Source organism: Miniopterus schreibersii (assembly GCF_964146895.1).
Source record: "Miniopterus schreibersii genome assembly, chromosome: 6".
Classification (NCBI taxonomy): domain Eukaryota; kingdom Metazoa; phylum Chordata; class Mammalia; order Chiroptera; family Miniopteridae; genus Miniopterus; species Miniopterus schreibersii.
The window spans coordinates 39,256,469-39,400,647 of NC_138107.1; the positions used below are offsets into that span (position 1 = coordinate 39,256,469).

Below are 144,179 nucleotides of genomic sequence, written 5' to 3' on the forward strand. Positions count from 1 at the left end.
GCAAATAGATACTTGCTATTTTTAATGAGTATTTTCAGGAAAAAGAGCAAGAGTAGCAAAGAATGCTGATTTTATTAACTTCTAATATGAATATTATTCATAATTTACTTAACCAAACATAGACCATGGACTATTTCTTATTACGATTAAAAGATATTTAAATGGTACTTAATTTAGAAGTGGATTTATTAAAAAACTGAAAGATATTTAGAAGTTGGAAAAACACCCGTGACTATAGCCATCATTTTTGTGAACTAACTGTTGAGGACTGCGGTGGATCTTAGATTTTACCCCTCTTGCAGCTAACCAACTAGCCTGGCTTGGTTTCATGGGTGCTGGCAGAAGACACAAGGCTCCTGAGTCAGAGGCAAAGAACTTCATTACAGCCCAGCAGGTGGCATGGACTGCATGTTGGTGTTGGTTCCTGAACTCATTTTCCCCTTGCTGTTTGAACAAAAGATAACATACTCTGGGGCTTAAGCAACACAAATTAATCTCTTAGAGTTCTTAGTGTGCAGAAGTCCAAGGCAGCCTTAGTGGGCTCAGGTCATGGTGGGGTCAGGGCTGTGCTCCACCTGGAGGATCTAGTGAAGAATCCATTTCTTTGCTGTTCACAGCTTCCAGAGGCTGCTCGGCCCCTGGCCTTATCAATGCGACCTCTGCTTCTCGTTTACACCTCTGTCTCTGACCTTCATGCTTCCCTCTTGTAAGGACCCTTTGTTTGATTACATTGGACATCCTCCCATCTCAGGATCCTTAGTCACATCTGCAAAGTGCCTTCTACAGTGTAAGGTGACATATTCACAGATTCTGGGGAGTAGGACATGGATGTGTTTGGGGGACCTTAGCCTACCACAGTGTTCCATTTGGTCCCAAAGATTCATATCTGCCCCACATGCAAAATACATTGATCTCATCCCAATATCTTCCAAAGTTTCAATTGTTATAGCATCAACTCAAAGTCCAATATATAGTCTAAATCTTATCAGCTCAAAAGTCCCAAATCCCATTATCTTACTCATCTAAATCAAGTATGGGTGACCCTAGGTATGATCCGTCTTGGGGGAATCTCCATCTGTGGACCTGTAAAACTGAAAAACAAAGTATTTGTTTTCAAATATCTGGTGTACCTGGAGAAAACCCCCTGACAAGAGAGTGGCCCCTGACAAGAATCCATATTTTTTTCTCAGGAATCAACATTAGAACAGGACGCTGTTGAACAAAACAACTTTATTTGGAGGCCTGCTTACCTGTTGTACAGGTGAGAGAAATAAGGCTCTGGGGCACAAAGCTGGTGAGTGTGGCAGGCCAAGCTGGGTTTCAAGGACATGATGAACCTGTGGAAGGCTTGAATGAGTCCTTCTGTCAGTTGGTATTTATCTGGTATGTCTTTTTTCTGTCTCTACCTTTGGACCTCTCTATGTCATTCTTTTAAACTTTTAATCTATGTTTAAAATTTTAATTTTGCTTTGTTTCAGATAAACAAGTGAAATCTGTAAACCTATCCTTTAACTTGCAGGTTTATGCCATCTAAACATACTGTGATTACTGATGATGTTTTTATTTCTCACATCTTATTTTGTGATTTTTATTTACTTTGCTCTGTTTTTCCTCTTTTATATCATGTAGTCATGGTCCAGAGCATGGGGGTCGAGAGATAGTCTATCTGGGCTTGGATTCACCACTTGCCAACTGTGCAATCTTAACCAGGATACCTGATCTCTTTGAGATTCAGTTTTTCTAAACAAAAAGGGGTAATATGTACCTCAAAGTTTGTGAGCTTTAAGTAATAAAATATATAAAGCACTTAGAATAGTACTGGCCTATTCTACTTACTCCATTTTAGTGCCTTTGCATTTATTGTCTTTTTAAGCAAGTATTTTAGAGATTAGTTCTGAATTTTAATGAGCATACTAGTTATTGAAAGTTAAAGTCTGTTGTTTCATCTACCCATTGAGTTTTGTATATCAATTGTTATATATATTTTATTTTCATGAGTTCTGTTTTATTGATTTTAGAGAGGAAGGGAGAGGGAGAGAGACAGAGAGAGAAACATCGATGCAAGAGAGAAACATCCATCAGTTGCTTCCTGTACGTGCCCCAACGGGGGGTCAAATCTGAAACCTGGGTATGTGCCCTGACCCAGAATCAAACCCAAGGCCCTTCGGTGCGTGGGAGATGCTCCGACCAACTGAGCCACGCTGGGTGGGGACTATTTGTGTTTTTTTTAAAAATATGATCTGTTCTTTTTTCATGACGTCCTGATTTTTTTATTACATAGTCTATGATTTATTTTTCCTAATGATTCATCCATACTTATTTCATGCTTTTAGACTGCTTCATAATTGTACGGTCTGGAATACTAAGCATCCTGGGGCTTTAGGGTTTGCATCTTCTATTCACAGTTAATTATTTCCGACTATATTTAGTCGTGTGTGCGTGTGTGTGTAGTGGTGTGAGCTTCTCCTTAGCAAGCATTACTTTTTTCCTGTGATTGTCCCATGAACCCTGGTTTATAAAACCTTCCCTAGAGAACAGGTTCTGTATTGTTTATTCTTAGGCTCCAAGTGGTTTGATCAATCTGGAATTGGGTTATTTTTTTGCTTGTAGGTTCCTGCATCCTAAATGGAGTATAAATTTGGATCCCATGTCCACGTGAAGCATGAGCTTAGGGTTTAGATTTTCGAAGGGAAACTTTTTTGCTAGAGACCCTGGTAGAACCAGTTTCCTCACCCCTTGCCTGCGTAGGTGTGTGGAGTCCTTTGAATCTCCCTTTCATTGAAAAGGCAGCCCTTTCTATCGCTTTCATGCAGGGGTCTCAATAAAGCAAGAGGATGTCTGTGTCAGCTATGAACCCTTTTTTCTGAATGGACATTAGGACCCCATTAAAGCCCCTTCCCCCCAGGGCGCTGTGGCGCAGCCCACAAGCTTCCCGTGCTGGCTTTAAGTTTCCTGCTTGTTTTGTCACCTGGGAATTTCTCTTTCCTTCATGGTTAGCTCATGGTTATTTTTGTTGTTGCATTTTATCCAGTGTTACTGAAAGTTTAACTTTTAAAAGGGACCCAGATTAGCTCAGTTCACCATGTTTCCAGGACTGAAAGCTCCAGTGCTAGAGTATCTGTTAAGATTCTTCTCACACATACATCTCAGTATATTTCTCTGCTGAAAATCTTTATCCTTTCATCTATTTTGTCCATCATTTCCTATATTTTGTTGGACATAGTAATGATTTTATAGTCTTTATAAAGACTATAAAATAGCCCTGATACCTGGGCTTGCATTTGTTGCCAACATCTTGTAAGGTCAGTCTTTTTAATTTTATCCATTCTAATATGTGTGTAGTAGGATCTCATGGTGGTTTTCAGTTGCATTTCATTAATGACTAAGGGTATCTGGTATCTTCTTATAGGCTTACTTTCCAACTAGATAACTTCAGTGAAGTGTCTTTCCAAGTCTTTGGCTCATTATTTTATTGGGGTATTAATACTGAGTTTTGAGTATTCTTTATTCTAGATATAAATACTTCGTCAGATATAGGATCTGAAAAAGAGTTTCTCTTAGTCTATGGCTGTTTTTCCATTTGCTTAACAGTGTCTTTGAAGAGCAGAGAAGTCTAATTTACCAATTAAAAATGGATTATACCTTTGGTGTTATATCAAAGAAATCTGTGCCAAAGAGGTTTTATAGTTTAGGTTTTCTCTGAAGGTCTATGATCCACTTGGAGTTAATTTTGAGTATGTTGTGAGGTATGGATCATAGTTCATTTCTTTGCTTATGGGTATCTAGTAGTTCCAGCACTATTTGTTCAAAAGATGCTTTTTCCATTGAATTGCCTTTGTACTTCTATTGAAAATCAATTGTCCATGTATGTGTTGGTTTATTTCTGGATATTCTATTCTGTTCCGTTGATCTATTTGTCTACTTTATGCCAATATCAGACTTGTTGATCACTGTAGCTTTATAGGAAGACTTGAAATAAGATAGTATAAGTTCTTCAATTTTGTTCTCTTGATTGAAGTTGTTTTGGGCTATTTTGGGGTCCTTTGCCTTTCTATAGGAATTTTAAAATCAGTTTTTAATTTCTCTTTCTTAGATACGGTTCTGTTGGCAGAATTCCACTAATTTCTTCAGATTCATCTCCAAAGCCACATTTCCCATAAAATGTGAAAGGAATTTTTCTTTCTTCTGCACTCCATTCGCACTTCATAACACTCTTACTGCATTCATTCAGAGTTGGCTCTGTGTACTTGTCAGATCTCTCCTGCCACACTGCAAACCTCTCGAGATCAGAAACCTTGACTTGTTCCCTGTGTGCTGAAAAAACTTGCTTTATGGTTTGCAGGAGTGAGCCTTGTATTCAGAGAGGTCTGCAGAAGACATCTAGCTCATTTCCTGCATGTTAAGGAATCCGACCGATTTAGAATGATTTATTTTATTTTTTATGTCCAAGATTTCTCAACCTTTATTATTTCTATTGCTATTACTGCACCTTTAAAGAATAATGGGATAATTATTTTCCAAATATCAAAACACTCTCATTGACTTGCGATGATAATTATATGCTGCTGCATCTTAATCTAGTTATTGTTCGCATACTCCCTCAACATTGAACTCTTGGGAGAAAGTTTTATCTTGAAAGATATCAATGATATCTTTGGCTACCAGGGGAGTGGTATCTTGACTCAGACCTGCTGGTTTCCAGCTCTACACTAGCCCTCAAATGGGGGAAATTGTCCTCTAAAAGCCTGTTATTCTCAGGAAGAACTTTTGCATGGGGTATAATCATGTCCTTCTTATGGGAGAAATTCAGCCCATTCGTCTGGCAGCATGGGAAAATGTTTAGCCTGCTTTTTGTAAAGTCTAAAGTGTCCCATATTTATTAGGCACAAATATGATGGGAAAATTGTTTTAGCATCCAACAAATGAGCAGCCTAACTCTATGAGTAGGAACATCAGCTCCCTCATCACACTCAGGCATCCTGTCAACGTGACACTCACAGTGGGTAATGATTTCTCCTGGGAGCAATTTGAGACTCAAGGCACTTATGGATTTTTCTTCTTCTTTAGCCATTACCTCTGCTGATATTGTACAGATCCTGTGTATTCGCGTAGCACAGCACTAATCTTTATTAAAGCATCATGTGTTTAAAGGGCTAGTAGACAATTTGTTAGAAGATAGAAATCTCCTTAGAGTTTTGTCCTAAAGTAGAAGCTTGATTAGTGGTTAAAGAAAATTCACATTAAAATCATAAATAACTGTGTATAGTGACAGATGGGTACTAGACTTATGAGGTGATCACTTCATAAGTTATGTAAAGGTTTAATCACTATGGTGCACACCTGAAACTAATATAATATTGAATGTCAACTCTAATTGAAAAATTAAATTATTTTTAAAAATCCATGGCCCAAAAAACTCTTAAATACAGTGATATAAAATTAAAAATGACAAACACTGTAGCAGTTATAAGCCTATTTCTGTGGCAGCTTTGCAGTGATTCCTTCTTTATGAGCGTGCTCCGGAGGCCTGTGCCGTCACTGTCAATGTCGTCGTCATGATCGTGGAACTGATTCCTCCAGGTGTTAGGAAAATAAAGAGATGGACAGGGGATGTGTGTGTGAGAGAGAGAGAGAGAACACTAATCAGACATAAGATGCAGAATATATGTTCCATTCATAGAAGAAAGTGATCATGAAAACCTGGTGCGGCGGGCACAGGAAGTGGGGGGAGTGAGGTGGTGAAACGGGCCTGGGGCCGGTCTGTCTGGGGCCCAGAGGTAGTGTGTGGGTTTTGACTTCGCATAGGAAAGATTTCAGAAGGAGTCCAGGTCGCTTTCGAGAGTATGTTTATTAGAGCTGGGAATAGTTACACAAAGGGGGGGCTTAAGGTAGGAAAAGCAATAGGAGAGGAAAAGTCAGAGACTTTTGGAAACAGGTTCAGGGGGTTAGCTCGGGTCGAGCTGCCACTGCCCACTGCTCCCCTGATTGCAAGTCTCGTGGGGTCCCTTAGAGTTTGAGAAAAACAGCAAAGATATGAGGCGTGGGCATGCTGTTGTGAGAGCTCCGTCTCTCCTTTGTCTTGAGGCTTTTTTTCTCTCTCTGGCCTGCAGGAATCCTGGGGGTGGTCTCAGGGGAGGATCTCAACAGAATATCCATTAGCTTTTCAAGTGTGTCCTTCAATGTGTTGATTTATCAAAATGTGTGTATAGAAGGGTCAGGGGTTAGTTTCTGGTTAGTTCCATTTAAAGAACATCCATCCTCCAGAGCGTCATTGAAGAGGGACCGGGACCGAGGCCGTTCTGTCCCGGACCGTCTGGAATGTGCGAACCACTTGCTCTTTAGTGTCCTTGGCTCGGGAAGATAAAACCCTGAGATTCGTTAGCTGGCGGTGAATTGCTGAGATTGTTTGGTCTTATTTAACATATTGCCTCAGTTTCCCTTACTCCACTTGTCCAGGAGTCTCAGCCTCTTGCACGCTGCCTCAGGAGGACGACGATTCGGCAGCGGTGGCAGTGTGGACGGCAGGTTACATCAGTCGTTTGGTTTGAGTGAGGGGAGTGTGACAGGCAGAATCCCCCCCCCCACCAGCAACCGCCTGCGAAAACATTACTGCCCGTGGGGAAAGGGACTTGGCAGGTGTGGTTAAGGGTCTTGAGACGGGAGCCCTGGGTTACCCAGGTGGGCCCAATCTAGTCACATGGGGCCTTCAAAGCCGACGACCTTCCCAGCTGAGTTTAGAGTCAGAGGGCGAGGTGACCCCGGAGGAAGCTCAGAGAGGCTATGAAGGTGGAGGAAGGGGGCACATGCCAAGGAATGTGGGTGCCCTCTGGAAGGGGCAAAAACCAGGGAAACAGTCTCTCCTAGAGCCTCCCGCTGATACCAATTTTAGCCCAAGGAGAACTGCGCTGGACCTCGGAGCTACAGAACCGTGAGCCGATATATCCGTGCTGTTTTAAGCTATTAGATGTGTGGTAATTTATTACAGCAGTAATAGAAAACGAATGAAGGATTTGTGTAAAATTAGAGGTCTTGGAGTGTGGAGAGGAAGGCTGAGGATCAGACTGAGTAGTACCTTGAAGGCTAGGGTAAAAATTCTGATATTTACACCTAAAGGACCAGCTGGGTGAAATGGGATGGTGCTATTCAGAGTTTTAGGAAGAAATGCCTGGCAGTACTGTTTTACAGGCCATTTGGAATGAGAAGAGTATTGGGGTAAAGGAAGCAATTAAACCTCTATCAGAAATATAAGTAGTAAAATGGCGACAGGGCTTAAGTGGAGGTGGAGGTGGAGGTGGAGGTGGAGGTGGGAATGGGAAAGAACAGAGAGATAGAAGCATTGTTTTGAAGGAATTGGCTACAGGTTTGATGACTCCATGCCGGGGAGAGTTAGCCAATGTGCGGACTGAATGTTTTGTCTCAAAATTCACTTGAAGCCCCAGTGATGGTACCTGGAGGCGGGGCCTCTGGGAGGGAGTTGGGATGATGAGGTCGTGAGGGCGGAGTTGGCGTCTTTCTGTTTCCACCCTGTGAGACACAGGGAAGAGAGCCACCTTCAAACTGGGAAGCAGACCCCTGCCCGGCCATCTCCATCTTGGCCTCCCCGCCTCCAGAACTGTGAGAAACAAACGTTTGTCGTCTCATCGATGGTAATCTGTGCAGGGCCCTGAATTGACTAAGAAGGTCCAGAATACCTTAAAGTTTAGGACTAAACAATGCTGAAACCAGGGGAGTGGGCAGCTGGTTTCAGGGAGAGAAATTAGCTGGCTTCTCACGGTGACTTCTGAGAGCAGCGAGTGATTCTGGCAGGAATTGGGAACAGGGGCTGGCACTCAGGAGGAAGGACAGGTGGAGATGCAGACCCGTGATCCTGCCGGTGGTGGTGCCATGGATATGAGTAGATCCGGTCTCTGGGGGTTGGAGGGAGGGAGGGAGGGAGAGGGTTGTGCTTGTAGATGGTCAGGGGACAGAAGCAGGTGACTTGTTTACTAAGTTCCTACTGTATGTGAGGAGCAGGGCGCTGTGCGGGCTCTGCCCCGTCAGGTAGTGCGCCCCTGGCTGTTCTCAGGGCTCCCTGCACGTGGCCCTGATAATCAGCACGGCAGGTGAGACAAGGGCGCGCGGTGTGATGTACAGACTGCCTGGAGCTGGCGGGAGGGAAAACAAAAGATGCTTCATGCCACTCAGTCTCCTCTAATAAGCAGGCTCAACGTAACCCTTTTATATTCTTTCCCTCATGACTTCACTTTTGCCTTCCTCACAAATCCTTCCCCCAAACCCCTTCCAGACGTTTCTCTAAGGCCATGTGCAGTTCTACTTCTCACGTGTCCTCTGCCTCAGAACGTCACTGTAATATAAATACCCTCGGACAGGAGGACCCACTGGCAGGCGACCAGGACGGGTTCAAGTACAGGGTGGGCTCAGAGACTCGCTCCACTGGGCCAGACTCCTGCTCTGTTCTTCTCTTCATAGTGCTCCGACGATGCACACCTGGTACAACTGCCCTATTTTTTATTTTGGTCTTCACCACAAAGTCTAGGCCATTTCTTGTTCTTGAATTTACAAACAACTCATTTTATTCCAATGAAACTTGATGCCTCTTGTCTTCCTATGGAATAGATTTCCTTTCTGACCGATCCTGCCCTCTTGCTCACAATCCTATGAAGCAGGTGTAGGTGGGAAAGTGTCTTTCGTCCTGTCTGTACTGCTCAGGTGGTGGTGACTGAAGCTTTCAGCAAACCTGGAGAGAAACATGGATCTACTATGGTTTAAACCGGAGGGGAGGAAGTAGGTTCATTAGCGCTAGGACCTACCCCTTCCAAGCTGGACAGGTATTGAGAAGAAATACATGTCCTTTTTTTTTTTTTAATCTTTAATCCTTATACGAAGATATGCTTTTATTGATTTTAGAGAGAGGGAGAGAGAAAAACACCGATGAGAAAGAGAAACATCCATTGGTTGCCTCCCGTATGTGCTCTGACCGGGGATGGAACCCAAAACCATTTTTGTGTACAGACGATGCTCTAGCCATCTGAGCCACCCGGCCAGGGCTACATGTGCTCTTTATTAAGACTCTTCTATAGAAACAGGAAAGGCTATCAGTGGTTCAAACAGTACAACTAATTTATTCGTAACTTGGAAGGAATTAGAAAACAAACTTCACTCCTCACCATTCACTGCGAAGGGGCCCTGAAGCAGGATGGCTGTTGTAAACAGAGTATCTCATGTTATTCTGAGTAAGGTTACTTCTTGTTTAATGTGCCTGAAGATCTTGGGCTACCTGAGTCCTTACTAGGTATGGGTGGGAAAAGGAAAGTTTTCACCTTCTAGACGTTTAGTCAGAAACTTAGGATTTTTGCAATATGAAATAGGACCCTAACACTAAAACCCCAATTTCCCAAGGTAGATACTAGTTAGACGCTATGGGCTCACATCAGAAATCTCTGCACGAAAGTGGTGGTATCAGCTGCAAGCCGTATATTCTGATGAGGCTCCTGAAGGGAAGGCCTGTGGAGGCAGCTGCCTTACGACATGGTGAGGAGATGGAACTGGTAGGAGAGGACTGGTATTTTCTGGAGCTTAAGTCTTCGTAAAAGCCTTCCTATTCAAGATAGTCTCCATGTGCCTGTCTTCTGTGTTCTCACCCTGGACCTTTAATGCAATGACTACAGAATGAAGTATGGATCTTGCTGTTTTTTAGATGTAACTAAAAGTTCTCATAGTACTTATGGATCTTTAATCTCTCTATATAATTGAAGACCTGCCATGTGCACAGCTTACTCCAAAATAGAATATAAAATCCTCATCTAAAAAAAAAAAAAAAAAAAAAAATCCTCATCTAAATAGGATGTGCTTTTGCTGTAAGTAGTCATCTCCAGTGCCTGCACCTCCTGTGTTTCAGAATCAACATGTTTGCACCTGGAATGAACAGCCCATGAATAGAGTCAGTCAAAAGGACAGAGGGAGGGATGGGTGCAGCTATAAATACGTCTGGAGATTAAAAAACCACACAGAGCAAATGATAACCAAAATAAGATTCTTCCACATAGAAAATAGCAAACTATAATTAATGCTTTTTCTACCCTCTTAGGAAAAGGACAGTAAGACATTAATTGCATTTCTTATATTTCATTTCCACATTTCACATTTGCTATCCATAATTTCACCAAGACCCATTTCACTTGTCCTCTATACAGTACTTCACACTGTAATTATTATTGTAGAATTGCATTTATTAGCCTGTGGTTATTGAGCACTTGGAATGTGGCTAATCCAAGGTGAGATGTGTTTATAAATGTGAAATATACCAGAATTTGGAGACTTAGTATGAAAAAAATAATGTAAAAACTCAACTTTTATATTCATTTTGCCTATATTAGATTATATAAATTTCCAAAATTTCATTTTAAAAATCTTTTAAAATGTGGCTACAATAAAATAAAAAATTACATGTGGCTCACATTAATTCTACTTCAACTGGACAGTACCGGGCTAGAACATTTGAAAACAAAGTGGCGATAGCTTTAACTTACCAGTATCTTAGATATTCACTATCTGCTTTTAGAAATGGGAGTTGCAAAGTAAAATAACAATCTGGCTACTTTTGTGCATGCTTTTAGTTTTTTCCAATGAGCATATATTACTTTTTAAATAGAGAAAGTAAAATGTTATATTCTGTCTACAGTCTTATAGAGTTACAAAAACTGGACTAGCATTTAAGATGTAGCATAAAACAATATCAAATCCCCCTATTGTGAATATATTTTGCACTTTTTTTTTTTTAAATATATCTTCATTGATTTCAGAGAGAGGAAAGGAGAGGGAGAGAGAGATAGAAACATCAATGATGAGAGAAGCATTGATCGAGCCCGCAACCCGGGCATGTGCCCTGACAGGGAATCGAACCCCGATCGCCTGGATCCCAGGTCGACGCTCAACCGCTGAGCCACGCCCGGCCGGGCTATTTTGCACTTCTATCAGGTGAAAAAAAATGAGGCATGTAGAGGTAGGAGTGGAAACCTGGGAGAACATGAGGTAGTTAACTGTCTACTTGTGCAGAAGTTATAATTCTCATCCAATTATTGTGGGAGCTCTCCTGCTCTGGTGACTGGCGATGTGGTTGCGCCAGATTCGGTGCTCACTATCCTGTGTTTCCAGGAGAAAGGGGAGCTGTTTTCTGGCACCAAGAATTAAGAATGCACACACAGTCAACAATGGCAGAGTATGTACATTTTTTTTTTTTCATATCTCATATAAGTGAGAACTTTTACTATAAAATTCACTGATTCTAATCACCTGACATAAAGAGACTTGTCCATAAATTATTTAAAATGTGACTGGTTAATGATTTTCAGTAAAATACACCTTAATGCCCTTTTCCTTACTGGTTAAGGGCAACTTATTTTGAAATGTCACTTCTGTGTTGTTTTCTGGCAACATACTGGACCGCTTGTTGTCAGTAGCCTTCTCTGACAGGGGCACAATCCCAGCCATCATGCACCTTCAGGCCTTTCCAGCAGGTCCTATGAAATCTGAAGTTCTAGTTAATGCTCGGGTGCATTCACTTCATCTGCAAAAGCAACTGGCACCACCACTCCCTGCCGGTGCAGCTCTCGGAGAACATCTAGTATCGAGTCTAATTCTGTGCGGAACTTGTCCAGCTCACGATTCTTCAACTGTGCGAGTCTTTTCCATTTCTCAATTTCTTTGTTTTGCTCAGTTTCCACCACTTGGTGTGTCTGCTGTATTATCTGTAAATAAAACAGTTCCATATTACTGATAGAGTTCACAGTGGGGGTGGACACTTAATAATCTTGAAGAGCGGAAGTGGGACAATGCTGACAATGGCAAGCCGGTGACCTGGAAGGAGAAGATGGGGAGCTCTACTTATGGGTTTCACTGTGTCAATAGACAGACTTGCAGGTGAAGATGGTGAGAAGAGGGAAATTTAGTATCTAATTCTAATAGGGAGTTTTACTGTCTTTTTTTTTTTTTTAAGCTATGAATGATAAGAGTACCATTTAAAGCATCAGAAATTATTTCTAATACCTTGGTATGAATCCAAACATCCTTCAAATGATGTTCCTTTTCAGAACAGCACTTGGGACGCAATTAGGGCAGTTTTAATATGTCATCACAATCATCCTAGAACTAGAAACAGTGATAAAAGCACACATGTAGCATCCATCAAGTGCCAGGCTTGGTTTTAAGTATTTTACCCATGTTAATGTCTTTAATTGCACCAACACAACTAGAAGGTAGATTTTATGTGTTTACCTGCATTTAACAGGTGGGGAAATGGAAGCACAGGTAAATAAAAAAAAGAACAATTTGCTTCAGGTTCATTCACACACCGCCCCTGGGAAGCAGCCTGTCCCCAGGGTCCCTGCTATTAATACCACACTAGACTGCCTTGCTGCTGGGGGTCAATTTTTCCAACCCTGTCAGGAACCTTAAGGGAATCATCAGGCACGAGCATTACAATCCACAGAAAGCTAGATATACAAAAACTAGTCAAGGGCAACAAAACCAATAATGTTTCTAAATGTTCAACATGTTGAACATGTCCAATATAATTTTTATCTATAATCCTGCCTTGCTGTAGAATAACTTCATAATTGTAAATAAAAGCACTTCAGAAATAGTATAAACAGGTGTTTACATAGGGGAACACAAAATGCTGCATAAATTTTCAATTCTAGGCTAACACCATCACCTCATAGTTTCAAAATTTCCTTCTTCTGTCTTTTTTGCTGCTCTGATTGGATGAGTTTCACTGTCCTGTCTGAGTTCACTGATCTTTTCTGCTCCATGAACGCCTCGACTGTATTTTTCAGTACAGTTACTGTATTCTTCAGTTCTGTAACTTTTATTTGGTATTTTCTTATATTTTCTCTTTGTTGAAGTTCTCACTTTGTTCATTCATTCTTCTTCCAAGCTTGGTGACTATCTTTATGACCATTATTTTGAACTCTTTAATAGGTAAATCACTTATCTCTGTTTCATGAAGATCTTTTTCTGAGGTTTTATCTTGTTCTTTCTTCTGGAATATATTTCACTATTCATATATCTTGAGTTTGTTAGTTTCTACACATTAGATAAAACAACCACCTGACCCAGTCTTGAAGAAGGGCATCATGCAGATGAACCTGTCATTCAAATGCCTTACTTATCCTAGTTCTCAGTTTTCTCTCCGTTGGGGGCATGTCAAGACCTGTTGGTGTCTCAAAGGGTTGACTGGAAGCCAGACCCTCAGGCAGCAGCTTTTAAAGTATGCAAATATATACTCTCCTGTGGGCCACCAGGGATAGCAACCTAGAGGTGTCCCTTGGGTGGCAGCTACAAAAACTAAGGTGCCAAATAAGGGTACAGGCTCCTTTCTGGAAGATATTGGCAAGTTGTAAGGCAAAGAGGAAGAGGGGAAAGATGGCTCCCACCACCCTTGTCCCTGGAGAGTATTTCTGTAGGCTTCCAGATGTGTGTTGGATTAGATGCCTGCCCCTCAGGCCAGTGCTTTAAGTTAAGCAAATAAAGCTCCCATAGAGAGCCTGGGGCTTTTTAGTCAGCTGCCTCTGCACCCAGCTCCGTGGTGGGGTATGCACCAGGCCTTTAAGAGCTGTTTCTCAGTTCGTTTCTCAGGGGTCTCAGAGAAACAAGCCCCATTGCCTTTCAAAGCTGTATGTTGTGGGGGCTTATCTCTCATCTCTCAGATCCATGTCTTAAAAGTTCAAGTACCCAATGTGAGGTTCAAGCTCTGCTCCTCAGGGAAAAGATCTGGGTTTTGAGCTCCCTCTTGATTGTGGGTTGCTACACTGGAGGTGGAGATTTATAGTGAGACTTTGTCTCAGCCTCTCTTGCCTGCTTTGGTGTGGGTTGTTGCTTGTTTGCTTGTGTGGGAGTTGCTCAGCTAGTTTTGTGAGTTCATGAACTTTTTAGTCACCTCATCTCCAGTGGTTGAGCCCCATAGATTCTGTCCTGAAATCCCCATGAGGTGAGACCTGTGTCGGCCTCCCCACAGTGGTGGGGAGCTGGATGTTCACCTTTGGCTCTCTTTCCCACTAGAGAAAAAGTAGGCCCCAGGGAGCCTTTTGGTGCAGCAGTACCCTGGCCTGTGGGAGGGGCGATGCTGTCAGAGTGCAGCTGTTCCTTACCCTTCTTAATGTAGTGCTCTTGGTCTCCGGGGGATAAAAGGGTACTTCAGACCCACCCCTGTGTTCTGAGACTTTTCACAATTACTTGTTTATGAATGACTGCTAGTTGGTCTTCTTTTGAGGGAAACTGAGGTCAGAATGACCAATGTTGCCATCTAGGTGACATCCTAATTTAGCATTTTACTATGAAACTGAAATCCATTACCTTCTCTATAAATCAAGGATATCTTTAAAATCCTACTACATTTTTGTTTTAGCAAATGCAAGTCAAAATTTATAAACTGTATTATAATATATAAAGGATTTTTCAATAAATACATTAACTTATTAACCACATATTTACAATACTACATATTTGTCAAATACAGTATGTGACTATAACAAGAAAGCAAGCAAATGTTCAACATATTTATCAACAACTTATGACCATTTTCTAAAACAGGCATTAAAAAGTGACACCTAAGGGTGGGATCTGGGTAAGTGGTGATGTACTGCGATGCCTTAACTCTACTGTGGATGATGATTTTTTGGTATGCAACGTTTTGTTTTTTTTCCTTCCTTTACTCCTCACCTGAGGATATTTTTTCTATTGCTTTTCAGAGACAATGGAAGGGGAGAGAGAGAGAGACACATTGGTGTGAGAGAGACGCATCGACTGGTTGTCTCCCACACGTGCCCTGACTGGGGCACAGATTGAGGCTGCAACCCAGGCACATGCCCTTGGTGGATTCAAACCAGGGACCCTTCAGTTCATGGGCAGGTGCTCTAGCCACTGAGAAAACCAGCTAGGGCTGCAATGTGGTTATAAGAGAAGTCCACAAATACAAGTCTAAGAGTAAGAATGAGAAACACATTTCATTAATCTCTTTGTTCTCTATTTCACATTTTGTAGTTTCTCTAATGATAAAAAGCTGGAATCTTGATATGATTAAACAGACCTAGGATTTCTCTGTGGAACTCAGGTCAATTATAAAGCTTTCCATGGATGTGGTAATTCTTGTTTGCAAAAAATGTATAAACTTATACTGTTTTAGAATGAGTGTTTGTGTGCCACCCCGCCTTGAAGCCTTAACTCACAGCGTGGCTGCATTTAGGGCAAGGAACTAATTAAGGTTACATGATTAGATTAGTAACTTTATAAGAAGAGGCACCAGAGAGCTCTCTTTGTCTCTTTACTTCCCCTCTCCCACCCTGCAGTACATACACGGAGGAAAGGCCATCTACAAGCCAGGATGAGAGCTTTCACTAGAAAATGAACCAGCTGGAACCTTGATCATAGAATTCTAGCCTCCAGAACTTAGAAAATTAGTTTTTTAAGCCTCCTAGTTTATGATATTTTGCTGTGCCAGACCAAGCCGAATAATACACTGTTCAAGCAAAGTTAAATATCATCATGCCCTTACTTCTGCCATTTTTATTTCTATTAATTCATGTTTGTGATTAAGTACAGTAATGATATTACTAGTGCTTTTCACATAATAATTTAAATGATCACATTTTAATGTAGATTTCTTACATTTAATGAAATAAACTTTTTAGACACCTACTAATTAAGAACATGATACAAGTTGTTCCACTATTTCTTCGCATATAAGGCAAACCAATCTTCAGATATTTGAGATTTAAAGTCATTTTTCTCTTAAAAGCTATATATTGTTAATATTAATATATAATGGAAACAAAGTAAGTTTCGCTAGGGACGATGAAGCTGTATCGCAAACTGGAGGTACTTAAAAGTGAAGAACTAGACACATATGTCAATGAGATTTGCTACTTTACCTGTTGAAGTTCTTGCTCTCTCTGTTTATGTCTCATTTCCATCTGTTTAATTTTCTTTTCTAAGCCCATGAAATGTTTCATCTCTGGTGTGTGGTTTTCTTTGGCTTCTCTCAATTCTTCTAAGAGTTTTGTAATCTGAGGTATGAAGTAAATGAAAAACTATGATAAGAAAATAATTCATTTTTAACAGGTGGTCTTAAGTAAGAATGTTAACCCCATCTTCTTTGTGTAAAATTTCTCCGGATAAGAGGCTTCTTGTTAACAAAGGTATCTTATCTTTTTTAAAATGAGTTTTTATTGATTTTTAGAGAGAGAGATAGAAACATCAATGAGAGAGAAACTTCATCGATCAGCTGCCTCCTGCACACCCCCTAATGGGGATCGAGCCCACAACCTGGGCATGTTCCCTGACTGGAAATCGAACAAGCGACCTCAGTTCCTGGGTCAACGCTCAACTGCTAAGCCACAGCGGCCAGGCAGCAAAGGTATCTTGAGTTCTTAGGATAATTACTAGCTTTCCTTCACCAGGTCCAGGTAGTAAAGGGTCATCCTAGATCTGAACTGACCTTCCATTCCAAAAGGTTTCAGATAATTGGACCACCTTTCCCTCCCACATATGCCAGGCTGTTTTTTGGCATTCAAAATTAAGCTGGGCACTTTTCTGGTGTATTCAGCTTTGCTACAAAGTATTTGTTAATAAAGTGATTACTTTTAAGATTAAATAAATAATATAGAAAGAGTTCAGTAAATATGGATCCTTCTTTTGTCAACTCCCTATAATCCTATTTGTATTTCTCTTCTGGCTCATATAATTTTTATAATTCATTCCACGAATAAATGTATGCATATAAAATAGAGATAATGTTAAGGAATAAACTTTCTATGCTTGCTGCTGTCTTAGGTTCTGGGGTTGGAGAGATGAAAGACACATGGGAAGTTATAGTCTAGGATAGTATCTCCTTTTTCAGACCATGGCCCACAGAGAAAATGGTAATATTTTGTCACCAGAGAGTTAAATGGAGATGATCTGAAGGATCTTTTTATTGGGCTTGATGAAACAATTAGTTGTATTTTCTTTATAACATATAATTATAATTTACTAACATCAAAAGGCAAAATAATTAACAAATTAAAATAATTAACAAATTCAGTAATGTTTTTACAAAGAAACACCCAGTACCTAATAACACTGATAATACTAAACACACACACACTTCCTAAATTAGTTTAAAAAATGTAAAAATACAAGCAAATTAGGTGAGAGGCAAATCTAAATATTTTAAATGTGACATTCCTGACCACCCCCTCTCCAAAAATGCAGACTTTAATTGGATGATTTGCAGAAAGGCCAGCAGAAATTTGGTTCAAGAAAAAGAACAGAGAAAATTTTTCTTCATTTGTATCTACTTAAATGCACCTTTAAGAGTAATAATTAAAGATGAATATTTTTATAAAATTCTTGTATTTTAGTGAATTTACCCTATGAAAGTAACTGGATATATAAGCAAAGATGCATGATCAAAAATGCTTCCTGTTAAATACTATAGAAAAAAATGGTAACAACCTCAATGTCCAACAATAGGGGCTTGGTATCCTCAGATACTAATTTTTCTTAGTATCAATTTTTTTCATCTATAAAATGAGAATAATAGTATCTAACCCTTTGGGGTTATGGTAAAGAACCACAAAAAGCGCATGCCACAGTGCCTCATTCATACTATGATTATTATGGTGAGTTTCCAAAATATATTTCCTGTAAGTATACATTATTGGTGATCCAGTATCACTGTCATGATTATGTTACCTATTTCCTAACCAAATTAAATAGTTTTAGTACGTAATGCAGAAATAGCTTTAACCATCCAATTTTTTCTCCTAAAAAAGCAAACAAAAGAACCAACAATCCTACTTCCCCACTGCCCAGAAAATATCAACATCTGGGAAAAGCAGACTTTCCATAAACAAGTTATTAATATTATCTTGACGTGATATTTTTTGGTTATGTCTATTTGTACATTTAAGTTAAAAAATTTACTGATAAATATGAATATGATTGAAATGGCTAAGAGAAGCTTATGTTAACCCAATATTTTTGTTATCTTACCTCTTTCTGTAGGATTTCTTCTCGAACTTGAGAAACTACAAGAGACTCTTGTTTATCCTGCAGCTCATTAACTTGATTTTGGAAATGTTTTATAAGTACCTAGGAAATTACGTTAGAAGTTCTAAGTAAAGAAAGTTCTTCCTTGAACATTTGAAAAATATAAGAAAGCCAACTAATGACTTTTGTTTGTATTAAAAAATAAAAAAGATCCTAATATTTTAAAATTACCAAGTTCTAACATAGAAATAAACTGCCATAGGAATAAGTTCACTGGATTAATTAAATTCACTGGATAAACTCATTTTGATTCTTTCAACATTTACTATAAAGCATCACATATTACAAATTAATGACTATGTAACTACTTGGCTTTTTTTTTTTTTCTTTTTTTTAATCTCTAGTACTTTTCTTCTTAAGGCCTGAAAAATACCTTTTAAACCTCTATAAAGTCTAAGCATTTTGCCTGGCCAATGTGGCTTGGTTGCTTGGAGCATCGTCCAGGGCACATACCCAGGTTTCAAGTTCGATCCCCAGGTGGGGCACGTGCACGTGTGGGAGACAACAGGCTGATGTTTCTCTCTCTCCCTAAAAATCGATAATAAAAAAGTAAGCATTTTGACGAAAGTGGCCAACATTATCTTTGTACTTTGTGATTAAGTAGAATAGCTTTTATAAAAGAGCTATTTACTAAATAAAGATAACACAAGCCTAATATCTGTGAAATAAATGTTAGTCTCATATTTTTAGACCAAGAAATGGAAATAACACAAATATTTCCATTAAGAAGCTTAGGAAAAATTCATTTTTCATCTCTGTTTTACTTTTACTGTTTTTATGATCAGACTACGTTGAATTCCACTTAACTCACAATTTGCAATAGTATATTTAGAATTCTAGGAAAATAAAATTTATGGCACTATGGCATAATGATACTACTTTCCCACCTCCTCTAGACCTATCCGTACTATATAATCACTTAATATAATGTTTACGTTGCACACTGAAAGTTTGTTGAAGTAACCTACCACTGAGCCACACAGGCTAGGCTTAAAGTCACCTACCTCTTGAGTTGCTATTTTACGATTTAGTTCAGCTACTTTGGAAGCGGAATTTTCTACTGCATTTTGGCAGAGGAGCTTCTCTATTTCCCTCTGATGGGATGCTTTGAGAGATGTGATGTGTGCTGCAGTATCTTCCTTGACCCTTTAGAGCAAACCAAAGAAAACCACAGATAAAAGCAGCTCTTGAATCTCTAATTCAGAGTTAGCACAAAAATAGTGTAAGAAGCCTAGAAGTTACAGAAGCAAAGGGAGAGGCGGCCCCAGTTACTACTGTGCTAGGTGACTTACACATTACTTACTGCCTATGAGTTCTTACAACCACCACATGAGCTCACAATTATTTCCTGAATTTTATAAGGGCAAATGAGTTTAGGAAAGAGTGATGTATCTAGGGTCCCAGATCAGTAAGTTGCAGAGCTGTGGTTCAAGCAGGAGAGTTGAACCTTAGAGTCCAGGCCAGGCATTCCACTCTACCCTCAAGCTGGGGCTGCACTTTCTGAGGGAATCAAAGCTTCTAAACATTCTGTAAGGATTTAAAGCAAAGGGCCTACCATTTTATCCTTTAAGAAAAGCTCATATATCTTGCTCAATTCTTATTTGGATAATCACAACTGTTGCCTTTAAAATCTCCAATGCTTTGTCTAGGCAACATTTTCCAGTTTTGGGTCCATTCATATGACTCTGGGCTAGCTGCATGTTTTGAGAATAAAATTATTTTTACAGTAATTCTCAGGACACAGAGTAACTGGGAGTAATTAATTTGGACCGTTAAGTGTGAGGGACTACTCCTGTGACAAAATTTATGCATTCAGAGGCAGTTTAGTAAATGGCAAAGGCAGTATCGTCAACAAGGCCAAGGAAAGTGAGGATGGAGAGCTCCGCTGACTGGGAAAGGACATTACTGAGACCAGGTTTAAAATAATGGTGAGGATGAGAGCCACATTTAAGAGGAAGTGAGATGGAAGAAAAGAGGTTTCTTGCGGACAACTGGTACAGAGAGGACGACTACTAGAACCTGGTATGATCAGGTGAAAAGTTTGAGCATGTGAGAAACCTCAGACGAAGGGGACAGGAGACACTACTTGGAGATTGAGGAGGAAAGGGATGAATGGCTGCGATCACAAGATTAATTTGAAGAGTTACTAGCATCACTTAAATGCATGTAGAAACAGACAAGGATGGTCAGCCCGAGGACATGGCTGGTTCTAGGTGGACATGGAGATCCAGGTTCATGAGAACCTGGCTTCCAAAAGGTAGAGAATCTTGCTCTGAAACAGATCTATGCTTAGCAATGTCATACAATTTCTTAAAATTTGATTATGAATTCAGGGTATAACTATCCAGAGAAAATACATCTTGTAATTTAAAAACTTTTATCCTTTTGTCCCCATATATTACCTTTTCATGGAATTCTCAAACTGGTTCATAGCTACTTCAGATTTCATCTTCAGCTCATTCCTCTCCAAAATTACTCTCTCTAGTTCATTTTTCAGTCTGCAGTTTTCTTGTAAAACCTCTGATATATGGGAGTCGGTAAAAGTGTGTGGTTGGTAAAGCTTGCCATCGAGGGTTCCAGGGAAGGAGTTAGCATTTCCTTTACCTGGGTGCAAAACATCCTTCTTCGCCCTTTTTGCAGTCATTTCCTCTCTACTCTTGGAGTTCTGATTAGATAGCATCACTCTTCTCTCCTTCTGAAGCCTCTCCACAGTTTTCGAAAGGTCTTGGATTTCTCTCCCCTTGGCAGCCAGCTCCTCATTGAGTCTTACCAGCTTTGCTTTAGCATGAGCCTGTTCCACCTGGAATTCTATAGACCGGAAATCTTTATCATCTTTATCATTTTTCTTGAGTTCTAATTCAGCATTCTGATGTTTAAGCGTGTCTACTTCAGCTTCAAGGTTTCTTACAGTGACTTGATGGGCTTCCTTGATGTCATTGAGTTCCTTCTCTAGTGCTTTAACCCTGGAGTTGTTGTCATGTTGGTTCTGGGATGCTTCCTTCAATTTGTGGGCAAGTAGCTGCTCTTGCTCCTCTAGTCTCTGTTCATACTGAATCTGAAAAAAAGAATCTGTGTAATGTCAAACCAATGCTAAAAGCATTTCACTAGTTACTGAAGCCCTGCATCCTACCAGGACCCACCTGAATCCTTCCTGCAGATACTCATTACACATTGTGATGCCTCCAACTCTGTGTTCCCTGAGTCGGTCAAATGCACTGAAGTCCTAATCTTTGCAGGGCAGAACATTATATATCCTCAATATGTCATATAATTTTGGGATTAATGTTGCTTCATAAACGTTAACTTACATGTTTTTGTAGACCCCAAAGCCTATTTTAAACCTCACAATGAAGCCTATTATTGTACACCCTTCTCTATGCAAATTGATAAACTATATACTCTTTAAGGATAAACAGGAAAAGCAATTGGGGGTACTAAAGTCTTTGTAAGATATAGCACATTTTCAGCTTTCATAGGAAGTAAGTCAGCCAATTTGAAATCTGTAACCTGGAAATTTTTATTATAAATGAAATAACCTCAACAGTTTACTCTGTGGAAAGAGGCACTGATAGTATTTGTTCATTCATTCAGTGAATATTTATTTATCTATGACTGAGTGCCAGGCACTGAACCAGATTCTAGGCATAAAGAAAGTCAGCTCTTGCCTACAAAAAGTTCACAGCCTGGTGAAAAGAGTGATACGGAACAGTTTCAATGTCCTAAGATAACTGTAATAATGGACCTTTGAACAAGTACATTTCAGTGAAAGTATTTTCAACCAAGGTAATCTATACTGAATACATATCAGAGATGCTTTACTCTGCCTTTTCATGACTTGACTGGCACTAATTCTAGTATCTCTGAGAGGGGCTTACATAAAGATGATCCTGTGCTTGGTTATTTCAGGTCTGAAATGTTACAGAGGACAGAGAGGATGGATCTAGGTTGCTTTTGCATCTGACACTCGTGGGGAGGGTTCTGCGGGAAAGGATGTTTAGAGCTACTTGTTAAAGTGAGATCCAGGAAGGTCCAGCCCCCAGGTCCATCGGCGAGCCCACCCTCTGGCTACCTGGCACTTACTTTCATCTTCTGGAACTGCTGTTCCATGGTACGAAGGCTTCTCTTTGCTTCCTCGTCTCTGCCCTCCAGCTCAGCTTCTAGCTTCTTCACCCGTTTTTCCATAAACTCCGCTGTATTTCTATCCACGGTATCACCAGCTGCTGATGCAGCCAGTATTAAGGCAGGTAAGGAATTAGGGTATCTTCTCTTTAAAATTCCTTCCATTTCCTTAACCTAGTAAAATATTTTTGTATATATGTAAGTTTGCAAATATATAATTAAGCAGTTTAATACAGATTATGCTATGTAAGTTATATCTAATTTCAAAGAGATGCTTATATCTCAGGACTGAACTGAATGCACAGAAGCATGAATTTCAAATTTTACATTCTTAGATTACCTGGTTTAAAAACCCTACAGTATAATGCCTAATTGCGTACTTGTGAATTTAGAGAAATCCTAAATTCATTACATTCATTTGAAATAGATCTTGGGATTATTTTGCTAGTAATAACCACTCTTTTTGAGGACAAAGCTCTTTTCCCTTTTTTTCTACAGATCCCCTCAAATGATAGTTATGTTATCTACCAACTGAAGTATTATATGCACACAAATGTGCAAACTTATTGCAATAAACATACACCTTCCTGCAACAATCTCCATCCTACCCTAACCTCCCTCCAAACGAAGTTTAATCTATTTTAAAATGACTTCAATTAGGAAGGAGGATTAGATGACAAAAACAAATGTTCATTTAGTCTATAAAACAACAAATTATAGTCTTTCTGTATGAGAGAATGGAACCAGGGTCCACAGAAATTAGAGTCTGATTTTATATATGCATGTGTGTGTATACCTTTTTTTGTTAAAGGTATTGTGGTTAAGATATCTTTGAAATAGTAAATTCTTTAACAGTTTTCTAGCCTCTGAGGATGCAATCAAGTAAATAAAATAGCACCTAAGAGGCAGTCTAGTGCAGTGGTATAAAGAACATTTGTTGTTAAGACAGTGCCACTAGCTTTATGACCTGTGTCAACTCCTCAATCAAAATCTCTTTTGCCTCACCTGTAAAATGGGGATGATAACACCAATTTCACTGCACTGACACAATTGAGGAACAAATGACATTTATTTTGATAAAGTGCTTAGCAGAGTGCCCAGCATATAGTGAGGGCTTGATTATAGTAGCTTTTATTGTGATCTGGTGTCAAAATGATTGCTGATGCTCAAAATCCTCTTTATAAATTGAACACTGTTCATATCAGGCATTTAAGGGAGACATCATTTGCAAAGTTAACAGCAAATATTTCCATTCATAAAAACTGCTTGCACATTCATAGACATACCCTAAACTGGGATACATCCAGATATAATATTAATAACTTATTTTATCTGCAAAACTTTCAAAGCTTTGCTTCCTCTGATATTTGAAACTCAGTTATTTGAATTAGATGTAAGCATATAAAGGTATATACATATATACCACATGTATTAAAAAGAGATCTAAATTTAAGAACTGAATTTGTTTTAACATTGTTTTAACTCATTTAAAATTTTAAGAAATATTTTCCATCTGATTTTGATATCCTGAAATGTATATTACATTTTGGGGGGGGGGGGGAATCAGATTTTATTTGTACCTTCTTTAATTTTGCTTTTTAATATTATTCTTGAATCACTAATACTAGTGTGGCTGACATACAAAGTAAATTTTTGTTCTTAATTCTCACTGGAAATTAAGTATGGAATATTCCATTAAATAAAAGCATGAATAAATGCATACAATCTGAAATTTTCATTATAATATGCATCTAATTAGCCCCATTTTTACTTATGTGCTCTTTAAAACAGGAGATATATTATTCTTAATTAATCTATTTCAGAATATATGGCTCCAAAATGATCCTGAATATATTTTGATGTCTTGATTATAAAATATATATTAAGGTTTAAAATCATTAGGACAGAAATGTTCATGGGACTAGAGTAAGACCTCAAATGTACATGCAGCAAACTATACAAAATACTATGAAGGATTTTAGAAATATATAACCTAAAAAATAATAAACCAATAATTTTTTAATGAAAGTGTTAATAAAAGAGGGAGGTTACTTTTATAAAGCATTGTATTTCTGGTCAATATTTATCACCATTTCATATCTTAATTTTGCTATTAAGCATGCTTAGTATTTTTCTCACACATTCAGTTCTACATTATTTCTTTTAAAATAAGTTTATCTATTAGAGAAGTGTTTCCTTTGGTCTTTTTTCTCTCAGAATTCTGGATGGTTAATTCAAGCAATCCTGGACTATAGCTACTTCAGAGTATTTCTAGCTCTTCAAATCACCTTTGTGGTTCCTTTCCTGTGGCCCACTGAATCACTGCCAAGTCAGAGCTTTTAATATAAGAACAGGTCCTGTAAAAATACCAGTTAACTTTTTGCTTAGTTGTCCTCCTTCTTGTAAAACTGGGATAATATTCAGCTCAGTGATGATCTCACAGTTTTGGGTTTGTGATGGAATCATAGCCATTTAAGTGTCATGACCTGACTGAAGAATCATGCTATCCATGAAAAAAGTTGGAAATTCTTATTTCGTTCTTAAGTAAAGATTAAAACAAAATAACTATTATAGAAAGTTTTAAAAACTGAAGGAAAAAGTTAATTAATATTCCACCCCACAAGACAACTACCTCAATGAAAAAATCTTTATCCTAATAAATGTCACTATATGATTTTTGAAAAAGGTCTCCCAGTTATGCTTAACCATGAAATCAGTATTTTAAAGCCTAAATAGTAATATCTCAGAATTACTGCCAGCTCTTTGGGGTGCTGAATGTTCTGTTTCCAAGGTGTTTTGCAATACTTCCTGGCATTACTACATGTTCCCAACTCAAGGACCTCCTTTTTTGTACTCCTGTCACCTATCTTTCATGAGGAGAAGGAATCCTAACTCTATACCCAGAACTTCTGAATTCTGCTTCCTCTACCTAGAAGTCTAATACAGCTGTGATGCAAAATACCTATCATCAATAGGTCTACCATCTAATGAGGCAGGTAAGTCTAAATTTTTATGCATAAACCATTGATTATATAAAATGATGTTGTCTACTATTATTAATGTTATTTCAAATATGTATAACAAGTATATGAAAAGTAGGGGCAGTTTTATATTAAAATAAATGAATAAAACAAGAATTCCAGGTTGACTACATCTTATAGGAACTCTTGAAACAAGAAAAAACTCAGACTATATATAAAATACCATAATGAAAATTTACCCTGAACACGTACTTGTCGCTCCAGGTCCTGAATTTTTTTGGCATCAGCTGCTTTATCTTTTAAACGTATCTTCTGCTGAATAGATGGATTTCCAGATTCAGCTTTCAGTTTCTCAACCTATCAATAAGTAAAAACATGTCAAGAAGCATATTTAAAACACATCAGGGAGACACCAGGACCGAAGCACAATGGTAGCTTACTCATTCATTGGTTAATGCTCAGGTATGGCACTGTGTTGGAGGTATGAAGGGCACACAAGCTGAACAAGGTCCCTGCTTTCACAGTGCTTATGCTCTAGTGTAACACGACAGTTGATAAGCTAATAAAGTAAATAACAAAATAAGCCCAGAGAGTAACAGTGCTGTGAAGAAAACAAAAAAAGAGTGAAGGAATGGGAAGGGTCAGAGAGAGCGAGATTGGCAACTACATTGGATAAGGTGGTGAGGAAAGGTCTTTCTGGGGAGTAGAAATTTGAGCTGAGACCTGAACAAGGAGAGAGAGCATAGGAAGAACCAAGGCCAGAGGAACCTAGGCCAAGGTAACAGTGGTCTGAGCTTGGTGTGCTCAAGAATCAGCAGGAGTTTTGGTGTAGCCGAAGAAGAGTGACTTGTGGAAGTGTGGTTCCAATGAGGCTGGCGAGCAGGCAGAGTTCAGACCACATAGGGACCTGACAGGTCTTGATAAGAAGCTTGGATTTATTTGCAGTCTCATGTAAAAAAACTATACTGCTAAACCCAAACCCAAACTAGCTATTCTAATTCATAAAATTTAGAGTATGGTTCAATGACACAAGGCCCTGAAAAACTGCTGTAATTAATAGGGTTGGTCTACAGAAATACATTCTGGAATGATCTATTACCTCAAGTTTTAGCCTCTCAATTTCTTCATTTGCTTCTTTAAGTCGAACTGCGTCTTTATCCAGAAGTTCCTGATTTTCCGCATACCACTGTAATCTTTTTTGCAGACGACTGATTTCTTGTTTATGTGTTTCTTCTAAAATTTTTATTTCATATAATTTTTCACCTATAGGATAAAGTAATTCAATAACTTGACGGTAATTTTTCAAAATACGAAAATAAATTAAAAGATTTTAAATGAAAAACAATGCCTATCTAAATGAAAGCGTTATGAAAAAATAAGAGGCAAAAAACAACTGATGTGTGCAAGGTAGTGAAGGGAGTATGAAGATTATGTTCAATAATCTAAATCCTCAAACTCGTAGCAAAGTCAGCTATGTAGGAATTTTTAATACATCAATTGTTTTCCCACTGACTTTCATTATAAAAGTAAACTTGTTTCCATGGAAAAATAATTATTGGATTCAAGATACAATAAAAATAAAGCATTCCTATAATTATATTAAAAAGTAACAATAGCAAACATGAGTAGGTGCTTACCACCCCTGATTTTACTTAACACAACTTATATGATGGGTACTATTTTTATTATTCTGTTTTTACAGATGAGGAAAGTAAATATAATTTTTCTTACAAACAGGTTAAGTGGATTTTATTGTACATACCTTACACTGAAGATCATAATATCGAAGAGGAAAAATCTTTACTTTGGCAAACAAGAACTTCTGATCTACCTTTCTGGCCCTATGTTCTGCCATCCAATCCACAGATGCACTCAACAATATGCTCATGAAACACACAGGTGCGTCCCTCCATTCCTTCACTTCTGAATCTTACTGTCTGCCAGGACCCAGCTCAAATGCCACTCCTCCCTGAAACCCTTATTTAGCACTCTGTCTCATGTTTATCTGTATTATTTTTCATATTAAACTTTTCTGCATTCTCCTCTTACTCTCTCTTGCTTTCCCAGGTGGGGAATGCCATATTTATCCTTGTGTTTTCTACAAACATAGTGTAGTGTTATTTGTTCACTTGGCAAATACTTGAGTGTCTATGTTTTAGACCCAGGGATAAAAAGACAGACTATGCCCTCAGGAAGGTCACAGTCTAGCTGGAATGACAGACATATAAACAAGTAAACATAAAAAGCCACACATTCAAAATAATCCTTGATTTTCTTTGCTCTTACAATTATCCCTGATAAAACCAACCAAATGCACACACCTATTACTAATTTTAAAAAATGTTTCTAACATTACAACATTCTTCAAGGAATAGCATTTTGATTATACTGTCCAATTGCTATTGCTTAAATTCCTGATTAAATAGTTATGAGTATAATGGTAAACTGTTTTAGCTAAGCGTTTTACCTGTGACATAAGCGACCTGATCTCTGGCTTGGTCTCTCTCTTTCCTCATTTTTTCCAAGTCTACTTCAAGAGCTTGTTTGTCTTGCTTCAGTCTTTTGATGTCTTCCAATAAACTGTTTTTTTCTTTCTTGATATTCACAGAAATACAAAAGCAAATTAATTTTAAACCACCATAAATTGTAGCAGTCTCTCTCACACAATCCACCACAAATACTGCTAATTATTTTTCCTAAATTTTAGCTCTGATTTCATCACCTCTCAATAGCTCCCCAGAGCCTACTAAAATCAGTTCTAATCAGCTAACTCAGCACAGTCTGAAAGACTTTCTCACTACTGTTCTAACTTCTGCATATTGTAGTAACTTCCTAACTAGCCTGCGTCTTCCACCCTCAAAACCTACAGATCATTCTCCTCACAGCAGCCAGAGGAATTGCTTTTAAGAGTCAGTTAATATCACTCCTGTTTGAAACTCTCTGGTGGCTCCCATCCTCCAAGGACCCCAAGTCCTTTCTATGACCTTCGATGTCATACAACCCAGCCTTGCCCATGCCTCTGACTGCATCTACTACAAATCTTCCCCTTCCCACTCTACTCCAGCCACACAGACCTCCTAGTTCTTTGACCTCACCCAGAACACTCCTACCCCAACATGCTTGCACTTACTATTTCCTTTGCCCACAGCACTCTGCACCCAGATAGCAGGTGGCTTGCTCCTTTACTTCTTCAAATGAAGATGCAGGAAGACCTTCCCTGATCACTCTTTCTAAAACAGCAACCCCCGTTCTGGCCCTCAGGTATATTGCTTTATTTTCTTCTCATAACACTCATCACCACCTGACATTACTATATATTTACTTGAAACAGGACTTAACTTTGCTAACCTTTGTATCATAAATGCATAAAAAATGTTTGGCACATCAAAAAAAATGTTGAATGAATTCTCAATATGCCCTACATTCCACACTACTCTCAATGGTCTCCATTCTGCTGCTTGACAAAATCATCCTTATTCTTCAAAGCTTAGTTCAGATGAGGCTACTCCTGATGATCTCCTCTGCGCTCCCACAAACTGTCATTGTACCTCTAGTATAGCGTTTATTACTTCCAATTTCATATGACATTGACTTGTGTACATGCCTTTTCTCTTTATTAGGCTGAAAGCTCTATGGGGTCCAAGACTGATTTATTACTACCTATTTATGGGGCTAAGAACATGGCAGATACTCAGTAAATGTACATTGAACTGAACTCGTAACTGCTGAAGAAACTCTTGGACTCATGGTAGTACAGTTGGTATAGTTAAGTTTCAAAATAAAAATTCTTACAAATTCTGTATTATACTACCTTACAATCTAAAATCCAGTCTTACTAAGGAAACAATCCATTCATAAAGTATTATATGATCTTGGTTTCTAGCTGCATCATGGACCTAACTGCATCACTTCAGTGTTTTATCTTCCGTAGATGTCTTTTCAGGCAAGCACTGAGTTTCTTCAAGTTTTTGAATGCTCAGGTATCTTTCTACAAATACCCTTTGTTTAATTAATTAAACCAATTTAGAAATGTTCTCTTGCAGTGCTTACTTCATGGCATCATAGAATTTTACAATTCAAAGGAACTTTACACATCTTGAGTTCAAACATGCAATCACTGCTTAAATGGATGTCCACTTTATTCTTATATCTGTTAAGGGACTGAGACTTCCCACTGCTAAGAAGTCTTATTTATTTTGTATAATCATTTAAAGGCTATTTTATAGCCTACTCAATAACTCTATTGGGATGCTAATCCTGCTGTTTATTAAACTGTCCCATGCATGCTCATGCGGATTGTTTCTCTGGGCTTTGTAATTTTATACTGTGAGTATACTGTCGGCAGGATTTTATCTGTAGGATTACTGTGTGAACTCGGCTAAGGGTGTATACCTCTGAGAGTTGTTTTGTACTTGTTTATTCTAGGCACACCAGAGGTCATCACTGACTCAAGACCAGTTTATTTTTTTGCTGTTTGAACATGAACATCCCCTGCAGGTAATGTCAAGTCAAATACTAAAACAGAAATGAAGGCAGAAGAAATGGCATTTGTATTGAACAACCAGGAAAGCATGGGCATCAAGCAGATGAGAGTTTTTCCCCTTCCCTATCTAGAGATCAAGTTAATACCTTGCTGACTGGCTATTTTGAGCCAGAACTCGCCCATGCTGCTGGCTACTTTTCTGTCATGATCGGTCAGCAAGGTGTTTAAAATTACTTAAATTAATGTAAGTCCAGACACCAGTTATCTTGTGACCGGTCAGCAAGGTTAAGACAAAAGCTTACTTGACATCTCAGCCCCTTATGAAGGTGGGTGGATTTTCTCCTGGTGCACTGTTTTACTGAAGGATGTGGCCTTTTGAAGTCTTGGAATCTTGTCTCCACTTTGCTGTTAAAGCTCAAGCCCTGTGGTTACTGGACTGTGGCACAGGAGTGATGCTTACTGCTCGGTTTTTATCCCTGTTCATTTCTGACTCCCAGAGATTTTCCTTACTTTCTTGAGAGCTTGGTTATGCATTTACAAGATGCTTATCACAGTTTATCCAGCATTTTTCAGTGATTTTAGTGGCAATTTTAGTTTCCTATTTGCCAGAAAAATATGCTCAAAACAGCAGTTTTAAAAGATCACTAATAATAGCCTTCAAATGAAGCTAATGCTATGCTTGAAACCCTACCATGTTTTTCTAAGCCTTCATAAAATATGGCAATGTTAATTCTCTTTAGCTAATGTTGAGGCCCACTGATAAAGGGAGATGGGTGTGTGTTTGCTGTCCAATCGTTTACTCTTTCTTTCTACCTATTTACCTAGTACCTAATAGTTATTCTGTACATACATATATATGAAGAAAGTTCTCTGGACTCATTTGAAACTGCATTTTATATACTACAAAAACCTGTTAAACATCAATTATTAAACTATAGTATATTTAAATGTCTATGTAACTGTAACCTCACTTCATATAATAAATTTCTAATTAAAAAGTGGTATGTAATTGGAATTTTTTTAGTTTACATAATCACTCAAATAGAATGGAAGGCCTTTTTAGTTTAGTGCTATGATTCTTAAGGGGAGGGAGTGGGGAGAATTAATTGCCCTCCCACAGGATGTTTGGAAACAGCAGTGGTTTTGATTGTTATAATGACTGGTGGGACAGGGATTATAAAAATTATGCAAGACATGACATTGTGCTGCTTAAAATAGAATTAACCTGCCCCAAATTCCAAAGTGTCTCCCATTGATAAATACTGCTCCAGAAAATACAATTAATAAAAATAAAAATTAGGGAGCAACTATTGCATTTTACCTTTGTGTTAGGTATGTAAAGTACAAATATTTGTAGATATAGTCTCTGCCCCATAGAAGTGCACAGTCCTCTTAGGAAGACAGGTAAAACTCCAAGTACATTTTTAAGGTGAACAACCATCTTCAAATTATTTTCCTATTTTAGCTGCACATTTTCCATGAGGAATTTGTTTGGAATACTGTATGCATATCCTAAGTAAGGTTACGCCTCCAACGTGGCTCCATATAATAAATGCCTCAAGAGAGGTTAAAAGAGGACGCCATCTAAAACAAGCATTACGTTGTTTCCTCTACATTAAGGTCACGTGTACGCTAAATGCTAATGTTTAGTATTTCTTATTTTAAAAGGTATGAAATTTACAAAAGGATCATTACAAAAACAGATTTTTTACACATATGGAAATTTTTTAATAATAATCTTTACTATCAATAATAGTTAAAATCCTTATACAACTTACCTGTGCCATCCGTAGTTCTATTAACAGATCTGTAAAATTCTGGTTTCTAGTGGGTTGTGAATCTTCAACTGCTTGAGACAGGAAACGATTTCTTTGCATCTGTTCTCTGATTTATTTTGAAAATAAAAATGTTTGGTTTTTTTTTTTTTTTTACAAAGCACTCTTTTCAATGCAAAATATTCAATTTTTAAAAATTAAAAACTCTAATGGATGTTGGAACTGTGTGAGTCACTGAAGATAAAGTTTATTTAATTTAAAGAATAAAATACTACTTAAAGAAAATTATACTTTAAGGGAAAAGTTTTTGTTTAATCTGAAACCCCAAGATTACAGGTTTTTAAATATATAATTAAATAATAGGACTATAAAAGTATTTCCTAGCAGTTCTCAGAAGAAGAAATCAATGTCCCAGATAGATGTGCTGCATATTTCCTGTGGTGTATGTACTCCTTGTCACATCATTCTAGACTCCTTTCTGAGAAACACAAATTGCAAATCACACACATGGAAACTAACAAAACCAAACACAGTCTGCTATTTTTCCCTTCGATTCAAATTTTCTCTTTCCAGAGACATTATATAAGGAGCTTAAGAACCCATATGTGATCATCTAACCCTAATGTACTAAAGAAATCATTTCTTTCATTATGAAAGTTCATTTAGAGTTTTAATTTTGGATCCTGGAATAGCTCTCTTTTAAAAGCCAGGCAGTATAAAATGTAACATTTTTAAATACTTAATTGAAACATCTGGGAAGAAAGCAGATATAAATGCTTTCATGCATCAGAACTGTGCAGATTATTACCCTTGGGCTAGGGTCACCCTTAGCAGGGAAAAGGAGCATTTCCCCCCCTAATTTACAGAAACACCCTTGCTTGCCAACCTGTTTACCTTCTAGTTTTGTCTGCTACAAAGGTGCATTTTTATTTTTCATGAAAGATGAGTATGAGCTAACAGCAGCCCTGCCTCTTATACCCTAGGTTATCTAACAACAACAACAAGAGCAAGAAGTATCAATACATATAGCACTCATGACATTCACAGCCAAAGAAACTTCTTCTGATAGCAGTCCTGAGTAATTAGGTGTTTATGTGAAATGACGTACAACTGGCAGTCATCGCCTAAAAGCAGAGAGTATCCTAGCATGCCCATGTTTATGGGTTCAGCTTTTTCACTTAATATGTTAAAGCTGGATGTAGTAACATCCCAAAGACCTGAGACATGATTCCTAAGTAGATGCTGGTGCTCCATCGGCTTTCCATGGTGAGTGTTGGTTGATAACTCAAGGTTCTCCTTTCTGGAGAAATGCCTCAGAAAAACAGCAACTCCTCCACTGGCCCAGAGGACATTCCTCAACTGCTTCCTGGTACACATCTCAGCCAGTGACAGACTGGGTTGGGAGTCCAAAGGATGTCCCCCTTCCCCTTCCTGGGGCACCTTTTGGCCAGTGACAGACTAGCTTAGGGGTACAAAAGGCTGCCCTCTCTTGCCTCAAGTGGGGACCTACTACGTGATGCAATCTGTTCTCCTGAGCTTCCTGCTGAGAGCAGAATGAAGCCAGTCTCAGCTGAGAACACATTCTTACTTCCCTTCCCCTATCCACCCCTCATCTTGCTGCTTTTGCTGCTTTTCTCCTGAGTTTCCTCTAGAAAATCACCTCCACAAAGATCCCCATCTGTGACTCTACTTGTATGGAATTTGACCTACGGCAGAAGTGACACCGTACGATTTTTGTTTAGATTATGAAAGGCATTATTACTAATATCATTATATACCATCTCAGGCTTAATGATAGATCAAGAGGAATATTTTTTGTTCAGTTTTCTGAAACTGATCTCAAACTCAAATATAAATATGATGAAAATACTATAGTAGGTATTACTTATCTAATACCAAAAGAAAAATCTATTCAATAAAAATGTAAAAGTTACAAAACTGTAATCAGTGTACAAACTTTCATTTCTAAGTATAACTAACTGTATTATTAATATAACAATAAAATGCTTAGAAACAGTCTATTTGACTTTAGCAATTGAAAAAGGACCTACTTTAAGGAAGCTAACTCGCTGAATAAGCTCTGGTTTTCCTTGAACATTCGCTCCTCATTTTTCTTGTTTTGTTCTTGGAGATCTTTCACTTGGTTATACAATCTTTCGTTTTCCTTTTTATACATAGAAAATTACATTTTAGTTAAAAGTAGCACTTATATAAGTATATATGATAACAAATACATCCTTTAAACATTTTTAAAGTTTTAAAAAATTTCTTGTTTTTAAGTAAGCAAAATCTTTTTCAAATTCTTTATATTACCACAGAAGAAAACTTGTCTGAAAACAATTCTTTCAAAAATGCTTATTCAAAAAGAGTTGCAAAAATTCCCAAAGCCAAAGCGCCTAATGCCAGTACGAGGCACTGCATTTCACAAGAGTAAATGGTGCGTGACTGCAGTAGTAACAGCAGTCCAACTCCGCGCTCCAGGATGGAGAGGCCAGAGGGACTGTTTGCACCCTCTTTTTTGTTTCTGGCCCTGGTGAGGTAATTTGATTTAGCCACAATGAGTGTCCATGCTTGTTTCTGGAACTTTCTTTGATCAGGGAGTTATAGACTTGGGTGTTTCTGAAAGATCAGGACAAGATAGAGACTAGACTCAGTTCACCACTAGGCTTGAGCTAAGAAGTGACTGAAATAGGGAGACCAAAGGGAGAAAGTACCAACCTGGGCTCAGGTGCTCTGGCTTACTAACCTCTAAAATTATGAATATGATGAACACCAAGGACCTAACAAAAACTAGGATCCATCTCACAATGTCTGGCCTAGTGCCTAGCTGGCCAACTGTGCTTAAATTATCTGCAGAATTAATGAAACCCAGAAAAGTACATAAATATATATAGATACATAAGTTTTATGGTAACTTTGTGGGAGGGGGTGGTTGGCAAACTTATAGGTCTGTGAAATCCTCCTGAAAACCCATATTCTGTATAGCAAGATCAGAACGGCAGGCCAAGGGTTTCGAAGGGTCAAACTCAAGGGCAATGTGTCCTGCAAAATCAGTCCCATTTCATTTACAGTAAACACTGTAATCTCTGATGTGGTAATGCTTTCTTTGGGACGTCCCTGGATGACAATGCTTGTCATTGGTAGGCTCAATGTTTAAGGTTGTGAAGAGAGAAAAGGGTAGTAAGACAGGAGAAGGGGAGGGAAGTAAAAAAAAAAAAAAAAAAAAAAAAAGCCAAAAACCAAAAATCAGGTGTGGGGGTGGGGGAACTAAAATGAAATCTCATGCTGGAGATCACTAAACCTGTCCTGGTTGGCTGTCAGGTCAACATCACCAAGATTCCATCACATATCACAAATACCTGCCTTCTGTAGGACACACAAATTTCCTCCCATTTAATTCAAAATTCTTTCACTCTCAATTGATTTCAGATTCATATTTTTCAATATAATAATAAAACTAATTCAACAATTAAAAAAACATTAAAAACAACAAAAAACTATTCAGTATTATCTACTGGAAAGCATTACAGAAAAATAGGAAAGTTTTTAAGGAACATGGCTGTTAAAAATAACAGTCAACATTCACTGATTGGTTACTCTGTGTCAGGCACTAAGAGGTTAGTTTGTACTGTCTTATTTTTATTTCATAACTGCCTTATGAGACAGGTATTATCATCATCATCCCCATTTCACAGATGAGGAAACTGGCTTAGGGTGAAGTCATTTGCCCAAGGCTGCATAGCAGGCGGTAGAGCTAAGTCTAAAACCAGATTGTTTGTATCTTGAACCTGTGCTCTTAACCACTCTAATTTTGCCATGAGAAATGGACAGTCAAATGATCATGCCCTCAGATTTGCCAAAATTCCCATGAATTTAAATGAGCACCTAAATATTTTAATATGCCTTATTTTTATCATCGAAGGATCTCAAGAACCACCTCACTATGTGCTGAAGGATCATCATACCTGTTGGTATCCTTGAAGAAGTGTCTCTTGTTCTTGTATTTCTTTTTGGATTTGCTTTAATTTCTCTTCAGTGACAGGATCAGCTGCTTCTCCAAAATGTAACCACTTTTGTTTTTTGTTTGTTTCTCCAAAGCTATTTAACTTGAGAAAATGCAGAAATTATTTTATTGGGGGAAAGAAATGATGAAGTGACAAGTGAGGAAGAATAACAGTCTTACAACCATGCTGGAATTAACGTAACACCAACAACAGGTAAGTCATTACAGTGTTGTTTTGTGCTGATGGTTCTGAAATGGAAGGGACTCAGAAATGCTACACAGTGCCAGTCTCTAAAACTTGATCTTCTATAGCAGTTCCTTCTGAACTGTCTTCTCTGAAGATCACAGTGAATGATGGGATTTATTTTAAAAAAGACTGCTAACAGAAGTATCAAAATGAGCTGATAAAAATTTTGAATGTTTTGCCCCATGGGGTTGGATTTAGGCTCTTGTGTAAAGAGGCACTCTCAGGAACTATGCTCATGTTTTATACAGTGACTACATCAAGCCAAACAGCCCCAGGGACAAAAGATGACAATGCATTTAGCAGGGAGTACAAGTTCTTTTTTAATCAATAAAAAAGAAAAATAGGACAATATGTCTAGTACCTTGGCTTGAAGAATATAATTGTCCTGACTCAATTTGAAGAGTTCCTTTTCCTGTTGTCTCTTTAGTTCTTCCATCTTATTTTCCAGCTCTCTCTCCTTTTCTGAGAATGTGGCTTTAATTTGCTCAATTAGGGCTTGCGCACCCCTCCATTTTTCCTCTGCTTCCTGAACTCTCTTAAACATAATTAATTCTGTGTCCATGTTCCCATCACGGTATACTGAAGAATCCTTTTAAGGAAAAGCATTACTTCATTACAGATTTACATATAAGATTCAAAGACAGGTGCTTTGAAGAAAAACCACCACATAGAATAAAATGACAAGGTTAATATAATAATGTTCTGCTAAATAAGAAAATCAATACGCGTTCAATAAGAGTGAACACTTGAAGCAAAAGAAATTTCATATATTTTGTTACTTATAACTTGGTTTTAATATGATTTTAGAACATATAAACAGTATGAATATTGTTTTGAAATTTAATACCTACATTCTGAAACTGAACACAGGAACCAGTTTCTGTAGGGTCTTCAGACTTCTTAGAAGTAGCCAGGCAACTTTCAGTTTTGGGAGCTGGTTTACCCAATGCTGCAGGCTTGATGAGTTTTGTCTCAGATAAGATTTCTAAATAATGTAGACAATAGATAAAAACACCACAAATGCAAACAAAGTTGAATGTTGTGTTCAGCAATTATGTAGGAATAAGATAAATGAGGATCTCAAAAAGGCTGGTGTATAACACTGAACTCAGAACTGTTGCCCATAATCAATATTCACCTCAATTTGACACAGACTGCTAATGGACCTAAGAGTCATGCCAAATGACAAATGGAGCTAAATAAATGGGAGAATGTGGATTGGGATAATTTTAAAGCTTTGCTACTTTTGAATAAATTATTCTTTTAAAAGTTCACAGCACTAGCAAGTAAGAATATCTAAACAATAAAAGAGCAGCTAATAACTTTATAAAGCACTTTAGCTGAAATTATGTGTACTTTCAAAGCATGCTTTTTATAACTGTGTATCAAGATATTACAGTATTAATGGAATAATATATATCACATGGAAACTTTATAACAGCTAGTCAAAACTGATATAAAAAGATAAAATTAGTCCACCAGCATGGCTCAGTGGTTGACCGTTGACTTATAAACCAAGAGGTCATGGTTCGATTCCCAGTCAGGGCACATGCCTGGGTTGCAGGCTCGATCTCTAGTTGGGGGCGTGCAGGAGGCAGCTGATCAATGATTCTCTCTCATCACTGATGTTTCTATCTCTCTCTCGCTCTCCCTTCCCCTCTCTGAAATCAATAAAAACATATTTTTAAAAAAATATAAAATTATAATACTGCTCTACTACCCTGACAATATATATTCGATTAGAAAAAAAATGTAATTACTGTATATTCTGGTCAAATTTTCAGCTTTTAAGGTAGCTTGTAAACCACAAACAGTAGAAATAATTCTAAGGCAAATAAATTCAGTTAGTAATAAAAAAATTTAAGGGAAATACCTACAAGAGATCTTGAGGTCCACATTCAAATGCTACAGGTTCTGCGCTGAACACTCAGTACGCATTATCTGACTGCCTTCGAGCGGTGATTTTTAACCTTTATCATCTCATGGTACACATAAACTAATGACTAAAATTCTGTGGCACAACAAAAATACTTTTGCTTATCTGCCAAAAAATAGGGTATAATTGTGATTCATTCATACCAGATGGCTACTGTTGTGTTGGCTGTTGTCACTTTTTAATTTAACAATCTAAGGGAAAAGAGATCAGTGCCCCTGACTAAATAGTCAGGTATTACATGGTTTAAAAATTCTTGAGGCATATGGGTTGATAATCACTACTTTCTCTAAGATTAAAAAATATATATATATATATATGTACATATATATATATATATTTACATATATAATTTCTTCAAGATGCTAAATTTTTAAGTCTAAAGTTTACTTTTTTATTAAAAGTGAAATACATGGTTATTAAAGATCTGGAAAATAAAGAAAAGTCTAAAGAAGGAACAAGCCACCAATAGTACCTCATGCAAAGATTCCAATCTTTTCCTAGGCATACAGACATATTCCTTATAGAATAGTAATCATGTTTAACTGGACTACTTTAATTAGAAGGTTTTCTGGAGAAATTTCTGAAAGCATTTACTAAGAAATTGCTTGAATCATTGGAAAAGCAGGCATTAATCCTTCCAAATCCAGAAAGGCCCATTCATGTGGCCAATGAATGGGGTGTGATCTGCTGGCACTGTGATTCTCTCTAGGACAGGGCAGTCAACCAAGAGTGGCAGGTGGATCTTGTTCAAGCTGTGATCAGTCATTGCTTTTATACCAGAACTCTCCCTAGGTTCTTAATTTTGATTTTGCTAAGTAATTATTTTCAACGATGATATGTGGACAGTATTTTCTCTCTTTATACATGAAAGAAAACTTACTTGGATATAAAATTCAAACATGAAAACATTGCAGAATTTGAAATTCATGAGCCCTTCTTGAAAAAACAATGGATTATGAAAATTCAGTCAAATAAGAAAGCAATCAAAATAATTCCAGAATGAAGAAGCTATGGCTAAAGGACTGGTGAAAAGCATTCAATCTCTTTAATAATCAAAACCAAGATCTAAATTCAAAAGCTGAGGGAAGTTACAGATGTAGGAGAGACTATAATAAATATATCTTGAACAAGTAAAAATTAAACCAACAAAACTGGGTAGGAGGAGTGTGAGTGGGGGATCTAAGAGTCTTATATTTCATAGAAGGGAAAACTAATAGTTTTAACCTTTGAGAGGTTTTCATTATGTATTTTCTTAAAAGGAATCTTTTGGGAGACAATATTTCTTAGGATGAGGTTTCTTTTTCTCTTTACAGATTTAAGTAAAACCAAATCTAATATTTTATTATAAAAGAACTTGTAAAATGTGATCTTATTGTTATAGTGTGTTTTGTCCATTTATCCATAAGTCTGCCTCTCTCCTGCCTTCCATTTACTCATGCTGCCTTCATCTCTAAGTACATATATAGTGAGAGGCATGGACCAGTTGTTTCTGGCTCAGTTATTGCTTCCTTCTTTTTACTCTTCTGTATTTTTTATTTAAATAGTGAACAACTCTTCCTTTCATGACAATAAAAGTATTAGTCTCAAAATAAAAGCACAAGAGTTAACAGAAACCTAACTCTGTCCTGGACAGTCATCTCCCTGGACATCATGCCACTGCGGGTGGCCATATGGTCAAAGTTCTGGCCAATAAGATGAAAGCAAAACTTTCCTACATGGAGCTTCTAGAAAAGTGCCTGCTTTCCTGTTTAAGAGGTTGACGATTTAACTGGCATGCACCTTCTACCTTTCCTCACGACAAGACTGGAGGCTGAATAACCATCTTATGATAATGAAGACAAAAGTCAGGATTCTGCAACAGCAAAGAAGGGATCTGGTTTTTTGCACAGCTCTGAACTGTGTATCCCTGGCTTCTTTGTTACAAGAAAGAGAAAAGCCTTTTGTTTGGAGAGCCCCAGTAGTTGGGCTTCCTTTTCCTCTTAACCAATGTTGATCCCAAGTGCATGCTCTAGACTTTCTGTGCACAACTCTCCATCTCAGAACCTGCTTCTTGGAGAACCCAACCTGTGACAACTAACAACCACCCTAAAGGAATTATAGTTATGAATAAAACTAAAATTGACTTGGGCAATTTTTTCAATAAAAAGATGGATAAAATAATCATACCTAATAGTCTAATAAAAAAAAGTAGCTTGGTATAAAAATAGGCAGCCATAGTTCATCATTGTACTTTAATATAAGTTTTAGTGATGTGTTTTATTTTTACCTTGGTATTCATAAATATTATAAAATTTTGAAATAAGAAGTACTCATAAAAATATTGTTGCCTTCATCTATCAACCTCTATATCACCTCCACGTTTCTTTTCCATGTTCTGTGACATTACTTTTGTCTTCACTCAGTTTAATAACTTCAACATAGTCAGAGTAATACTTTCAAACCCCTGGCTTTTGGTTCCTTAAACTTCTCTCCACCTCAGCTACTCACTCCCATGAGGCATACTCCAGGACTTTTTTCCAATCACTACCAAATCTCTGTCTTAGGCATTTACTCTCTATCAATCCTATCTCCCACCTCCTGCCCCACTGGGACTCACAGTTTATTGATTCTACCTGTTTCAAACTGTATCACACCCCTTGAAGTCATTTCTTCCTTCATTACCTTCTTGGTCCTCTCTCAGTTCATTGTACTCATTTGGCAAAAAAACACTCCCCTTGGTAAATTCAGCTATACAACCAACGAATACCGCCAATTATCCAGCAACAAAGCCATGCACACACAAATACACAAACACACATACACGCCCCCTACCTTGTCTCAATTTAAATTCATGATCATTAACTTCAAGTGGACTCTCTGCTGCTGGCAGTATAATCCTCTAGGATAACTCATTCACATCTACCCTTCGCTCCTGCAACACCCCTGCCCATCCTCACTGCCAGCTAATGACACCACTGCATTTTACTTATCAGTTCAAAAGGAAGGTGTAGAATGAAGATATCATTTGGGAGGTGTTAGGGGTTCATTTATCTAAAATAAATAGAATAAATAATATTTTTAAAAATTGCATTTTTTTTTGCTACAAAATGAATACTCATAAAACATTAATGAAAAATTTTCATACTCTTCTTGTTGATTCTAAAATTTGATAAACATTCCAAGGTCTTTTCTTAATATTAAGTATCAGATCCAATGATATCACCAGCTTAATGTTCCACACAAGAGTAAGACAAAAGAGAACAAGAAAAGACTTCTTAGGGGAAGGGATTAGGGGTTCCTAGGTTAGGAACAGCAGGATGCTTATGTTAATCCATCAGAATCACAGTCCTGTCTCTCCAGGATAGCCAACCCCAACTGCTGTTCTTCACTCGGACATAGGTCAGCCCTAGCCTTTCCACCTTACGTGCACAGGCTGCAGCAAAAGAACATTCACAAGGACAGGAGGAGAGAGTCTTTGATGCCTAAAACATTTCAAACACGGGCATTCCTTGGAGATACTGAGGGTTTGGCTCCAGACCACTGTAATAAAGTGAATATTCCAATAAAGTGAGTCGTAATCTTTTTTGCTGGTGGAGGGTCTTGCCCTCCATTGTTAAAAAACATAACCTCTGTGAAGCTCCATAAAGCGGAGCGCAATAAAATGAGGCATGTCTGTATAGTCCAAGTGGTCCTGAAATGGATAGCTGTAGGGAAAGGCAAGGAAAGGTACTGTAAGCTAGAAATAAATTTTCCACGAGGATCGTTCTGGAACTATCGCCATGTAACAACGATGAAACTGGTCAACTACTCAATTTAACCACAGAGAAAAGGACAGAAAGCTTCTGGCTCCATTACTGCTTCCCTTTCCCAATGGGGTCTACAGGCAGCAGGAATGTTGCTCTGACCTGAACATTTCTATTTCTTTTAATAGCTGCATGGGCTCCAAGTTGAAAATTACCTTTCCAACTGTCAATACAAATGACTACATTCGGAAATAACAGAGGCACCGTGATGTACAAAAATATGCAGTATGTGGTAAATAAAACATCCTGCCTCTCCAAGTCTATATTGAACTAATGTCTAGATAATCTCTCTGTGAACCTTTATTTGTAGGTTGCCATTGCATTCTGAATTTATAGCTCTTCTCTGGTAAACACTGGCTATTACAGAGCAAACCAGATGAGGAGGTTTGACTCTCCTATCTTATATTCACTTCCCATATTTTCTGTTCTCACTCAGGAAAACCCAGAAGTAATGATGAAAAACCTCCTATGAATTGAATCTTTCAGAAACAGAATGTGTATCTTAAGGTTAATTCTTTTCTATGAATAAGGAAAGTTCAGAGAAGAAGAGAAGGAAACAGGAAAAGGAGAGAACAAGGAAAGTAAAATAATACACTACAGGTGACCCTTGAACAATATAGGGATTAGAGGTGCCAACTCCCCATGCAGTCAAAAACCTATGTATGATTTGACCCCCCAAAACTTAAGTACTGATAGCCTACTGTTGACTTTCGGAAGCCTTACTGATAACATAATCAGTCAACTAACACATATTTTGTAGGTTTTATGTATTATATACTGTATTCTTACAGTAAAGTAAGCTATAGAGAAGAAAATGTTAAGAAAATCATAAGGAAAATACATTTACAGTATTTACTGAAAAAAATCTGCATATAAGTGGACCTGGGAAGTTCAAACCATGTTTTAGCGTCAATTCTATGATGAAAAGAGTATATGATTACCTTTTTTCCTAGCTTGATTTGAGGGGGGAACAGACCTCACGTTTTTGCTTCTCATGTCCTTTGAAGCTTTCCTTTCAAGAGCAGAGGATGTCCTGAATGGTGAAGTGGGCTTTCCATAGCCCGAGCTCCTCACTGATGCATATACTCCACTCTGGGGTTTTCTTTTAGGTAAAGGAGGTGCACTTCTGGCCTTCTTGTATGGTACTTCTTTACCAATTACAGCCCCTTCTGCAGAACTGAGTTGAGATCTAAAAGTCTGCACACAACAAGTACACACTCTTTAGCACTTCAATGAATTTCAACTACAGTAGTAAATAAAGATATTTAACAGATGGCAAAATCATAGTGATTACTAAATAACATAGTTTGCTGAAGGCAAACCACTACATTGAAGTTCTCTAAGTCTAATTCATCAGAATTTTAGTATTTTGCCGCACACCTTCAAAGTCAGGAATAAAAGAAAGCAACTAGCGTAACAAAATAAGCCCGCCAGAAAACAGTGTGTGTAATTACGAGAATGAACATGGGGGAGGATGAGAGGAACATATTTTGAAATGACATAAAATCTTACTTTTCCCTCTAGATTTCTCAAGATAAAAAAATACTGATACTCTGCCTGATTCCACAAAGAACTGAAGATGGTTTACGATAAGTACATAACTCAAAATTGTAAAATAAAAATAAAATATTGGGATCATGAAACTATAAATCAGAATAGGTCAAGAAACGAGGAAAAAGGAACAATGAAATACAAGTTTCTCAACAGTTTCTAATAGCATTTATACCAAATACCAACTTAACCTACTTTTGCAGAACATAGAACATGGACTATTAGAAAGATGGAATGAAGAGCACTAGAATGATAAATAAATTTTATTTTCTTATGCTACTCAAATTCTGGACTATGCTTACTAAACAACAACAACAACAAAAAAGTAAAAGATGGCTTCTAAAACAAAGCTAATGCCAGAGAGGTGTTTTTGAATTTGGGGACTACAGGCTGATGTAATAAATATTGCTCACAAATATCCAGGATCTATGTGTAGGCTGGTAAGTAATCAGTCCCACAAGCTTAAGAAGTACTTATGTATCAAGAATACTTATATAACTTTATGCAACTTCATTTATCAATATGTGAAATTAACTTACTTTCTTTATTTTGTCATCCTGAGGTAATACTGAAGGACCAACAGATAGTTTTTTCCTCAAAATATCGAGGTACATTTTATCTATATATTCCTCTGAAGTGTTTACTCTTGGACAGCTATTTTCTATACTTTCATTTCTTATTTTTTGCAAAACTACATTCTCTTCATTTTTGCCAAAAAATTGGTTCACATCTTGTGGCTCTTGATACACACTTGGCTTCATCTTAAGAGGTAAAGGGCTTACAACTTCTGTTTCTTTACTATCAACCTGTTGCTTATAGCTGTAAAACAAAATAGGACACAGAGAATAAACCTTCAATGACTCCTCAAATATGAGTTTTATTGATATATATACACATACATGACATATACATATTCAATATGTGTAACTATTCAAATTAGGTCATCAATGTTAAATACATTATCTACAATTCTGGTCAACAGAGTATACTCACATAATATCACATAATTGTTTTGAATTTGGGTGGTGGGCACACAAAGCAATATACAGATCTTGTAACACAGAAACCCACACCTGAAACCTATTATGTTCATATTAACCATTGTCACCCCAATAAATTTAATAAAGTATTATTTAAATAAAAAAAAAAAAATTGATGAGTTTTGCCTTGACAGCGTGTCTCAGCGATTGAGCATTGACCTATGATCCAGGAGATCTCAGTTCGATTCCTGGTCAGGGCACATGGCCAGGTTGCAGGCTTGATCCCCAGTAGGGGGCTTGCAAGAGGCAGTTGATCAATGACTCATCATTGATGTTTCTATTTTTCTCTCTTCCTCTCCCTTCCTCTCTCTGAAATCAATAAAGACATATTTAAAAAAGTAAAGTTCTGAATTTCAAATAATAATTTTAATGCAGTATAAGGGATTACATGAATGACTCTGAGACCTACTTCAAAGGAAAGCAAAACTAAACAAGACTAAGATTGCTTTTGTATAAGAAAAAATAAAATATGAATTTCTATGTGTATTTTTTATTTATTTTTAAAATATACATCTTTATTGATTTCCAAGAGAGGACGGGAGACAGAGAGATAGAAACATCATTGATGAATCATTAATCAAGCCCACAACCCAGGCATGTGCCCTGGCTGGAAATTGAACAGAGATCTCCTGAATCATAGGTAGATGCTCAACTGCTGAGCCACGCCAGCCAGGCACCTATGTGAACTTTTCATAATATATCTTTTAACCATAATATTTTATAAGGTCAACATGCATTTGTGGCAGAAAAAGCATTTTATACATGTCTAGAAAAAACTAAAGTAATCATAATTTATGCCAATGAGGCATAGGATATAAATATTAAAAGGCATAAATTTCATCACAGTATAGGAAAAATTTTAATGTAAAACAGAAAGTCACGAGAACTTTGAAATAAAATCATTTCTGTGGTTTAAAATAGTTAAATGCAATCTAACGTTTCAGACCATTTAGATTTTAAAATATGGAAAATGTCCCTTGAAATGTTCTAAATGTGGTTAAAGATTAGCATATTATGGGGGCTCCAAGAATATGGATATTGTTATTTTCAAACTACTTAATCACGGTCAATTAGGCCATTTAATTGTATAATGCATAAAATAAGATGAAAGGAAAGTTTGAGAGGCTACCATTTCCATATAAAGATTAACTTCTCAGTAACTGTTAGAAGCTTCTTCTAAAGTAGATGGAATCATCTGAAAATAGTTCTTTCATTTTTCATGTAGCAAAACCTGGTCAGATGTTCATCAAAACTGTTTCCTGCTTTTGCTGTGTACAGACTAAACTACATTTCCTTTCTACCTTGCATCTGGATGGGATAATTTACTAGTTCTTGCCTTTAGAATGTGAGTGCTATGGTGATAAGAAGCTAAAATATATGTCATTAGCTTAATGGTTGGGTTTTGAGTGGCAAGGAAACTGATACTAGAGGCTGGAGAGGTGGCAGCCCATGTTTCACAAAACTGTCACCTACAATAGTTTACAAGGCGACCACATGCCTATTGAGTCGGGGTACTAAGAGAAATGGCCAGAGAAAACAGAGTTTTTAAGTGCAAGATACTGTGGCTACTTTGACAAGATATTATAAGAAAGAGATGAGCTCAAGTCAGGATGGGAAGGTTTGTAAGAAGAAATCAAAGGGAAGAAAGTCTAGAAACTCAGGGCCTCCTGGGTTCACTTTCTGTGTCTAGATTCAAACAGTAAGATTTGGCACTGAAAAATGCTATGAGATAGCAAAATTTCGTGAGACTTCTCAGTTGATAAAACTGACTCAAGCCCTTGGCAAAGATCATATTAAAGTTGTCATTTTCACATGTAAGGTCATTATTCCTAATAATATCCAGGCAGCTGCAATTAAATCAAGAGGAAAACACACACACACACACACACACACACACACACACACCACAGAGGGACAAGGAAACAAAGATTTAAACACAGAGGGACAAGGAAGATTTAAAACCTTTGTCTAGAAAAGAATTTTGTATAGTTACTGGCACATGGGACTTACTGGAACCAAAAATATCAGAAGCCTACTAAACTTTCTGAAGGAATTCTAATGCCAAAGAAACCACAACCTTATTTATTTTTTAAAATAAAATAAATATTTTTAATTTATTTAAAATAAATAAATAAATAAAAAGCAGTGACTGTTTGGGAGTCTTAAAACCACCTGTAGGGAGGAAGTGAACTGAGAAAGGAGTACACCCTCTCCAAGATGGGCACACCTTCCCTGCAAAACTCACTTCAGGGTGCCCAAGGGCGACAAAATACAAGAAAAATCCTCCAAGGAGTGGAACCAGGAGCTATATGGAACAACATATTTATAGGGTAGTTCCTCCTTAAGAGCAGAATAATGGCCTAATTAAGAAAAATCCCCATTTGCAAGGTGTGTGCGTGTTGTGTGTTGTGTGTGTGTGTGTGTGGGGGGGGGTCTTTGAAAGGTCTCTCCAATGGATTGTGGATTTCAAGTTGCAGTAATGATTATCACTGTATTTTCCTTTCAGAATGGGAATACGTGTTGCAGTTCCACCATTATATATTGCAATGGTAGGAGACAGTATATAACTTGCCTTTTAAAGTCACTGATTATTAGACAATCAGGAGCCACATTCAAACCTGATGGAGAGGACTGAACTTCACCTGGAAATCTGATGGATACGGCGCTGAGTGGGGCTCTGAGCTGTTTGCTCTGGGGAGGAGAAAAGTGGGTCTGTGCACGAAGAAGAGTAAAAAGGAAATCTGGCTATCGGAAGGGTATATTCTAGCTGAGACTGGCTAGATGCCTACCAAGCTCACTTATTTTTCTTTCTGGGCATACAAGAAAACCGTATTTTCCAGCCCTCTTGGATCTTGTTAGACAGTTCTTATCAATAGAAGGTGAACTAAAGACTAAAGCAATGTAGTTTGTGTTGAGGCAGTTGAAAGTATGCTAAACCATCCTTTATCGACTGGGTGGGTGAGGACATGATAACCATAAAACCATGTGTTTATGACAGAAGAAGGCTGCGTCCCACCCTAACCCCACTGACACACATGATACTATGATGTGAGCAGGAAATAAATTCTCATGATGTTAAGCTATGAAAATTTCAAGGAGTATCTGTTACAGCAGATTTACCGTAGTTTATTAAAGAATTTTTGGATATGTGTAGTAAAATTTATACTAGTGACATTTCTATAATTATTGTTATGCCTTTAATGTAAGTATACTTGTTTTTGGCTTTTAAACACAAATGTAGTAATCTATGTTTTAGAATTCACATTACTAAATGCCAACAAAAACGTAAGATGTAGAAAATCTCTTCAATAACACTAACATATCCCCAAACAGCAATGATGAGTAAACACAATCTGCCCTTTAAAAATAATAGCTAGCACTGCAGATCAGTGGAAGAATACTAGACTGAGCATGTAAGCAGATGGATTTAAGCGTAAGCTTCACTGTATCAATTTTTGCTCAACTAGTACAAATGTAGAAACAAGGCCAAGAAATAACTGCAAGTGGATTTCCATGACAAGAATGTAACACAAGAAGGGGCTCAAAATGTGTCTTCTGAAAACATGGATGGATGGATGGATGGATGGATGGATGACAGACTTTTCACAGAAATGTTTCATGGACATCAAAGATCTGACAATGTAACTGGTTAAACGTGGACTTCCTGTGTACTTTGGTCATAGTCATATGACTTTGGGCAATTTATTTAACCTCTTTTAGGCTCAGTTTTCTTATGTATGAAGATAATAATGGAATATACTTCATGGAGTTGCTGTAGGATTAAATAAAACAGTGTATGTAAAGAACTTTGCACAGTACTTGGCCCACAGTAAGCATGTGATAAAAATGTTAGCTGTTATCATCATCATCATCACCTGCTTCCTGTGAGAGCTCCATGACTAAAGTGAGTTTACTGTGGCTTCATCACTTGAATGATGGGGATTAAGGATGCCTATTCGTTATAAAACCACATGAGATAATGGTTGTGACGCTGTATGCAATACACAAATGCAAAGCTGTTTTATGACAAGCTTATTGTGATGTGCTATTCTGTGTGTTGGAGAACGACAGTGAGGTCTCACAAGCTTCCACTAAATGTACCAGAGCTGGAGCATTTTCATGAAGCCCATTTCTCTTGTGCCCAAATTCACCCTGTGGGATGATGGCCAGTCTATAACTAATTACAAAACTAACTGGTTTATAAACAAGTAAATCTATGACTCATATACAGAATAAAATTTATCTTCCGTCTCTTCATTCAAATCAACTGTCCCTAAGCTATTTAAAGCTGAAGAAATTATATTTTTCAGTAAAGCTTCAAGACTACTTAATAGCATTAACATTTTTAGTAGCATCTATTTTTTTAAATTTTAGCACTAGAAGAATTCTGATGAACTCATTGAGAAAAAAGTAATTTTAAAAGAAGAGATCTGTGACTCATAGGTAGACACATACAAGTCATATATTAACCATTCACTAGGAATGATTATGAAGAACAAATGATTCTACAAGTTTCCAGTGACAAAACAACGAACAACTTGCACAATCCACTTAAAAAAATCTCATACCTCACAGGTTGTAAATCCAAACCAGAGGAATCTATTCTGATAGGTTTCATCAGCTCCTCTACTGTCGGCAGATCTAAGGAGGAGAAAAAGTTAAAATAGCAACCAAAAATGTTAGGTCACTTGCTTAATTTAATGTCTCATACCAACAAAATTACATTTTCTCTGATTAACATAGTTAACAAAATGACACAAACAAGAAACCCAATTTCCCACTGTAAACTTATACCAAGACAACCTCCTTTGATATTTATATTTGCAATATATATATAACTATATATTTGATGTATATGTATATATATCAAATATATGTGTATGGATATATTCACACACACATTTATCTGCTAAAAATGTATTTAGTTGATCCCAAAATACTGTTCTCTATTTAAAAAATAACTTTAGTATATGTACATGGAAAAGATTTTAAAATGTGAAAAACACAAGTAATTTCTTAATTTGGTGAAGGCATATTAGAAAAGAAACTGAATTTTATTCAGCTCTAACTTTATAGTTGAACCACTGATTTCCAGATTTCATCTGAACAGACCCTTTAAATAAATTCAGAGATTGAGAAACAATCACTACAGCAAATTGTATCTAAATTACACTAAATGGGAAACTGTTCAGAGAGGGTCTCAAATAGCTTTTACCAGATTCTGTTGTAGAGATGTTTTTGGAAGACTCTTCATTTTCTTGAAGATGACCTTTCTCTGAGCTCTTGGTATTTTCCACGGCAGTATTCTCAATTCTTTGTTCATCGGCATCTCCCAAGGAATGAGCTATATGACAATAAGCCTGATGTAGAGCTTCAATGTCACTATTGCTTTGTCTATAAGAAACACCTGTTAAAATAAATGTATCTCCAGTATAATCACACAAATACATGAGAAATAGAAAATATTAATATCATCCCTTAATCTGTGAAGAATGGTGAACGAGACTGTAGGACAATGATGACATTATAAAGATAGAATGTTAAATACAAAACCAGGTAGTATGTAGGCATGGCTTACCCGTATAAAATCACAGCAGCCTCAGTAACTCTAGAGCAAGGTGAGATGTGTCCTAACCCGGTAACTACACAATCTGACTCCACAAGTTATCGCCCCCTTTTTCTACTACCCTTAATTAAACCCTCTGCATTGGATAAAACTTTTCCTATATTGCCCGAACTGACACAGTCATCTCAAGGATTCTGTCTCTCCCTTGCCACCACCATTCTCTTTCAGCTTCCCTGTGCCACCAAGCAGCAGTCTGCATTTCTTCAACTGAAATTCACTCCTCTAACTTTGAAATTCAGTGTGTTCCAATATCCTGCTAAAGCTGCTGTAGTGAAAAACAATTTCCTAGTGGCCAAATCCTTAGTTCTCTTCAACTCTGTGAGACTTCTGGCACTGTCCTTTTGCTGGGGTTTGTTCTGCATCCCTTCTTGTTCTTCCTGCCAACCTGATGGCTGCTTCTCCAGCTCTTATGGTGAAGTGGCTCATCTCAGGGCCCCATCTTTAGCCTTCTTTGTAAAACCAACTCCTTCTCCCTCCCTTCCTCCCTCCCTCCTTTTCTCTCCCCTCCCTCCCTCCCCTCCCTCTCTCTTCCCTGCCCTCGTCCTCCCTTCCTGACTTCATCCATATCTGTTTTTTGCCCTTATTTTCTTCTGAATAAAGATATTTAGATCGTTCTGTAAGTAAATCACATCTAACATACCCTCAACTGAGTTTATTATATTCCCCAACAAAACTCGTTTTACTACCAGTATTTCCTACTTTAGCTGAGGGGTCATTATTCACTGTGCCACCCAAAACAGAACACTTGATGTCACTGTTCACTCTTTATTCCATTAACTTTCTCCTCCCAACAATAAGTAAATTTTGAAAAAAAAGAATTCGAGGAATCTAATGAAAACAGTGATCAAATATTTTTATGAGTATTTCTTACTCATTTTGTAACTTTCTTTACTAACAGTGGAATTTTAAAAATTAGAGAAAAGAATAAGAGTCATAGAAAAGTGGCAAAGGGGAGAGACACGGAATGAGCCGTCTTCTTTCCCTTCGATACCCATGATGGATTACTTCATGCTTAAAAGCACAATAGTATATGCAACCTCATCGTCCTCTAATAAACTGTAAGTTGTATAGTATACAACTCTAAGGGGCTATTTTTAACTCTAAACACAAGAGGCAGCCAAATGCCACACAACAAGATTGTGTAAGAATGCCTCACAATGGGATTTCTTTCCATCCTAAGCTTCAGGTTACCACTGCTATTTGGAGAGCCCAATAAATAACAGATTTGCTTAAATAAATTAAAAACAAAAAAGGGGGATATGTTAGAGCAAATTAAGATTTAAGTGTCAAGTGGCAGGGATTTTTCAATAGTACTTGAGGAAAAGATCATGCCTGTTAAGGTAAGCCCAACTCTTCCTCGAACTATCTGCCAGGCTGAGCAGCCTGACTGAAGGAGAGAATTAATCTTTAGGAAGGAAGGAAAAAGGCACAGGTGGTATTTTTTCCCCTTCTCTACAGAAATATCAGAATACTGAAGTATCTGCTGAGTACATATAAAAGAAATGACCCCGATGTTAAGTAGCACAGTGGTACTGAAAACTCATACCTAATTTATCAGGTGTGAGGTGTCAAAAAGAAGAGGTTCCAGGCTTTAAACCAACAGTAGAGCAAACGTGCAAAAAACCAAATGGCCTAAAAGTTACAAATTAGAAACAGAGGATAGAAAGTTATTAGGGGCCTCTCAGGAAACAGAGCAGGGGGAAGATCCTTTTCTCCTAACTTGAGTCATTAACCCAAGTGATATTAAATATCTCAGAGTCATGCACATTAACTTTTTTCATGCATTTTATGAAAAGGCCTGACCACTCTGCTTTTTACATTAAAAAGAGTATGTAGTTATTTTATATATTACCAGAAGACAAAAGCTCCCTGTATTTTTCCACTTAAGAAAGTTGAGACAAGTCAAAGGCTATTTTGCTGAGGCAACCAACAGTCAGGTTGTGGAGCAATACTGTCACCTTGTGACGGCTCCAGTCATGCAGCCATAGCACAAAATGGAACCTACCCATGAGAAACAATATATAAGAAATGAAAATATGTGAAAGGCTAGATCTGGCCTGGTGTTAGGAAAACCTCACTTTTATAGATACCAACCTTTTAATACAATAAAACACAAAGAATTTCATAAGTATTATTTTTAAAAGATGATCTTTGACAATGTAGCACCTAATCTAAGCCTACTTAATCCTGGAAGAAGCATGGTTAAAAAAAACAAAGAAAACAAAAAACTCCACTGATCTTTTCAGTTCTTAAACCAAGTTCAGTCACATAGTTGCACACTAGATCTCCATATAATTATTATATATGTCACTATGTATTATATATAAATGAAGTCAACTAGTCATAAAACAGTACACATTTAGAAAATGTTGAGTTTTTCAAACATTTTTACCTGTTCCTGTCATTTCATTATCAGCTACTTTAGGCAGGACCTTTGGCACAGTTGTTGGTCTATGCTGTTCATCAAGGTTGACCTCTGCAACAGAGTCTAATGAATCATGCAGCACCACTGGAACAACATATAAGAAAAGATATTAGTAATGTAGAGAAATTTGTATGGTTTCTTTAAGAAAGTATTTTAATCACATGCAATCCATATAAAAACAAAGATAAATATTTACATATAAAGAACATATAACCATGTATCTATGGTTACGGACATTAAAACAATATTAATTCTTCTAATCCATGAACATGTAATATCTTTCCATTCCCTGTGTCTGCTTCAATTTCTTTCATTGACATTTTGTAATTTTCAAATGTCAATACAAAATTTTGCCATTTTGTACATATTTATTACTTCCTTGGCTAAATTTATTCTTAAGTATTTTATTCTTTCGGATGTTCTTTTAAATTGGATTGTTTTCTTTTATTTTGGTGTCAGGGTGATCCTGGCCTCATATAATGAGTTTGGAAGTATTCCTTCTTGTTCTTTGAGTTTTAAAAAATTGGCATTAACTCTTCTTTGAACGTTTGGTAGAATGCACCAATAAAGCTATCTAGTCCTGGACTTTTAAAAAAGAAATGTTCTTAAATATAACAGGAAGGATTCAAGACAGGCAGAAAAGATAAATTACTGAGACAAGCTGTGAACTTTAATTCATGAGAGATATTAAAAAACAAGTACAGGTAGTGATTTATTCAAAATTATTTAGATGCAATTCTGAACAATTTTTTGCCAACTAAAATACATAAATATACATAATATTTACCATTGGCCAGCATGCCAGTTTTCTCTTCTTCCTAAATTAAAGGTAGAAAAGAATCATATCATTTAAAATCAAAGTTATGTAAAATGACCACAATGGCAACAGTAACAGAACTTGAAAGCCAGTGCTTCAGTCCATTATGAAAAGACCAGGAAAGGTTCTTTCTAGGTTTCTTATCATCCTCATTCACTAATAATTCTACAAGACTAGAGACTGTAGCTGTTGGAGAATTTATAGAAGTCTCTTCAGAATCTTGGCAATTACCAGTAATTAATTTAGGCCTTTATAGAAGCCTGTTTAAAGTATCCAATACCATTTGCTCATCTACTTTGCTCAGAAATTCTTGTTTTTTGAACTCCAGAATAACATGTCTATCTCATATAAGATTTCTTCTATTATAACATCACCATTCTCCTCTTATTGTTAAAAATTGATTAAATATAACTTGCATTCATGGTTTCATCTACATTTTCAGAGAAAATTTTCAAAAAGATGGGCCACCAAATGGTAACATAGTTGAAATTCATCAATATTATAGGTTCCCTTAGAGTAAGTTTTCGAATTAGTGTCACCTATATTCTCCACTTGGAAAGACAGACAGAATGTAGGATTACCTCGTTTTAACAGAGCTTTATTTCCTTCCTATTTTGACCCTTTCCCAGACAACTCTCTCCTAGGTTTCCATATTTAGGCTGACAAACTACCCTTTCTTAATATACCACACTATCATGCCTTCTACTCACCTATTTATTTTTCATAAAATATTATAATTGCCATATTCCAAGTATAAACCCCATTAAATTTCTAAGGATACTCATCAGATCTCATTAATGTTTGTGCATTTCTAAGTTCATCTTGGTTTTTCCACCCTAACTACGTGATACAGACACCCAAAGACAAAGTACTAGGTAAGAAAAAGAAAATTTTCTTAAGAATATTTATTAATACCGGAAAGTGTTCCTTACTTCTTTTTAGAGAGTTCAAAACTTCTAGTCCTAACATGTGGTCCCAAAAGTGACTGTGTCCAGATCGAGACCAATATAATAATGATTGTCCTACCAGTTGCTATTTGATAGCTCAAGGATAAGTTATACCAGGCAGGCAATATGTTGTAGTGCCCTTAACTAGTCTTGGTAAGAACTGAGAAACGAGATAGAGTATAGCAACGCTGAATGTGATGAGTAAGTTAATTCATGATCTCAGCTAAGTAAAACTCAGACACTAGTGTACTACTAGCATAAATACTGAGGGGTATTTATTGTATTCACAAGGAAAACACCTACCAAAGAAAAGTGGAATTTATTATACTTGCTTAAAATTAGATGTGAGATTTAAATTAAGTTTTCAATTTCTAGAGCTTAAGGAAATTACTTGCCAAAAGATATCCTTAAGAATATCATCAACTGCCATATTTCATTAAGATTTATACCAAAATGACACCTGAGTTAAGGAAATGCCTGTATGTTAAGAGACCTATAACTTTACAACAATAAGCAAGACTATAAAGAACTCCATATTTTGAGCATTTCAAATAGTGACAGCTAAAGTGGTAAAAGAAGTTTCAAAACTGTCAAATATATAATTGATGTATACCTGTTTGGGTGTATTTATTTCTTCTGATGTGAGATTTCCTTTGGAATTAGTCTCTTCATCTTTAATAGTCAAAGGGGCATCAATATTCTCAACATCTTCAAAATCATCACTGTAATTTTCTGAAGAAAATAATTTTTAAAAACATAAGGATCACATTGTCAAAAGTCAAATTCCAGAAAAAAAATTGATTTACAAATGGAAGAATTCTGCTTAAGAATCATTTATTGAAATATTAACATAAAGATAAAAGATTTGTTGGCAAAGATTTAATAATTCAATTCATAACTGTCTTAGTTTTATTTCATTTTTTTGTACTTTCAAGAACTTATAAGAGTATTACATTTTTAATCTTCCATATTAACTGACTAAAAATGTCTAGCACTGCCCAAAAGATTTTATATCATCTTTAAAACAAATTAATTTGTTTTTTAAAGACAATTTTCTCAAATTGCTTACTTATAAAGGGCAGAACTTTTTTGTAAATCTTGACTCATAAAAGGATGGATTTTGCTCATTTTTTAAGTTGATTTTTTTTTTTGTCTCTTTAGGGTACTCATGAGAGGTCTATCTCTGATACTTCCCTTAAGAAATACTGGCCCTATATGACTTTCACTGTTTTCAAATCCTGGGCACTTCTCAGCTAAAGGCCCAAATTATATCTCAAAGGCTTTTCAGCAGATGGGAAAGATGTGTACATGTTAACATGATGCCATCAGACTATTTATGGGGAAGATAGGGCAAGGACGATTTGGCCAGGATCTAGTTAACGATTTGTAACTTGTTTCTAGTCCTTATGAAGGACTGACTGAGATCTGCAGGCCATAAAAGGGGAACAGCTTTTTCAGGGTGGAATCAATCATTCTAGAAAGAAACGCAATCTTACTTTTATTTCAAAAGTTAGATCACATTTTTCAGAAACAGGATAGCCTGATGGGAGAAAGGCTGCATGAGGTACTAGAGAGTCTGCTTCTGGAAGGGCTGTCCTTCAGTCTTCTCTTAGAATAGAGAGGACAACTTGGATACAATTATTAATGAGAATTTGGGAAAAGAGGGTATGGAAGTTAAATAGAGATGCTTCCGGTGAGATCTGCCTACAGAAACATCTCCATTTTAGTTCATTAGGAATATGAGGTTGGAACAGCATGGGTACTGTAACCTAGGTAGATAACCTAGGTTTCTTGGTTAACATCTGTATTTCGGGACGGAGAAGCTCACCTTTGCTTCTCCTCCATATGAGAAAGAACCCTGAGATTTTCTAAATATCAGTAGACACAATTAAATTCACAGTTATTGAGAAATTACTTTATTAGACATTGTTCTAGGTTCTAGGACCACTATAAAAATGAATAAGATTCTAATATTCTAGGTGGGAATCATTGAATTTTGAGTAACCTAAAAGATCAGATTTGCTTAAAAAGAGATGATGTACAAGCGGAGAGGAGGCATGGGAGGGTATGGCAGTGAACTTAGACTATTACTTGGGGTTTGCGATGGTGTTTGTGTGACTGGTTTATACTACTACGAAAAAGTAGTATAAGACACAGTGCAGGTAGTATGACATAGTACTTAAGAGCATGACCAGGAGCCAGAAGGCTTGGGTTCACTATTAGTTCTTCTACTTTCGGCTACAGAACTGTCAGCAATGGTATAATGTTATTTAAAAGTAGACTCTAATAAGATAAAGATGCATATTGTGAATCATAGGGCAACTAAGAAAAAAATACAACAAAGAGGTATAACAAGCCAAAAGAAGGGATAATGGAATGCTATAAATACTCAATCCAATAGAATGCAGGACAAAAAAGCAATAAACAAAAAAGATGGAAAGATACAAAAACAAACGGCAAAACAGTAAATAACCATTCCAATAAATTTATTTTTATAAAATGAGAATTGAAAGTCAGAGATTGTCAGATTGGATAAAAAAGCAAAACCCAGCTATGTGCTATCTATAAGAATCATTTTAAATATTAAAACACAGATACGCTAAAAGTCAAAAGATGAAAAAAGATATACCACTCCAATCAAGCCTTAAAAGTATTTGTCTTGGCTGCACAGATTTCCCTGATCCTAGCACAAAACTCCTTTCTGTCTTCCCAACTGGTTCACTGCCCACTCCCAACAAATAAGGCAGCAGTGCACTTTTAATAAGTTCTCAGTAGCTCAGACCGCAACACAGGCAATTCACTCTACCCGTCCAAAGCTCTTTCTAAGACACTTTGATTTTCCTTTTGTTTTTTTCTTATCAACATCTTTATTAAAAGCTATATTATCTTTTCAAATATTGCAAATTTTAAAAGCAAAGAAATTACCTGGCAGTTCTTCATGGTTCGATTCATTCTCATGTTTATCTTTAGTTAGTTCTTTATTACCTTGATTACTGGAAAAATATTTACTTAATTTAGCATTACATGTTAATAATACATTTCCATGCAATCCTTTGTATATATTTTTTAAAATCTCTAACATTATGTATTTCTTCTCACGTATTCTTACTCTATCAAAAGCAGAAAATTTGGGAGCTATAAGGAAAACGTTTTGAAAATAAAGGTTTCTTAAAGCTTAATTGTAGTTGACAAAATAATACAAAGAAAAAAATGACGTATTTTTAAACTTTATAGATAAATGTGTGCATTTACATGTCTCAGGATCCAGGTGTCCTTCCTACACTAAAGATTAGGAATTGACCATAAGCTGTGAGAACCAGTGAAGTCTAGAAGGAAGCCAGAAAAAAATGTCAGAGTCATCATTTACATGCTAACAAGGAACTTAATCCTGAAATAGGAGCGGAATAGGAGCCTTAAACCAAGAGAAACTCAGCAAGGTGACAGAGAAGCTTGAGTATGTCCGACTTGCACTAGATATATTAGTTCAGATACTGCTTTCTTTCAAACCCAGGAATCAGTTCTACCTTTTTCAATCCATCAATCCTGTCTTTAGTGAGATTAGAAGTCCAAAAAATTATAAAACTATATTAATAGCAGAAAACAATATTGCATACTCAGTACTATGCTGTACTCTGACTAGTCTGTTTTGGAGCAAAAATATCAGTATTTAAGAATATTAAGAATCAGAAAAAAGTTAAGAAATATTGCAAAAGGCAGAAACTTGTGACTAACATACCTGTACATGCTTAATCTATGTTGTCACTTGGGAAAGGCAATCAGCATAGATCTGCTTGTTCCCGCTGGGTATGCCAAGAATGCAAGGCACGGACCCCTTTTCCTAGGTCATTTCTCAGGGTTGTTTACAGTGAGCAACTTTGAGAGATGAAGCAGTTTCTGCCCAAAGAGAAGGCTTGTTTCCACTCTACTATAAGGCAGTAGATTCCCTACACTCAGCGACAGATCCTCTCCTGTAAAGCAACCCACCACATGTACAGACAGCCATCATCTTTGTGTTGCCTCCGTGGGCCTTATGGGGCATAGGGAACCAAGGCAAATAAACTTGACACTCAGGTACTGAACTGCTTTTGTTGTGAGAAATAAAGCCCTTTGTTTCTGGCCCAGGAATCGTGTATCTATTATCAGCATCCATAAAACTGGCAGGCTAACTTGTTAACTCCCAAGTAGGGTAAAAATCTCAGAGCCTACACAGTCACTGCTTTGTCCACCATCTACAAGAAACTAAGCATCGTGAGAACAGGCACTCTAATAATCAGACGTTACGATTCTCCTGACCCTTAATATAATTATAGTTTGGTGTTCTTCAAAACTTAGAATTATAATCTGACTTCACTTAAAACTTAAAAAATTAAATGATATATAAAACTGAGGAAATTAAAAATATCAGGTTTCGCAAAGGTCTTGAAAATGTCAAAGGTCTACCATACTTACAGAGGACCAGCTCGGTCACCTAGGAGGATTTTCAGAATAAATGAGGTTTTCAGATAATCATTAGGGCCAAATATACACAAAGGTAGAACACAGACAAATCCTGTCTTTGTTCTCTGGTTCCCCAACCCTTTTCTGTACCGTTTTTCCCCTGAGTTTATAACAGCTACCTGAACTCTCTTATTTACCTGTGGAAAATCACTTGATAAGTTACCTTCCTAGTAAGGTCTTTCTGGCATTGTGCTGCTATTAGTCTCAATAGTATCTCAGGCATGAAATTTCAGATATCTGGAGGCAGAGTGGGCTCTCGAATACAAACCAATGTATTCTGTTCATATAAAAGAGAAACTCTGACCAACATAATAAACAGAGAATAGAGTTAAAAATAAGAGTCTACTTTTGCCTGTTATAATATTTACCCATTTAGTCTATGCATATACCAATCTTCCAAAAATATAGAAAAACACAAAAATCATTTAACAATTAGTTTATGATGTATTTACATTACCTATGTAAAGCTTTAAATTGTGTGGAGTCATTAGAATCCAATTCCTTATTTAATCTTGAATAATCAATGGAAGATGTTAAGCCTCTCTCAAGTCGGGCAAAAAACTGCTCTTTTTCCTCTTGTTCTTCTAATGTGTCCAATCCCAACCCGAGAACACTATGGCTGAGCTCAGAAACTACCATCTCTAAATGGAAAGTACAAATAATTTCATTAACATATAGAATTTTGATAAAATTAATTTCAATGATGCATTTGACATTATATAGTAAAATTTTTAAAAACATAAAACATACTTTACTTAATCTTTCCCCCACCAATATAGATTTATATTCATAATCAATATGAAAAGTTATAAGGCTTCTCTAAAAGTATAATTGTAAACCTTCTAGGAAGAAATTAAATCTAAGTGCTTCATAAATGAGGTCCCAAGATAGTTATGAGTTAATTTTTGTAAAAATGCTTATTATAAGCATAGTAATTAACCTGTCAACTCATATGTCTCACATTTCTTACCATTTGTTTCTAAGCTGTCAATACTTAAGATAGAGGTTCCACTGCTCTTGAGAAATTGAATCCTTTCAGCAGACTCCTCTTCTATGTCCATTATAGGCTGAGAAGTCTTTTTTGTTTTCAGATAGCTTACATTTGTTCCAAGCCGTTCTAAGGATGGGATTTAATATAGTTAGATATTTATATAAAGGATATTATTTTGAGCACTATGCCAACACCATCATACTATTACACTAATTTTGAGACAGTAGCTATAAAATAAATCTAGTCTATTAAATAAAAAGCCATCAGACCTAAAATTCACAGAAAAAAAATTACAAATCTATTTGCAGTGTATCTCAACAGTATTTCAAGATTTTCCATAATGAGGGTGAAGAGAGACATAATTTTAAAAAACTATTTTGAAGCACAGTACTTTATATAGTACACCATTTAAAATGTCATTTAAAAGAATATCTTCTGTCCTATGTGAAGGAAGAGTAGTAAATAACTAGCTGAAATGGAAAAGGGAGACAATTCCAGGTAGAGGGAAGAGGTACATAGGGTCAACAATGGGAGGGGATAACCACATCTGAGGATGCAAAGGGGCAGTGAAGGTGGCCCTAGAGAGTGAGGGTAAGTGCAGGTAGAAATAAGCCCAGAAAAGGAGTTGATGGTTAGACCATGCTCATCCTCACTAGGCCAGGGGTAAGATTTTCTCTTTATTTCAAAAGCACCAGAAAACACTGAAAAAGTTATGTAATATCAAAATTTCTTTATCCTAATAGTACATATATGTTGTAAAAAACTGATATACGGAGAAAGAAAAATTTATTATGTGATAGAAATAAAGATTACAAAAGTATCACTTTTGCTTAGAAGGAGCCTTATTAAGAAGTCACAAACTCTGACTTCAATTTCCTAATTAGTATCCTCTTGGGAAGGGTTTGGAATCTATTGATTTTATGGCTTTGTGTGAATAATGGTTTTTTAGCTCAAACAACTTCCACAGCTGCAGAAACTCAAGAGACAATCTAAAGACATTTCAAGAGAAAACATGCATGCCAAGGTTGGGGTGCTGTGGTGGTGTCTGTCTGGGTCTCACCCTGGCTCCAAAGCTGGAGCAGGGATGTGACCCACGATAACGGAGCTCATGAGAGACTACTATAACCAAGACCAAGATCCAATTTAGTTATTCGTAATGAAGAGTACAGCCAGAAGGAGGATTAGTTTCACCCTCTAAGCAGAATGCTTTACCCTTATGGTGATCGAAAGAAAGCAAAATTATAAAGCTGGAGTTGCTCACTATTGACGTTTAATGGCATCTATCTAAGGTGGGTAATGTGTTCCTCTCAACAGGGTGTTCAGGTCTCCCTCAGAAGCTTCTACACTCTGGGTGGCAGGAATCATTTAGCACTAGGAATCACCTACTACTCAGAACATAACATAAACTTATTAAAAGTCTGTGATTGAACCAGGAACCAGGTTATGCCCTTGGTGGAGAAGCCCTCTCCCTTGTGTATAAAGGGACACTGTCAAAGTTTGTTTCTTAAGACCCTTTCTTGCATCCTTTACTAATCAAATTCACTTCTGATTGATAAATTCTTTTAAAAATTACTAACACCTTCAGTTAGATTACATTCAAGTGTTGGCCTAGGATCTATTCTTTCCTTTTGGGGTGAATTTACACATCATTCCATCTCTGTTTTCTAGAAAAAAGACTTTAACGCTAATTAAGTCTCAAATTTTTGTCAGTTCCAATAGTACTTCATCACATAATATACCTCTCAAGTGCCAACAGGGGGAAAGAGTCCAAAAAAAGAATTCTTCACATGCAAACTTTAGTACTGTTGCATAGTTTGGGGATTTATGAAAAAAAAATGCACTGAAATTTTCAATAAGGCAATTCCTTTTTATACACTATTAAGAAGAACAAAGAAGTGACTATCAAATTCACTCTTACAATCATTTGTTAAACACATTTATGATTTATTATTGAGGGTCAGGGGTACAAGGAAAAGCAGCATTTCCTGCCCTTGCAAAGCTGCCAACTTCAAGAGTAGCCTTATATAGGTTACAACTATCAGCACAACACATAAATGCTATTGTGGTGTTTTGACACTGCAACAGAGAAGAAAATAACTGTGTTGATAAGGGAGATAGAAGAGTTAGGGGAGGATTGCAAAAGAAGTAATACCAAACTTTACTGGACAAGAAGGATGAGAGGAAAGGCACGCTAGTGGCAAGAAAGCATGAGCTGACGCACACAGGCATGGAGCCAACAGTGCTTCCAGGAGAGGAGGAATAATGGAGTGTGGCTGGAGCACGTGAGGCTAGAAAGGAGGGGTCCAGTCAGATTACGTAAAATCTTAACTGTCACATTAAGGAACTGGGGCTCAATTTTATGGGGGAAAAACAAAAGCCATGGGTAAGTTTTTCCCCTAGAGAAGAGATACCAAATCTTATCAATTTATAAAATGGTGCTTAATTACAGTGTGAACATAGGTATTTCATCGTAGTCTGGGGTTCCTTATAGATACAGTGGTTATCATATACAGTATAGTACACTGAAGAAAACACTCCAGAGAATAATTTTCCATTTGTAGCAACATAATGAGGAATAGTTCTGAGAAAGGCATACACATGTGCCAGACAGGATCAATAATGAGTTCTCTATCATTAAGGCAATAAATTATTTCTTTTACTACTGTTATTAAGAGACTGTGATACCAAAATTTATAGATTTGTTAAAATCTGCCCATGCAATGATGTTAATATGTTCCCAGAATATTTTATTAAATCACTTTAAATCAATTTACCATTAAAAAATGATAATAAATATACCTATATTATTCATCATCTTAATTTGACTAAATACAATTATCTCAATGTACAATAACCTAATGATGCAGAAACACACTCTCAGTTACATAATACATAATAAAGTGAAGATGAAAATCAATGAAAACCTCTAAAATTCACACTATTTGTATTATTTCCTTTATATATTTACAGTACAGTAATAACAAAATCCAGAATTAAAAGTCTTTACTGACCCCTTGTGGTCAAATAATTTGAAATGAAAAATCAGCAATACTTAACCACCATCTTCAAAATCATCTTCAGTTATCCACCATGGCAGTGTATCTTTTTTTTTCACTTCTCTTTTAGGTTGTTTAGGTGTTTTGTTTGAAGTTTCAAAAGAATCATCTGAAAGCTGAAATCAGATATAGGCATTTTTTTCCCTGTTAGATAATGAAAGTGAGGTTCTTTCTACTATATCGTATATCAAACTGCCTTTATGACCAAAAACGTTAGTATGATAGTTTAAAATGTGACTCTTCTGAATGCTTTACAAGACCTCTCCATGTATATAAAACATAGGATGTGGTGTAACCCTCTAATTTGTACATTCAGCAAATACTCATTAAGTACCAATTAGGTACTGCAGGTATGGCAATGAACAAATAACTATCAAGTGGTACACTAAACATTTTTATAATGGGAGGCAGAATATAGACCGATACAAGTAAAACAATGAATGGTACCAAATGTTACATAGAACATTAGATACACAGTTTACTAAAAAGTAACTTGGTGGTTACTTTACTGGATGAACAGATAAAACCCTCTTTGAGATGAGATCACCAGCCAGGTGAGGAAGACGGGAACGGCACAACCGGCAGAGGGAACAGCTAGTGCAAAGCTCCTAATGTGAATTAAGCTTGGCAAGTCTGGAGGGGCGTGGGGGGTAGGCCGCTGTAACATAAGTGGATAATGAAGAGTGGTATAAAGTCAGTGAGGTAGGAATGAGAAAGATCATCCAGGGCTTTGTAAACCATGGGGATGAGTTTGGACCTTTATTCTCTATGATAGGAGGCCACCGGAGTCTGATTTACGTAACAGATCATGCAGGCTGCAGAGCGGCTGAGGAATGCTGGCACAGTAGCTGGGAGCTGCCGCAGGAGCCCAGCTGAGCTGTTGGTGCCCTGGACTAGGGCGGTGGGAATGCGAAGGGGGGGGGAACTAGAGGAGGATAGGTATATTCTGTAGATAGAATTGGCAAAGCTGGATGACAGACTGTACCTTAGAGGTGAGAGAGAAAGTTAAAGGATGAGTTTCTTATGGGACAAAAACAGGAGCTTTAAAAAGTATATACTTACCTCTTTCATGAACTGTTCAAACTCTTCATCCATTTCTTCTTTGGAATAGTGGGCCATAATCAATAATTTTCACTTCCCAAAGTAAACATTCCAAAGTATCTTCAATATTGGAAACACTAAATATCAAGAAGTAATAAACATCTTTTGAGGAAAGCCGTATCATATCATGAAAACCACCAGACTTAAACCTCAGGTATTTCTTATGCTTTAGTATATATGCACACTGATGGGCCTGTAAGCTGGACAAGAGATTCCTGATTCATTCATAAAACTGATTTGGAAAAGCAGCTTTCACAGTCAGCCTTGCACTCAGGGTCCAGAAAGTCACTTTTATTGTTAACATCCAATTGTTAAAGGGGGCGCCGCCACACTATTTCCTAACTCTATACATATAGGGGTGAGTTAAAATTTAACATCCCTTAAACAAACCAGGTCCTCTTAAAGAACCTTTTAAAAATTATAAGTTGGCAGCTTTGCAAAAGCTGACACGAGGATGTTACCAAATACAGCCAAATGGAATCAAATGTAATTTATTAAGACTCAAAACCCACCTAAAATAAAATTAATGGAGTATACAAATCAATCAGAATCGGTTCTGTTTCTTCCCGAGCGGGGCAAAGTCAACAAAAAGAGGCGCTAGTGCCTCGACCGCCGAGCTCTCCCGCGCGCCCTCAGGAACCGCGCTGGAGGCCCGCCCCCCGCCGCGGCTTCCGGTCTCGGCAGCGGGGGGGCGGGGGTCCGCGGGCAGCGCCCGGCGCTCAGGCCAACCTGCGGAACAGCGCCGCTGCCTCACCTCGTCAGCGTCTCCCGTCAGTTCCAGGTGTGTGCGGTTAAGGTCTCGGCCGCAAACGCTCCATCCGAGGCGGACCCCACCGGAAGGGGACCCACTCGGCGGGTCCCGGCTCCGGGAAGCGCGGGTTCTGGAGGTGGCAGGGAGACAAAGACGCACCTGCAGCTGCGGTCCGGGCGGAGGTGGGGAGTGACCCGAAACTGAGGCTCTGAGGACAGTCCCGGCCCCCGTGAGCCGAGCGGAAAGCAGTGCCCACGCCTCACTTAGCTCCGCGTCCGAATTCCGCGCTTTGCCGGAAGGACGGCTGGGGGCCCAGCAGTTGTCAGGGTAACAGACTGAAGCCGCCAGGCTCGGGAGTCACATGACCCGCGCTCGTCACGTGGCTCGCGGGTCCGCGAGGACGGCGGTTAGTGTCTTTTTGCCGCAAACAGTGAAGGCTGGAATAGCCCCAGCCTAGGATACTTCAGCGGGTAAGAGCCGTCGCTGCTGCACCTGCAGAGAGACTGCGTCTTTCTCTGCGCCTCTTGTTATCGTGGTAGCACCAAACTGTCACGAGAGCGGGAACACAGGCATGATGGGTGTTGTAGGCCCAGCCCATGGCCTTCTGGGAAATGTAGTTTCGCTTCCTTAGTCCGTGAATTTCAGCACTTCTCATCACTTTCTAACTTTCCCCACCTTTGTCGTTTCAGCTTTCTGCTTTCCAAGCGAAAGTTTGGAAAACAGTTAATTTATTGTATTTCTTCTACTTGCAAAGTCCTTTATGGGAGTTGTGAGAGAGATTCAAACCTGTGAGAAAGAACTCTTGTCGGGATAGGGACTCTGTTCTACCACCTAGTGGGCAAGAAATTGAAAACACCATACACACCCCAACCTGCCACACCTCCTTTTCCCTATTCTATAGCGGCATTGTATAATTCCTTCATTGGATTTTTATTTTATTTTTGCTAGTTCTCCAAAATAAAACCCAACAATTTGGAATTTCAAAGGACAGCATTTAGGGTAGTGAAAGTAAAATTGACAACAGTTGAGAGGGTTGCTGCTGACAGACACAGGTTAGGGACCTCATCATCTTATCCCTGAATTTTTAATTCAGCATGTGTTTATTGTGATACAAATGTATACATGCCAAGAGCTGTGCCCTATGATCAAGATTGGAATAATACAGATTTTTTTAAAGCTACTCTTTATTACACACTTAAGTTGATAGGAGCTTCACCTGCATTATTTCACTCAATCCTTGCAATCTGCAAATCATTTCAATTCCATGAATGTTTTGTTCAGTGTAGATACAAGATAATGATAGGTGCCAATTCTGTGGCCCACTAGGTTGCTTTTCCACCCATCCCTACTAGTAAGCTTCTTGCAAATCAGACCTCTTTCACATTAATTTTTACTGTGCATTAACCTCAGATCTTCTTGGTCTCATCTTTTACTCCAGCCATAGTTGCTTAGGACCATTTCCACTCAGGCTTTGACTAGCTTCACACAGGTGTAACTGGACTGTGTGCTGGCAGTGAGCCTGCAATGTAGGCCTCTTACTTTCTGATCTCTGAGGCTTCTCTGATCCTTGAGGGAATCTATTCATTACTCAATTCTTACAACTTGCAGGTGTGGGTCTTAACATTCGTGGGCTCATCATTGATCAAAGGGGGTTGGAGCTGATGAATGAATGATTCGCCCTTCAACCCTGGATGGACAGTATTGATATACATTTCATAAGACTTCTCAGAATGTTCTGTGTGATTAGAACCAGTTCACAACAGTGGCCCATTTGGTAATACATTCTTGTATTGGCTTTTCATTCTCTAGTCGTTCTCCTGTTAATCACCTCTGCTGCCTGGCAACACATTCTCAAATAAATTGCAGATCTATGTCTCACATTCTGCTTTTAGGGAAACTGTGGGAAAGATAGCTAGTATTAGAATTAGCCCTAGAAAGCAGACCATTAGGATGGGATTTGGGAGCTGGATAACCCACCAGTCAGATGGCAATGAAGACCCCACTGAAAAAGGGATATGCGGTGGTGATAACTAGTGACATGAAGCTACTAACGTTCTTACATGAGGTTGGTTGGGCAGAGGTACAGGTGGAAGGTGAAAGGTTGACTCATATACTCACTGTTATATGAGGACATCATTTCCTGTACCTGCAGGAGACTGTGTAGTGAAAAATCAGGCCCAGGATCAAATTATCAGGACAACATAGCTGCAAAGGAGACTGAAGGCACAACCTCCTGGGGTGTACTGAGTTGGGACCCTGGTAGAAAACAGTGTAGCCCTGAAACCTGGAACATGGACATTTGGGTAGATGAGTGGGAATCACTCTCAGATTTCCCGGAACTCTCCACACTGGCAGAAGCAGTCTCATTCTCCTTGATAAAGGAGAACATCCTCCTATTGCCTGGAAGCCCTGCAAATATTTAGGGGCCCTCATGAAGAAGGCAACTCACAAAATGCTTGTCCTCCCCAGGATCCAGCCCTGCCACCAATCATCGTCTCCATGCCAGTAACTGGGATCAGATCTCAGATACCTGAGCAGGGAAACATAATCCTTACTTCAGGAGGAAATGATTTACAGTAATTGCAGGTCCCACACTATATACTAAAAGGAACCGGGGGGAAAGTGTAGGTGTTGAACTAGTAGGGGGAATAAAACAAGGCTGCTCAGGGAATTTATGACATGGGAACACTCACTCATGACTTGGTGTTCAATATCCTAGCAAGAACACCTGGAGCTGGTCCTAATATGCTGCTGGATGTTTCCTTGAAGGCTGGATGCGATAATGGCCAACAGGAAAATGAGGTAGAGATGCTGAAATTGCTTTGGCATAATATAAAGGAAGATGTCAGAAGGCTCATGAAGATGGGAATGTGAGACTGGATCTGTTATGTGATATCTAGAACCTAGCACATTCCCTTCAGTAAGGAAATAAGGAATTCACTGATGAGAGGGACATCAACATTTTTTAACAAATTTGATGATGTCTGTCCTCCACAGGTCCAAGTTATTAAGAGGAGATGCTGCTATGGAACTAGTCTCCCTAGAATCAGTGGGATTAGGGGACTTCTGAATGGCAGAATCTATGTAATAATACTTTATCAGAGGCAAGATGATTGTACTTACTGACACAGGCAGAAGTCTGTAGTAGCAGTCAGATCGCCTTGATCTGCAGGAATCTGTGGCAAGGGCTAATAAATCACACTATTTTCTGAGGTGAGACAAATGGACAGCCAACTGGGTGATTACTTGTTTGTGTGTGTAACAACAACAAAAAAAGAGATCTCGAGAGCAGAATTCTATCACCAGCTATCACAATGGAAAATCGACCTCCTTTACTTAATTTTTAGATTTATATAACTTCACAGACCCAGACCTCACTGGTTAAAAGGGAGGCTGAGTACCCTTGAGGAAGGACTCTGTGTATCACAAGAATAATCATAAACATTCTCCCTATCCTTCCACAAAAGGCCCAATGGCCATTTACCAGAGGAACACTACATTTAAGAAGAACAGTTAGCCCGGTCGGCCGTGGCTCAGCGGTTGAGCGTTGACCTAGGATCCAGGCGATCAGGGCTCGATTCCTGGTCAGGGCACATGCCCGGGTTGCGGGCTGCAGCCTGCAGCCAATCAATGACTCTCTCATCATTGATGTTTCTAGCTCTCTCTCTCCCTCTCCTTTCCTCTCTCTGAAATCAATAAAGATATAATTAAAAAAAAAAAAAAAAGAACAGTTAGACTTTTGTGGGACTTTGGATAAGGGCTATGAGCTGACACTAATGCCAGAGGACCAGAAAAGCCACCATGGTCCTCTGGTTAGAATGGGGGGCATTTGGGGACCAGGTAAAAATTAGAAAGAAGGATACTTAGACTTTTCAAGGACTGTTGGATAAAGGGTATGAGCTGACACTGATGCCAAGGGTTCTGAAATGCCATCATGGTTTTCCAGGTAGAGTAGGGGCATATGGAGGCCAGGAAAAATGTAAAGTTCTAGCTCAAGAATGTCTCACAGGGGTACAATGGGTGGCCCTTCCACCCTGGAGATGGCAACAATTCATCCTTACTAGAATTAAAACCTACTATGGCAATGAACTTGCATTCTCTGCCAGCGGAGTCTCCACCGGCACCACCAACTGGGAGCTTACAGAATGCCTTATCTGTTGGCATGGCATCCCCCACACATTGCCTGACATACGGTGCTATGTCCCTTCAGGAACCAAGGGGTGGAAATGCAATCAGTCCCTTTCACCATTACTCCTAGTAACCCATTTTCAAAGTTTGTGCTTCCTGTCCCTGAAATCTTAAGTTCTGAAGGATTAGAGGTCCTGGATCCCAGGAAGGAGAACACCTCCACCAGAAGACAAAGTAAAAGAGTACCAGGGAACATGACGATCGCCTGGTCACTTTGGGCTCCTCATTCCATTGCTTAGGCTCCTCATTCCTGGAACATCAAGCAAAGGGGGATAACATATTAATGTATTTGCAAGATTAATCTACCCTTATGAACATAAAGAGCCTGGGTAGCTGCTATATAATGGAGGCAGGGAGACTATCCAGGAACTTGATTGGTGCATCTCCTGGTGGTTTGTGCTAGGTAGTAATGGTAAAACCTATGCAAAGAAAATCTGGATAACTCTCAGGCAAGTAATATTAGACCTGCTGAGATGCTAGCCAAGGGTGAGAGAAATTCAGAATGGATAGTGGAGGAGAGAGATGATGACTATCAGTAAGGCTTTGGGACCAGCTACAGCAGCAGGGGCTGCAGCTAGTTCCATAAGCCCTCTTGGAGAGGTTGTGGCAGGCCAGCTCCTTGAAGGAGACCTGGTGACAGACTGGAGGTAATGAAGAGAAAGGGTGACTGAGTAGTGCAAAGGCACTGCTGTATCAGATGCTACTAGTGCATCCCTTTAAATCTTTTCATCCACTGTTTCTACAACTGGTTTTCATAGACTTTGACCAGCTTCCTGCAAGCGCAACTGGAGAGTGCCTCACTTCTGGTCAAGGTGTGAGCCTTTTACTTCCTTCCCTGGAACTTTTCTGGCACGGAAACGTGAAAGGCCTACTGAATTGCCACACGTGTGCAGCCTACAAGTGGTGATGCAGAAGTCCAAGTCCAAGGGGCCCCCTTCAGCCACAGGGGATAGAAGACCACGGAACATTTCTTCCCCTTTTTATTTCATGGGTTTCGTTAAGGCCTCTCAAAAGGCCTATGGCATCCAGCACGAGTTAGCCATAGCCATAGTCATTTTGATAGTGCACCCTTATTTCGGCTTTTCTTTCTTTCCTGTTCTTACTCCACTGTTCATTGTTCCTGCTCTCCGAGGTCATGTTCCCAGTTAAATTACCTGTGAGGAAGCCTCTCTGGGAGGAACTCTTCAGGCTGAGACAGAATTTGGGCTAGGTAATAATGGTGAAACCTATGGGATGAAAGTCTGTAAGTTTTACCATTAATGTACAATTATGCTCCATTATTCATATGTACAGAGATCCAGGGAGAGTGATGAGTTTTAAAGTTAAAATAGTTGTTTCAACTTTTTCCAACTTTACTCTTTATTCAGTTTACATCTGAGAGGTAGTAGTTGCTATGTCATTAAAATGTTCATTCCGCTATATAAAAGTACACACATATATTTAGAGATTTACAGATTGTGAATAGAGGGCTTTTTTGTGTGCTTTAAAGTGGAATGCAATTGCCACCAATTTTTTCTATATTGTTAAATAATTGGTACTATTACATTCTCATGATAAATATGAAAAGAAGGGAAAGGTTCTTCAAAAACGAGGTCGGTGGAATTTGAGGCATTAGTTCTGTTGGTATTTGTCATGTCAGTTTACACTTTCACCATCAGAGGTCATGAAAGGACAGTGTAGAACAGAAAATTTGAGCTTTGTTGAAAATTAAGTTGGAAATTTGAACTGTCACTTTCTGAGAAGGTGCTTTAAAAAAGAAAAATCATAACCTACTTAATGTTACTTGCAATGAAAGAAAAATAACTTTTAAGAATAAAATTATCTGGTGGGTTACAAGAACATCGGGCTATTGACTTTGGTGCTCTCAATTTTTAGTTTAAAAGTACAATTTAAAATGCAAAGTATTGATGACTACTTATCTTGGAAATTTATAATATTAATTTCAGCTAGGTTTGTAGGGTTTATATTTGACAAAAATAAAGGAAATAAATAAAATTAAACAAAAGTGTCTAGGAATACATTTCTTAGTAAACATAGCATATACTTCATAAAGTATAGTAAAGTGTGTCTCATAAATTTTGCATCTGAAAAACACAATGAAAAATGTATCAAATATCATATTGATAATAATACATTTTAATTGAAATATCTACTATTGATACATATTTTGGTTGTCATAGGCAGCAAATATTGATTTAAAACTTTTCTTGCTCTAGGTAAATTATTAGAAATTAAAAAAACTAATAAGTTAAAATAATTTGCATTTAGGTTTTAAAACACAAGTTAGTAGTTGTCATTACCCCTTTTAGTAATAATAATATAAAACTTCCTTATAAAGTTGTTAAAATTTTTAAAAACATAGTTTTTATGTTTCCAAAAATTCTGTACCACGGGAAATAAGTGAGTCACAAAAAGATAAATACTGTGTGATTTCCATTATATATCTTGAGTAGTCAAATTCATAGAGATGGAAAATAAAATGGTGAGTCTGTGGGTTACTAAGTGGATATAGAGTTTCAGTCTTGCAAGATTTGAAAAGAGTTTGTAGATTGGCTGTACAACAATGTTAATGAACTTAACACCATTCAACTGTACACTTAAAATGTTTAAGATGGTACATTTTATGTTCTGTGTATTTTACCACAATTAAAAAATACAATGGGGATAAAAAAATACTGTGGCACATAAGTTGACATTGTACAATCAAAATCCTTTTCACTGAAGCTGGACTCCAATGTTGCTGGCACCTGTGGTCACCTGTGGGGCCTCTCAACAGCTCTGGGGCTGGCTAGCCAAAGGAGCCCCTGTGGGCAAAGGAACCCTGCAGGATGAGGGCCTGAGAGAAACTACATTTGACTTAAAAAGTTTGGGTTAGAATGTGACACCATCCATCCTAAATTCCTCATTGATTCAGTAGGTACAACAAAAGCATCCATACCCTAGTGCTTTGAGAAATGAATGAGTTAAAATATGTAAAATCTTTGGTAACTTGTACATCATAGTGCTCAGTATGTGTTAATTACTGTGTTGTTATTTGTGAAGCATGCCATGTAGTGTATGTGGTCAACAATTTGATACCAATTATTATCATTAGTATTTGTTCAATTTTTCCAACTTAGTGTATAAAAAGACATTTTTGTCTGTTTCTTTGAGCCCCAGAGACATCACAGTTATCAAAAAGCTTTAAAAATGATAAAAACATACCCTGTGACTGAGTAGAGGTATCCATTTTATGGGCTATTTAAACAGCCAAGCCTTAGTCTTCCCTAATGTCATACAGTTGTCCCTCCCCTCACTTCTATTCTCTTTTTGGAGTCAGTTCCATCTTACTGGATTTACTCTCTAATCCTCCAGTGGCTCTCAAGTTCTGGAACCTCCAGACTGGTCATATGTGCAGCCTGCTCCTATCTTAAATACTCTCTTTACATGCGACGACCATGTGTGGTTGTTGGCAGGAGGCCGATGAGCATGGATCAGATTCTGGAACTTCACCACAGGCTTTATTATTTTAATTCATGCTCCTTTCTTGATAATAATAGCTCTTCTAAAGTCATTCTTGGGTTTTTCAGAAATTAATTTTAGACTTTTGAGTGCTCACGCCTGCTTAGTAAATTAGTAGATTCAGGGTTCATCAATTTGAATATGAAAACATGGCATTTAGACATGAAAATAGATCTACTAGCTGTGCAAATACTGATGTGTTCTGTTAGTTAAGAAATATTTTACCCATTTTTGTTTGTTTTTGGTTATGTAATCAATTTTAAAAGAAAAAATATAAATTAATATTTGATATGAAATGGGAGAAATTTTTTATTTTTCTTGAAGTATTTCTTTGAAGGGCTTTTTTTATTTAGAAAGTCAAAGCACACGTACCATTTTCTAGTCACCATATAAATCTCATTGATGGAAAACAAGCTTTCTTTGAAAGAAAAAGAAAATATAAAGAGACTCTTTCTACAATTCCACCAAACCTTTCACCAATGCTTCTAACAAGTTCCAAAATGAATTTCATCTCCATCCCCTCACTTGTTTGACCTCTGCAGGAGGTTTTAATGAGCAATGAACTGGTTCTCATGGTGAAAGCCAAAGGAAGAAAAATCCTGAATAATTCACCATCTGCATTATTCCACATTCAATATTCAAGAATATTGAGAGTAGCATTAGTTCTATAGCACCACTGCCCTATTAATAGAATCCATTTATCTTTGAGAAAACTGCATATGGAGCAAAAGAACATCAAATTCAGATTTATCTCATGCTCACACCCAAGCCTTCAGCGTCCTTCTGATATTTCAATTGGAAAGCACCGTCCTTCTTCATTTATATCTCTAGTAGGAAAGTTCTTATTTATGTTTTAAAATATTAATTGATTGATTGAATGAATGAATGAATGCTCTTTCTCTTTTCTCCTGCCAGATCATAAACTCTTTGAGGATTGTTATGTTATTAATGTTTATATTATGCCAATGTTTTGCACAAAATAGGTGTTCAATAAGTTGTTGAAACTTTTGGCTTAATTGTCTCTTGGTCCCATTTTATTATCTAATAGCTTAAGTTATAACTTAACACTTTTCTAAGTGTTAATACTTCCTAAGTGGTTGTCATATGTATGGGAGTAATGCTCACCACCCCTTCAGCCCCCACAACCTTCTAGCCCTACCCTGTGCATTGACAGATTATCCTTTGGTCTGAACATGCCAAGCACATTATTTCTAGGCAGAGCTTATTACAATTACAATAGAAATGTGGTGAGTCATGATTTCCTTCTCTAATTTTAATGATAACAAAGATAACCAAATGCCTAGGGGTAGTTCAATGAGAGGTGTGGGAATTGTAGAATCTTCTCTATCAGGTCAGCCATTGTTCAGAGTCAACCCTCTACCCTCCCAGGGTGAATAAATTGCTTTTTAAAATCTGGATAAATGTTGCATGAATGAGAAAATTCTTTCACTTTGTGTCTTAATTCTGAAGAGCTCACAACAAATAAAAAATCTTGACTAATTACTTACTGCTGCAGAATAGGGTTCCTCAGAGTCGTTAGAATGCGAATGACCTTCAGGATAAGGTACCTGTCCTAATGTCTTTGAGGAGCATGAAGAAGCCTCACTGTTTTTACCACATTTTTTCTCATAAATTAATGTAACTTAAAGTAGCTTTCTTCAGCATTTTCATTTCCTTCCTCTCACAACAATAAATACATTTAGGCTGTTCATCTACTCTGAAAAGCTATTTTGTATACATAGGTAAAGATGCAGAATTTATGCTCCCTCTTGTCCTCACCCCCAGGAAGAGAGGTGTTAATGCTTTATTTTTCTTAAAAAGGAGAATAAAACCCATGAGATTATGACTTCCATATTTCAAAGATGTTTCTGAGTTCTTGATACTCTCTTTAAGGGAGATAAATTTGATTTTGATTTAATTTTAGTTGAAATTAAGTTTTTTAAATTTAAAATATGTAACATAGACACTGCAAGAAATAAAGCACATATTAACATTAACCCTGGGTGGGTGTTTTTTGTTTTTGTTTTTTTTATCTATCTTTACTGACTTCAGAGAGAGGAAGGGAGAGGGAGAGGGAGAGGGAGACAGAAACATCAATGATGAGAGAGTCATTGACCGGCTGCCTCCTGCACACCCCCAACTGGGGATCGAACCCGCAACCCGGGCATGTTCCCTGACTGGGAATTGAACCACGATCTCCTGGATCCTAGGTTGATGCTCAACCGCTGAGCCACACCCGGCCAGGCAATCCTGGGTTTTTAAAATATACTTTTGTGTGTAAATCTAAGAGTCCATAGGCTGATTCAGGGGAAGACCTCTCAGGAGAGTCCCAGCTATGGTTTAACTGTGGAGGTTGGGCCCTTTATAGAGCTTGGAAGTGTCACCATCACAAATGCACTTTGTTTGAACCAAAACATCTAGTGGGTTTGTTTGACACGGATTATGGCAGACAAGCGACCAGAGATGACTACCATCGTGAAGGGTTTAGGTGGTGATTGGAGAACTCCCAGCCCTTTGAATCTGGGAAATTGGGGGTGGGATTGCCAGCTGGCTCGGCTAGCAGGAAACAGAATGAAAACCAATAACAGAAAGGCTGATGTTCTATCATCTGAACATTAGAAAGGAATTGTATACTTTTGGCTCAGATCAACAGCCTTTTAAGGTCTGGATCACAGAACCAAAATTTACTGCTAATCTGAGTTAGTTTTACATTTTTAATTCTAGCAATTCCTCAAAAACAAGACTATTTTCTTTTTTTTTATTTTAAAAAGTTTCCTAGTCTTTAAAGAATATGGGTATGCTAGGATACGTTAGGATTTCAAATATCAAATTTAGAATTGTAATTCAAATTTTTTTAAATGCATATACATATAATCACACAGAAAAGAAATGCACCTGCCATATATGAAAATTACCATGGTGGGGGGCATATTCAATTTATTCTGTTTATACTTTATTATATTTTTCTAATTATCTGCATTAGAAGTGCAGTCTTCTTTGAAGTTTGAAAAAAAGGAAAGCACAAAGTAATATATAAAACAGGCAAATATGTACTATCTTTGTTAACATATTTTATAATTTTGATTGAGATTTTGGGGGAAGAAATAAATTAGAGGTAAAATTAAAGTTCTCAGCTTCATTACAATTTACAAATACAGTTATAATCAGAAAAAAGCAATAACGTTTTTAATTTTCTGAGAAGTTATTGTTAATATGGTTGCATTCCACATGTGTATGCCTGTTCCATAGGCAGTTCCTAATGTGAGAGCTTTATATTTTAAGAAATCCACAAAATACAGAACCAGTAAACTTTTAAGGATATTTATAGAGTAAATGAAAATAAAGTTATTGTATATTTGTAATAAAAATTTCATATTGTGGAAGGAGTTCAAAGTAATAATGCTCTAATAATAAAGTAAATAAATATTAGAATAGGAACAGTAGATATGCAAGTCAAAACTTGCAACAAAACTCCCTTTTTCCATTGTTGTTTCTTTATCTAGGTCATGGTGAAGCAAAATATTTTGTCCTAAGGCTGGAAACTCCTATTATTTGATTTCTTGGCATATTGGACCAAATGCAGGGGCCCGGGGTGAAGATGAGAATACAGTTTAGAGACAGAATTAGAGAAAGAACAAATAATACACTTTAATAATTTCATAAAAATACTCTACACACCTACACTGGCCAAACATGTAATGATAAACACAAGCAAGACTGTGTGGAATCAAAAGATTCCCCAAACACAGATTAAAACATTGTATCAGAATAAATTTCTGAGGTCTGCTGGAGTGCCAAAGCCTCTCAGGCACTCTGGTGAAAGCTGGAGCTTGTGCAATGAAATAGTAAGTTTACATGTGCTTAAAAACAATCTATCACTGCCTCTTACAACAATAATGACACTTCCCCTGAACTGATGAATATTTATTCCTCATACAATTTTGCCATTTCACTATTGTCCCATTTCTCTTTCCAAAGTTAGCTATTTCAGTTCGACTTGGTGCATGTTGGTGGAACGGTTGCCGTGTTTTTACCGCTATCTCTCAAATGCCTGAAGAACAAGTTCTTTGGGCCTCCACTAGGCCTCCTGCTGACAACTGCCAATGGTGTTTGTTGGAGAATCATCATGTTTTGTCAGCGTCTACGTGAATACCAAGTAAAAGAAATCTCACCCCTAAAGTAAACAAATATTACTCACCAGTGCTTTCTGTTACTTTTCAGTTATTAATAATAGTGTAAAGAATGTTATCTGCTTATTGTTATTGACCAAAAATTTAACACTTAGCATGAAATTTAGTCTTTATAAATTTAATAACGCTAATACATGTTGAAAATTACCAAACTTTATATTTTTATACTAATACATTGTGCAGTGTTAACTAGCGTAAAGAAGTGGATCTCATTTGTAATCTGAAATCTAGTTAGAGACAATGGGCTCTCGACTGTCTTCACAGCACAGGGAGGCCCACATAAATTTTAGTGTGTAGGAGTATTACCCATCAGGATTTGAAAACGTTTGAAATTTCTTTAGCTTTCATCTATAAAATGATGAAAAACTTTTCAAAAGATTGCTGTACTACCCAGCTTATCACTAGTTTAGGCAATAAAACAACTACATGTAAGCTTTGCTGTAGATGTAACTTCAGCAGTAGGCCAAAGACCACAACGTAATAAATGTTAGAACTCAGACTGGCCTTGAGAGGTGCCGGTTACGAGGCTGATGGCCAGTGTTCCCGCCAGGAGCGCCTTGCAGCTTCCACTTGTCTTGTGAAGTTCTGGGAACAGTGAGCTCCTGCCACTGGGCCAAAGGAAGATGGTGCCTCCACTATTGACAGTAGGGGCCAGTGTCTTTTAGGGGTCACCCATAGAGTCCAAAACATTTTTTCAACAAACTTATTGAATTTATTCAACAACTTTATTTATTCAACAAACTTTACTGAGGACATATTTTGTTCCAGGCACAGTGCCTGGCTCTGAAGGCACAGAGATAAAAGACAGTCCCCACCAGGAAGAACTCACTGTTGAGACGGGAAATGAATTGTGAAATGACATCATAAGTACAACACCCTGTGAGAAGTGCTACAATAAGGTGTCGTGACCACAAACAAAAGAAGCACCAGCCAGTGCTTCCCAGAGGAGGTGACTTTAGGCCAGGGTAGCTAGATGCTCCTTTATTAGAAAATAAGAAGTCTTGAGGACAGCACTGTTAAAGAGGCCAACGGAGCAGGCCTCCTTTGCGGAATGCTGTGTGGCCTGAGAGGCTGAAGCATAGCCCGCACCTCTGTCGAGTTTTTGTTGCCCAGCATCTGATTCCATTTTTTATGGCGAGCCTCTCCCTATGAAGCTAAACGGTCTGTCTGCTATTTTTGTAACCCGTCCCACCTCCCTCTTCGTTGGCAAGGAATGGATGTCTCACAGGCTCTGGCAGTCGGTGGAGCAAGGGAAGCAGAAAAACACACTGAATGGAGAATCCTTCTGGCGTTAACAGCGTCATTGGGCTTACGGTTCCCAGGGACGGTGGCTGCGGGGCCTGTGCCACACTCAGCGTCCAGAAACAGTGTCCAGAGAGAGCGGCATTGGTGGCACAAAGCACAGGCCCACGGTCCCGTGGTGGCAGCAGCGGCGGTCTCGGCTGTCTTGGTCCTACAGCCTGCCTGCGCCTGTGGTTTTTCTGCTTAGCCTCCCTTTCTCCTGCCTTTTCTGCATCTGGCTCTTCAGCCTTCCTGAGATTTCTGAGAGCTGCTCAATAGATGCTGTCATAAATTCCTTTCCTGTTTTATCGGCCGTAATTCTTGCAACTAATGACCCTGTTAGGCCAATAGTGTTCACGTCTGAGTTGGGAAGGTGAGGGGGGAGTGTTAAGGGTCTCATGTGCCATGCTAAGTGGTATTTTTTCACACTGAAGTCTTTAAAATAGGGAAATGATATGATCATATTTGTGTTTTAAAAAGGTGTTTCTGTTGTCTATTTTGAGATCGGTAAGGAGGAGAATGAAGAGAAGAGTCCAGGTAGGAGACTGTCATGATGGTCAGGTAAGAGATGATGACTTTAAAAGAAAGGGGCAGCAAAGAAAAGAGAAAGAGAATTTAAAATATTTTTCCAGAAGCTAAGTGTATTGGTTTGGGTAACTTACGGAGTGGGTTAGAGGGAGAAGTATTGATAGTTTTGAGGCTCCTAGCTTAGATGAACATATGGACACATGGGTAATGGGACCATTGGCTAAATAAGCTAAAGAAGTTTTGAATTATTGAAGTTAAGGTGCAGTTGAAAATACCCAGTAGGCAGGTACATATGCAGAACTGAATGTGAGCAGAGAAATGAGGGATAAAAAATATGGATGACCTTGTAGGTGGTCAGATTAGATGAAGCACCTGGAGAGTTATAGACAGCTGGCTAAAGAAAATATCCTCAGGAGTATCATGAACAACCACTCTCACTGCTACTTAAAAGATTTTTCATCCATTACCAGTTATTGTGTAATTTGTAAAAGGGTATTCAAGTTCAATTTAATCGGTAAAAGAGGTATTGTGGTTTAGTTTTGTGCTTTGTTTTCAAAGCAGCAGAATTTTAAAAAAATTACTTATCTCATGGAACCCCAATTCACGAGGTATTTGAAAATAGAGAGGCTTGGTTGAAACAGGCACAGAGGCCAGGAGTCCCACTGCTGGGCCGCCTCCCCAATTTCCAAGACAACCCTTGAGGCACCTCCTCAGAATCCTAAAGCTCCAGGAATAACATACATCGGTATGTACACGTGTGTGAATCTATAGCAGTAGATCCCCCTCTCCCTCGGAAGTGCCCTTTAATTCCAGAACGATGCCGCGTATCCAACACAGGTGGGCATACGGGGCTTTTCTCCCATGCTCTACCATACCTTTCTTGGCACCCCAAAGCACATATAAACATTTTCATCTGCCTATAGCCATTGTCCTTTAAGTAAATCCAATCTACGGGTCCAGATGGGAACAGACGCTGTCCCATCCCTTCCATCTACAAGTATGCCTTATTTTACTGGCCTTCACCGTGATAACAAAAACAAAAGGAAATAAAGGAAGTCAAACAAGTATGTTTGTAAAGGAATTCTTGGGGGTGTATGCGTGTGTGCGAGGAGAGTGTGGGGCGAGCCTAAGCCATCAACATCCAGCCCCAACTGCCCTGCTACACATGGAACACAGCTTGAAACTCACTGGACTGTTTTAGAAAGAATGGCTTTGTCACCAGAACAAGGCCAAAATCTTATTTATGCTATTTAGTGCTGCGTGGCGTGGGTTTTAAGTTACTGCACCTCCTTGAGCATTTTCTTTATAAGTAAGATAAGAATAAGAATAATACATATCTCTCAGGGCTGTTAAGATACAAGATAGTGTTGGTAATGTGCTGGGCACTGGTAAGTGCTTGGCAGATAATTAAGAAAAGGAATATGATCTATTTTCCTAGATATTTAAAGTGGGCAGACTTAGCATATGTCCTTTGAAGTGGGCTCCCACTTTGTTCTCTGTGTGTTTTTCATTCAAAATTGACTTCTCCTGTGTGTGCGCGCATATGTATTACAGAAGAGATATGTACTTATATACAGATGAGAGAGATGTTGAATATGTGAAATCATTTAATATGTATGGGGAACTATATTATGGGAAGAAAGTATTTTTAAAAACTGTGTGTGTGTGTGCAAGATCCCATTTCAAAATAACTTGAACTGTATAAATATTTTCAAGCTATTCCTAACTAACAATCTGTGAGCAAGTGTGACCTATGGAAATATTGTGCAAAAGCATTTGTGCCTTTGCTTCCAAACACCTAGCATGGTTGGAACAAACTTGTATGCTTTAAAAGCATTTTTCAGCAAAACAAGCTTTTGGAATGAAAATAAACACAAGGGCTATTGGACAAGGCAAAATAATGCAGATGCTGAACATACTCATTTTGGGTAAAATAGTATTTTGTCAGTTGCTTGTGGTCTTTTTTTTGTACCATATACTCTTCCCTTGTCCCCCTTTATATCAGACACAGAACGTTCCTTGAAGAGATTTCCTGCCCCTTGCTAATCTGGCTGTCCTTTTTTTCCTCTCTTAAAACTTCGCATGGAATAACTATTTAGTAACTGAAGCTTCAGGTTTACAGATAACACCTTAAATTTTCTATTGCACTGTTTGCGAAGTTTTAGATTGGAAAAGTATCTTCAAGTGAGAGGGAAAGTAAAATGTTATCATAAATGCTAACAAAACATTTTGTTTCTCGTATTTTTCATTTAAAATACTATCACTGAAACGAGTCCATCTCTATTCAAGCTGTTCATATATTCAGTCCTTCCTTCATTTACTCAACAAATACTTGGTGAGCACCAGGCACTGACAGGCTCTGGCGAAGAGCTGTAAATAGGGTACAGGTGGTCCTTGCCTTGAAAAGAGCTGAACAGTAGTCAGAACTGGAAAAATTTTGGCAAAAATCACTGAGAAACCAGAATCTCCACCAAACATTTTCGCAACCCAGTATGGACAACTCAAGACGCTGGGAACAGCACCCTTCCTGCTCCCATGTGCTGATGGTCTTTCCCATCGCTCCCCTCTCTGCCACTTAAGTCAGTGTTATTATTCTGACTTATCAACTGGGACTTAGCTCCCATAATATGGAACAATTTGTCTGGCAAACCTGATGATTGAACTCAACTATTTATAATTCTGTTGTGCATAATCGCGTTACATTTGAGATGAATTACTTATTAAAATTTCCATGTTGCCTGTAAATGCTTTGTGATAACAATGCTATTTCTCAGTGTTATCTTGAAGAGTCTTTATCTTTACTGCTTAGTTTTGTAAGGAGGGACTATGTGAACAAGACAAAGAAAGCAGTTTGAACAAAGTTCTTAATTCACCACTGTTTGTTTGCTTTTAATTCAGTATGAAACTGTTAACCTTTACAAAAAGACAACGAGGAACACGGCTAAATATTTATTTTCATAATCTCTCGTTTCACATATTTGTAAGTTCAGAACTGAAATCCTATATCTCCTCTGACGCCCTTGCAGAGTTAATGGTACAAATTCCTTTTTTGAACTCTTTCCCCTGAGTTAGTCCTCTTAATTTTTTATGGCTCTAAAAAATAAAACATGAAAAGGCAAAGCCAGATATATTTTATCTTTCATGTATGACAGATGTTCCTTCACCCATGTTTCATGGGCATAATCCGCCTTTAGAAAACACAGAGATGGATGTTTCTGGCTGCAAAGCCTCATGAAAAGAAGCCTGCTCGTCTTGACTAACAAACCCTCCAGAGCGAGCCTTAGGGCCACACACTATTCAGGCTTCTGGACGACAGTCTACGTTGTACATTGAGTGGTGAAAGAATCAGCGTGAGACTAAACTCTAGAAGGTGGCCAGAAGGATACAAATGGCGATGCTAGCCATTCAGATAGAACACGTTCCGTTGGTGCCATTTTACAGTGACTTTCCTGGTTTTTTAAATATTAGATGCACAAAAGGGAAGGCCAAGCATGACTTAAGGCGGTTTCATTTTTAAGATGGTCATAGATGCAAAGGTGTCCATGTGGATGTTTTGAATGAACAAATAAGGAAAAATAAGCTTATTAAATTCAGAAATAAAACGAACCAGGGGCCCTAGCCGCAAAACTGCTATCAGATACAAATTTGCTTTAATCGTCACAAAAGGACAAAGATACGCTGTCTTTTGGTAAAGCTTGATCCTATCTCCTTATAAAACGCTGGCAGATAGAGCAGCTTTGCCTTTCAGATTTTCACCCAGTTATTTTTAGTTCTTCTGAAGCCTGGGAAATAAGAAATATAACCTCCTTGAAAAATCCAAGCGAGCCAACCATAGCAGGGCCTCTGAATCTGATTAGATAAAACAACAAAGAGGTTCTGTTGGGGCCGAGGCAGGAAGAGCCAAGGTGGGTGGCAATCTCTGCTTAACTCAGGGGAAATGTAGCCTCAAAGAATTTGAAAGTGGGTGAAAAAGACAACATAAGCAACAGGCAACTTTCCCACACCTCAGGTCACTCTCTAAATACAGCTAGAAAAATTTTCCCCACACTAAACTTTTTTTTTAATTTTTGAAGTATAATAAACAGTATGTGAATGTATGTTTATCCTAAGCACCACACTGAGAGAGATATTCACTCTCTAGTAATGTTTATGCTCTATATTAACCAGTTTTCATCCCTCTCATTAGCTTAGGAGCTAAATCAGGGCACAATTTAAATGATGAAAGTGGAAATTTATTTTGACCTTCCCAATATAATATTGAAGTAATTTAATGAAGCCTTTTCTCTTGGTTATTAAAATGGGAGAGAATCACGGGAATAGGGTAGATGGAAATGCCCCCCCCCCCCCCCCCCCGCCGGATTCCTGGTTTTGCGGGATTTTAGCCTGGTGAATGGGAGGCAGAGTCCAACCAGGGAGGTGGGGGTGGTTGATGTGCTGACAGTTGTCATCAGTAGCTTTGACAGGCCTACTGAATAAGCAACGTTGTGTGTGCCCATCCCCAGCATCCCCACTTTGTAAAAGAAAATAAATACAAGGGGGCCGGGTACTGAAATACAAGGGAGCGGACATCTGGCATGTTCCGGGCTTGGGAAGTCACGGAAGCGCCCTGTGTTTCGGTCTTGCCGTTTGAGAAGGCACAATTGTCTTACATGTCACATTCATTTCATAACTTGAAAATCACTGACAATTTGTACCCATTTCCTCCTATATTGCTCATATCCACAGTTAATGCTGTAGAGAAGCTAAGGAGAGTCAAATTATAGTAAGGCATTTAACTTGTTTCTTAGGTCTGAGTAAAGTCAACTCTGCCATACTTCCTTTTTCTCTCCAAGTTTCTTAACTTCTGTCTTCATGTATCAATACCATGGTTTTTTAACTCGTATGAGCTGCTGAGAGGCACCATGGCAGATGCAGGTGAGGGCTTTAGTGGAGGAACTCCTTTAGTGAAGGAGCACGCTTGGGCCAGGGAACCCCACAGTCTTGCAGAGGCTGGGGCGCATTCAGGCCTCTAGGAGAATGGGCTAACAGCACGGGGGGTCAGTAAGGTTCCAGAAGGGACCATGACTCGACCAGATTCCACTGTCAGCCTCTGAGCTCTTCCCTGTAAACACACAGGGTTTTCATGTACAATCCCAGTTCCATGACAGCTGTAGATGCTACAGGGTATCCACCCACAAGTAAATGAACAATTATTCACCTCCAGTCCTTCAAACCTGAGAGCACCACGGATAGGCTCACAGTGTAGACAGAGGTGCTCCTGGCTTCCCTGCCACCATGGCCTCAAGCGTGTGATCTGAGATCGATGGTTTGGTCTGTTTGGTCTGAGCTCATCTGGCAGTTCTGTCTCTTTCCTATGCCTCCATACACAGTGCCATGGGGAATGGGGCCTGGAACGTGCTTCTCAGATCTACTGTGGCTCTGTCAGCTTAGGGCTCCTTGGAGTCAGACTTGGAAATCTGATGACCCCGTTCTGGGCAGCCACCTACACCTTCCTGCTTTTTGGATAGCAAATGCTCCTAGACAGAGGCATTGGGAGACTTGTGGTATTAAAACATCACCCAACATTTTATATCATACTCCCATTTTTATCCAAAAAAAACACCCCGACAAAATGTAACGATCTGTTCTCTGAAATACAGAATATTGGCTGCTCACTTGCACTCCCATTGGGCCAGGCTATGAGCACCTATACAGAACTGTTCTGGCCAAGTTGACAACTTCTTCGTGTGAAGTTCCACGTACTGCTTGCAAGGTATTTGTACTAAAAAGTTCTGAATTCCTCATTCAATATATACATTCAAAACAGAAGTCACAGTTCTCATTATCTAACTTTAAACTTTATAATGAAAATTTTATATGAAAATGTTAAAAATGACTACGCAGTTATCTATCAGCCTCAGGTATATATAGGAGATAAGTCATAACTTTCTAGTTCATTGGTTTCCCAAACTTCAAAATAAAATACCTTACTCTGAGGGAGAATTTTCAGTTTACAAGGTGTTTTTACACGTTACCTCTTTGATCCTCTAAGACTCTGGGCTAGAGGGTTTATAAGTCTCCCCTGGCTTTAAACCTCTATTAGTCTGTAACTACACTGCTCTGAAAAGATGCAGCCTGGAGGGTGGTTTCTAGCAACAAAACCAGTAGAATGAAGTGACCCCATGCAGCGGAGTGATTACGAATGCTCTTCGTAAAGTCCTTGTATCTTCAGATAGCACTTTTAAAAATCACCATATGGTGCTCAGGCTTTTTGTTTAAAGGGTCAGAGACTCATCATCTGGGGGTTCCGAAGCGCAGGAGACAGTCTGTCAGTGCCCCGGGAGCCACAGCAGCTGAGCATTTGAAGCCGGGCAGCCACCCACAGTGCCAAACTTGCCACCCTGGAATCGGCTGCGCGGGCTCCGAAGGAGAGCACAGACTGCGACACCTGTCCTGCCGCTGGTTCCCTCTCTTTCAGCATCTTTCTCACTAATCACCTCTGAGCTGCGTCAGTACGAGAAGTAAACACTGGCAGACACGGGCCTCCTGCAGAGCGCTCGCAGTCTCTCCAAAGCGTCTTGAAAATAATACCCAGCTTAAGCCTCTTTGCGAGCTTTTTGAAAGTGGTCATTTCTTTAATGTGATAAGAAAGTGAAACATTTTCAAAGAAAGAGGAATTTGGTTATGTGTTCATTGGGATCAGGAGAGTCCTACCCAGCACTTTGGGGAATATCACCGTGGAGAGAGAGACTCCCAAGCTTCTCATTCTGATTTGGGAAAAAATTCCACCAGTGCTGTGGGGCGTTCCTGTTTTTGGGGTGGTGTGAGGCAGGCATATGGGGTTTATCCACTAAGGAAAGACTTCTGCAATCTCGAAACATCGACTCTAATAGGATGCACGCAGAGCTTAAAAACAATTATTTTTTCCTTTGAAAATTCGTAGAGGAAGACGAGGTCTTTGAAAGCTTCGGATGGTCCCCTAACGACCGGGCGTGTTCCCGATTCCGCCCTGCGGGGCTGTTTGAGGAGCTCTGAGCACTGAGCAGAAGCACGAGGGCTGACTCATCTTCGGGCCGGGCACATGTGTGGGGCTGTGTTTTGGATGGAGCTTTCTGGAATAGCAACACTCCATCAAAAACACAGTGGCACACCTGTACTCCAAATGCTCGAATAAGGCAAAACATATGACATCAAAATGCTGGGAATCATATTAAAAAGAAAAAAGAAAAGAAGGCAGGCTGCCGCAAAGATAAAGACGGCACCGAGGCACTAATAGACACGAAGAGTAGAAAGTTTTACGTACGCTGCTCGTGAGATGATTTATCTGTCACTTAACCTCGGCTCCTAAGGCGTGTTTGTTCTGCCCGATGTTGACACGGACACCGCATACACAGCCCGTGAGAAGCTGCTCAGAAGGATGCTTCATCCTCAAAAGTAAATTATCATCACAAGTTGCACAATGAGAAATGACTGTGGCTTAAGTTTCCAAAGGCTCTAAAATACCACAAAGGTAACAAAGTGGCCTCCTCTGGAATTTTTAATGGTAACTGATGGTGCACAATAGATTTCACTATTTAAAGAGAGGGTGTTATAGATTAATGTTTAATTTTAAAAGGGGGAGGAATTTATGTCATTGTTTTTCATCTAAAACTTTCATAAATTACCTTTCTAATCAAGAATTCTTACTTAGACCTCTTAGAGGAAAGAGTTAATAGTGTCAATCTGATTGAACTTTTAATTTGACATAGTTGATTTTTTATGGATATAATTAAAAACAAATGTAACAGACATTTTTCTATCTGTTTGAATGATCATCTCACTTAATTGACTGCAAGAAATTGTTCTTGCATGCCAGGAAGTACAAACAGGCAGGTGTAAAAACAGACCTTCTGATAGATAAAAGCTTATTTCTGTCTGTCAAAGGATTGATTTTGAATAGCCAAGTTTGAACTTTTGTTAACTAAAACTTGTTATATTATAGATCTTCTCCTGTGGTTATCTATACAGATTTATACTGTTTTCCCTCGTTACGTAGATAAGAAGAACATATTGCTTATTGGGTAATAATTCTATCATTTTTTTCCAAAAGTGCTTCTATCCTGAGATTGCAATGGATTTTGATTTTAAGTAGCTACCTTCCCTCCATGCTCCCTACATTGCACCAGGAGATGGTTGCTTATCAAGTCCAGTGCTGCTCCTTGCTGGGGTCTGAAACACAGGGAGTGAAATTAACATCAGAGTTTGAAAATCCAGCTTTCTAGTAACTCCGCACACATTGTCCGGTTCTATGCAGAAGACCAAGGTTCGGTATTAAACACACATTTTTTTTCCTCTGAAAATATCACGAGAAATGAGTATTAAAAACCATTAACTATTTTTTATATTGGGCACTCAGGAAAACACACCAGCATCTAACTTGGAAGTTTGGTGCCACCTTGGTCTTTATTGAGAAACATGTGGCTGACAATTGAGAAGCCGGGAAATATCATGTGGATTAAAGGAAATAAATTAAGAGCTGAGTTATATAAATCTTGGGGGCTCGTTGCACCTGGAATCATTTTCGTGGCAGTGCATACAATCGGGCTTTCTCCTCTTTAAAGTATCCTGGCTGCAGAATGAAAATTGCTGTTTTGAGTAAAATGCTATACAAATCTTTTATTTGGCCACTAGAAAAACATTATTTTTTTGAAAATGTTTTTTTTCTTGTTGAGATTTTCAAGAAGTACCAGAGTATTTTTGGTAAAGATTAACAAATTCTCCTGTCACATGTCTTTGATCCTGGACCAACATTCTTTCTCTGTGCATTTTTCTTTAGTTTTCATTGACTCCATCTTATTTAGCTTATGCTTTATATTCTCAGACAATTTCAGGAACTGACACAGACTGAATTTGGTGGAGACATTCTGGATGTGGTATACAAAGTTTTAGGGTGTTTCAAAGAGTTGGTTTTGAGGACACTAAGTATGCTGAATTTGTCTGCAGGGCAATAGAAATAAACATTACAGTTTCCCTTCATACTATTTTTAGGGAGAAAATAAGAGGATAATACTTGTGCCATTTTGAGCTCCTACTTTACCATAGCATTCTGCTAAATACTACATGTGCATTATCCAATAATATGAACAATCATTGAGCATTTAATATGTGTCAAACTCTAGCTGAAGCCCTTTAAGTATATTAACTCATGAATCCTTACCAGGAATCCTATTAGGTATTTGTTATTTGCACTTTGCAGATGAGGAAACTGAAGCTGACAGAGATTTGAACCATTTTACTAGCTTGCTTCTCCATACTATTCTATTCTCTTAGCCAATATGTCTAATAACCTGAAAATAGGCATAATTATCCCCTATATAGATGGATACAGGAAGCTCAGTGATTAAATCACTTGTCCCAAATCATATAGTTAGAAAGTGGTGGAGCCAGAATTCAACCCAGACTGAGTGATGCCCAAGGGTGTTTCACTGTCACAAGAGGTACGCTTTTCCTAGAGGACCAAGTCAATGCCTTTAGAGAGCTTGTTCTACCAGGTTGTATCTAGGAGGGCTCCAGGGCCTCAACTCTAAGCAGTGTGGCAATGGCACTGCGGCCTGCCCAGAGCTGTAGCCCATACACATGGTTCCAATTGGCCTCCTTACCCATGCTGCAGGGTCAGTGCTCAGGGTGAATTGGGAATTTCTGGGTGGTTTGCTTCCCAGAGTGGACATGCGCCTTCAGACAGGCTCTTCGAGGAAATCCCGCTGGGACTCCCACATAGCACACATATTTGTAATGCCTTCCCCTGCCTCAGGCTACAAGGGTGCTTTGTAGTTAGAACCTAGTTCATTTAAGCACCCCATCTGGTCTTTGGTGGAGCACATTGCAGAAAGTGAACTACAGATTAACCTCCAAGCCAGAAAATATTTTCATGGTTCCCATTTCCATAGGGTCACAAGGGTGTATGAGAATAAAATGCTTGACAGGAAGCAAAAATCCATACTCTCAGGAATATTCTTTTCTTTAGTTCTAACTATATCTGTTCAGACCCAGCTGCTTATATGATAAGAGGTTGCAAGTAGGGACCAGTGCAGAAAGCATCCCACTGTTCCCATGGCAATGGGCTAAAGAGAAAAGGCCACATATTTCGGGCTCTGCATGTTCAAGTCCAATAGAAATAAAAATTTCAACAATTGCTTGTATATATATACTATTTTAATATTATGGTGTTTCCTATCAATTTCTGGGATTACAATAATAAAATATAACGAAGTACACACTAGAACTACTCTTCATATTGTTTTTTGGCTACAAATGTACACATTGTCAATGTGGTTCCTTCTCATTTACAGTATCTTCCAAATTCATGAGTGCCGGAAGACTTATGCTCCCAACTGTCCTTCTCAGCTCATGTATTGATTGCCTAGCCCAAACTCTTAAACAAGGCAGAGATTAATGTAATTGCACCTACAAATTGAATCCAGAAAATGCAAATAAGTTAAGGCCTTTGAATCAGGCTCCACTATGATAGAGACCATGAGCCTACCATGGCCAGATTGTGAACCTTTTAGAGCAGAAATTCTTACCGTTGGGTCTGTAGGACACGCACTCTAGGAGGTCCATAAATCCCTGACACCGAACGCAGAATGTTGTGTCTGTTCATTGTGGGAGAAAGGGACCAGTGCATTCATCAGAGTCTGTAAAGGGCCTATGACTCACAAAAGGGGTGACGGAGAGATACATAGGAATTCCATTAGCATTGCCTTCTTTCTCTCAGCCAGAATCAGAGACGATCAAAACAACAAAAGTACAATAACAAATACACATATAGGCAACTTCCTTTTTAAAAAAACTGTTTCCTCATGGATAGTTTTACTATTGTTTTTTCATGCAGGGGGTGTTACGTATCAACATGGAGATGTCCACTTCCTTTTGATGTCCAGAGGTTAACGCAAAATTCGGTGAATAAACATAAAATAAGTATGTCGTATGCATAGATCCTTTGCCTGTTTCTTTAATTGGGATGAAACATATGCAATAAAATTTCTATAAAAGTACTTGGAATGATTGATGCATTATTCATAAGTAACTACTGAAGGTCCCAAAAAGAAATAAAATTCTGTGAGTAATTTTCCATACTGGAATAGGAAAATGTTGTTTGTTTTCTTCAGAATAGAGATTAAAAAAAAATACACCAAGACAGAATTAAAGATTAATTTGCAAGACATTCCCCTCTCCACTCAGGAGCAGCAACCCTGCAGCTCCTTTTCTCTCTGAGACAGTCAGGTGGCCTTTCCTTCCTTTTTGTGCTCTCCCTTCCGCTTGAGACCACTGTCACCTCTCTCCTGACATCCCAATTTTTACCCCCTAGGACTAGCATCAACTGGTCTCTGGGACAGGGGTGACATGGATGTAAGGAAAGGGGAAGAGGCATTAAAGTGAAACCTTGTTACTTTGCCCCAGGTACACCTCTTTCCCAACCATGGCTTCTTCCCCAGAATCAGTGCACGGTGTCGTCAGTCAAATCCTTAGGGCCTGAGTCCCCTTACCAATATCTCAGTCCTTTTCCTGCTCTCAAGATTATATAATTTTTTCTCTTGAATATACGAGAAGCTGGCTTCAGCCTTGTTCTAGAAAAATCCTTGGTTAACAAGAATGCGGACACTCCCTCCCCCTGACACCCCAGGGCATTTGCACTTGTCTTTCCCTTGCCCCTTTATCTGTGTGTTATCTGCTTGGCTTGCTCTCTCACTCCTCAGGCCTCTGATCAAGTGATCTCATTACCCGGCCTTCCCTATCCATCACTCCATATCCCCCTTACCTTGCTTCATTTTTCTTCACAGCGCATTTTCACCCTCCTGCAATGAGCTCTTTATTTTTTATTTGTTTCTTCCCATCAGAGCAAGGGGAAGTGCTCTGTTTCATTTACTGCTCGATGCCTAGAGCAGTGCCTGACCTGTAGTAACACTCAATAAATATTTTAAATTCATTGATAAACAACGCCTAATCTTGCTTTGCCATTTACAAAGTGCTTTCATATTTATTACTTTATTTAATCCACCCAAACGCTTATTTGTTATTCTTGTTTTATTAGTGAGAAACCTGAGGATCTATCTATATGCTGTAACTTCAGGTTCCTATTTTGGAGCTTAACTCCCAAAAGATGTTTTCCCTTATTCTTAGGTTCTTAAGTTATACTGCTGCTTGTGATTCTTGACTCTGAGTGTATTTCAGAAATTCTTCACCCTGGCTGTCCAGTAGATGCATTTTAGAAGCTTAAAAAAGTACTTTCATAAGGCTTAATGACCAATTAAATGAGAATGCAAGAGTAAGATTATATATTCTATTAAATACCTATGTGGGTGATTTTTAAAAAATTGGTCTCCTTAAATTCTCTGGACATTGTAGTTAATTTGGTGGTAATGTTATGCTCAGAATATACACTTAAATTACCTTTACTTGTGGGGTCAAATTTTCTCCTTAATATTTTTAATATAGATTATTCCTGTACCTTTGTGCAGCCGAGATTGAGAACCACTGGGTCTTCGAATGCACAGGCCCATTTTTCTGGGGTACCCATTTTTCTCAAATCTTTAGGAGAAAAATATTATTTTCAGTAAAATAAATTGAGTTATATCATGTATTTCCATTCAAAATATCTGTGAACTTAAAGGAGTCATTCCTAAGACTCTGAAGAAATGTCTTGCTTGTGGTAGCTTCAGTTATGGTACTGGTTCTTCTTGGTCAAGGGGGAGATTCCACAGAAAAGTAACAGTAGTGGGACGTTTAGAAAGCAGAACAAAAATTAACATTATTCTGTGTAATGAGGCAAGGACAAGAGTTTTAAGCTTTAAGGCAGAAAAGGAAAATTAGAAATGAATTAATGAAAAATGGGGGGTCCTACGTAAGTATTCATTTAGCAAGTAAATCACTCAACAGACATGTACAAGACTGCCCTAGACACTGGAGCAAGACAGATAAATCGAAGGAACCATCACATACATGATTACAGCTCAGTGCGGTCAATGCCGGGCAGGGGGGATTCACAACGCGCAATTGGAGTTCAGAGTGCCAGCCTGGTAGTTTTGTAAATTAAGAGTGCGGACTAAAAATGGGCCGAGATGCTACTATGTATTGGTAGAGTACTTGATAGTTTCAAAGCACTTTTGTATGAAATGTTTGATCTTCCTCAAACACTTTGCGACCGAACAGATCATCTCCAATAAATGTGGAAAAGTAAGAGACTTCATCAACATTGTGATACCGGGCCCATGCCCTGGTCTTGTTTCCCATGACACCATCTCCCCTTTATGCCTTTTGAACATGATGCCATTGGTGCTAATTAGAAAATAGGAGAGCCTTTGTGTTATTTCCCTTTTTTTAAAAAAAAAGATTAAATGTTAAATTCCTTTGGGCATGAACACAATCTTGCATAACACCTGTCTGGTCCTTATGACAAAATTGCTGCTTGACCAATAAATGGAGTGATTTTGCAAGTACAGAATGTTGGTGAGTAGAACCTCTGCCAGCCAGTGCCTACATTATCTAAACAATAAAATTTCTTCCCTCTGAAAATTCAAAGGACTCCTTTTCATGGTTAAAGGCTAAGGCTTGTCTTACTGGTTTCCCTTAAAAATATGTTTTCTGACTTGCTCTGTGTGTGTTATTATAACAAATAAAAGCATTAGAAAAAGCGCTGGGTATGCTTTTTCCTTTAGATAAGTGCTGTGCTACTAGAACGTATGACATCATTTTTGGCTCCGACGTTTGGAAATGAAACAGTATAAAAGATGACAAGTTCTAGTAGCCACGTCATAACAGGGGATGAAATTTAAAACAAGACTGACAAAATAAAATTTGAGGAAACTGACTATTTTTTAAATTGTACATTTATCATGACAGTTTTGGGGTTAATCTCTGGAACCAGCACAAGGATGGATGAGGTAATAGTTGCATATGTTGCGGATAAGATAACCAAAGGGAGGGGGAGGCCCATTTCCAAGCTAATGTGCAACTCAGATTATGTGCCTGATGGCTGGAAACTGTTGTGTGGTTAGGATAATATAGGGTTTAAAAAAATGATGCTGATGGAGTGGTGAGTAGTCGGGTTGGATCTGAAGCTTTCTGAACGGGGGCATGAAAAAAACGAGGCTGGAGCCCACCAAGAGAAAGATCTCGGAAGCAAGAAAATGGGCGGTGAACTACAAAACCCCCTCACAGAAAGCACATTATGAGGATGGGTAATTAAAACTTCACTGAAACGTGAAATCCGATGATAACGCTAGCTTAATGCTGTTCCTGTGTACATTAGGCTATGAGGAGACTGTGACACTGATTTCCATTCCTGACGACCCAGATGTTCCTGCCGCCGGAGAAACATTCAGAGGTCTCATTTGGACCCACTTTGTTTCACTCTGTGGCTTTGAGGAAGGGGAGAGAAAGCACTGGGAGGGACGTGTTGACTGAAATGCACCATTAATTTCATGTCTCCTTCGTAAAAAGCACTTTTAAAGTGTGCCAAGATGTTTTTAGTGTTTCAACAACATGCTTTTGTGACAATAGAGAAATGAGGGTACACTTTCATGGTATCAATAAAAATATCGTCGTAATTTACAGGGTTGGACTGAACTCTACACTGGGCCACAATGAAGCTCTCTCAGTGTGAACACAGATAGCAGCAACCTCAATCTTGTTCCTGAGCCGCTGGGATCGGGATAAACATGATCTCTGACTGCCTCCATGATCTGAAGTCTTGGCTGCCGGGGGGCTCCAGTTTTATGAAGGGCACCCATTTTTGAAGCTCTCTTTCCTACCCAACATATCCCAGATTTACAAGCTTTGAGGTCTTAGAAGGAAGGGGGTAGGGGGAAGGCCTATTTGTTTCTTTCTTAACTGGTGCAGGTTTCCAGATGGTATTAGAAGCTATTACTGGCTGAGAAGAAACACTTGTTTGTGTCCCAGTCTTGCACTTGGGACTGCAAATTTGGCAAGTGGCTCACTGTGAATATCTAAGCAAATAAACAAAGCATTTTCAGTATTTACTGACACTCATTATCCTTTCCTTCTCAAACTGTGCCAGATGCAAACACGAAGGGCCAGTTTCTGTTTTGTTCAGAACCTCTTTAGGGAAGTACGCTGGTGAGGTTTCCATGTCCGATTCCTTGTGGTAATGTGGCTGTGGTCTTGGGATTCCAAGGTTGTTCACTGCCGAGTTGCGAGTGGCAACAAGGTAGGGGCTTGTTGATCTACCCCCACCCCCCGTGACATGCTGGTGGGGCGTTTTCTTATCAGTGTCATGCTAGTTAAGTTACTGCTGTTCATGCACAGAGGTAGGCGCTCTGGTATGCGAAGATGTTTAAGACCAAGTTTCTGACCTGAAAATGTCCATAATATTATAGAGACATCGATGAATACACGTAATACCTCTTAAGTCTGTTGCTCTAAGACAAATAATGAAGGAGGCAATGAGGCTTGATGGAAAGAGACAAAATGGGCTTTGAAGGCCAGATGTGCACAGGTTCAAATTCTGGCTCAGCTACTTCCTTACCCAGAGCTCACCACTTTACCTCCCAGAGCCTCATTTCCTTCTCTGAGACATGGAGAAATTATATCACTTCATAAGGATGTTGTGAATGCTAAATAGGATAGCCCCTGAAAACCGCCTGGCACCAGGCTTGATATATAAAAGATGCTCAGCAAACACTGGTTCCTTCCTCCAAACAAGCAAGAAAGGATCCATAGCTGAGGGGATTAGGAAATGCCCCACCTCTGGGCAGAGTTTTGAAGGATACCTAGAATTTCATGCTAGTGACCTGGAGAGCACCACACAGGAATAGCATAAGAAAGGCGACATATTTGGGAAATAACGTGCAGTTCAATGTAACTAATAAGAGAGCTGTGTAGATCTGAGCTACAGATATAGACACGGAGGGTCTCCAAATGCAATGTGAGGAATTATAAAATCCTGAGAGCAAAAAGTATCCGCGACATGAGTCAGGGGGAGGCACTATATAATTGGATTTGTCCCAACGGAACATTAATCTGGCAGCAACATGTTCGTTGGATTAGAACGGAGAGAGGCAGAGGCCAGGAGATGGGCTCAGACCATTGTGGAGTAGCTCAGAAGGAAGTAATGAAGGTCTCGCCTGCGGTGGCGGGGCAGGGGCATGCAGGTGGGAGGTGAGCACAAGGGAACTGGAATTGCTCCTTTAACTTCTGCCTAGATAACACTCTTTCTAGCCTCTACTTGTCTCTCTGTATTTATCACACTAGACAGAATGTTGTTTATAGGCTCGCCTCCTCTACGGAGTTTGCTGAGAACTGTATTTTGTATTTTACTCATCTTGGTATTTCTAGACTAACACGGAGTCTGAGAATACAGTCAGCCCTTGAAAAGAGTTTGTTCGGTACAAGAATAAATGTTGGACACATGTGGAAGACAGACAGAAAATGGAATAGCAGGAGGAAAACAAAGAAAAGAAAGCAGAAGATAAGTACAAAATGAGAGGAAGGAAGTAGAGAGAAAGATAAGGTTGTTTTGTAACAGCTTGAGTTCATTCACAACCGGGGATGTGAAACTGTAGCCATTAAAAATTAGATTAACACTTCCCTTCTTTTTTTTCTTTACCCTGAAGCCTTCACCCCATGCACTGCTCTTAATAAATAATACTTGATGAAGATGGTGATGATGTGTCCCCTTCATGTTAATCCAGGCAGCTCTCAGTCTGTGAACGGGTTAGGTTCCAAATGTCTGTTGTAAGTCAGTTGTTTGGCTATTGGAATGTATTTTCCCTTTGAGACAATGTAACAGTCAGTGGTTAAATTCTCCAACTACTTCACAAAAGACTATTTAATCCACAAAGTGTCGGAATTATAGTGCTAATGTACTGTAGAGCAGTAATTCCTTATAGGCGTATTATATACTTCTTGATGGTTTGCAAAGTGCTTTTACATTGCATACTTTTATAAAATGGACCGTCTCTGCATAATATTTTTTCCATGGAAAAATGTGTTCCAAGTTTTAAACGAGGAGGCCAGTGACACATCCTCCACCCACTCTGACCTCTGTGAAATGACTTGGCTTCCACATAGAGGCTCCCACCCTGCCCTTCCCAGAGGCACTGGTTCCTTGGGAGACCCCAGGACCGGGGACTGGGATGGGTGGATCAGTGCAGGAGGGCTCCGCGGTGAAAGGCACCCTCCTGGCTGTGTAGTCCCAAGAGTTCATCTCCGTCTAGATTCTGCCACTACTAGCTGGTGGCCTTGTGTTTAGAGTCCTCTGACGTGGAGCGGAGATAATGATGCCTACCTCATGGGGTCTTGTGGTGTTTAAGATGAGATAATGTATGAAGGAGCACACAGCACAGTGCCTGATACATAGCGTATGCTCAGAAACATGCTCGCCATGCTCTGCCCACCCCACCCACCACCGCCAGACTGGAATGGAATGGGGAACGAGGAGCTCCCGCAGCAATCGGCTCTGCTCACGGGGCAGAGCAAGGGTTAGGAACCGGGGAGAGGCTCTGGCGGGGAGGTTCCCAGATGGGAGCAGTGAAGGCTCCAGGGTGCTGATTCTCCCAGACACCAGTGGCAGCTGTGGAGAATGTTTCTGCGTCAATATTGTGTGCGGCTCTATCAGAATGGGAACCAGGGCCAGGTTGTGTATTATCACTATAAAGGATAGACCCCAAATCTCAGTGACTTAACGCTGTAGAAGTTTAGCTCTTACTCATGCTCACAGGGAGCCCTGCAGGAGGCTTTCCTTTCTTTGGTGGTGTCTCACTGACGGAGGTTCTTTCCACCTTGTGATTTTGCTGTCTTTACATATCAAGCTGGCAGCAGAGGGAAGAAAAAGTGCCATTGTGTGCCAGGCCCGTAAAAAATTCCAATGCGAATCCTGCAACACACGTTCACATGTAACATTGGCTAGCATCACATGAGCACATGGGCTGCAAAGGATTGGGAAGTGTAGTCTTGCTGCTTGCCCAGGAAGAAAACAACTTTGATGGTCAGCTAGCTGTCTCTGCCACACATGGGGGTAAGAGTGCTAAGTAGCTAATGGTTGGTACAAATTGTTTTCAAGTGACAAATTATAAGTAAAAGAAGAACTGACTGCAATTCAAGATAAATCAATCAAGCTGATGAACACCAGGGGATTCACAATAAGAGGATGGCCTGAGTACTTTGGGGGTAAACCTTGACATGTGTGCTAGTTTCCCTTCTCTGGAAGAAATGGAAGAGATGAAATAGATCAATATTAAATAGCTTTCAAAGTAGATTAAAGCATAAAGATAATGACTCTTTCAAGTTCCTCCATCAAGAAAGTGTTTAAAACAATGCCAAATTTAATAGTATAAATTAACTTCAGCTATTTTAACATAAGGGTGATGTCTGAAGACACACATAATCACTTTTCATGTTCCTTTCTTTCTTTGAATTATGTAACGTGCTGACTCAATGTCTGGATATTCAAGTCACACCCATAGCTGTGGTTGATTAGGACAGTTATCTATGTTCAAACCTCCTCAGACTGGCCTTATTAAAGGTCTCAGAAAGAGCATGGATTTTGGAGTCTAATCACTTCAATAGGTCAAAGGGTTTCTAGGTGTTAGGCATGAAAAGATCCCGAAGACATGCGACCACCCACTGGCAGCTTACAGTTTAATGACAGAGACAAAAATATGAATAAATGACAGCAGCACAATGGGACCAGCGCAGCCCTGGCAGCGTTAGTGGGGTGACGGCATCTCGGAGGAAGGAGCACCGAGGGGGAACGTGAGGGGGCTGGTTAGGAACAGAGATGGGAGTAGACGGGAGGAGACAGAGCATAAACGACCTTGTAAGCTGTGCCGAAGGACTGGGCTGTTATCCTACAGCCGAGTAGGGGCTAATTTCACTCTGGTGCACAAGCCCTGGTGAGCTCAGCAAAATGTTATCTATTGATTCAAAGACCATGCCAATTTATTTGTAAAAATGGCTTCCCAAACATCTCAGAGTTGTCTTACTCTACTAAATTATATTATATATTAGCACAGGTGTGTGTGCATGTGTGTTTTCTAGGGCATACAAATATTCTTCAGATTACAGGCATGGAAGGCCTCTGTGTATCAGAGGCAGCAAGTGAGAGTTGCAAATTATGTTCCCTGTGTCCCCTGGGCCTGGATTTATAAAAATTTTTTTTCTAGAATAAAAGTTGCTCAAAACCAACTTAAAATGTAACATAAATGGGTCCCATTGAAAGTTTGAGTGCATTGCACATCACATTGATTTAACTATTGATGTAGAAGCCGATAGCTAATGGGCAGTCATTTTGCTCTTATTCCAAAAGGGAATGGGACCATAGAAAGAGGGAACATAAATATCTGTACATTATAACCAATGACACTGCAGTCACCCTATGACATGGGGTTGCTTGGAGCATTTCTCAGTTTGTGATGCTTCTGCCTATTAGAGTGATTCTTGTCTTCTCATTAGAATCACTTGGGAGCTTTACAACATCCCGATGCTCAGGTCACATCCCAGACCAATTAAATCAGAATCTCAGGAAGTGGTACTCTGGCCCCAGCATTTTTCAAAGCTCCCCAAGTGATTCCAATTCACAGCCCAGTTTCAGAAGCAATGGTCTATTAGCTAGGATTACCTGTTCTATAAACAGCAAGTTTCAATTAATCAACTCATTTAATCCATGTGCCAGACGCTCTTCTTGGTACTGGGGGGTAAGACACAGGCCCTGACATCAAATGTGTCCTGCTCTAGGACAGAGACTGAGCGAAGAAGGGCGGGAGGATGGGGAGACGGAGGGGACTGATAGACTGGTTGTGCAACGTTGGCTCAAATGTGGATCACTGAACATCATGGTAAATATTTGCTGATAGTCATGTTTTGTAGCTGGAGAAATTGGAATATAAATCTAGATGGAAAAATTTTATATTAAATGGGGATTAGAAGCCAAAGAAATTGGCTTCCATTCTTGTGTATAGCTGACCATTATCTTTGCCTATTTACTCCAGACTCAGCCAAGGATTTAAAAACAAAACAATCGAGGATCCTTTTTAATGAAATTGCTTAAAAACGACAACACATTTCTAGATAAAATTTACACAATATAATTTGTTTAAAATATGCTGTAAAAAAGAATGCTAACTTGGAAATACAATTATTTTCTCTTAAATGTTTAGAACTAAAGAGCTCTTACCAGGCAGCAGGACAATATTTTATTTTACTTTATAAGCCGCTGGCATCATTTTCATAGGCTTATAATCTGTAATATGACAAAAATATTAAGATACCTTTGACCAACAACTGATCCCATACTGATTTTGATTTCTTTATTTTACATTTCCTTCATGGGTTGCACAACTCTAGACCTTCCCCAAACTAGGACCTGTGATTGTGCTTTCTTTTCTCTTTCTTAGATGAGTCGATGTCATGGGAAAAGCATGGGTGTTGAGCCCCCCGTGCTGCTCAGGATCTCTGGGACTGTTTCCTGGAGTGTAAAGTGTTGATAGTAAATGTTTGCTTTAACAAATGTCAAAGAACCATATACAGGCTTTTATAGTTATTAAGTGAATACTAACACATGTATGAGTGGAGACATGCCACTTTCTGTTCTGTAAAGTACATTTAGAATATCTATTTGATATTATGTGTTGGTTCTCCCTAATGAACTTTCCTCACGTACCTTTCCCCATGATCTGGAAGAAGCCATGGTAAGGCCCAATGAAAGAGAAATGACAGATTCATACAGAGTTTCTCTAGTGTTGATGGGGTGGGGGAAAGGACATGGACAATGGTGGGGAGAGAGACTGGGGAGGGGGAAGGAACGGGGGGAACGGGTCATTGGGGAGAAAAAGGGACATCTGTAATATTGTAAACAAAAATAAAATTTTAAAAAAAGGGGGTGGGGGAGGGGAAGAGAGAAATTTCTAGGTATTAATGACCAAAAGCTAAGTTAGAAAAGAATCTCCCAGTAATTTAACAAACATTTAACATGTTCCACAGCTTAAAACATAAGCTAATTTACATTATAGCTTATAGAACAGAATTGGATTCTCAAATAGTGTCCTAACATGAAATCAAAAGATCATTTTTGTAATTCAGTGTTTTAGCTAAGGAAACCCACTTATCTTGAGGGTGTATACATTAGTTAATAATTTTAAGGCAATGATTTCTAGGTGCCAGGAATAACATGTAAGCATAATTTGTGCGTGACTTCTCTGTGACTTGGATCATATAATAAAAGATCTTTCAACTTGATGCTGGTTGTTTTAAATTAAAATATCAAGTCAGTTTATACATCTGGCCTTACTTGGTGGTTTTCTAACTTGCCAATGCTATATCTTAAATGTACTCATATTAATCATAGTTCAAGTAGTCACATCATTAAATAATAATTTTTTGAAAATATATGTTCTTAGAAATGATACCTACACCTGCTTCAGTTTTTGTTGTCAAACCCTGGAGAGAGGAGGGGCTGGGTAGGAAAAGAATCCAGATCTGCATTTCGGGCGCTCAGCTAACTCCCGGAGTTCTTTCATGGGAGTCTCCATTCTGCTGCCAAAGCGAAGATGGAGACGCATGTGGCCACACTGTCACTCCCCTGCCAGCTGCAAACCTCATCACAGCTCCTGTGAAGTACATTTCCACAGATCAGGTTTCTGCCAGGGAAGACTTTAACAATCTCCTACTCTGCTTTCAACCAACAACAATTAGCATCAGCAAATGGTTCGGGCCACTGCCTGGGATTACATATGATTTCTCTTCAAAAAAGACAAACTTTTACTCAAACCAGACCCACATGCTGAACATTTGAGCTCTCCGCTTAGATATAATGAGGTTGAGACAGTTTCTATCTTTCATTTAAATAAAAAAATCACTCTCCCATTTGAAATCAAGTTGGCCGTCTTCCCTTGCTGGGTTAGCCATCTGGTAGGGGGGCTTGGGGAGGACTTACGTTCGGGCCAGGAGTTTAGGGGAAAAAATCATTATCCTTTTGTCCTTTGTGCTTTACTCTTTTAATGTGGTCAGGCTTTGTTTTAATGTTTTCACAGCAGGGTTTTTTTGTGTTTTTTTCCCCCCTCTTTCAGATAACACATATGGCAAGTAAGTTAAATTCTTAATACATTTTACAGCCAAAATTTGCTTTTTCAAGTTGTGAATCAAAAAAGCCTATACCTGATTGAGGTCACTGTGGCTCATTGTAAAACAATGGAAATTCAGAGGGTTTACTCTCTTGGTCTACTACATACCTGTGGTTCTTTTAATACTGCTACATTATTTTTAGGGTATTTCTCAGGGTAAGATAAAGTCAGTTTCCTTCCCATGTGTTTCAAAGGTTTATGATCGCACCAAACAGAGGGACTACACCTTAGCATGTCCAGGGATTTTATTGTTTTTCCCCCAGTTAAGTTCTTCAAAAAAAACCCAAACAAAACAAAACCAAAAAAACAGGTTTTGATGGCTACTATCTATCCAGTCACTCTTGTGGCTCAGTTTGTCATGGATGAAGACTGATTTTATGTCAAGAAACCTGTTCAGAAGAACCACCTCAGAGCAATAATCCTTTCCATTGCATTTCCTAAAGCTTCAGGAAATCATAGATAATTCAAACTTAGAAGTCATGGAATTGAAGGTAGCTAAAGAAATCATTCCTGTGTTATAGATGCGGAAATTAAATTTTCAGAGAATTAAGGTGATTAAATCCCATCAAGCTCAGACAGAGCAAACAGGGGGCTAGAACCAAAATGTACTTTCTGCCTTTTATAACTTCACTCATTTTTCCCATGTGATACAGATGCATCGCATCTTTGAATAAAATATTTTTCCAGTGGTGACAATTTGCAGGAAACCATGCATTTTCATAAACTGCTCATTATGCAATGGCATGGATCCCAATTAGGAGATCTGTGTTTGTCCAAACGAAACCAGTGTTAGTTTGGGCAAGGCTGACCTTTCGTACGCCATTAAACAAGTAAATTTGTATGTAAAACATATTCATATTTGTGCATAGCACCCTAAAGTCACAGGGAATATTTTCCTTTGCTATCTTACTATTTCTAAAGAAAATACCCTAATGCATTCAAATATTTTGAGATTAGATTTCAAAATCAATCAGTTTGATATTCATTTCCTCAAGGGAAAAGATGGAAAATCAGAGATCAGAGGTGACTTTGATGGCAACGAAAGCCTGTGCAATGCCTTTGTATGTGCCAGTTGGCTGGGCTGAACTGAGTCTCCCAGAATCCTCTTTCTTGTGCAGCATGGACCACAAGGGAGATTCTCGTGACGTCTGGGAGACGAAGGAGAGCAGCAGCTATTTTGCAGTGCGCACAGGATCGCGGATCTGCTCACTCACCTTGACGTAAAGCAGCAGCCGGCCAGGCCTGCAGCTGCTCTACCTCCCTCTCGGCCCTTCTTCGCCTTCTTTGACTTCTGGGCTGGGGGGTGGGGGGGTTGGTTAGTCTTGTGACTAGGGTGTCTTGTTTCTGGAGGATACTTGTGTTTGTTTTCATTGCTGCTGTAACAAATTACTACAAATGTAGTAGCTTAAAATAAGTTCTTATCTTACAGTTCTGTAGGTTAGGTGTCTGCCATGCATCTCACTGGAATAAAGGTCTTTTATTTCATCCTAGGTTTGTTCTGATGGGGAAAAGAACTTTGCATTAGTGAATCCTATGATAGCACTATTCCTGTCAAAGCTCGAAAAAGGTACATTGTGGGAAAATTATGTAAACATTTTTTCATGATTTTCTTCTTTAAAATCCAGGCTGTGATATGAAAAAATGTAAAGGGTATTATGAGATTAAACACCTTGAATATAAAATCATTTATATTAATCATAGGCAAATTATATATTCCTTTAAGTATCAAGTAAAGAGATAATCATGGGAAGTGAATTTGAATGAATTGGGGTCTCGGAGAAATGACCAATTCTTTTTCAGTAAGCAATGAAATTCTTCATGAGAGAGGTGGAATTTAAGATTCTTTCATAATGAGTTAAGAAAAATACTTGTTTCAAGCAGGCTATTTTTCTCTAATATGTGGCAAACCCACGAGAAACAGCTAGATTTATTCCTGCCACATTTTCTATCGTCCCATCTGAATGTAAGTGGAACGTAGTCATAGTACTGCATGTGCAATCAAATCATACAAGTAGGTTTGAAAATAAAGTAGTTTAGCCCTGGCCGGGTGGCTCTGTTGGTTGGCACGTCACCCCGTACCCCAAAAGTTGTGGGTTCAATTTCTGAGGCAACCAATCGATGTTTCTTATCTCAATGTTTTTCCTCTCTCCCTCTCTCTCTCTTCCTCTGTCTCTAAAAAAAAAAAAAAAAAAAAAAAATCAATAAAAAATTCTCTTGAAGATTAAAAAAAGAAATAAAATGTAGTAGTGTAGGGAAAGTCACAAAACTCCCACGTATAACTGGCATAGACAACACTTCCTCATGTGAGTCTCACAGAGAAACGCTGATACTTGCTCAGACTGCCTGGAAATCTGACGGTCCAGAAAACATTTAGAAATCTGGTGGATGCCCACCCATTCACACATTGGAAAGGACATGTCCAATTTATTTTCTTGTCTAACTTCATTAGAAACTTCTGCATTTGTTAATCAGCTGGCGTGCTGATGCGGTTCCCAGACGCTGCTCTCTCCAAGAGCTCTCACTGAGCCACCCACATCCTGGCCCCGGGCCCATTGGCACACTTGTTCCCCTTTGTGAATCAGGACTAGAGCGTAAACTCAATCTGCTCCACACACAATGGCACATTCTTGGAGCGTGGCTGTCTAGACTATTTCCTTCACACAGTGGCCCACGGTCTTTTACGGAACAATTACTGGAATTTAAATTGTGGGCAGTGGCTTCTTCAACAGGTTCCTTACCCACTTTGGACAGTGAAGTTTTAAGTGCTCTTCTGCCATAGATCAGTATGGTTATTAATGTGTCCATTTACATTAGCTTTAAAGTGAGTTTTCTGGTGGCTAAAGCTCTTTACTTCTCACCTGTTCTCTCTCTAGAAATGAAGGGGATTTATGTAGTCTCTACTTTTTTTTTTCTTTCCTTTTTTTGGTTGGTTTTCTGGACTGGGATGTAAGTTTTTTTGGGAAAATTGAGTATTCAAAACAAGCCCAATGCCTTTAGGTAGTCTAGCTAGCATCTGTAAATTTTGAACTAGTTTGAGAAAGTTCAAGTATTTGAAAGAACAATTAATGCCTCTGAATTCTTGAAACCATGACTCCAGATTTATCAGCTAAGCAAATTAGTTTTCACGGTGTTTCATTTTTCTTATCTCAAAAAAAAAAAAAGAAGTGCCCAATCAGTAACAATAGCAAAATATGTGTTTAAAGTAAGGATAGGGTTAGGGAAATCAGAACTGAGCAGAGGGGGAAGAAACTATGCTTATGTTCAATATTATGTAAGTTGTAAGATAATACATATTTCTTTGAGCTCAAAATGACAGCTCACTTTACTTTTGATTTAGGAAAGCCTACTCCTTGTAGAATTACATTTTCTTCCATTGATTTTATAATTTATTTTGCTTTCTTTGTTAACCTGGCTTCAATATATCCTTGTATATATCTTAAGTTGGGCATTGTATCTCTGTCTCAACATCAGTCACTGACTCCTCTTGCAATTAGTTTACAACATACCTTATTATCAAATTCTAAATTCCCCCCAAACACCTGGATCTCTTTCTGGTGCACTGATTTTGCAGTGCCATAATGTTTTAGTTACTGTAGTTTTCTATTGTGTTCTGATATTTGATATTTCAAATTAAAAAAAATGTTTTGTCTACTCTTTGAGAGATAAAGCTTAGAATCAACTTGTCACATTTAGGTTCTGGTTAAGATTATATTGAATTTGTATATGTATCTGAGACAATTGGCGATTTTATACCACTGAATCTCACCATGCAAGAACATGGTCTACTTTGGTGTTCCTTTGTGTCCCTCTGTTCTTGCTCAGTTGTTACATAACCTGATTTGATTACATTTAGAGAAGAAACAAAACAAAAACAAAACACCTCCATGATGCTTGAATTCAGCCAAACCACAAGTTCCTTTTGTGATTGTTGCTTTAGAAGTCAAATTATTAAATGTATTAGTTGTAAAAATAAAAAGATACTTGCTTTGGCCACTTGAACGTACAATGTCAGTCCTCTTGTATTATAGAACATCACTTAATAAATATTTGTTATTAGATAAGAAGTGTTGAATACTGTATTATTATTTTCAGGCCTGTCAGCTTCCACCTCATTTTACAACACCTCTCCTCGTGGACAGTAGGGGGTGCTCCTGCAGCAACCTACCCTCTTTCAACGCCATTGAATCCTAACAAATTTCAAACCTTAGGAAGTATTGGTTTATAAATTATCAACTGCAGTTCTCACACATTCTAACAGACTCACATCTGTGGGCTTTTTATGTAGAAGACAAGTAATGGGAGAAGGTGAGATCTTCAAAGTGTCTTGTAATCGAAGAAGGCCTGTATTATATAAGCACAGAAGGCAGAAAGGGATTATAATAACTTGTGTTTGGGCGAAAGAGGGGAGCCTCTGCTTTTAGGGGCTGTTCTTTTGAGCTTTGGTGCCAGCAGACTGCTTTGTGAGCTGTGAGTTTCCTGATCTTAGTCCTTTACAGGCAGCATTTTTAAAGTGGTGCTTTAAATAAGGGAGACGAGCTCAGGAGAGCAATGAGCTGGGGGCTATGGAAGGAAACGGATCTGGTTGCAGACAAATCTGTGGGAAAAATTTTTATTCTATCTACTGGTTTGGAACCGTTCCCCTCGTTGTTGATGGTGGTGAGGTTCAAAGAGGTGTGTCACTGTCCACCTCCCCTAGAAGTCTGAGCGCAGGCCTTCCTTATTCTCCCAAACCAGCCAGTGTTTATTTTTATTTTGCAAATGTAACATTTTGTGATATCCCCCGTGTATTTGCTTATCTCCCCTTTTATGTGAAGCAACATGAGGGCAGAGTCATGCTGTATTTGTTTAACATAGAGTTTGGTTTACTGCAGGCAACCAGTAAGTATTTGTTCAGTGAATGACAAAAGGAAAGAAAGGCAGTTAGAAAAAAAGGTGGAACAACAACAACAAAAAGGTGTGTCACAGAGTGGTAGGTTGATATTATAGGGTAAGTGAATTTTTAAACTGATCCAGAATCTGGAATTAACAACAGTAATAAAATTCACACAAAATATTACTGGGTATAACCTAGTACAAATGATAACAGAAAGCAATTTGTTTCTAATGAGGTTAATAATATTTGTAATAGCAAATACATAATGTGGCCATAACTACCTCCTTGTGAAACAAAGACCATTTGGTATTTATGTAAAGTTCAAGGCTTAGTTGCATAATGTAAAAGTGTTCTTAAAAGTAGTGAGGTTCCCCTCATTCACTGCTGGTGGGAATATAAACTGGCCCAGCCACTAAGGAAAACAGTATGGAGGCTCCTCAAAAAATTAAGAACAGAGTTACCATATAACCCAGCAACACCTTCTCTGGTATCTACCCGAAAAATTTGAAAACATTTATTCAGAAAGATATATGTACTCATTGCAGCATTATTCTCGGTGTACTCACTGCAGCATTATTCTCGGTGTACTCTCTGCAGCATTATTCTCGGTGGCCAAGACATGGAAACAACTGAAGTGACCTTCACTAGATGACCGGATAAAGATGTGGTACATGTACCCAGTGGACTGCTACTCAGCCATAAGAAAAGATGAAATCCTGCCATTTGCAACAACATAGATGGACCTTGAGAGCATCATGCTAAACAAAATAAGTCAGACAGAAAAAGTTAAGAACCATCTGATTTCACTCATGTGTAGGATATAAAACTGAAAGCAACAAATGAACAAACAAGAAAAACAAACAAAAACTTATAGACACAGACAGCAGCATGGTGGCTACCAGAGCGGAGGGGCGTTAGGGGTAATAAAGGGTAAATGAAGTCAAATATATGGTGATGGAAGACGACCTGACTTTGGGTGGTGGGCACACAATGCAATATACAGATGATGTATCATAGAGTTGTACACTTGAAATCTATATAATTTTATCAACCAATAAATTTAGTTTTAAAAAGTAATGAGGTTCTGGGAGAAACAAGCTGGCGGCGTAGGTAACAGCTGCACCCGCCGCCTCCCCCAACCACATCAAAATTACACCTAAAAAACAGAACCACCATCACTCAGAACCTCCTGAAATCTGGCTGATCAGAAGTCCTACAACCAGGGACCTGAAGAAGCACTGAGACCGGTAGGAGGGGCGGAGACGCGAGCGGATCGGGGCTGAATCCCGGAGACGCAGCCAGGCCGACACCCGGTGCCGCGGTTGAAACCTGGGAAGGAATCTCGGCGGTGGGGGTTTCCTGGAGGAGCGAGGGGTCCCAGCCCCACATCAAGCCCCCAGTCCAGAGCTCCAGGGCCAGGAAGAGACGTCCCCACACCTTCGGGCTGTGAAACCAGCGGGGACTGTCCCTGAGGGTCACAGAGGCTGCGGGAGCCCCAGCAGCTCCTCTAAAGGGCCCGGCACGGACTCACTCGGACGCTCCCTCTGAGCCCAGCACCGGGCAGCAGCCTGAAAGGACCTGGGACACTCGGGGAGGAACTAACTTGCCTGAGATCCGGGCGAGAGGTGGAGGGGCAGCTTCCTCCCAGGCAGAAGGGCTGGCGGAGGCCATTGTTCCTTTGGCGAGTCCTCCCCGCACACAGCCGGCAGGCAGGCGCCATGTTTGAGTCGCCAGCACCTGACTCACACCTTTGGCCCCGCCCCGTGATTCCCGGAGGCCCCGCCCCTCCCCACCTGCAGCTCAGCCAGGCCATTTCCAGGGGCTTTTCTGTGCAAGTGGCCTCTCCAGCCTCATGCTTAGGACTTTCCTAAAATCTCTCAAACAAGCAGCAGCAGGCCCCACACGGCTTGATAAGTGGCCCCAGGCCTGGCACTAGCGGCAGCTGCACTGGCTCATAGCTTGGCCTCTCCTGGACACCTCCAAGCCCAGCACAAGTAGCAGCCAACTCTGGTTTGCTGTGTAGCTCATGCTGGGTGGCCCTGGGCAAGGCACTGGCACAGGCTGACTTTGCACCTCCCAGGAGGCCCCAGAGTCAGTGCACCTGGTGGTCAGACTCGATCACGCTGGATTATAGCCCTACCACATCCGCAATTGACACTCAAGGGGCGCACTTGGTGAACACCAAAGCCCCACTAAAGTAAATCCTGCTCCATAGGGGTGTCTCCAGCACAGCAGCTCTCTGGCTATAGTTGCAGCTGGTCCTCACAGCTGATTGGCCGGGGGATCAATTTCTCCCAGTGATGCCAACAGCAACCAAGGCTCAATTACAAGAGGACAGTGCACACAGCGCACACAGGGGAGCACCTAGAAAGCCCAGCTCAGGTGACTGGAGAGGCTGAGCCACTGGACCCTATAGGACACCTACTACACAAAGCCACTCTACTAACTCTAGGAGACATAGCAGCTCTACCTAATACATAGAAATAAACACCTGGAAGCAGCCAAAATGTGGAGGCAAAGAAACATGTCACAAAGGAAAGAACAGAAGAAATCTCTAGAAGAGTAACTAAATGAAATAGATCCAAGCAAGCTAACAGATACAGAGTTCAGAATTTTGTTTGTAAGGATGTTTAAGCAGACTATTAGGGAAATAACTGAGAAAATCAGTAACATGATAAAGTACCATTTTGAAATGAAGGCTACACAAACTGAAATGAAGAATAATTTACAGGGAATCAACAGTAGAGGATGCTGAGGATCAAATCAGCAATTTGGAACATGAGGAAACAAAAAACACCCAACCAGAAGAGCAAAAAGAAAAAAGAATCCAGAAATATGAAGATAATATCAGGAGCCTCTGGGACAACTTCAAGAGGCCCAATATTCCTATTATTGGGGTGCCAGGAGACGAAAGAGTGCAAGAAATTGAAAACCTATTTGAAAAAATAATTACAGAAAACTTCCCCTACCTGGGGAAAGAAATTGACTTACAAGTCCAGGAAGCACAGAGGGTCCCAAACAAGAGGAACCCAAAGAGGCCCACAGCAAGACACATAATAATTAAAATGCCAAAGGTTAAAGATAAAGAGAGAATCTTAAAAGCAGCAAGAGAAAAGCAATTAGATACCTACAAGGGAGCACCCATATGACTGTCATCTGATTTCTCAACCTTGTAGGCAAGGGACTGGCAAGAAATATTCAAAGTGATGAAAAACATGGAACTACAACCAAGACCGCTCTACCCAGCAAAGCTATCATTTAGAATTAAAGGTCAAATAAAGAGCTTCACAGATAAGGAAAAGCTAAAGGAGTTCATCACCACCAGACCAGCACTACAGGAAAAGTTGAAGGGTCTTCTTTAAGAAGAAGCTAATGAACAAAAGAATCTGATGAACTAAATAGATCCAGAGACATTGACGCATGCAACAGACAATCATATCTGAGAAAAAAGAGGGAAGGGGGTGAAGGATGGGAAGAGATTAACCAAAGAAGTTATATGCACATATGCATAACCCATGGACACAGTCAATAATGGGGTGAAAGCCTGGGGGAGGGGGTGGGAGCGAAATGGAGGGGGTCAATTGGTGGGGGGGAATGGGACACCTGTAATACTCTCAACAATAAAGATAAAATTTCAAAAATAATAAAAAATAAATAAATACATAAATAAATAATTTTTAAAAAAGTAATGAGGTTCTGGAATGCAGTGTTCCATGTAGAATTTTATTAAAATCACATATACTACTGGGATTCAGATATTGTAGCATCAACTCATAATTCCAATAGTGGCTCCTATGTGAATGGAATTTTTCTTACTACTGTCTTTCCCCTCTCCCTCTTCTTTTAATGAAGCATCAGCCATTTATTAACTGAGGAGGCTAGTTCAGGTGTTCGCATTCATAATTCCTTGGTTTACCTTTCCTGGTAATACTACTAACTTTCCTTATCTTCAAATAACTGCAAAATGAGGGTATTTCAAGAGTCATCATTCTTCTGGATAGTTCATTGTCCAATAATCTAGTAAATATGAATTGCTTTCAGAAAACCTAAGGTTAAACTAGATGATATAAGTGCTGATTTGAGTAGAATAACATTTTAAGATATTCAGACTCAAAAGTTTCATGTTTATTAATTTGATGAAAATAATTACATTATTTTTTCTATATAATATTGACTTCCTGTATGTAGCTAAATAGATAGTTAAAGTTATGAAAGTCACCTGTGTCAAAGATTTATATTGACACTAAAACAATCTATACAATGCAGCCAAAACAGAACAATATTTTATTTTTAATGTTTTAAGCACTTAAGAAGATTGAAAAAATGACCAATATGATCATTGATTTCACTACTCATCCTTTGGATCAATTTCGTTTTGTTTATTTAGTATTGTTTAAGAGAATCACTGGGAAATAAAAGAAAGCTGATGAGATGAGGAAGCAGGCTCTCAGAGATTAGTGATTTTCCTAACGATTATAAATCAGAAGATGGCTTTCTTTACTTCCTTTAAAAATAATAATACCAGGCCCAAACACTCACTGTACATGGGATTATATACTTTGTGGAAGTTACCAAATGTTGTTTGATATATTGTGTTTCATTAATTGATATAACGAATTCAATTCAAAGACAAGTATAACTATCTGATTTTTTAAATATCTAGAATGATGCAATAAACAGGAATTATAAGCATAAAATGTATTTAATTAAAAAATTCAGTTAGACAAGTATTTGTTGAACATCTGCCTTTGAGATAGAACTTGCCCTAGAGTCAGATTGCTAGAGTTCAAATTCTAGCTGTGCCACTCAGAGTTAGGTGTCCTTAGGCATGGCACTCAACCTCTCTAAGCCTCAGTCTTCTTATCTGGAATATTCTTTAAGATAATTCTAATCACTACTTTTAGGGTTGTAGGAGGATTAAATGAGATAATTCACGTAAAGGAATTAGCATAGTGCCCACCATATGGTGAATTCTCAATAAAAGGTGCTAGGCCAATGGGATAACATCAAAAATTTTTAAAGATGTTATAATATTAATAATATTTTCTCTGTCATATTAAGAACCCTGGGCTCTGTGCAGCAGGTTAGAACATTACACATGATTCAATTTAAAAATATTACTGCTTATAAAATACACTTTCAAGTAGATATATAACTTAAATTTTATATGGGATATCCTTATATTTCATTAATTTATTACCTTTTATTGTAAATTAAACAGGTACAGAAAAACACACACAAAATGTATAGCTGAGAAAGTTATTATAAGGCAAACAGCCTGAAACGACCACTCACTTTAAGAAACAGAACATCGCCAGCTGTGATGTGGTCAGTCAAGTTAACAACTAATGGTTTTATCACCCAAGTAAGAATCTTTAGACACTAGTTAAGTCTTGCCCATTTAAAAAACTTGATACATCTCTTATGCCTCTTTTTAATCTACAGGTTTCTTAGCCATTCCTTTCTTTTTTTTACAACATACCTGTGAAAAACCCAGAGCATTGGACCTGTCCAGAGTCAACAATCTGGATTTGGCTGACTGCACACTCATGGTGCAGCTCAACGAGTTCCTCTGCTCTTTGTATTTACTGCACATTGGCAGCTGGATCCAGACAATTAAACTTAGCTTTAGCTTTTCATCAGAAGGTACATGATTTTTGTATTTTTTTAATGTTTATAGCATTTGATACTCAAGGCACACACATATATAAATTTATTAGGGTTGCCAAAAAGGTAATATTTAATTATATCACTTTTTTTCATTTATTAGTTGGCATAATTTTGTAAGGAGGTGCTTCCTCTTATCTACTGTTTGGTTAACCAACAGTATAGTTCAAATAGGAGTGGCAGTATAAATGTTTGATTCTTTCTTTTATTTACCCAATTTTAAAAGTATTTTTATTAAATTTGTTGGGATAATATTGGTCCCTAGGACCCCAAGATTGCTTATGCTGGTCCATAAGGCCTTCTTCTTCCCCAGTGGCTTCTTACAAGGAGAGTAGGCACAGCTTTCAAACAGTGTCTCAAACCTCCTGTCTTAATGCAGCCCTAGTCTGTCTTTAGTATTGTTTTTGCATTTTCTATAGTGGAGAGCTGATGCGGATAGTGAAACCAATGTAGCCATTGCAAGGATGTATTTACTGGAGCTATGCATCCTGCAGGGGTTCATGCAAAAAGCATGGTCCTTTTGCCAGCTTAAGTGTAGGGATGGGCGTCCCGTGCCAAATGGGCACAGGCTCCCAATGTCACAGCTTCCAGTTAACATACATCCAGCCCCGGTTCCCAAAACACACAGCCTCATCGTGCCTAGACACAGTGCTCCCCAGAACTCTTGGTTCTGGCTTTATGTGCAGATCATCAGTACTGGCTCCTCCTGGCCATATTGTGGCAAACTGATGTACACTGGCATCTTGGATCATAGAATGTTATCCCTGAAGGAAGCTTAAAGACCATTGGTCCTAGCCCTGTCATTTTACAGATCAAGAAGCCAGTGCCCAGAATAAAACATCCTCAGTGCCTGGCTATATAGATTTAAGATGGGATACCTTTAATCTTTCTTCTGTGCCTCTTCTTTTCCAGTTCTTGAATAAGAAGTAGGATTTAGAGAAGCATCTTCACACAATAAAATTCCTTGCTCATGTGAGTCCAATGCATATATTTCTGGACGACTCTCCACAAACTGTAGAGTTATATGATATTGCCATCTTCATACATGACATCCGAGGTTGCAGCTGAGTGGGGAGGAGAGAGTGGGGGGACACATTGTATATTTGACTATCTTGGCCTTCTGATCACATCAGCTAGTATTAATCTTATGATCCTACATATGAAAATGGGGATTGGGGAATATAATACCTGGCTGGGCAGCTGTTGCCCAGAAACACACTATGAAAGGGAAAACTTAAACTTTAGGGGTCGGTTAACTATCTAGCTACAGAATCCATTCCCAGATATATGTCAACAGACTTCTTCTTATACAGCCATCACCACACTCAGCGTTGGCCAGGGGATGGGAAAATCATGATTGGCTTAAACTAATGCAGATTTATCTTTCAGGTGCTTATAGGATCATCTTCCCTGAGTAATGAATATCTGAATAAAATTGGAGCTCTGTGGAGGAAGGGGGAAGCCAACTAATAAGGTCTTCTAGTTACCATGACTAATGTCCTTTTCAAAATAGTTACACTCAGCTGAACATGAGCAGAGAATGGATGTCTCTTTAGCTGCTCCTACAAGGCAAGCTGATATGGAGAAAATTAGAGAGAGAGAAAAATCTAATGATCCTTGAATGGCCGTTGAATAATTTTGCCTAGTTGTCAACAAGGTCCATGCTCTGCCTACAGATACATTTTCAACAGGGTATTTAAACTGAGTAGTTTTTCTAGCAAAGCTAATGGGTTTTGTTTGATTTAGCTGTGATATTTTGCCTAGATTACCTCAAATGTATTTATGAGATGCCTGGTCAGACTTAAGACAGGACACACAACCAAATTAACTGGTCCAAACAAGAACCTAAATAGCTTTGATTTAATTAGCACTGTTCCAAACTTTTTCCCCTTCAAATTTACCATTTATTTTTTATAGTTTATATCCAACTTCAAAAAAAAAAATGAGGCAACTTAGAGAAACACATGAAACGGGCTGTTTAAATCATATATTAAGATCAGACACTCTCAAAGGAGAGGGAGAACAGTATACCAGGACTTTGATCACTGAAGCTGCATATAATAGGGGTTAGAATTCAAGCATGTGATATGTCGGGTAAGTGGGACATTTATTATAGGCCCTCAACCCTGAGTGCTTCATTCCTCTGTTTTTTTCTTCTTTACCTTTATCTTGTAGATGTATAAAGATTTCTTGTTAGGTATCAAAAGGAGAAGAAAAACAATTCATAGTTCCTCACTAGTAGAGCAATACAGAAGGATTGGTATTCCTTCTTAGGTGGCCTCCTTTCCAATTATTCGTTTCTCGGTTCAATAATTAAAATCCATCCGATGGTTGAATCACATGATGGAATGAGTGTATGTAATGGAAACTCAGTGACATCTAATTTGTGATAATAACAAAGAGCTTAGCTAATGTGTTTATGGTCATCAGTATTCAGAAAAAGGCTTACTCCAAAAGTCTGTGCCTCCCAAGGATTGCTAATGTTCACCAGTCAGCTGTTGCTCTGTGAGAGAGAGCCTTCAGAGTCTTTGTAAATGGGATTTGTGCTGAAGATTTTTGTTTTCTTTTAAAAACTCAGGAAAAGAAAATCCTGTGGATTTCTACCCCAACCTATCTAATGTAATCTATTAATTCATTCTGCTTGTCTCTGGCTCTCAATTATTATTTTTCTGACTTCACCTTGTCTTGCCTTGTTCCCACCCCTTTCTTAATACTTGGCTTTAACAAAATGAGAGACTTAAGAATAATAGCCACAAAGCCAGAAATAACCAAGGACCCACACCCCTCCTTTTAGACACTCCTTTTAGACAACACATAAATCATCCCCCTCAGGTCTCTGTCCTAAGGATTTCCTCAGAGGTAAATTCTACAACTCCCTCTGTATTTTTTATTTAAGTATCATAAAACTCAAAGATTGCCTTTTGTTTGTCATGCATAAAGAAACCTTAACCCAAAGTGTAAAATTAATGACCAGCTTTTGTTGTTATTTATCTCTGGGAACAGGATTATTATACCAAGAAACAGGAGATATCTCTCTACTTTACTCATTTGAGCTGTGGGCAAACCAAAGAAATCTGGTCTTTAAAAAAGTTTCATACATTAACTAACTTAACTATATTTTGCTATAGAAATATTCCATGTCATATTAATGGGCTTCCATTAATAATGGGGTGGGTGCTGGGGAGATAGAGTATTCATTGTTAAAAAAAATTAATTGCTAAAAAATAATTTATATATAGCACTTATTAAACATTCACTTTTTGGTACCTATATATGAACACAAATCACGAAACTACATCATAAATCATAACACTAGATATTCTGTCAGCTAGGCAAAAACTGCATAGTTCATGGTCCCCAAACATATAGAGAAGCTTAAACCTAAAACATTAAATAGGTAAATATAACACAAGGTCAGTTATTTCAAAACTGTAGCACTATTCCAAACTTAGTGGCAATAGCAGACAAACATATTTTGAGCCAAAGAATGGCAGAGACAATAATGAAGCAATAAAATTATAAATTGTGGCTGCATAAACTAATACTCTAGACTTTACATACCTGTCAAAAGAACATAAATTATGCATCAGTCTTTTCCAACTTTTAAACACACCAAGTGGCACTTAATTTGGACCACTTTTTTGACTGCTCTGGGCCTTAAACAACAGGGCTAGATTAGATTATTTCTGAGGTCTCCTTCGACTCTAATTCTTCAGGCTTTAAGTCTTAATTTTAAATAAATTATAACCTGTGATTAAACTATGATGTTATTTCTCTTGGATTCCTGGGTGGCTACTGGGTCTTCCATACATGTTTGACGAATAAGTGAATCTAGAGTCCTTGTTTGTCAGCTTCCATAAGAGAAAGGAGATTACATAATTAGTCTTTGTCAACAGACATACTAAACTTACAGATTTTATTTTGAAGTGTGCTCCTGTGCTTTTTAAAATATCTTTATGTGGTCAAACAGCCATTACACTTGCTTATCTGAGTGGTAATAAGTAGTCAGATACACTGATGTTCTTATAGCTATTGATTTTAAAAGTCGATCCAGTTCTTAAGATATGATATAGTTTACTACAGCAAAGATTATAGTAAAAAATAGGTAATCATTTTGGTAAAAAATAAAAAATGTAAATGAAGTGAAATGAGTCATCATAAAATTTCACTTTTAGAGTGGTTACTTTTATTTGATAACTGAAATACTTTCCATGACTGATCTAGGGCCTCCCAGTCTCTTATAAGCTGAGATAGCCTGCATGCAGAAAATCTGATTCTGAATTCCTCAAAAATAAGATTCTTAGGCAAACCTGAGCAATTGGTAAGATAGGGGGTTGGTGGGGATTATAATAGATCTTGTACTGAATTCTTCAGTGGCATTTCCACAAAACTAGTGAAAGGAAAATGAGTGTCTATATTCATTAAATTTTTAATTAGTTCTAAAATCAGATAATATATATTCATATAAGATCAACATTTTGTTCTAAAGATTGTTCTTTTAGTGGTAAAATTCCTACTCAAAGAAAACCTGAGAGTCCCTAAAGGAAGGGGCCACCCACATTGCCCTTAAACAAGGAAAAATACCTTTAAGGCCAGTGTCTTTTTACATAAGTCATTTAAAAAAAATGTAATACATTTCAAAATAAAGAAGTATGTTTTAAGTTAGTTTTGCTACCCTACAATCTCAATTTAAGATATTTTCAAAAATATTACATTCTTTTCTATTTTATCCTAATATTTTATTTACAGAGAGACTTATTAACTGATGTATTATGTCTTATATTAGATCCAGGTTACTACAGGAAATATTCAAATGTAGCTGGGCTTAACTGGAAAAAATAAGAGGTCTTTATATCTGCCTGTATTATTAAAACATGGCTTGTTTAGATGTGACCAGGTCATTAATATTAACATTGGGTTTCGATGTCTGTCTGCTTTCCTGGGATATCAGTTTGTCAGGCTGCTTTTCTTTGCTCTTCTATGAAAGCCTATGATAGGGTTTAGTGTAGAAAATTATTTATTCCAGAAGAAATATAAAGCCTGAAACATTTGTTTTTTTAAATTAGAGCTACAGAACATCTTATTGACTTAATACCTGAGGGAAAATGTGTCCAGGTCAGGCAATTACATGTTTTCCTGTCCTGGTAACATGCAGACAGTGTGGTAGCAAGACTCTCAAGGTGAAAATTATCTTAGAAAATTAAGTTTATGCAGAAAAAATTTTTAGAATATTATTTGATTCTGAATAATACTTTCAAATGTCCAGTTGCCTCTTAACTCATGGTTATGTTGAAAACAGAAAAATATAACACCACCTTATTATGAGACATTTGTCTCCATCTTTATTTTAGTATATGCAACACATATTCATTCACATGCATAAAGATCTTCAATAAAATATTAAAATGAAAATCTTATGCAGATGATAACCTATCTTTGCCTTCTAATTTATAAGCTGTTTATGTACTGCTTCTGAGGTGGGACATAGTGCCTCATAAATCAGGGAGAAGGTTACCCTTTGAGAAGATGGAGCAAAACAATGACAAGTTGTGGTCCTGGCTGGTGTGGCTCGGTTGGCTGGACCATCGTCGCATCCACGGAAAGGTTGGGGGTTCGATTCCTGGTCAGGACACATATCTAGGTTGCAGGTTCAGGCCTCAGTCGGGGAGCATACGGGAGGCAACCAATCAATGTTTCTCTCTGTCTCTCCCTCCCTTCTTCTCTCTCTAAAAATCAATGAACGTGACCTTGGGTGCGGATTAACATTCTTCTAAAAAATGACAAGCTGCGGACTGGTTTGGAACGCAGTGTCCAGCCGAGGGCAACTGCTCTGTCGTAGGCCCGCGGAATGTCTTGAACTGTTTTTCAGGGCTTCGGATTTGGCAAACCCAAAGTGTGTTTTGCTAAGCACTTTTCTCTTCATTTTAAGCCCATGTGTATTATAAAGGAAATTTAATCCGTATGTTTTTGATTCCTTTACACTTAACTCATCAAAATGTTGTTTTGTAAGAGCTATTTGATGTCCAAGAAGTCCTTGAGTATTTTTATAACTTTTAAAAGTTTTGTCTCTCCTTAGAAACAGGAAGTTGTGTTTTTATGAAGAAAAATAAACTAAAAAACCTAGAGTCTAGAGTCAGTAGGCTTCAAACCTAGACTAAATGTTAAAATTAATAATACTATAGAAGACATTATATCATACTTACTATGTGCTTGGTTTGTTCTAAGCATTTTTGGTGCTTTAACTTCTTTAATTCTTGCAACTACCATGTAAAGTAGGTGCTGTGACTATCTCCATTTAAAAAGAGAAGCTGGGTCACCTGCCCAAAGGTCACATAGTGTCTAAGGGTGGAGCTGGAATTTGAAACCAAGCAGTCTGGGTCCCTATGTCTAAACTTTTAACCACTGTCCCATACTGCCTATTTCTATAGTGTTATCCCTTAACTTAAGAACTTTGACATTCCATAAAGTTAATTATATACCAACACTGTACGAGATACTGAGAAGATTACGTTCTTGTTCCTAAGACAGTTTACTTTGTAATGGGAACAAAGTGACAGAATGTAAAATAAACAAACACACACAAACAAAACCAAACCCAATGAACTCTGAATGAAATACTGCATGTTTCTTCAGTATCATCTATCCATTCACCACATTATTTATAACATTACTAATGTCAGACTCTCTTCTGTCATTGCAGAAACAGCAGTCATGGAAGTTGTATCCTCATGGAGAGTGGATAGTGTATTCCTCCCCTTAGAGCAGACCACTGGGGGAAAAGAGAAAAATGCCTGGGCTGCTTCTGATATTTTTTCCAGAAATAATAAAAAGTTAGGAGGCAGCTAGATTGACTTCTAGCAACCTCGACCAGCCTGTGTTCTTGGGACACTGTGTGTCCTGTGGAAACTGGGGAGCATTTCTGATATCCAGCCCCACTCTTCAGGTCCCACTGGATATTTTCTTCCTAGCACAGCCCTTCCTTTCCTCAATGGTATCAAGAAGCTAGTATTCCTGTTTATGTAAAACAGTTTTGTGTTTTTTTTAAATATATCTTTATTGATTTCAGAGAGGAAAGGAGAGGGAGAGAGAGAGACAGAAACATCAATGATGAGAGAGTCATTGATCAAGCCCGCAACCCAGGCATGTGCCCTGACCAGGAATCGAACCCCGATCGCCTGGATCCTAGGTCGACGCTCAACCGCTGAGCCACGCCCAGCCGGGCGTAAAACAGTTTTTATTTTTAAAAATCTTAACTAAGTTCAGACTTAGTTAAGAATAAACACTAAAATACCTGGAAGACCTTTAGAGAATTTCGCATCTGTTCATTTAAATTGGTATGTTTTACTGCGCTTGAATGATGAACAAAAGATTATTGCAGAAACTTAAGGAAGTTGTACCATTAACTCATTATGTTTATGCTTATTTGAAAACTTTATGGGTGCTTTTTATTATAAAAGTAATATAAGCAGATTAAAAACAGTTCAAAAATTAGAATCTACCCACAAACACAGGTATAGCTGACATTTCTGTTGGCTATAAATGTGCAGTTTATTATTTTTAAGTGGCTATAATTGTCTTGCTTTTAGTTATGCTCTTAGTTTTTTAATAATTTTTTTCTCATTAAAAGAAAAAAAATACCATTTCATCTTTTAAAATGAAATATCAGTAGAATTTGGGAGCCTAAATTTGGTTTTCCTTTAAATTTGAAGAAGTTTACACTTCCTTAAAGAAAAAGCCATTTAAGACACTGAGTAATCAGAATTACCATGACATTATTCCCAATATACAGAACTCACCCAGGAAAGCGTAGGACGGAAGCCACGGGAAGAGATGTGTGGTATGGTGACCAAAAGTCACTCAAAATGGTACCTTTTCCTCATGAAATGTGTCTTGGATCCCAAATCACAATCTCTTTAAAATGAAATTGACTAGTGTAGAAAGAATGGGTACTGCCAGCTGTATAAGACCCATAAAGTGGTTAGAAATAATAAAATTTTGTCAGGCCTATTACAAATTTATGCTTTCCTTCCCAGCCCCCCAAAGAAGTCTGAGATTAACTGTATTTTGTGAAAATTACTTTTCTCATCAATTTTGTTTGTATGAACAAACACCTTTAAAAGGCTTAACCTTTTAAAACCTCTAAAACTCTCTATAAATCGAGCTTTAAAATAAAAGATGCTTAAAATGCAAGCTGAAAGTGTTAAAAACTGTAAATTATCTCAAAGAAAAGAGAAAGAAAGAATAATAGTACTTTCATTTGTGTTGAAAAGTAATATGGAAACATACTAAGTAAAAAATCAACACACTGAAAAAAGACATGTTTTTCATCTTTCCATTAAATACCTCCAAGCAGCCAGAATGCTCGTTCCACACGATTTTCTGGGATCTGCCAATAAGCCCTCCTTAGCTTTGAGAATTGTATTCAAATGTCAAGGGAATTAAGAAAAATGAACGTTCTTTGAAGAAAAAAAGGAAATCCCTGAGTCATGCATGTTTGCATGTTTTAACCTTTGAATGGTCTAATTCAAATAATTACTTTTTGCAGGTTTATTGCAGTTTTTCATTTGTCTTATCACAGTTTTCCCTTAAAATATTTCTTACCTTACGTCACATTTGCCAGAGCTATACTCATCTGTTACAACTGGTCCTCCAATTGTTGGAAGCAGAGAAAGCTGCCCTGGGTGTGTCAAATGGGAAAACCCAGTCTACACAGAGATTGAGGAAGAATCTCAATCTGATTTTAGCTTTACACTTATAAAATGTTCTCTCACTCTTGGTAACTTTTACTTCTTTACCTACAGTTAGTTGTACCTTTGGCCTGGGCCTGCAACAGACCTTTGATTTCTGCCTTAGGCAAGTTTTAAATGGTTTAGTAGAGGAAGAAGAGGATGGGAATGAAGCCAGGAAGAGCAGAGTGTGGGCCTTGGCATTTTCTCAGGGCTCTGAGTAAACAAGCGTGTGCACCGCAGAAATGGCTTCTTGCCTGGGCAGAGCCTGCTGAGGGTGTCGCCCACCAACGGAAGGATTCCAGAGTGGAGGAGGGAGCTAACTGGAGACAGAAGATGACGCAGATGCCATGCAGGCCTGGGATCCTGTGCCCCACTTCTGGAGCTGAAACGAAAGGGAGGGAATATCTGCTCAGCAGAAATGTTGCAAAGGCGGGGAGAGTGAAAGAAGAAATGTAGAGCGAACATTGTTGGTTATTATTATGTGTTAAGTTCCATACCACACCCTAGAAAAAATATTAAGTCATTTAATCATTACAAAATTTGACAAGAAGGGGGATTTTAATTCCCATTCCATAGATTTCTATATCTTAGATTTCTAGTAGACTTCCAAATAATGAGTTTGGAGAACTTTAATAATTGGATCAAGAGAACAGGTGAGATTTGAACCCAGAATTCTCTGTTTTCAAGGTCAATAATCTAAGTATAGCCCATGAAAAATCAGTTCATCACAGAAAATTTCTTCCCAGTGAGCCCATCTGACAAAGCACATAGAATATCTTTGCAAAGAAGCTGACTACATTGACAAAAAAAAAAAAAAAAAAAAAAAAAGATTTTAAATATTCAGTGGGTCAGAGGCAAAATGAATTAATATGGGGGTGAGGTGCAGTGGAATCCTGCTCTTTCAATATCCACCTCAAATGAGCCTCTGAGCATGCTGTAGTGGGAAATGCCTTGAAGTTACAGTAGCCTCACCAAGCAGACACATAACAACCAAAATAAGATTCATGAATCACACAGTACATTGAATTAATTTAGAACATATAACAAGAAACAAGGGGCAAGAGATGGGGTGGGTTAACATACTTAGGATAGGATTCAGTGGAAGGACCTCATTACCTGAATCCTGGGGTATGTCCTGTCTTTTTGCTGCATCAATGTTTCCTGCTGACTGTGTGATTATGAGGACCAAAACAGAGGGTGAGAGGGGGGGCTCCATAGGAAGAAGGTGTCTGGATCCAATATACACTTGATTTATTGGAAAGATGCAGGGGAAAGTATGCAGTCCTGTAAAGCTCACTGCTAACTGCTGAATTAACAGCTTTTATCTGTGTCTCTGGCAGAATGAGTTCACCAACAGCTGATTAAAGGATTCTAAACTGTGATAATATTTGATATCCGATAAATTTTATTTTCTTCCAAAAAATATTACCACCATGTTTAGTGCTGCCAATGTTCTTCATTCCTCTGTGTAGACTCAGATTTCCATTTGGTCTCAATTTTCTCTGCCTGAAGAACTTCCTTTCCTTTTTTCTTTTTCCTTTTTGGTGTTTAAGGTCTTCTGGTGAATTCTATAAGCTCTCATATGTCTGAAAAGAATATTTTACCTTCATTTCTGAAAGATATTTTTCTCAGTATAGAATTCTAGGTTGACAGCTTTTTTCTTTAGCACTTTAAAGATACTGATCCACTGTTTTCTGGCTTGCATTGCTTGTGATGAGAAGTTGGCCATCATTCTTATTTCTCTATACAAAACATGTCTTTTTCTCTGGATGCTTTTATGATGTTATCTTTATTGCTAGTCAAGTAAACAGATTATTATTTGGCTTGGTATAAATTTCTTTACTGTTCTTATGCTTGAGGTTTTGTGGATTTGTAGATCTCATCAAGTTTTGAAATGTTCCAGTCATTATTATCACAAATATTTCTCTGTCTCTTCTTTGGGGACTTCTAATTGCATGTATATTAGGTTGCTTGAAGTTGCTGTCTCACAGCTCTGAAATAATCTATTCAATTTTATTTTATTTTTTTGTCTCTCTTCTGTGTGTTTCATTTTGGGTAGTTTCTATTTCTCTGTCTTCAAATTTACTGACCTTTCCTTCTATACTGTTTACTTTGCTGTTAATCCTACCCAGTCATTTTCAACTCGGGAATCTCAATTTTGGTCTTTTAAAAAACTCTTCTGTTTCTATTTTTATCATATTTACATTTTCCTTTATCATTTTTAACAAAATAATATATTTATAATAATTAATTTAATGTTTTTGCCTACTAATTCTGTCACCTATTTAGTAATTTTTGAGTTTATTTCTAATGACTGATTTTTTTCTTTGAGTTATGAGTTACATTCCTTTGCTTCTTTAGTAATCTTTTATTGCATGCCAAATATTATGAATGTTACCTTGTTGTGTACTAGATATTTTTCTATTTCTTTAAATATTTTTGAGCTTTGTTCTAAGATGCAGATAAATTACTTGGAAACAGTTATATCCTTTCAAGGCATGCTTTTATGTTCTGTTATGTGGGAAAAGAATAATACTTAGTCTAGAGCTAATTTGCACTCAATACTGAAGCAATACCTTTCTGAGTACTCTAACTGATTCCTTGTGTATTATGGAGTTTTTTTCTATGGTTGATGGGAACACAAATTCTCCCTGCCTGTTTCTTTCCTGCAGTTTTCTCCTTAGTATCAGGCAGTTTTCTCACACATGTGCTGACCAGAATTCAGCTAAAACCCCAGGGGAACTCTGTACAGTTCTCTGGCTCTTGCTCTCTCTCTCTCTGCACAGCTTTCTCCTTTCCATGAAACTCATTTCTCTCCATGAAACTCTCTTCTCTTTAGTACTTTACCCTCCAAATTCTAGGTGCCTTGGACTCCCTGAATTCTCAGGTCTGTATCTTCCACTCAGAGAAACTGATGGGCTCTAAGTTTCCCTTCCTGCTCTGGACCCTGGAAACACTCTCTGTAACTCTCTTCCAGTCTCCTGGAATTCCCATCCAGTATAGGCCTCACCACATTTGTTCTCATTTCCCCAAGGATTACTGTCCTGTGCTGCCTGTTGTCCAGTGTCCGAACACCATTAGTTTATATGTTTTGTTTAGTTTCTCAGTTGCTGAAAGAAGTAGGTCTCTGTTGTTTCATCTTGACCAGTAGTGGTATTTGCCTCATTAATCTTGGGTGGTTATTTGCTCCTTCCATTCTTTCCTATGTTAGCGCACATATGCTGTACTCATTTTATTTACTACTAAGATGTCTCGAGAGCTATGTACTTACTTATTAGATGTGCACACTCATATTACAGAAGAAAATAATTTTTAAAATATTTTCCTTATTACACAAGTACTACACATTTATTTTGGAAAAGGTAGAAAATAAGATAAGCAAAAAGAAGAAAGCAAAAAAATCACCATTAAGTCTTCTACATTGAGCTCACTATTTTGACATTGACATTTCCTGATATACTGATATATGTAGGAGAAGAAAGTTCTGTTTAGAGCAAAAAACTTATTAATCACTCCACAGTTTGGAGAGGGATTCTTTTATTGGGAAACTCCATTATGTTTCTTGATGGGCTCTTCTGGCTGATGAAGATAAGGTGTGCTGGGCATATTATAGTCATGTAGGTAAGGAAAGAGAGGGTTGAATTGTCCTCCCTATTAAAAAGGAAAACCTATAAGTTTCTAGCAGTTGTCCTAAAGTGGAGATGAAGAAGAAGAGGAAAAAAGAAGGCTTTAAAAAAAAAAAAAAAAGAAGTGCATGATGAGGCAATAAACTGTAGTCTAAGGAAAGAAATTGGCATGCTTGGAATAGAGGGTCCTATCCTTTGGAGCTTGCACTCTTTTTAGGAACACTAGCTACAAAGATGATATGAGCATAGTGGATATTTTGCTGACATGGAAAAACTTCTTGATGAGAAGCAGAATTGAAAGGGAAGAAAAAGAGAAAATGACAGAGAACAGAAAGACAGAGACAAAGAGACAGACAGAGACAGAGAAACACAGAGAGACTAACGATATGGTTTGAAATCCTGAATCCAGCCGTGCTGAAGTCAGCATCATCCCCTTTGATTACTCATTGTGTGAGCTAGCAAATCTTTCTCTCAAACCAGTTTGAGTTGGGTTTTTATCACTTGCAATCCAAAGAATTTTATTACATAAGAACTCTTGCCCTCTCAAAACTTACCCCAGGATATTTCTGGGAGTCTCAAGAGGGGTCCTAAGTGCCTCTGGAATTGGTCTGGGCTGTGTCCCTCAGTTGCCATTATTGGCAGTGGCTCAGAGGAAGCTCTGCTGCTCTCAGTGTGAGCTAAGCCTGCAATCTGCTGGAGGGGGAGCCATTGTCTCTGCAGAGTGGAGTCCCTATCACAGGGTGAGAATTCTGCTGACTGCTCTGGGAAGTTGCTGAATATGAAGAGAGGAAAGACTTCCATTTATGCTTTCATTTAGAAGTCTCAAAGCAAATCTTGAGTCCCAAGGTATGGCTAAACAGAGTGTAGGCCACCCTTTTAGTGGCCACATCTCAGCATTCAGACAGCCTAAGCCAGACTCGACACTTGTGACCTCTCTGCTCTTGTCCTTTACTCTCTACTGCAGGGCAGCTCTTGTCCAAGTTTCCTTCCACTCTAAGGGGACAACCCCCAGGTACCCTGAGTCCCCCACTTCCATTGCTATTTGGATTTCACTTGTTCTTCCCAGATTTAGCTGGCATGTCTGCATATATACAGACATTGACACTGTTCTAATTGTATTTATTTTCTGTTTTATCCCAAGAGGTGTCACATTCCTGAGCAATTCTGATACAATTGGTTAGGGGAAAGAGCCACCAATGGGTGGGGCTGGTGTGGTCTCTTATTACTGCCTTGCCATTTTTAAACCCTGACTCTTGTTCAGTGGAATCAGCCAGCCACTTACAATGTGACATGGTTTTAGACGGCTGAGGTTGAATAGCATTGAATGGGTCAGCCTGCCATGCAGGCTGATATTTGTTTTTGAGCCAAGTCTATGAGAATCATAGACTCAGCTTTAAAAAACAGAAAACAAAACAAAAAACAAGAAAACTTCCAATCTCAAATTAAGAAATTGATATACTGGTCATTTGTCAAGCGAGACCAACATTTTCATAAAATAATCAGCAATATGGTAAATAATGCTCTAACAGGCATATTTAGCACCTCTTATGGGCAGACACTATGATAGGTATCTTCTTACCTTTTCTAATTTGATTTGGAATGAGCTATGCAATGAATAACAGTTGAATAAAATCTTCAGTAAATATTTGAAGCTGCCAAAAAGTTTCATGTTCTATGATGTTTTCAGGATTACATATCTGGTTTAGAGGTCTGGGGAGTAGTTGGTGAATCAGCCACCACAGGGATCTGACTGTGGAAAGGGTGATAGATGTTAGGATAGGTCCCCCATGCTTTTTGATAGAGAAGCATCATTTGACATTATCAGACATTTAATTCAGAAGCCTAAAGAACCTAGAGTTCAGAAAGATATAAAACATTTAGCATTTTTTCCCTGTGAACTTAGAAGATTGTAGTTTCAAATTGCCAGATAAAAGGAAAATCTTAGAAGTAATTAGCAAAACCAAAACACCTGGAATCACTCAACACACTTGGAACATCCCAGTAAAACACGTTTCAGGATTTGTGACTGTACCTCTTGTTTACCCTTTCTTTTACCTTGTAATGTTTCCGCCCATCTCTCTCAAGCCTACTCTGTGGATCTCAGCAGAGCCCTTCGCTCTGTGGTGAGTCATGTTACCACTCTCCAGGTCTTCAAGCTCAGCTCTGGCTCCAACGTACCACCGTGTAGCTGACTCGGCAATAATGGATTCCAGCATCTGGGGAAGTCTCTGCCTCTGCCTCTGCCTCTTCCTTCCCGCTCCTCTGCACACTCCCAAACATGTTGAATTGCTGAAAGAATGCAAAAGAACAAATGAGAACTTAAAATGAAAAAAGACATGATATACTCTGTTCTTTCTTTACCCAGTGCATTGAAGCAGACGTTAGTTCGGAGTAACCGAGCACACTGTTTGGCACAACGTGTGGAAAACAGATTTGATGATTTGTCAGTCATCCTGACTGGCCAAGAGAACTCCTTCTTGCCACCGATGCCATGTAGGAACATTTGGGCCAAGTGTCTGGTACCCTGGTGTTGTTGTTGGAGTACGATCCACACCAACTGGACCTGTGTAGAAACCGTGTTTTGAAGCAGTGGGGCAGCATTTAAATAGAATCATTCATAACCTGGAGGCCCAGTCCGAATTTAAATGCTTGCTGCCCTCACAGGCAAGGTACCGATCTTTGTAAAAGTTTGCCAGTTTTGGTAAAATTTTAGTATTTTTATTCATTCTTTTTTTAATATGAGTTATATTAAAAAGGAACAGCACCAAGAGGAAATGGAAACACCACAGAGGTGAAAAACCAATGAGTAATCACTTGCACGGTTCCTCAAATGATGGCGAAGCGGGGAGAGGCATCATTGGAAACGGGAATTCCTTTCTTCTTTGTGGATTTTTCCACACAATTATCATAAATTGCTAAGGGATTTAAGCATCTTGGCTTGCTGTAAGCTTCCTTTTAGCAACTAAAACCATCCCCCTTCCCTTAGTTTTTGTTTCTTTTCACCAAGAATCTATAAACAAGGATCCCTCCCCTTTAATCAAACATTTCTCTATAGGTATGTGCCAGCCCTCCTTCCCTCAAAGTCAGGGCTCTCTTCCAAGGGGGGCAGATTTCTTCTCAACAAGACACAGCTTCCTACTGTTTTCTGTTTCTCTGTGAATAGTGGATTCTCTCTCTCTCTCTGCTTTTTTTATAATGAGCAGAGTTCTAGATGTGGGGCAATTGTGTCCTGAAAGGGCCCATCACTAGCCCACATTCTGCCACTGCCCCTCCACGTCCACAGCTGACGGTACTTGTCCGCTGTGGCACACCTCCCCACAGATTCTGTGTGCCCCAGAAGCTTTCTCAGTGGCAAGCTCCAGACAGCTACTGCCAATCAGAGCCACACACAAAGGACTCTTCCTTGCCAGCCTTTGGCTCCGGTGTTTCTGGTCAGCCTCAGCAGAGTCGCCTACTCTAGCTCTGGATGTAAGGAGGTGAATGGGGATTCCCCCATTGGAAGGTACTTCCAAAATATTTATTTCCTCAGCTCCCAGAATCAAAGCAGCACCTGGCTGTAGGGATTCTGCAAGAATAACATCTGGGAAACTCATTTCTAATCATAGGGAATTTCAATTCCAAGTAGCCAGGAGGAGACAACCAGCATGAGAATCTAATAAATACTGATTCCACTGACTGCTATGACTTTTTATTGAACTGAGCATCAGTTCTCTCCACTCTTTAAAGGACTCTAGGCATAACTGTCCTGGGATGCCCCTCCTGCAACAACCCTGAGTTTACAGAAGAGGATGGGAGACTTGGAAGTAGTAAAAGAGACTATAGCTGCCTTTCAGAATGAAAGAGAGAGAGAGTCAGGCAGCAGGAAAAACCCCATTAACTGCACTTCATTAATAAAATACCTGTGATCATATCAACAAGGCTGGGACTACAGTTAATTTCTGTCCTATTTATGAAGAATTATAGGTAAATTAGGAGGGTAAATAGGATCATATTGTGTAAGATAACATTATTTTACATATCTGGAGAAACCCATGTTATTAAATATACTTGAGAACATAAAGATTGCATGTTATTTAGAATATTCTCTAATTCTGACTTTTCCAAAATTGAGGCCAGCCTTCACATAGGTGGTCTGAACTTGTTTTTCCCAGCACATCTCTAAAGGGCCCACTCTGAGCTTAGCAGAAAATACTGCCCACTTGTCGTAGGTACCCCCTTGCCCACTGACCGGCCTAATGCCTGATCCCCTCTTTAATCCGGCTGGTATCTAGTTTCCTTCTCTTTGCCTCTGCATCCTCTACTTTTATCGGTATCTCTGTTTTACTTCTTCTATGTCATTTCTTTTACAAATGCAACATTGACTTTCTTCAAGCTCCTGATCCTTACCTCCATTTTCCAGGATAACTACAGCGGTGTTCCCCTTTATGCACCAAGGAGTAACTGTGCCCATAACAGAAATAAACTGAAACATCTCTTCCTTAAGCTTGTCCTTAGTGTTGGTCCCCAACACATATGGCCCAATCTTGTTAGTGAGCCTGGACACAATTAGTGAGGTTTCAATATAGAAGAACCTATTTAAAGAACATTTATCAATTTGGTGTGTTTTTATTTGTTTCTTTTGAAATTTCTTCTCACTTTCCTTATGGTATATTTCGCCCCAATCTTGGTCATTTTACACCCCCCCGAAACAAATAAACAAAAAACCCTCAAAAAAAAATCTTAGGGATCTCCTTTTTAAGTTAGTTATTATTGAAAAATTTTTATAAGTATCTCCAACAGCTCAGGAGAATGACTGACAGGCATTACTTATTTTGTGTACATGTGTATTTCATCTGACAGCTCTAGTAGGAGGTGCTTTGCCCTAGAACTGTCATTTCTGGAACTTGACAAATTGGAAAATACTGACAACGCAACCAGGATTTATCTTCTCTGAATATCTTAGCTGGTTGGAGCATCACCCCGTACACCAAAAGGTGGTGGGTTCAACTCCCAGTCAGGGCATATACTCAGGTTTTGGGTTCAATCCCCATTCGGGGTGTGTGCAGGAGACAACTGATGGATGTTTCTCACGTTGATGTTTCTCTTTCTCTCTCTCTCTTTCTCCTCTCCCTTCCTCTCTCTAAAATCAATAAAAATAAATAAATTTATATCCTATTTTCTGTAGCAACAAATAGAAAAAACCTATAAGAACAAATATAACAATAAATATACAAAACACATATGAAGCAAACTTTAAAATACTTCTGAAGGGTACAAAAGAAGATATAAATAAATGCAAAAACATACCATCTTCTTACATAGAAAACCTTAAAAAAATAACCACAAAGAGGTCAACACACACTGAATTAATTTGTATACTTAATGTGTTCCCATAATTATGCAATTCATTTTTTAAAAACTTGAAAATGTAATTCTAATGGTCAAATGAAAACAAAACAAAGAGAAGAAGAGCCAGAAAATTTTTGAAAAGAAAACAGTGTAAGGGGAATTATAGATCATATACAGGGTGTCCCAGATAATATACAGGGTATCTCAAAAAATGTACACACACTTTAACAGATGATAGCTCAATTTTGAAAAATGAAATATATTTTAATAAACACTGTCTTTATAATTATTAAAAGTGTGTGCATATATTTTTTGAGACACATTATATTACTAAAACCTTAATAATTAAGCTATAGGATTGGCACATAAATAGACAGACCAATGGAATCGATAAAAAACTCTAAGTTGCATCTCAAATTAATGACACAGATGATTTTTTTAATTAAATGATGTTGGGACATTGGAGTAACCATCTGGAAAAAAATAAAGCCGAAGCTATACCTCATGTCGTACATCAGTATAAACTCTAAAATGGACAGGAATTTTAAATATAAAACTGAAACCATAAATGTAATTGAAGAAAATGTAGCAGAATTTATTTGAGATCTTGGAATAAGGAAGTTCTTTATAGTTATGTTAAGATCCAGAAGCCATAAAAGAAAGATTGATAAATTAATTAGCTAAAACAAAAAAAACAACCCTTTAAACAAAGTAAAAAAATAAACAACAAAACAGAAAAAATACACAATCTTTATGACAGACAAAAAGAAAGCTGATTTCCCTAATGTATCAAGAGTTCCTAGAAATCATCAAGGGGAAACAGGCATGCTCACACCTGTAAATTGATAAACATTTACAAAAAGCAACTCAGCAATAGCTAGCTATCAAAATTACACATGCATAAATCATATAAAGTACATGAAAATGCAAAGTTATGGACATGGACTTGATGACTTAATGTTCATTTAAAAGAGACTAAGTCATGTGGAATCTAATGGATAAAATAAACTGACAAACAAAATAGACTCACAAATCTCAGAGGGAAGTGAGGGGGTGGAGGAGAGATTAACCAAAGAATCTATATGCTTATATGCATAACCCAAGGACACAGACAATAGTGCTGTGAAGGCCTGGGGAGGGGGCAGGAGCAGGGTGGATAGGGTCAATGGGTGAGAAAAGGGAGGCATCTGTAATACCTTCAATAACAAAGATATATTTTAAAAAATAAAAATAAATAAAAGAGACTAAGTCAATAAACAAATGGGACTACATCAAACTAAAAAGCTTCTGCACAACAAAGGAAGTCAATAAAATGGAAAGGGAACCCACTGAGTGAGAGAACATATTTACCAATGATACATATGATAAGGATTAATTTACAAAATATATAAAGAACTTATACAACTCAACACTAAGAAAACAAACAACTCAATTAAAAAATAGGCAAAGGACTGAATAGACACTTCTCCAAAGAGGGCATACAGATACCCAATAGACTATGAAAAAATGCTCAGCGTCACTAATCATCAGATAGATGCAAATTGAAACCACAATGACATATCACGTCACACCTGTCAGAATAGCTGCCATCAACAAGCCAACAAACAAATGCTGGCGAGGGTGTGGAGAAAGGGGAACCCTAGTACACTGCTGGTGGGAATGCAGACTGGTGCAGCCACTGTGGAAAATAGTATGGAGGTTCCTTGAAAAATTAAAAATGGAGCTACCTTTTGACCCAGTGATCCCACTTCTGGGAATATATCCTTAGAATCCTAAAGCACCAATTCAAAAGAATATATGCACCCCTATGTTCATTGCAACATTATTTACAATAGCCAAGATCTGGAAACAGCCCAGGTGCCCATCAGTGGATGAGTGGATAAAAGAGCTGTGGTACATTTACACAATAGAATTCTACTGGGCAGTAAAAAAGAAAGAAATCATACCTTTTGCTACACCATGGGTGGATCTGGAGATTGTTAATGTAAGTAAAATAAGACAGTCAGAGAAAGACAAATACCATATGATCTCACTTATATGTGGAATCTAATGAACAAAATAAACTGATGATCAAAATAGAAACAGAGGCATGGATACATGGAACAGTCTGACTGCTGTCGGAGGGGAGGGGAGTTGGGGAACTGGGTGAAAGAAGATGAAGGGATTAAGCAAAAAGCCATATATGTATACATAACACATAGACACAGACAACAGTGTGGTGATAGCCAGAGGGAAAGGGGGTTGGGGGTGGGTGGAGGTGGGCAAAGAGGGGATAGATGCGAACAGAAAGAGACTTTGCTTCGGTTGATGGGTGCATGATGCAGAGTGCAGACGACACTCGAAACCTGTATAGTTTTGTGAACCAGCGTCACCCCAATAAATTCAATAATAAATAAATAAATAAAAGAGATTAAATCAATAAATTAGAGGATACCCATATAATGGGATACTACTCAACTTGAAAAAGAACTATTTCACTCTTATGTACTGAGAGAAGACCTCCAAAATACGGGAAAAAAATGGTAAGGCATGAAATTGGGTGCACAGTGTAAAAAAGATTTTATGTATGTATATTTATGTACATGTGTTTTGAATATGCATAAGGAAACTCACAAAAGATGCATAATAAAATTCCTAACAGTGATTCCTATTTGGTTGAATGGAGAGTAGGAAAAGGGAACTAGATGAATATGCAACAGGCGTAGGAAACAGACTTCATTGTATGACCTCTTATTGTTTATCTTATTTCTGAAAGATGTTACAGTAATACACATTTAATAAATTAAGTAAATATTTGAGTTTAAGGAGGAAAAAATGACATCACTCAGAAAAAATGAAACTGCCTATTCTAAAGTGCCAGGAAGGATCCCAAGGTCGGTGCCACAGTGTTTTCTTTTCATTTTAGGCTGCCTTAAACCAATTCTGGAAATATACAGGGAACAAACAAATAAATAAATGTGTGTTTATGCTAAGTTTGTCAGTCTCTATTTATCTAGACAGACTAACAATTCCTTAAATTAGGAAGTGTCACCTCAGATTTATGCAGAGTCATAGAAGGCCTAGTTAGTGCCCTCTCTTAGGAGCTGTTCACGGGGGTTTGAGGGCTGCTGAAGGAGTGATGGAGGGCGTTCTGCTATCCTATATATCAAGAAAAGAGTCTTAAAACCAAATATGGTAAAGCTCAATCACTTTTCACTAGAAGCTAAGCTACTTTGAGGGAACACCAAACATATTCTTCTTGCAAGAATGCCAACGGTGGCCTCTGTGTTCATGGTGTGAAAGAGCATCCCAATTAGAAATCATTTTCACATTAAGTGTAAAGTTTATTACTGCATTTGTACCATTTCACTTTAACAATGGAAGAGCTAGAGATCATAAAGCAAATTTCCCTCCTAATACACGCCTCTATCATAGGGTTACTTTTTACAAGAGCATACAGTGTACATATGTTCTAAACCCAAACAGAGCAGTTTCCTTGATATTCTGTTTAAAATAGAGGTCCTGATGAAATCCACATGGCTCACATTCAACCAAAGCGATGTTGATTGACAGGGGAAAGAACTTCAATAACTGGCAAGAAATAGGACTTCATTGTAGATTGAGGAAGTTTACCTCCAAATTATGAAGCCGAGATGGAAATCTTAAATTCCTTAAGTTCTAACCAGAGTCATTCCAAACTCCCGACTTCCTTTGACATCAATGGCTAAATTATTTTTCCAACCTCACCTTGCCAGGAAAGTCTGCCAGAACCATCTTTGTGCTCCTCATCTCTTGGATGAACTATTGTGAAGTGATGAATGGGGTGTAGGAACAGGGAGCAGAGAGGGGGAGGGAAAAGGTGGCCCCAAATGAGCAGAACAGACTACAGAGGTTTTGCTAAGCTACTCAAGGCCCTGGGTCCATGGGATTTCAGAATGTCATCACACTATCTTCTTTTTTCTTTCAGAGTGGTGTTAACTGTTTCTTAGGAGATAATTTAAACTAATATTGCTACCTTAAAATATTTTCAGTCTCTGTGCTAGTATTTTAAATTATTGAAGAAAAGAATTTAATATTATTTAATCTGCTGTAATGAATATAAAAAGATAGACCTGTATGTTTAATTTTGTGATGCTAGCAAAATCCTGATAACAAAATTTGACAAATACAGCTTCAAAAGAAAATTATAGGCTAATTGATCATATAAAGATAGTTACCTAAAAAGCATGGCAGCCCAGCCAGGCGTGGCTCAGCAGTTGAGCATTGACCTAGGACCCAGGTGATCGGGGTTTGATTCCCGGTCAGGGCACATGCCTGGGTTGTGGGCTCAATCCCTAGTTAGGGGCGTGCAGAAGGCAGCCGATCAATGACTCTCTCATCATTGGTATTTCCCTCTCTCTCTCTCCTTCTCATTTCCTCTCTCTGAAATCAATAAAGATATATTTAAAAAAAAAGAGTGACAAATGTTAAAATTTATAACTTAAAGAATCAGTCATGCCAACCCACCAAATTTTTCCCTAGGAATGCACAAATGGTTTAACATTAGAAAAATTATTAATATGTTACATCAATTGCTCTAATAAGAATATATATGAGATAATTTCAATAGATTTTTAAAAAGGCTCTTAATATCATTTAATATCCATTTCTGATTTAAATGCTTAAAAAATCTTGGAAAAGTAGGATATTTCCTTAGTGCAGAATATGTACCTTAATCCAACAGGTAATATCATCATATTTAATGGTGAAATAGCAGAGGCATTTCTGTTAGCATGAAGAATTTGATGTTCACGATCATTATAATTTAGTTTTTTCCTAAATACCTAGCCAATGAAATCAGATATAAAACATTAAATGAAATATCATAACTGGAAAGGTAATTATATCTTTATTTCAGACCATATGATTATATATGTGACAAAAACAAAAAAATGAGTGAAAAACTCTGAGAAATAACAATAAATATTAAATAAAATTATGAGACATAAGATAAATGCAAACAAATAATATTTCTTTTATTACAAAACAACCAGTTAGAAGATATTAAAATAGACATTCTAAAGAACTAAAAAACAAAAACAAAACAAAACAAAAAAACAGAAAAGACACTGAAATAACTTCCAAAAGAATTATGGGGATTATAAAAAGAAAATTAGCAAACTTTACAGAATGATATAACAGAAAATCTTAATGCATGGAGAGTTATTTCTTGATTCTTGTTGAAATATTTTAAATGTTATTTATCAATTATTTATTGCAATCTTAACAAAAATAATGATATACTTTTTATGATTTTGAAGATTATATGAATGTATTAATAAGCAAGAAAACTTAAGACTGATGAGAATGCCCTTACTCTACAAGATAGTAAAATGTATTTTTAAGTTATGCTAATGGGAGAACAGAGAAAACAATGTACATTACTGAAATAAGCTTTTGTATAAGACTGCTATTTTAAAAAGAACACCATTTCCAAAGTTAGAAAATATGATTTTGACAAAATGTTATTGTAAGTAACACCAAATATAACAGAAACAGCGGGTTACAAAGGCTGGTCTGTAACAACTTTTACCAGTTTTCTCAAATCCTTATACTAATCTAGACTTTGGCAGTAAACTCTGGAGGTGCTGCACTTCAAGAGTCAGATATATGCAAGAGGGGTGGTCTATCCTTAGCAGGATTGGAGTGTGTGTGTGTGTAAGAGATTGTTTAATTGTTTAATAAGACAACCAGGAAGCAAAAAGAATATTAATAAAGTGTGTGTGGGATGTGAACAGGAGTGATGCATTGAAAACTTGTATGCTCTCACTCAGGTCAAGGTACAGAATGTTACCACCTTGGAGTTCTCCCAGGCACCCTTCCCATCTATCTTCACTCATCCCCTCTCAGAGGGTTATCACCAGCCTGAAGTTTTCAAGGTTTTCTCTCTCTCATTTTTCTTTATATTTAAACATATTTTTGTATTCCTGATCAATATAGTATGTATCCATAAATTGTGTATTTCATTTAATTTGTGACCTGAAATTCATCAATAGTATTGTACGAAATTAAAAATTGTTGTATTTAGCTGCTATATAGTATTTCATACTTATTTTCCCCATAATTTTTATATACATAGCTTATATATATACACACACATATATAAACACACATACATATACAGATACATATACATGCATATATATTAAATTTGTGTGTATATGCATACACACCAAATTATCTCTGTGAACAAGGTATATCTCTCCATTTGTTTAATGTATTTCAATAAAATTTTATTAATCTCTTCACAAAGTTCTCATACATATTTTGATAAATTTATTCCTAGGAAATTTATATTTTTGATGCTATTATATATTGAATCTTTTTGCAAAAAGTGGATTAGCTGGACCAATTAGTCTTTTTGTACTTACTGTTATTACTGACAAATTTGGACTAATATTACCCTACAAAATAAGATGAGAGTACTTGTCCCAATTTATAGGTAGTAACAGTGAGTGTTATTTCCCCCCACCTTTTCTATGTTTCTCTTGTAATTTTTTTCTTGATTTCTTTTGGATTGACGGAATATTTTCTCTTATTCCATGTCTTCTATTTGTTGGAAAATTAAATGCGATACTGGTATTCTGGTTACTCTAGTCATTTTACCATGCATAACTAACTAACCGCAGTCTACATTTAATCAATAGCTATATCTACATCTGAACACCACCAGGTCCCTTAGAACAATGGAACTCCAGTCACCAGACTACAGACATATGCCGTTGGTGGCACGTATTACAGGCCTATTTTTCACCTCATTGCAAAAGATTATTACTCAGCACATGATGGTTTATCCACCTAGTTACCATTTACTTTGCACAGCATTCCTTTTTCTTGCATCTCAGATCTTCCATTTATCATCACTTTCTCTCTGCCTCACCTACACCATTCAGAAACTCCCGTTGAGTTCCTGTTGGTGGCAAACTCTCTCAATTTCTATTTGTCTGAAAATGTCTGTATATGTTATTTTTGAAATATATTTTGTTGAGTGTACAACTCAAGGTGTATAGATGTTTTTTCTCAACATATTGGAGATACAATTCTATGTCTTTCTCCTTCTGTTGTTTTTGAGCAGTCATTTCATTGTCATTTCGTTTTAGGTGAACTGACTTTTCTCTCTGGCTACTTTTACACTTCTTTTGGCCTTTGGTATTGCATACTTTCATCATGATGCCTCTAAGTGTGGGTTCGTTTATATTCATCCTGTTTGGACTTTTAGGCCAGCTGGATGCGAAGATTGACTAAAAAGATCAATTATGGAAAATCCTCAGCCATTATATATTCAACTGTAGCATGTTCTCTGTGTCTACTTGTTTCCGTTTGGGAACTGTCTGAACTTCTCTCTCCTCTGACTTTCTCCTCTTTGACTGTCATTCTGTGCTGCATTAGATCCATCTTTCTGTTCATTCTTCAGCTGTTTTTAAGCTCTATTGAACTTTTCCATTAAGTTTCAATTTTAGTAATTATACTTTTCTTTCCTGAAGTTCTGCTTTTTACATTTATTTTTACACTATTTTAAAGGCTCTTCTCATTTATTGTTTTAAAACTTCCTACTTTATTTTGTTAAAAATATAAAACGTGCTTAATTTATAATTTGCTTGATTACACCAATAGCTGGTGGGTTTGGGGGCTGTTCATGGTATCTTATATCCTTGTTCCTGTTGGGAATTTTATTAAATCGTGAATTCCAACTCCTTGTAATTTCATCTGAGTAAATTCTTTGAGAATTAGTTTGAAGGTGGATTTCTCCAGGGATGGCTTGTACTTGTTCTGCTTGACAACTGGGTTACAACCAAGTTGGAATCACTTTGAACTGAACTCTGGATTTGAGGTTCTTCATATTTTCAAGGTAGAGTAATTTGGTTTATAACCCATGTAAAGCAAGCTATGGTTACAAATTTTCAAGGGAGTTTATTTTTTCTTCTCTTCCAACACCAACATCCAACACAATTTCTCTTGCTGTTCCTTGGGGAACAGGGAAAGATGTGTTTATTTACAGCTCACATAACACAGATGATGGCTTTAGGGCATCAACTATATACATGGTAGGGGGACCCTGGCCTTTGTATCTTGTCTTCTATAGCTTGATAAGCCTTGAAAACTGAAGCTCAAATTAACCCGGGATCAGCCTTCAGGATGCAAGCTATTCCTAGTTTTTCAACTCTGAAAATATGTTACTTCTAGACAAATTATAGATGCATTTAAAAAGATACTTTTAAAAATATCCAGCATTTTAAGTTCATGTTAGAGGAAAGGTCTGTCAGGATCACTAGTCAACTATATGGGAGGCAGAATTTCCAGAATCCATTTTTTTAGAAAGAATGTTCCCTGTATCTCACATCTTCTGGATACCTGCACAATTTTTGTCATATCTTTGGAGTATGTTCACAATTTTTGTTGCTGTTTTTGTTGTTCTTTATTTATCTTATTAATTTCCCAATGTGAAGTTAAATTTTTCTTGGAAATTATAATAAATGCCTTATTTTGTATTGCATCTGAAGCCTTTTGGGATATAGTATTATATGAAAATACAATATTTGTGTTGTGGAAAGGTGGGAGAAAAAATTAGCTTGGGAATATACAAGATGAGCTTGAAGCATCTGTTGTGTCAAGAAGTAAGGAAGCGCTCAGAAAAAAAAAATCCACAATGATGGGGATGTCAGAGGGACAAAGGAACTTAATGAAGAAGGTGCCACTAGGCAATACTGCAACAATTTGAGCAAAAAAGTAAATAAGACAGTATTAGATTATAACCCAAAGTATAAAATAAATATCTATGTGTCCACACTGATATTAAAAAATTGCCAACTAGGCAAATAAATAGGGAAGTAGACAATATAATTCTAAATGATCTATGTAGATTCTCCCTTTTCCAGGAGGTAGAGCATAACTCCCCACTCCTTAAGTATGGGCTGCACAGAGTGACTGCTTTCAAAAGAGTACATACAGTACAAAAGGGGGTAGGGGAGAGTAACTTAACAGTGGAGAAATCTGCCAAACACCATCCCAGCCAGGTGATCAAGGGTAACATCAATAGTGATAATGCACGTGTATATGTGCCCTGGATATGATGTGATGAGAATGGCACTTTAATTTGTGGCCTTCCTCTCAAAATACCTAGTAAAACTCTTTAGATACCTCACAACAAGCTGAAATAACACAATGAAATAATCCCCTACATAAAATCACCTTTGCTGCAAATCATCACCCAAAATTCCAACCTCCCCAATTTTGTATTTTTCAGATTCTTACATAATTTTATATTTTGCTCAATATCAGAACACAGCTCCCTCTCTCTTTACAGAAAAAAAAAATGAAGCCATTACATGAGGAGATTCCCTCAACTTCATTCACCAAGCCTCTGCCTCTAACCTAATCTATATAATTTCTCTTACTTTTTGCATGTTGTATTCTCTCTCTCTTTCTATCATCATCTACCATCGACCCATCCATCGACCAATCCATCGATCCATTGATCCATCCATCCATCCATCCATCCATCCATCCATCCATCCATCCATCCATCCATCCAGTTTTCCAATAATGCTTTAGAGTCAAACACTTTCTGCCTTAAATTGCTAATTACCCTGTCTCTTTTCTGTATACTCAAAAATCTCCTTTCATGAGAACAAGTAAATTAGTGAGGTACCTCCCATTAACACACACACACACACACACGCGCGCGCGCGCATACACACACACACACACCACATCTCTGGCTTTCAAATTATCTCTTTTCGTGTAAAGCAAAACTTCTTAAAAAAGTGGTCTAAATTCATTGTCTAATTTTGTTACCTCCCGCCTCTCAACCAGCTCCTGTCTGGCTTCCTTCTTGCTCTTCCATTGACTACAACTTGTCCATCTGTATCCATTGCCCTCCACATCACTAAATCCAAGGGATATTTTTCAATTCTCATCTCACACCATCAGAAACATTTAAAACTGCAGTCAACTTTCTACTTGAAAACCCCTCTTTACTTGAAACACCACACCACGAAGATGAAACTTTAGGGGGTTTAACAATAAGATAACCTGCCTCTCCTGGGCAGAGGTGGATGTTGAGAAGGTGGGCCCTGTATTCCTCTGACTTTCCTCTTCCTTCTCTGGCCCTTCCTTCCTTATTCTCTTCATTGGGGCATTAAGTGTTAGAATTCCATCAGTCTCAGTTCTATATCCCCTCCTCCTACCATATTATTTCTCCTTAAGCAATCTTATTTATGCCCATGGCTTGATTTTTGCCTTATAAGTAATACAACTATAAGTTGTAAAGATATTTCTCAAGCAGAAACCTCTCATCTGAGCTCCTGATTCATATTTCATGAGTACTTGGCATATCTTCTTGCATGTAGCAAAGATTCCTCAAATTCAAGATCGAAATTTATGATCTCTCCTCCAAGCTCCCTCTTTTTACAATGCTCTCTATCTCAATGAATTACACCAGTGTCCATATATCCACTTACATCAATAAGAAATCAAGGAGTAATCTGGGTACTTTCCACTCTCCTTTAGTCTATAATTGAGGCCTGTCAACTACTACTTCTTTAAAATTTTAAACATTCATCAATATATGTCCATTTAATACCTTGGTCCAAGCTTCTTTCATCTCTTATCTGTACTATTTCAACCTTCTCCTACATCTTCTTTTCTTGTATTCCCCAGCCTGTTGTGTTTTTGAAATAAATTTTTCAGAAACAAATCTGATCTTGTCACCTCATTGCTGAAAGCCTGTCAATGGCTTTATAATGCTCTTAAGATAAAGTCGCAAATGTATCACATAGTCAGAGGCCCTATAGGGACTCACCTGTGCCTCTTTCTCCAGCTTCTTCTCTCAGCATCTCTACCTCACTTTTTGCATTTTATGTACACTGGCTTATTTCCTATCCTTGGATTCTTGGGCCCTCTTGGTGGCAGTTTCTCTTCATCTGGAAAGCTCTTCTCTTTTTAACCCTAGTTAAATTCTCCTCTTTCTTCAGATCAAAGTTTATGGCATTTCTGTAGGAGAGATTTTCCTGATGCAGGTTGTTTTCTTAAAAGCTCTCACATCCCAGATACTTCTTTCATTTAGAAGACATATTTCCATTGGAAAGTATATGTTCATTGGGTGGTTATTTAGTTAATGTCTGTCTGTCCAAAAACTGGGGTTTTGTTCGCCATTATATCTCCAGAATTTAGAACAATTTCTAGCACATTAAACGCATTCAGTAAATATTTGCTGAATGTGTGAGGGAATGAAGAAGAGTGTCTGTTTCAGGCACCTGGTGCCTGGATACCAGAATAGGTGGCAGTAGAATAGTAGACACCACTCTTTCAGTGCTTCCTTCTTTCTTTTTTTCTTCTTATATACCCTTACCATTCCTTTTCTAACAGACAGACTAAAAATCCTCATTTAAATACTGACCTTCTTCTTCCCTGAATCTCTGGTTCCTAGGGACAGAGTTTTCTGGCATACACATTTTAAATTTCCTTCATAGTCCTTGAATTTGTAATAATGACACATATTTTTTCTCTACCTTACCCAAAATATAATGCATATGTTTTATAATAAGGATACCTGTTTCTTTTAAACAGTTCACTGATAAAGTCCCACAATCTAGAGCCTTTCTGTAATGAATACTCTTATACTAGCTTGAGAATATGTTTGGGGTAGGGGGTGGCATTGAGTACACCAGGAGCCTGTGGACAAATAATGAAATCAAGAGCCACCAAATGCCACCAAGTATATGAAATGCTTGATAGTAACCATTTAAAGATCCCAAATATCAAACACTGGTATCCTAAAATTATTATACAGTTTAGGTGTCCTCCTGCCCCTTCAGGCATTCAAGATCTGCTAATCTAATGCCAGCCCCCAACCTAAGTTATGGCCACAAGATGAACAACCTCTTCCCCCAGGAGCCAAAGCAAGTTGCTGAGGCCATAGTCTAAAGCCAAGTAGGCTATGGTGCTACCACTGTCTACATAAAGTGAAAGAGCTTTGATCTCCCCATTGGATATTTTGGCCCCAAAATGCTAGTGCCTGACCCTATACCCATGAGGTAAGACAATGAGTTGAGATAGAAGATACCGATAAACATCTTCCCCCCTCTAAAGTTCCAGCACATGGAGGATACACACAGGAAAAAGAAAGAGAAACACAGTACAAGTATTATTTCTTGTATGAATTCAGTTACTGCCAACAAGACTGGAAAAATGTGCTTTACTCAAGACACCAATTGGATACTCAGATTAACTGCTCCTTCTTGGAAGTGTGGAAATAAACAAAGACCAACCAAGCTAGAACAAGGAAGGTTATTTATTCAGAGCTGCTGTAACAAGGGAGTCAACAGTATCCTTTGCATTTGGCAGAGACTCAAAGGCAGCCAAGAGTGGGAAAGCTCTGTAGTAGGACAAAGGGAAGTCTTCAGATGTGCCCTGATTGGAGGCTGTAGGCAGAGGGAAACTGTAGGCAGGCTAACTAGAAGCAGAACATTCTATGTGATTGGTTAGGGGTGTGTATTTAGTGTCCCCTGTTTGGTCCTAAGTTGGAAGTGAGGACAAAAATTTGGGAAGCTGTCAGCTATGAATCAAGTTCCGGACATTTGAGGCCAATTATTACAGGGAGTATTGTTTGGCTTCCTGGATTGTTACTAGAGATAACAATCTGACTTCCTAAAAGTCTGACTAATAGCAGACTGATTTCCTGACTGGTTTTTGTAGATAAAGGATCTGGTTTCCAGGGAAGGTTGCTGCAAGTTGTGGGTCAAAGTCTTATTTTTATATATGATATGAGCACTGTCTGTTTGTAAATTCAGTCTCTCAGAAGTAGGGGAAGACCAGAAAGAGAGGAGAACATGCTCTATCTCCCACTCCCATGGAAGGTACAGTTTTAAAAGGGCAGAAGCTTAAATTTGAGGAAAGAGGTTTAAAGGTAGGTAGATTCCTCCTTGCCCTCCAATCTTGAATATTCTTGAAAATTCCCATTGAGGATCTGTCCCCAAAGTAATCAAGAAAAATAATGTACAAAAAACCCCCCTGCAAACTGAGTCTGAATTAAAACATATGTCTAGTACAGTCAAGATTTCTATGTGAAACAGTTTTCCCTTTGAAAACACTAGTGACTTGATTTCGTAGTACCTGGTGACTGGGTGGAGAAGGTGCCAAGGAGAGAGCAGAGGCAGAGAGAGCCCAGGAGATGTGATTTGAACCCTCAGGGCTGTGTATGATTCAGAGAGAAGTGGGGAGCATCACTGAGAATTTTACCTTTGAAATAGACTGTACTGGTTCTGATGCAAATACAACAGCCACTCCGATGGTGCACAAGTGAAACCTCTCAGTCTTGCTACTTGATTTGTGTTTCTGATTATTCTGTTGATGGGCTGGCTTTAGCAGAGTGTGCCCTGGTTAATATTCATCATGATTGATTTTACAATGTGACCTCAGTCTCAGCAGACTGATGGCAGTGAAAATGAAAAGTATTTAGGAGACCAGCCAAAATATCTAAATGGCACCTATGAAAAATGGAACCCCAAATGCCCTGATATCCATTCTAATTTGCCTGGTTTACCTGGTGTTAATTGTTTCCTGGCCTTACCCCTTCGAATGGACCTTGATATTTTTTATCCTGATTGCTTGGAAGTTCAGTATTTTAACCCTTTCTATAGTACGGAAGTAGATGCACGTTCATTATCTTTTTTGGGCTTTACTAAAGACAGTTCAATTAACCTTTGGCATCTAACAATTTTTTTGAATTTCCTCCTCTACTGGACTTTTGTTGGTAAGATCGGGAAATTATCATGAATGATTCATTGATTTTCTAAACCAGATGAAGCAATGGAATTTTGTGATGATTTTTAAAGGACAGATTAATTCCTTCCTTTGTTAATGTACCTATCACCTTTTATTGCTATAGATCACCTTGCATACATTTCCCATTTATCTTGTTTCTCTATAGAAAACTCCTCTGTAGATGAAAAAAAATAGAAAAGTAAGCAAGCAAATTAGTCTAAGGGCCTTTGGACCACCCTTTTAAGGAGACGGTCTGTTCCCCCAGAACGTTTGGAAACAGCACCGCTGCCCTTCCTTGTATTTAATGAGACCTGTGGGCAAACACATGATTCAGTGGAAACTAAGAGGCAGAGTTTAAATATGCTCTGATGACAGCTGGCTTACTTGTGCAAGCTATTGCAAAAGAACTTTACTAATGGTTCAAGCAGATGGACAGAAGGAAGAAAGCTAATGTTAGAATGTGTGAGAGGCCAAAGGTCAAGGTGAATGAGCCTGGTGATTTCCTGAGGTCTGTGGGTGTTTTGTGTTGCAGCCTAAATTGAGGGTTGTTTTTAATTTGATGCATTTTTCTAAACTTTAAGTAGGTTCATTAAACCCAAAAAAGAAAAAAAGTCTCAGCTCTTCATTTAGTTCCCAATTAAATTTGGGGTTTTAGCTTCCCAGATAATATAGCATTTACTTGAAAAATATAGGCATTTATAATATATTTTTAAGGGTAAGCTCAAAATGGTTTATTGAACAGGTATTTTTTTTACAAACATGATCCCTTGAGTTTTTTAATATCAACAATGCACATATACTATATTCTTTAACCCCTTTTTTTAACTTAAAAATAATTTTTCTCCCGGGACAGGGGAATTACAAAACAGTTTAAATATATTGCATGGAGAATAACTACCTTTTTTTCCTCTAGAAAATCCTACTTTCCAGATATTTGCTGAGATTTGGTTAAAAATCTGATGTCATTTTTCTATTTCTTATGATTTTGTAACTATTGTATCTTTCAGGTTTAATCAAGTTTTATTGAAGCCAAGACATTAACTAACCTTTAGTTTGACAATCAAACCCTTTAAAAGGGGTCATAAATTTAAAAGGAAGATTGTTTTTGTTCCAAAAAGGAGATTATTTTGAAAGCTAAAATATATGTGCCACTTATGGAAAGAAACAAAGTAAAGCTTTGTTGCCCAAGGTACGTCCTATATTTTTCTAGTTCAAGGAGTGAAGCAGGCCTCAGCAAGCGGAGGAAGGGCTGCAGGCACCACTCCAGCCACCCGGGTACCGTGCCTTTCTTTCAATAGGGATGCCATTGGCACTGGCAGTTCCTTGGGGTCAATTATATATTTATTGAGAAATAAAATTTTAATTATATAAAACCCCAAATTTCAGGCTGTGTAAAATATTAACACAGCAATTAGACATACTGTTTATCATTTTGATTTCCAAACCCATTCAGACTGAAATTCATTTGGGAGTCATAAAAAGTTGCCAGGACTGGCCATTAAAAAATTACCTCAAATCACAATTAGCAGCTCTTTATTTTTAGTTTTAATACATACATGAAGGTGCTGTTTCTATTTCCATTTTATGAATAATATACTATGATCAGGTACATTTTAAAAATGAGTGCACAAGGAGAGATTGAGGTAGTTTAAAATCAAACATATTCAAAATTCAAAGTAACATTCTTCTCTTAGGTGGTTGATTTTTCTTATATGTTGGTTTCTGGTAATCTACTGGGTGAAGTCTTGGAAGGTCATAATTCATTATTAAGTGGGTTTTTTAGATGATGGGAAACTCCCACCCCCTCACCCCAGCAAAATCCTAGAGAAACAAAATCTAACACTGACAGAAGGGAGGAATACAAATAAAGGGGTTACTTCTTTGTATGGAATTGCTTCATAATTCCTGCAAAAGACTTAGACTAGAAAAATTTTAAAGATTGTATTTAATAAGTGATATAAAGAGAAAAATGTCAGTTCTGCTGACTTAACTAATTTTCCAAAATGGCTGTCACCCAGCCAACCACTTTTAGAAACAAAAAGTTACAATTTTTACTGATAGGAGACTTGATTAAGGAGTTAAGAGGTAAAAGGAAGAAGGTATGTCCATAAACTTGACTTCATTATGTAAATTTTATTTATTTTATTTTTGAATATAATTAAAATATATTTTAATAT

General features: G+C 38.1%; 1 protein-coding gene and 1 long non-coding RNA gene across 5 annotated transcripts; one reads left to right on the top strand and one right to left on the bottom strand.

The window, feature by feature from the left end:
• Nucleotides 1-11,213: 11,213 nt before the first annotated feature.
• On the bottom strand, nucleotides 11,214-64,763 carry CEP162 (centrosomal protein 162). Of its 4 annotated transcripts, none has more exons than XM_081140990.1 (27): nucleotides 64,219-64,763; nucleotides 63,426-63,541; nucleotides 62,365-62,479; nucleotides 59,287-59,433; nucleotides 58,774-58,957; nucleotides 56,745-56,812; nucleotides 54,433-54,551; nucleotides 52,843-52,873; nucleotides 52,023-52,139; nucleotides 49,220-49,411; nucleotides 48,573-48,645; nucleotides 43,504-43,783; nucleotides 42,355-42,610; nucleotides 36,547-36,680; nucleotides 36,057-36,284; nucleotides 35,411-35,551; nucleotides 33,497-33,609; nucleotides 31,449-31,554; nucleotides 27,655-27,781; nucleotides 26,287-26,450; nucleotides 25,440-25,544; nucleotides 22,168-22,380; nucleotides 20,490-21,142; nucleotides 19,092-19,233; nucleotides 18,031-18,129; nucleotides 15,927-16,061; nucleotides 11,214-11,747 (listed from the first exon to the last, which is right to left on the bottom strand). In XM_081140990.1, the coding sequence occupies exons 2-27, from the start codon at nucleotides 63,480-63,482 to the stop codon at nucleotides 11,541-11,543; spliced, it is 4,206 nt and encodes a 1,401-aa protein (XP_080997116.1). In that variant the 5' UTR covers nucleotides 63,483-63,541; nucleotides 64,219-64,763; the 3' UTR covers nucleotides 11,214-11,540. The 4 variants fall into 4 exon arrangements, with proteins under 4 accessions (XP_080997116.1, XP_080997117.1, XP_080997118.1 ...); XM_081140991.1 differs by having other exon boundaries at nucleotides 64,375-64,747; XM_081140992.1 differs by lacking the exon at nucleotides 64,219-64,763 and adding an exon at nucleotides 63,977-64,045.
• Nucleotides 25,044-48,235, top strand: LOC308558941. The gene is made up of 6 exons (XR_013999074.1): nucleotides 25,044-25,202; nucleotides 26,925-27,086; nucleotides 28,336-28,448; nucleotides 29,613-29,684; nucleotides 35,544-35,662; nucleotides 46,511-48,235. It is a non-coding gene; the product is annotated as an uncharacterized lncRNA (long non-coding RNA).
• Nucleotides 64,764-144,179: the final 79,416 nt, after the last annotated feature.

Coding starts and splice junctions, on each gene's coding strand:
- CEP162 (XM_081140990.1), bottom strand. CDS start 63,482: ATGGCCCACTATTCCAAAGAAGAAATGGATGAAGAGTTTGAACAGTTC. Junction 56,813..58,773: donor CAATTTAAAGCTTTACATAG/GTAATGTAAATA, acceptor ATATTTTTCCAG/TAATCAAGGTAATAAAGAAC. Junction 52,140..52,842: donor AACTGGCATGCTGGCCAATG/GTAAATATTATG, acceptor ATGTTGTTCCAG/TGGTGCTGCATGATTCATTA.